At 47.8% G+C, this 144,179-nt stretch overlaps 1 protein-coding gene across 1 annotated transcript; it reads right to left on the minus strand.

The window, feature by feature from the left end:
- Window positions 1–2,102: 2,102 nt before the first annotated feature.
- Window positions 2,103–76,086, minus strand: LOC135050017 (protein ABHD15-like). The gene is made up of 3 exons (XM_063956104.1): window positions 75,637–76,086; window positions 41,773–42,125; window positions 2,103–2,791 (listed from the first exon to the last, which is right to left on the minus strand). The coding sequence occupies exons 1-3, from the start codon at window positions 76,081–76,083 to the stop codon at window positions 2,251–2,253; spliced, it is 1,341 nt and encodes a 446-aa protein (XP_063812174.1). The 5' UTR covers window positions 76,084–76,086; the 3' UTR covers window positions 2,103–2,250.
- Window positions 76,087–144,179: the final 68,093 nt, after the last annotated feature.

The following is a 144,179-nucleotide window of genomic DNA, read 5'->3' on the forward strand; positions in this document are numbered from 1 at the left end:
GCCGAGTTATGCAAAAACATTTTGTGCAGTTTCTAAGTAGGTCTGGACTTACTTACCCACTGACTTCAGCCGGTCAGGTCCCGGAATTGATGTCAGACACCCGCCCTGCAAACGCCTGCGTTTTCCTCGCCACTCCCAGAAAACGGTCAGTTGCCACCCCGGAACACCCTCCTCCTTTCAATCACGTTGCGATCGTGGCAGCGATTGTTTTCTTCTTTAAATCAGTCGTTGCCAGGCATTTCCCATCGGCAGGCAGTGACGCGCCTGCGCATTGCGCCCGCTGCATATTCTGGACCCGTTCGCATGGCTGCAAAAAAAAGAAGCAGCGCGGAAATGGGTCAGAATGACCCCCAGAGTGGAAGGAATTTAGGACAGAAGCAGGAAAATGTAATGCTGGGCATACACTATACAATTATCTGCCAGATAATTGTATAGTGTATACCCATCTGAAGCAACATATGCACAGCCATAGAATGAATGTGAAACTTATACCCCTTTCACACTGCCAATGCCGGATCCCACCCGAGAATTGGAAACGGGTCCTTCCCGGGTGGGATCCAGCATTGGACGCTACTGCTGGCTTCCCTGACCCGGCAATATGCTGGGCGGGTTGCCATAGCGGCGGGGCCAGCAGCGGGCGCGGAGGCGGCGATCGGAGATAAGATCATCTCTGCGCCGCCTCTCCCTGTTGTAGTGAACGGGTCCCGGGGCGCATCAACCCGGGAGCCCGTTTACGCTGCTATTGACCCAGTATTCAACCCAGGAATAACACTGCTTTATTCCCAGGTTGAATTGCCGGGTCAGGTGACCCGGGATTTCAACTATGGCGCTTTCACACCGCACGCCGACCCCGCAATATGCCGGGTCGATACCGGGTTATTTGTGCGGTGTGAAAGGGGTATAAAAAAGGCTGTTGGGGGTGGAGCCGAGGAAGCCCAGAGAGAGAGAGAGAGAGAGAGAGAGAGAGAGAGAGAGAGAGAGAGAGAGAGAGAGAGAGACAGCAGCGTGACATAACTTTATTTGAATTGTTTTGTAAGTATTTGTTTGCATATAAAAGGTGTTTTTTTTCAGAATACATAATGTACATATTTTTATTTACCATTTAAGCACCTCTACAAGTAAAACACGTACTGTTTGTACATGAATAAGTAAGTGAGACAAACACTTCTTGAACCTTGATAAGTGAGAAACCGGATAAGCGAGATACCTCTCTAGCAAGATGTCCCCAGGGGCGTAGGGAGGTTCCGGTGCCTGTCCCTTGAGATCCCACTTAACCAGGTATTACAAAATGATACAGCCAGTGGCATATTAACCCCCGAGGGGACCTGTGTGAAGCAGACCCCTCCTCTGAGCAGCGTGACCCTCTGCTCTAGATGTACATCTTATCCCTCCTTCTCTGGGGCGCCATCTGTCCAGTGATAATCTGGAAGGTGGCACATGCACACATGAGAACAAAGGTTCTCATGGTGTGGCACCATCCTCCCAAAGATGGAGTCGCAAAGGAGGAGGGACCCGCTTGCCAACACACTAGTCAAGTATGAGCTGGGTGCAGGGTGTGCAGTGCGGGGTTCCCCTGCACCCATTATAAATATACCTATGAATATACCGGACCTAACTGGTGTGCGTATACTCTAGGTCTATCGTGTTTACTTTCAGAAAGCTGCCATATTAGGCAGGAGGCTCTTCTAGCTGCGAGGCCGCAATGAAGGAGCCATATACTTTGTGGCAGTAATCGCATTATATAAAAGGAGACATAGCCATGCCTCCTCTAGCAGTTCTCAGCACTCGGATCCACCCAAAGCCATGGTGGAAATGCTGAGCAGGCAGAGTTTTAGTGACCGCTTTGTAGACTTGCTGGGCAGATATACTTTGTGGATTATTTGAATCATACACAGGGATAGGACCAGTGATATCACAATACTTCAGAGAACTGCATTCTCAGTTATTTCACATGTATCTGGACACCTCTTATGATGTGGAAGGAAGGGGAGCATCAGTCTAATAGTATGAGCTCGTAATCTTTAGCTTTTAAAAAAGCTGTAAAGGAATATCAACTTAACAAAATGTATTCTACCTCCATGATTCATATATGAAAATGTAAATTTTCAGGTTCAGTGGATTTATTAATAGATTAACAGTTTCATCTGTGGAATATGTAAATGTTAAACACTGCTAAAAATACTGGGCCTAATATTTCCCCAGGTTTCATCTACAGAGTTATGCCGCTAATTCTTAGCACTATAGCTCCTGTCACCTGGTGTAGGAGCGCTGCCAGTTATAAATTTCATGTATATTATGTGGACAGCTTTGTTCCTTTCTACAGGAGGCTCTTCCCTGAAGTGTCCTGTTCATGGAGGAAGAGATTGTTCCTTTTCTCCTGGAGAGACCTTTCAGCCGTTCTTCCATGGCAAAAAAGTCTACGGTGGACTTGAAGAAATCCAGTAAAACAGTGTGGCTCCACATCGTGCTGGACATGTCCTCTTTGATGAAGCCACAGTGGCCACCATACCGGCTCATCAGCAAGAAGAAGTGGGGGTTTGTCTCGAACAACTCAAACGGCACAGTATTCTGGGGGTCCCCACGTATGGGGTCATCCTGGCTGCAGATGCTTAAGACTGGGATGGCCACTTCATCAATGTCTCTCAATGGATCATTTCTTTCCCAGTAGGAATCCCAAGTCAAATTACCAGAAATCTTGGTCTGGCAAAATAAAGCTTCTTCAAGGTCCTTCAGTGTGTGGCTTCTCAAAAGCCTCTCTGTATCTATAAGCTGTCCAAGAGCTGTAGCGTATCTAGATTGAAAAGAGAAGAGGATCATCAAAACTCGTGGCAATTCTTTACAGAAATCAAGAGATGTTTTTATCATAGAAAGGACAATTACAATTGCGTACATTCACAAGACGGTCTACTCTCAGGACTCAGGAAGCCTTGGTGTATGGACAAGCAGAAAAGTGTTTAGTTCTCTGTGCCAAAGTGTCACAGCAAAGCTTGGTCTCCTACCCCTCTCAGAGCCACTATTTTCAATTAAATAAACATTTCTGGGCTTTAAGATACTTCTCGGGTAAAACTTATTTATAACTTAAATAGATCATAAGGGGTAAACTGACAAGCAAGTGGTGGTGTTGCCCATGGTAACCAATATGATTCTATCATTTTCTAGGATGCAATAGAGAAATTATAGCAAAATTTGGCACTAATAAACCCTCCCAGTGACCTGTATGGGATGTAGTTATGTGACCGACTGCCAGTCACTATACAGACGCCGGGATCCTGAGCGATTGAAAGCACGACAGTCGGCATGCTGACTAACAGGGTCTCTTCCCACTCGTGGATGTCCAACAGAACAAGTGGCAAGCGTGAGCCTGCAAGGGTCTTCGCTGCTCGCTCGCTCCCCGCGCGGCAATCTAAAGCTAGGGATCCCGGCATCGGTATGGTGACCAGTGGGATCTCAAATGCGCTGGTCACCCAAACCCAACCCACCTGTATCACTATGTAAGTATCTTGCCCCCCCCCCATCTCCAAAGGTAGAAGATTTAATGGTGCATTACCCCCTCTCAGTGCCATTACCTACCATCTCCCATGGCATTACCACTTTGCTTCATGTAGGGAACAGCTGAGAGTCATCAGTAGAGATCAGCGTAACAGCGCTGAGGGGGGGGGGGGGGGACTGAAGTGCCCTAACTCACACTTTTGTTAGTGGCGCATATGTCCCAGAGTGATGTTTTCAAGAATCCAGCAGCGGTGTCGCTGGACAGACCACACATGCAAAGAACAATTTTTCTCTTAAAGTCAGGCCAAACAGCAGGACAGCACAATTGCATGGGATGAGACCGTGTCAGCAAGAGCCCAGTTAAGTGGTTAAAGGGGCTTCAGGGGGTGGAGAGTTTGCATTTATAGCGGCATTTCCCAGTTAGCTGGGGGGCCATAAGGCCTTTTCACCTGCACAAGAGGATTTGCCCTGGGAAGGTGCTCTGAAGGTAAAGGTTATGCGAGCCGTCCTGTGCTTACAATGTAATGTAGCAGCAACCAGATTTGCTTTATATGGGTAAGTATATAATTGAGACCTAATATTTTTTAAATATTAAGGCAAAACCAGGTTAGTTTTGACTTTAAAAAAATTGCCACTTTAGATCCTGCAGATAAAAAGTCGAAAGCTTAGCACTTGTAGGCTATTACATTTGGCCCATATACTGCAGTAGCCTGTGCACAGAATAAATGCGAGTCCACATGGTCTGCAGTTAGTAAATGATCTACTATATGTCTCACACGAGTCTCACACATCTGTTAAATCCACTACATAAACTAAGGCATTCTATGGCTTTCTGTGTCTTATTTATAGTAGTACTGTGACTCCGCACATGCCTGACACCTTATAATAGATTGCTGCAGGAAAAACCATAACCAGAAAAGAGAAATACTTAGTGATTATTTACAAATCTTCAGCGACACAAAGCTCTAAATCTCTCAGTGTAAGTGGGTGCGTGGACATGTAATGTGCATTCCTGCAATGGGGTGACCTGGGCAACGATAATAAAATGCTTAAGTGGCAAACTAAACTGTGTGTAGCAAACAGAAGACGGCTCCAGCCTCTTGTGTGAATATGCTGTGGTCAGTAAGAGGTACAGAGTGCATAGTCCCAACACACTCCACCTCCAAACAAAGGAAACACAATGTAACTTGGAACAGCAATCCCTCATTTGTTCCCAAAAGTACTATATAACCACAGCTGTTGCATCATTTTATAATTAGGGGACGGCACGCCTGGAACATGTTAGCAGCTTTGTTGCTGGAGACATAACGTCTTGCTAAAATCATGTTCCACACGATGGAAATCCTGGGTATAAACGTAAGATGCTCTGTCACATTCTCTTTGATGTGCATATGCCCTTCCAGTTCCAATGTCCTAATAAGGCTGCATTCCCAATTAAACTGATTTAAGCACGAGCTAGACTCAGACACATTGATCAATGGGCAGAAAGCTAACGAGAAGCCTATTTTTGGCTCACCTTACACAAAAAGGGGTTTCCACCAGGGATAGCCTTTCCATGTAAGAACCTATTTAGCATAGTATTTACTTGTAATCATACAGGATTTGGGGAAGGGGGGTGGATTTGAGCTGAAAGAATAAAAGGTTATACAAATACGTTTTATATTATTCTAACAGTGTAACTGGGTTCTCCCTTCCAGTCCAATGCATGCACCAGGACCTATGTACTTTATGTTCAGTTAATGTACAGTTACATGAGCCTGCCAGAGATATAACACTTAATTTTTATGTGACAGCTGTGTACTGCACAGTGATAAAACAATGGTAACTCATGGCTCCCTATTTCTATTTTATATTCAAAGTAACCATAATGATAAATACACCTAGCAGTGAGCACCCTATGACGCAAAACGCACGGCATGACTGAGATGCTCTAAGAGGAGTAGTGTACTGTATATTTAACATTTTGCATATTATACACATCACAGACTCAGAGAAAAGTCACACACGGTGTACTAGAGACGCCAGGCTGCAACTTTAACCAGACAAGAATTGGTTTCACACATGTACAAAGTCGCAGATTAAGTACAATGGAACTTGGCGTGAGGAAAGCTCCAGCTAGTCACATCTGAGCGCTTATCTGCATAGATTGAGATGCAGTTACACACAGATATATAAATGTCGCACATCACACTGGTCTGGGAACACTAGCAAAACTATTTTATTGCTTCCATAAAACACATTTTTAGCGAAACCCACTTAGCATGTGTGACTTGCCCAGCACCTGACACACCGAATGGGGCTATTTGGCATGACTTGAGAAGCAGTGTATAAGGACACATCTGTAATGTCCAAAACAGGTTACATTTTCAGTTAAATAATGATGACTCAAATAAATTAGCTGGCGAAGCAAATATTTGATAAATAAAATTCTTGTGAAACCAAACCCCAAATATTGTAGTTTGCTTAATAAATATGCTGGCAAAAAAGTGTAGTTTTTGATGGCATATCTGTCGCCGATGCTTAGCCAAATAACTGATGTAACATCAGTGTCGTCATACTCTGGATACCCTTGAAATGATTAGAATATATAGAACTTACATATAACTTATAAATATCATATTTTTATTATTCTAATTATATTTACAGTTAAAACTCACCAAATTTGCAGCACTTTATAGGAAATCCAAGGACTGTCAGGGAGAGAGCGAGGTGATGCCGCTACGAGCTAAGGCTCCTTTCTGTGATAGTCAGACACTGCCTAGAGCTGGGGACAGGGCTGCATTGTGGTCAATAATACTGCTAAACAAAATATATATTTGTTTCACTGAGGGGTGACCTGGGGGCGGCTCTCCAGCGCCATTTGTTCCTCCCAGTGGCGCTGTATTTAGAGGGTCGGTCTGATGGCTATAAATGCGCTGACACCGCCATCCCGTGGGGAGACATCAGGACTGTCTGCACTGAGACTGCTTGTGAGTACAGCATTTTCTCTCCTTTCACTGGGACTGTGTTTTTTGGGGCTCGGGAGCCTGCATCTAAGGTCCTGCTTCACTCAGACCCACCCTGCTTATCCACCGACACATCCCTGCTGTGCTCCAGCACCCTCCACCACTACAGTCAGGGTGGGTACTCACTAAAATGATAACGCCAGATTTGTCATTTCCAGGCATATTGTTGAGTGTGTATGCCGGCTTTGTGTGCTCCCACGGTGACAGAAGACACCTTCTGTATGCCGAAATCAGCATGGCATGTTAGATCGCGCCACTGTCTCCTGCATCACGCAAGTGTGTATGCACTTACCGACACAAGGCTCCGTCGCCTGTCTGATCGGCCGGCTACATATCGTTTTGATGTGTTAGCCGCCCTTACCCCCGTTTGCTGTGCACCACGTCCCACCACCACTCCTAGCACACTACAGCTTCTGTAATCGGTCAGTTGCCGAAGCAGGCAGCAAGTGTGCGGCCAGGAGAGTGGAGATGGCAGACTATCACTACAGCCAGGTGAAGGGATAGATAGATATAATATTTTACATAAAAATAAAAAAAAATAAACCCTATCTAATATACATACATACATACACACATATACATATATATATATATATATATATATATATATATATATATATGTATATATACATACGTATTTATTAGAGCAATGTGGTCATGGGCTACATGCACCCCGCCCTGTGAGTGGTAAGTACAGCTGTGTACCCCGCTTCTGTGGTGGAGAGTGCAGTGTTACATGCACCCCACCCTGTGAGTGGTAAGTGCATAGCTGAGCCCCGCTTCTGGTGCGGTGAGTGCTGTGGTTTTTACTCTGTGTGTATATGAAGGGGTTAATCTATGGTTAGCTCTTATTAACCGTGGCCACTAGCTTTCTCATGCACCCCTGTGTGGACTTTATTATCCTGAACCTGTCTCAGCTGTTTTTTAGCAATCATCTTTGAGCCAGTGCAATAGGTGACTAGTGTGCCTTTAAAAGCCATAAAGTCTGTGGCAGGTACACATTACATCTAGCAGGCAGATGATGCAGCAGTGTGGTAGTCAGGTTTTAAGACTCTGTGATAGTGTAGGACCTGTATGAAGGTGGGGTACCTTGAATCGGTATACAGGCTTCCGTGCATTGGCCAATCCACCAACTAAACCCCCATCATTTATTTATTGAATTGTTGAGGATAAGTGAGTTTACTTTGGTGAGTGCTGGGTTCTCTGTTTGTATTTATTAGAGCGATGTGGTCATGGGCTACATGCACCCCGCCCTGTGAGTGGTAAGTACAGCTGTGTACCCCGCTTCTGTGGTGGAGAGTGCAGTGTTACATGCACCCCACCCTGTGAGTGGTAAGTGCATAGCTGAGCCCCGCTTCTGGTGCGGTGAGTGCTGTGGTTTTTAGTGTGTGTGTGTGTGTGTGTGTGTGTGTGTGTGTGTGTGTGTGTATATATATATATATATATACATACATATACACATACATACATACATACATATATATATATATATATATATATATATATATATATATATATATATATATATATATATATATATATATATATACACATACACATACACACATACACATACACACACATATCTATTAGTGATGAGCGGGTTCGGTTCCTCGGAAACCGAACCCCCCCCGAACTTCACACTTTTTACACGGGTCCGAGGCATACTCGGATTCTCCCGTATGGCTCGGTTAACCCGAGCGCGCCCGAATGTCATCATCCCGCTGTCGGATTCTCGCGAGATTCGGATTCTATATAAGCAGCAGCGCGTCGCCGCCATTTTCACTCGTGCATTGGAAATGTTAGGGAGAGGACGTGGCTGGCGTCCTCTCCGTGTATTGTTGATGCAAATATTTGTGCTTGCTACACTTATTGCTTAATTGTGGGGACTGGGGAGCAGCTGTATATTAATATAGGAGGAGTACAGTGCAGAGTTTTGCTGATCAGTGACCACCAGTTTTATCCGTTCTCTGCATGAAAAAAACGCTCCTTATCTGTGCTCAGTGTGCTGCATATATCTGTGCTCACACTGCTTTATTGTGGGGACTGGGGAGCAGCTGTATTATATAGCAGGAGTACAGTGCAGAGTTTTGCTGACAGTGACCACCAGTATACGTTGTCTGCCTGAAAAACACTCCATATCTGTGCTCAGTGTGCTGCTTTATTGTGGGGACTGGGGACCACCAGTATAATATTATATAGGAGGAGTACAGTGCAGAGTTTTGCTGACCAGTGACCACCAGTATACGTTGTCTGCCTGAAAAACACTCCATATCTGTGCTGCATTGTAGACAGTATATAGTAGGAGTACAGTGCATAATTTTGCTGACCACCAGTATATAATATATAGGAGTACGGTGCAGAAGGCCACTGCTGTACCTACCTCTGTGTCGTCAAGTATACTATCAACCATACCTGTGGTGCATTTCAGTTTTGCACAGTTTGCTGACCACCAGTATATAATATATAGCAGTACGGTACAGTAGGCCACTGCTGTACCTACCTCTGTGTCATCAAGTGTACTATCCATCCATACCTGTGGTGCATTTCAGTTGTGCGCAGTATATATTGTAGTAGGCCATTGCTATTGATACTGGCATATAATTCCACACATTAAAAAATGGAGAACAAAAATGTGGAGGTTAAAATAGGGAAAGATCAAGATCCACTTCCACCTCGTGCTGAAGCTGCTGCCACTAGTCATGGCCGAGACGATGAAATGCCATCAACGTCGTCTGCCAAGGCCGATGCCCAATGTCATAGTAGAGAGCATGTAAGATCCCAAAAAACAAAAGTTCAGTAAAATGACCAAAAAAAATCAAAATTTAAAGCGTCTGATGAGAAGCGTAAACTTGCCAATATGCCATTTACGACACGGAGTGGCAAGGAACAGCTGAGGCCCTGGCCTATGTTCATGGCTAGTGGTTCAGATTCACATGAGGATGGAAGCACTCATCCTCTCGCTAGAAAAATGGAAAGACTTAAGCTGGCAAAAGCACAGCAAAGAACTGTGCGTTCTTCTAAATCACAAATCCCCAAGGAGAGTCCAATTGTGTCGGTTGCGATGCCTGACCTTCCCAACACTGGACGGGAAGAGCTTGCGCCTTCCACCATTTGCACGCCCCCTGCAAGTGCTGGAAGGAGCACCCGCAGTCCAGTTCCTGATAGTCAAATTGAAGATGTCACTGTTGAAGTACACCAGGATGAGGATATGGGTGTTGTTGATGCTGGGGAGGAAATTGACAAGGAGGATTCTGATGGTGAGGTGGTTTGTTTAAGTCAGGCACCTGGGGAGACACCTGTTGTCCGTGGGACGAATATGGCCATTGACATGCCTGGTCAAAGTACAAAAAAAATCAGCTCTTCGGTGTGGAATTATTTAAACACAAATACGGACAACAGGTGTAAAGCTGTGTGTTGCCTTTGTCAAGCTGTAATAAGTAGGGGTAAGGACGTTAACCACCTAGGAACATCCTCCTTTATACGTCACCTGGACCGCATTCATCAGAAGTCCGTAACAAGTTCAAAAACTTTGGGGGACAGCGGAAGGAGTCCACTGACAACTAAATCCCTTCCTCTTGTAACCAAGCTCCTGCAAACCACACCACCAACTCCCTCAGTGTCAATTTCCTCCTTACCCAGGAAAGACAATAGTCCTGCAGGCCATGTCACTGGCAAGTCTGACGAGTCCTCTCCTGCCTGGGATTCCTCCGATGCATCCTTGAGTGTAACGCCTACTGCTGCTGGCGCTGCTGTTTTTGCTGCTGGGAGTCGATCGTCATCCCAGAGGGGAAGTCGGAAGACCACTTGTACTACTTCCAGTAAGCAATTGACTGTCCAACAGTCCTTTGGGAGGAAGATGAAATATCACTGCAGTCATCCTGCTGCAAAGCGGATAACTCAGGCCTTGGCAGCCTGGGCGGTGAGAAACGTGGTTCCGGTATCCACCGTTAATTCAGAGGCAACTAGAGACTTGATTGAGGTACTGTGTCCCCGGTACCAAATACCATCTAGGTTCCATTTCTCTAGGCAGGCGATACCGAAAATGTACACAGACCTCAGAAAAAGAATCACCAGTGTCCTAAAAAATGCAGTTGTATCCAATATTCACTTAACCACGGACATGTGGACAAGTGGAGCAGGGCAGACTCAGGACTATATGACTGTGACAGCCCACTGGGTAGATGTATTGCCTCCCGCAGCAAGAACAGCAGCGGCGGCACCAGTAGCAGCATCTCGCAAACGTTTACTCGTTCCTAGGCAGGCTACGCTTTGTATCACCGCTTTCCAGAAGAGGCACGCAGCTGACAACCTCTTACGGAAACTGAGGAACATCATCGCAGAATGGCTTACCCCAATTGGACTCTCCTGGGGATTTGTGACATCGGACAACGCCACCAATATTGTGCGTGCATTACAACTGGGCAAATTCCAGCACGTCCCATGTTTTGCACATACATTGAATTTGGTGGTGCAGAATTATTTAAAAAACGACAGGGGCGTGCAAGAGATGCTGTCGGTGGCCCGAAGAATTGCGGGACACTTTCGGCATTCAGCCACCGCGTGCCGAAGACTGGAGCACCACCAAACATTCCTGAACCTGCCCTGCCATCATCTGAAGCAAGAGGTGGTAACGAGGTGGAATTCAACCCTCTATATGCTTCAGAGGATGGAGGAGCAGCAAAAGGCCATTCAAGCCTATACATCTGCCCACGATATAGGCAAAGGAGGGGGAATGCACCTGACTCAAGCGCAGTGGAGAATGATTTCAACGTTGTGCAAGGTTCTGCAACCCTTTGAACTTGCCACACGTGAAGTCAGTTCAGACACTGCCAGCCTGAGTCAGGTCATTCCCCTCATCAGGCTTTTGCAGAAGAAGCTGGAGACATTGGAGGAGCTAAAACAGAGCGATTCCGCTAGGCATGTGGGACTTGTGGATGGAGCCCTTAATTCGCTTAACCAGGATTCACGGGTGGTCAATCTGTTGAAATCAGAGCACTACATTTTGGCCACCGTGCTCGATCCTAGATTTAAAACCTACGTTGTATCTCTTTCCGGCAGACACAAATCTGCAGAGGTTCAAAGACCTGCTGGTGAGAAAATTGTCAAGTCAAGCGGAACGTGACCCGTCAACATCTCCTCCTTCACATTCTCCCGCAACTAGGGGTGCGAGGAAAAGGCTAAGAATTCCGAGCCCACCCGCTGGCGGTGATGCAGGGCAGTCTGGAGCGAGTGCTGACATCTGGTCCGGACTGAAGGACCTGCCAACGATTACTGACATGTCGTCTACTGTCACTGCATATGATTCTCTCACCATTGAAAGAATGGTGGAGGATTATATGAGTGACCGCATCCAAGTAGGCACGTCAGATAGTCCGTACGTATACTGGCAAGAAAAAGAGGCAATTTGGAGGCCCTTGCACAAACTGGCTTTATTCTACCTAAGTTGCCCTCCCTCCAGTGTGTACTCCGAAAGAGTGTTTAGTGCAGCCGCTCACCTTGTCAGCAATCGGCGTACGAGGTTACTTCCAGAAAATGTGGAGAAGATGATGTTCATCAAAATGAATTATAATCAATTCCTCCGTGGAGACATTCACCAGCAGCAATTGCCTCCAGAAAGTACACAGGGACCTGAGATGGTGGATTCCAGTGGGGACGAATTAATAATCTGTGAGGAGGGGGATGTACACAGTGAAAGGGGTGAGGAATCGGAGGATGATGATGAGGTGGACATCTTGCCTCTGTAGAGCCAGTTTGTGCAAGGAGAGATTGATTGCTTCTTTTTTTAGTTGGGGCCCAAACCAACCAGTCATTTCAGTCACAGTCGTGTGGCAGACCCTGTCGCTGAAATGATTGGTTCGTTAAAGTGTGCATGTCCTGTTTATACAACATAAGGGTGGGTGGGAGGGCCCAAGGACAATTCCATCTTGCAACTCTTTTTTCTTTAATTTTTCTTTGCATCATGTGCTGTTTGGGGACAATTTTTTTGAAGTGCCATCCTGCCTGACACTGCAGTGCCACTCCTAGATGGGCCAGGTGTTTGTGTCGGCCACTTGTGTTGCTTAGCTTAGTCACACAGCGACTTTGGTGCGCCTATTTTTTTCTTTGCATCATGTGCTGTTTGGGGACAATTTATTTTAAGTGCCATCCTGTCTGACACTGCAGTGCCACTCCTAGATGGGCCAGGTGTTTGTGTCGGCCACTTGTGTCGCTTAGCTTAGCCATCCAGCGACCTCGGTGCAAATTTTAGGACTAAAAATAATATTGTGAGGTGTTCAGAATAGACTGAAAATGAGTGTAAATTATGGTTATTGAGGTTAATAATACTATGGGATCAAAATGACCCCCAAATTCTATGATTTAAGCTGTTTTTGAGGGTTTTTTGTAAAAAAAACACCCGAATCCAAAACACACCCGAATCCGACAAAAAATTTTCAGGGAGGTTTTGCCAAAACGCGTCCGAATCCAAAACACGGCCGCGGAACCGAATACAAAACCAAAACACAAAACCCGAAAAATGTCCGGTGCACATCACTAATATCTATACATATACACACATATATACATATACACACACACACACACGTTGAGTATCCCATATCCAAATATTCCGAAATACAGACTTTTTTGAGTGAGTGAGATAGTGAAACCTTTGTTTTTTGATGGCTCAATGTACACAAACTTTGTTTAATACACAAAGTTATAAAAAATATTGTATTAAATGACCTTTAGGCTGTGTGTATAAGGTGTATATGAAACATAAATGAATTGTGCGAATATAGACACACTTTGTTTAATGCACAAAGTTATAAAAAAATATTGGCTAAAATTACCTTCAGACTGTGTGTATAAGGTGTATATGTAACATAAATGCATTCTGTGCTTAGATTTAGGTCCCATCACCATGATATCTCATTATGCTATGCAATTATTCCAAAATACGGAAAAATCCCATATCCAAAATACCTCTGGTCCCAAGCATTTTGGATAAGGGATACTCAACCTGTATAGATATATATATATATATATATATATATATATATATTTATATTTGATACTGAACAGTGCCGCCCCAACCACTGACCTCACTGCATTACATATGATATGTAATCAAAGTATTGCAAGAAATACAGGGATTTACTAAAGCAGACATGCGGGTACATGTGGGGGTTTTACCACATTTCCAAATATACTGAAGCCCCGATGCTGGGGCTCCGATATGGAGGGTAATGCCAGCTATAGCTGGCGTTACTCTATAGAAGCCCATGGGCTTCTCTCTGCATTGCACTGTGTGAGGGATCCAATCGGATCCCTGCCAGCATGCCCTGCAGCGTCCTTCTGTACATGCACAGCTGGACTCCAGAGTCATAAACCCAAAAGTTGAGGAACCGGAGAACATCGCAAAGGACAGCTCATCGGAAGAGATGTCCTTCGCAATACAAATCAAATAGGTTAGTACATATGAGATTAGTATCAATGTGATGTGTGGCAGGTTGTACACCGCAAGCTTAGTACATCCCACCCTTAGGGCGGAATTTACTAAAGGAAAAATGCTGTAAAATCCCCATTTTTGTGGTTTTTACAGCATTTTCAAATGTACTAAGATCCGTCTGCCCGCTTATCAGCGCAGAGGGTATCGCCAGCTTTTTATGGCGATACCCTATAGAGGGAAAAATAGAACTATGTGTTTACTCCTGCGCCTCCCTGTTTAAACATGTAAAGAGTAATACACCACAGTGGTAACTACATTTCATATGGGTGCACACAACATGAACCACATACACAAATAAAAAAAGTACTGAGCTTTTTAATATTTTTTACAAAGGGTGGCCTTTGTGACTTACCGCTTCTTGGACATCCGCTGGCGCTGTATTATCACCCTGGAGAAGTGACTGCAGATTCCGGAGCTGCAGCTGCTGGTACCGTACTGTACATCCGTGGGACTCCGTGAGATATATGCAGTGTTCCTGTGTTTGCTAATGTGGATGTTTTACATGTGAATTTTAACAGTACGTCCTGTAAGTGCAACCTGTTTTAAACCCACTTGTGTTGTGAAAACTACAGCACGATCATTGATATTTTTTTGTGCTAATCCCTTGATTGCTAATACAGTAATTTTGGATAAGGGATACTCAACCTGTAAATGCATATGTGAGGGAAGCACACATAGTTTCAGATTCTCCATCTAAAAATAAGATTTTACTCACCGGTAAATCTATTTCTCGTAGTCCGTAGTGGATGCTGGGAACTCCGAAAGGACCATGGAGGGGAATAGCGGGCTCCGAAGGAGGCTGGGCACTCTAGAAAGATTTATGACCACCTGGTGTGCACTGGCTCCTCCCACTATGACCCTCCTCCAAGCCTCAGTTAGGACACTGTGCCCGGACGAGCTGACATAATAAGGAGGGATTTTGAATCCCGGGTAAGACTCATACCAGCCACACCAATCACACCGTACAACTCGTGATACTATATCCAGTTTGACAGTATGAAAACAACTGAGCCTCTCAACAGATGGCTCAACAATAACCCTTTAGTTAGCAATAACTATTTACAAGTATTGCAGACAATCCGCACTTGGGATGGGCGCCCAGCATCCACTACGGACTACGAGAAATAGATTTACCGGTGAGTAAAATCTTATTTTCTCTAACGTCCTAGTGGATGCTGGGAACTCCGAAAGGACCATGGGGATTATACCAAAGCTCCCAAACGGGCGGGAGAGTGCGGATGACTCTGCAGCACCGAATGAGAGAACTCAAGGTCCTCCTCAGCCAGGGTATCAAATTTGTAGAATTTTGCAAACGTGTTTGCCCCTGACCAAGTAACAGCTCGGCAAAGTTGTAAAGCCGAGACCTCTCGGGCAGCCGCCCAAGATGAGCCCACCTTCCCTGTGGAATGGGCTTTCACTGATTTAGGATGCGGCAGTCCAGCCGCAGAATGCGCCTGCTGAATCGTGTCACAGATCCAGCGAGGTGATAGTCTGCTTAGAAGCAGGAGCACCCAGCCTGTTGGGTGCATACAGGATAAATAGCGAGTCAATTTTCTTGACTCTAGCCGTCCTAGAAACATAATTTTTCAAGGCCCTGACTACGTCCAGTAACTTGGAATCCTCCAAGTCCCTAGTAGCCGCAGGCACCACAATAGGTTGGTTCAAGTGAAAAACTGATACCACCTTAGGGAGAAACTGGGGACGAGTCCTCAATTCTGCCCTCTCCATATGGAAAATCAGATAAGGACTTTTATACGACAAAGCCGCCAATTCTGATACATGCCTGGCCGAAGCCAAGGTCAATAACATGACCACTTTCCGCGTGAGATATTTTAGATCCACGGTTTTTAGTGGTTCAAACCAATGTGATTTTAAGAAACTCAACACCACGTTGAGATCCCAAGGTGCCACTGGAGGCACAACCGGGGGCTGAATATGCAGCACTCCTTTTACAATGTCTGAACTTCAGGTACTGAAGTTAATTCTTTCTGGAAGAAAATCGACAGAGCCGAGATCTGTATCTTAATGGAGCCTAATTTTAGGCCCATAGACACTCCTGCTTGTAGGAAATGCAGAAATCGACCTAGTTGAAATTCCTCTGTTGGGGCCTTTTGTGGCCTCACACCAAGCAACATATTTCCGCCATATGCGGTGATAATGTTTTGCAGTTACATCTTTCCTGGCTTGAATCAGCGTAGGAATGACTTCCTCCGGAATACCCTTTTCCTTTAGGATCCGGCGTTCAACCGCCATGCCATCAAAACGTAGCCGCGGTAAGTCTTGGAACAGACAGGGCCCCTGCTGCAGCAGGTCCTGTCTGAGCGGCACAGGCCATGGGTCCTCTGATATAATTTCTTGAAGTTCTGGGTACCAGGCTCTTCTTGGCCAATCCGGAACCACGAGTATCGTTCTTACTCCTCGCCTTCTTATTATTCTCAGTACCTTTGGTATGAGAGGCAGAGGGGGGGGAACACATAAACCGACTGGTACACCCACGGTGTTACCAGAGCGTCCACAGCTATCGCCTGAAGGTCCCTTGACCTGGCGCAATATCTTTTATAGCTTTTTGTTGAGGCGGGATGCCTTCATGTCCACCTGTGGCCTTTCCCAATGGTGTACAATCCTTTGGAAGACTTTTGGATGAAGTCCCCACTCTCTCGGGTGTAAGTCGTGTCTGCTGAGAAGATCTGCTTCCCAGTTGTCCACTCCGAGAATGAACACTGCTGACAGTGCTAACACATGATTTTCCGCCCATCGGAGAATCCTTGTGGCTTCTGCCATCGCCATCCTGCTTCTTGTGCCGCCCTGTTGGTTTACATGGGCAACTGCCGTGATGTTGTCTGATTGGATCAGGACCGGCCTTTTGAAGCAGAGGCCTTGCCTGACTCAAGGCATTGTAAATGGCCCTCAGTTCCAGAATATTTATGTAGGGAAGTCACCTGACTTGACCAAAGTCCCTGGAAGCTTCTTCCCTGTGTGACTGCCCCCCAGCCTCAAAGGCTGGCATCCATGGTAACTAGGACCTAGTCCTGTATGTCGAACCTGCGGCCCTCTTGAAGATGGGCACTCTGCAGCCACTACAGTAGAGATACCCTGGTCCTTGGAGACAGGGTTATCAGCTGATGCATCTGAAGATGTGATCCGGACCACTTGTCTAACAGGTCCCCCTGAAAAGTTCTTGCATGGAACCTGCCGAATGGGATTGCTTCGTAGGAAGCTATCATTTTTCCCAGGACTCGCGTGCAATGATGCACCGATAACTGTTTTGGCTTCAGGAGGTCTCTGACTAGAGATGACAGCTCCATGGCTTTCTCCTCCGGGAGAAACACTTATTTCTGGTCTGTGTCCAGAACCATCCCCAGGAACAGTAGACGTGTCGTAGGAAACAGCTGTGTCTTTGGACTGTTTAGAATCCAACCGTGCTGTTGTAGCACTTTCCAAAATAGTGCAACCCCGACTAGCAACTGCTCCTTGGACCTCGCCCTTATAAGGAGATTGTCCAAGTACGGGATCATTAAAACTCCCCTTTTTCGAAGGAGTATCATCATTCCGGCCATTACCTTGGTAACACCCTCGGTGCCATGTACAGTCCAAACGGCAGAGTCTGGACTTGGTAATGGTAATCCTGTACCACAAATCTGAGGTACTCCTGGCGAGGATAGTAAATGGGGACATGCAGGTAAGCATCCTTGATGTCCCGGGATACCATGTAATCCCCCTCGTCTAGGCTTGCAATAACCGCCCTGGGCGATTCCATCTTGAACTTGAATTTTTTTATGTATGTGTTCAAGGATTTTAAATATAAAAAAGGGTCACACCGAACCATGCGGTTTCGGTACCCCAAACCGTGTGGAATAGTAACCCCGTCCTTGTTGAAGTAGGGGCACCTTAAGTATTACCTGATGGGAATACAGCTTATTAATTGCCTCTAGCACAGCCTCCCTGCCTGAGGGAGTTGTCGGCAAGGCATATTTGAGGAAACGGCGGGGGGAAGACATCTCGAATTCCAGCTTGTACCCTTGAAATACTACTTGAATTAAACAGGGATCCACCTGTGAGCGAGCCCACTGATCGCTGAAATTTTTGAGACGGCCCCCCACCGTACCTGGCTACACCTGTGGAGCCCCCGCGTCATGCTGTGGACTCAGAGGAAGCGAGAGAAGAATTATGATTCTGGGAACAGGCTGACTGGTGCAGCTTTTTCCCTCTTCCCTTGTCTCTGTACAGAAAGGAAGCGCCTTTGACCCGCTTGCTTTTCTGAAGCCGAAAGGACTGTACCTGATAATACAGTGCTTTCTTAGTCTGTGAGGAAAACTGAGGTAAAAATATTTCTTCCCAGCTGTTGCTGCGGATACGAGGTCCCAGAGACCATCCCCAAATAATTCCTCACCCTTATAAGGCAGAATCTCTATGCGCCTTTTAAAGTCAGCATCACCTGTCCAGTGACAGGTCTCTAATACCCTCCTGACAGAATGGACATTACATTCATTTTGGATGCCAGCCGGCAAAATATCCCTCTGTGCATCCCTCATATATAAGACGACGTCTTTAATATGTTCTCATGTTAGCAAACTAGTATGTTTGACAGGGTCACCGACCACGCTACAGCAGCACGCTCTGCAGGTTTCAGTCTAGTACCTGAGTGTGTAAAAACAGACTTCAGGATAGCCTCCTGCTTTTTATCAACAGGTACCTTCAAAGTGGCCGTTCCTAAAACGGAAGTGCCACCTATTTTGACAACCGTGTGAGCGCCTTATCCACCCTAGGGGATATCTCCCAGCGTAACTTTTCCTTCTCACACACTTCCTTCATTCATCTGATGGGGGAACAAAACACTGCCTGCTTTTTCTCCCCAACATAAAAACCCATTTTTAGAGGTTAATGTCAGAAATGTGTAACACATTTTTTATTGCCGGGATCAAGTCACGGATGTTCCTAGTGGATTGTGTATATGTCTCAACCTTGACGACACTGGAGTCAGACTCCGTGTCGACATCTGTGTCTGCCATCTGAATGAGCGGGCGTTTTTGAGCCCCTGATGGCCTTTGAGACGCCTGGGCAGGCGCGGGCTGAGAAGCCGGCTGTCCCACAGCTGTTACGTCATCCACCCTTTTATGTAAGGAGTTGACACTGTCGGTTAATACCTTTCACCTAGCCATCCACTCTGGTGTCGGCCCCACAGGGGGCGACATCACATTTATCGGCATCTGCTCCGTCACTATATAAGCCTCCTCCTCAAACATGTCGACACAGCTGTACCGACACACCGCACACACACAGGGAATGCTCTGACTGAGGACAGGACCCCACAAAGCCCTTTGGGGAGACAGAGAGAGAGTATGCCAGCACACACCAGAGCGCTATATAATGTGGGGATTAACACTATAACTGAGTGAATTTTCCCCAATAGCTGCTTGTATATACAATATTGCGCCTAAATTTAGTGCCCCCCCTCTCTTTTTAACCCTTTGAGCCTGAAAACTACACGGGAGAGCCTGGGGAGCTTTCTTCCAGCTGCACTGTGAAGAGAAAATGGCGCCAGTGTGTCTGAGGGAGATAGCTCCGCCCCTTTTCCGCGGCCTATTCTCCCACTTTTTTCTGGATTCTGGCAGGGGTATTTACCATATATATAGCCTCTGGGGCTATATATTGTGGTATTTTTGCCAGCCAAGGTGTTTTTATTGCTGCTCAGGGCGCCCCCCCCCCCAAGCGCCCTGCACCCTCAGTGACCGGAGTGTGAAGTGTGCATGAGGAGCAATGGCGCACAGCTGCAGTGCTGTGCGCTACCTTGGTGAAGACTAATGTCTTCTGCCGCCGATTTTCCGGACCTCTTCTTGCTTCTGGCTCTGTAAGGGGGACGGCGGCGCGGCTCCGGGACCGAACACCAAGGACTGGGCCTGCGGTCGATCCCTCTGGAGCTAATGGTGTCCAGTAGCCTAAGAAGCCCAATCCGGCTGCAAGCAGGCGAGTTCGCTTCTTCTCCCCTTAGTCCCTCGCTGCAGTGAGCCTGTTGCCAGCAGGTCTCACTGAAAATAAAAAACCTAATTCTATACTTTCTTTCTAGAGGCTCAGGAGAGCCCCTAGTGTGCATCCAACCTCGGCCGGGCACAAGATCTAACTGAGGCTTGGAGGAGGGTCATAGTGGGAGGAGCCAGTGCACACCAGGTGGTCATAAATCTTTCTAGAGTGCCCAGCCTCCTTCGGAGCCCGCTATTCCCCTCCATGGTCCTTTCGGAGTTCCCAGCATCCACTAGGACGTTAGAGAAAGGACGTTATATGTTCTTACATCTATCATATACCCGAAAGAGAGATGTTGGATTATTCAACCAGAAATTAAAAAGCTCAGTATTTTTCCTTTTATTTGTGTATGTGGTTCATGTTTTGTGCACCCATATGAAATTTAGGGGCAGATGTATTAACCTGGAGAAGGCATAAGGAAGTGATAAACCAGTGAAAAGTGCAAGGTGATAAACACACCAGCCAATCAACTCCAATATGCAAATTGAAACAAAAAAAAGAGGCTGACCCAGCCCCCTCACCAGACTAATCATACCACTAGCCCACCCCTATACTCTATTCCTATAGGACCCTATAACCTCCACCCCTAAAGCTCAAAAAACAGGCCTGCCCCCAGCCTATGGGGTTTAACCCACTCCTTTCCTATACAGTCAATTCGCTTCCTTTAAAAACAAAACAAAAAAAACAACCTTCTCTTATTGTATTGATACCCTATAGAGGCCTATAGGCTTCTTACCGCATCCCACCGCCCATGCCATCCCCGCATACATGACTGCAGGCAGCCTCCCCATCGCAGTCCCGGGTCCCAGCTTCCTCCTGCCCCAGGAACACAGCCGGCTGTATTTCCGGCTGCAGAGAGGAGGAGGAGTCTGGGACTGGCAACAAACATCACCTCCTGGGGCTGGGAGGTGACCGAGACCCCAGCAAACCCTCTCACTCGGTGGCGCAGGTAATGCAGCTGGCAGCTCTTACCGCATTGCGATACTAATCACAAAATTATTATTATTATTATCAGTTTCTTATATAGCGCAGCAAATTCCGTTGTGCTTTACAATTGGACACGATGATAAAACAAAATAAGGTAATAAGAAACAGTCATAGAAGTAGGAAGGCCCTGCTCGCAAGCTTACAATCTATAGAATATGTTCGTACACATGCGATAAGTATCAATGCAGAATGCGGCAGAGTGTTACCGCCGTCTTAGAACATCCCATCCGTAATGTGAAAAACATAAGATTTCAGAACATTCTTCAGAGCTGGAAAATATCACTATTTGTGGCTAATTAAAAAATTGCTTTCTTCAACGTTCATATAAATAAATGATCCAGCAGCATTTTTTTATTTTTCATTTAAAGCACAAGCAGAGGATCCTTCCTTTAGTAATAAATGTTCCAATGAATTAAGTTCCACCTCATCTTGATAGATTACATTATGCATACCCTCCAACATTTTACACATAAAAATCGGTACAAATTACAAAAAGGGGCGTGGTCACGGGTTACGCCCCTTTTCCTATACTTTCAATGGAAGTTTGGAGAGCCAAAAATCAGTACAGACCATAAAAAAAAGGTACTGTACCTGCTAAAAAGGTACAGTCGGAGGGTATGCATCTATCTGTATAACTGGGTACAATCGCACGCACACAAACACAAAAAAAAAAAGTTAACAAAACGTTACATTAACACATTGGGGGCGCATGAAACAATTGAATTCCCCCCATGGCGTCTATCAGAGCTATTCAATTGTTGATCCGATGCCTATTGCCAGTTGAGGCGCAAAGCAGCTAAACCTGTCTAAAGAGCCTGAATAAGCACCCAAACTATGACTTTAACACATTTGTTCTCGTACCTCCAGGGGTTGCGAAAAAAATGTGACTGCCGCGGCTAATTGGTGTCTATCGGAGCAACAACTGAATAGCCCCAATACACGTCCATCGCTTAAGATGTCCAGCAGGGGGCACACGGAACAATTCCCCCAATCATGTACTATAAACAATGACAGCTACTTTAATGTTAGCATAAAATACAAAAATAAAAATAAAACATTTCCCATCTTAAAGAAAAAATGTACATTTTACAATCAAAATACAAATGTTTACTAGACTTCCAATGAATTGCAATTCGACAGGTGTGATCTTGGCTTCTAGTTATCCTACATTTACCTCCTCCCTCTATGTACCAAGTCATGTACATTGTGTACTACCCTAGAATCAATGTAATAAATTAAACAGGTTCAAAGAAACTTGGCTTTCACCGTCTGACTTCTGCCTGGGTTGTTCCTCCTAGTATCAAACAATAGTGTGAACATTTACATTAGAATAATACTTTGCAGAACATCCATTGTTTGTGCAGCATTTCCGAAACACAAATATCTTGTGACACAAGAGCTGCTCTAACAAAAATCCACAAGTGTTCCCCAGTGGTATTTGCTGCAGAGAAACAGGTTGGCATGCTAGGCCCTTACTACTCAAATAAAGCAAGCACAGTCATGCTCCTTTAAAGATCGTATCTTTAGATTTGTTTTTCCTATAAACTGTGTTCGTATTTTTAAGCTTTGTCTGTAGTTCTTTATTTATTATTATTTATTAACAGTTTCTTATATAGCGCAGCAAATTCCGTTGCGCTTTACGATTGGAAATAACAATGATATATCAAAACTGGGTAATAATAAATAGGTCTGTAATAATCATTAAACCCTTCTTTATCACACATCATTCGCAGAGTATGATAGACAGGTTTGCAGACTTGTTCTGCAGAAATGTCAGCGATGTCTCAGCAAGTTCACTGTTACAAATGTCAGCCTTCCGAGCTGCAGCAGATCCCCTTAGGACAGTGTCCTAAATACACAGGATATGGCTACAGCCGTCTATAATGGACATGGGAGTAAATTGTTTTTACATATTTACTATAGCTGTGGTTCTTAACTCCAGTTCTCAAGTACTGCCATCAGGCCATGTTTTCTAGATTTCTTTAATCATGCACAGGGGAGTTTGACTTATTGAATAAGCAAAATACTGTGGGCGGGATGTATTAACATACATCGCCGCCCATCGCAGCGATGTTGATCGCATATGTACTAACATATGCGATTAACATCGCAATGCGGTGACGGAGGCCCCCACGATACCTGCGAGGTGGTGTGCGGGTGGTCTCCGTCACCTCCCTGGGGTCTCCACCTGCTCACCTGCCTGGATGCAGGCAGCAGGCTGTCCTGGGCGCCTCCTCCTCCCTGCAGCCGGAAGGACCTCCGGCTGTGTTGCTAGGGGGAGGAGGAGTTTAGCTTCCGGGCCAAGGATTCCTGTAGAAAGGTATACCGGCGGGAGGGGGATGGAGGCGTCTGTGGCGGGGGGAGGTAGGGGGCGGCGGGTTGCGGCCGCCAGCGTTAAGAAGCCCATAGGCTGTGTGGCGAAAACGCAGTGGCCGGGTGTTAGTACATATGAAAATGCAATAAAAACCCCGAAAATGGGGGTTTTATCGCATTTTCCCTTTAGTACATCCCGCCCTGTATGTCTTTCTCCACAATGTTTTCTGCATATTTAGATACATGAGAAAAGGATTTCTACACTTTTTCATTTCTCATGTCACATTCCTGTAGGCCCAATTAGACATAATGGGGCTGTGCGGGTATGGTATTTATATATTACATAGTCTATATTTTTTGAGAGACATAACACCATCTCCAGATGGCATGGGGCCCATATATCATTAAATATTGGTGACCACAAATCTTTCGATATCTACTGCAGTACAACCATAGGATTCTATGGGGATGCAATGCTTTCTGTCTGGTCCCCACAGTGAATGCCATCTATTGTAGCATAAGGACTACAGTTCACAGAAAGCACCGGGAGAGGGCTCCTCCAGTATCATGCCTAGCAATGGCCACCATGCATATGTGGTCAGCAGACCGCGCATGTGAAGGAGTCCCGGCACTGAAGTGAACACATCGCAGGTGTCCTGGTGACTGTTCAGTCATATATCTTGCTATGCAATTTTATGCGCTAATATCGAATTGCAAATATGATTATTGATAAATGGGCCTCTAGGTGTCTTCTTACCTGCACAAATGGAGAAAAGCAGGGAAGAGGCAAGCGGACAGATGTATTAAATCTGGAGAAGTGATAAAGCAGTGATAAGTGCAAGGTGATAACGCACCAGCCAATCAGCTCCAATATGTAAACTGACAGGTTAGGAGGTGACTGGCTGGTGCGTTATCATCTTGCACTTATCACTGCTTAATCACTTCTCCAAGCTTAATACATCTGCCCCAATGATTATCTTCCTGCTTTTCACCACTGCCCCAACCGCAGTGTCAGAATGTGACATGAATGGCCCACCAGTGGAATGCAATGTTAGGGCCCACTGAAAAACTGGCAACCCACTGCAGAACACATTTTATCGTCTCCTCAAAGGAACCTCTAAGTACCAGCTGCATGAGCCAGGTACTCGAGGAATGCAGGGAATGTAGTTAGTACAGACACAGTATGGAACACAGATAGGACAGGCAGACACACACAGGACATGGAAAACAGACAGGACAGGCATCAAACATCCGAGCACTTACATTTGCTGTGCTGCTACAACTGTTACTCAGGGCTGGACTGGCCATCTGGCACATGCCAGAAGGGCCGATGCGGTCCCTCAGAGAGCCGGGAAGGCCGCGCGCAGCGCAGCCTCCGGCTCTCTGGTTCAGCCGCACCCACTGGTCTCCATGGAAATGGGGGTGAGCAACGAGTCTACGCCCCCGGACTCGCGGCGCACCCGCCCCCAGCAAGCGGCGCCATGGTAATGGGGGCGTGCCACGAATCCACGCCCCCATGACTCACGGCACGCCCCCGTAAATCGTGGCGGCGCCTTCGACGCGCATGCGCTCACAAATGCCCGAACCGTTTTTGAGCCCCAATCCGTTGCTGTTGTTACTGCAGTGCAGGTAGCTAAATTGGTCCCTGTGAGGCAGGAGAGCACACGCCTGAGGCTTCCTACTACTCCGTGTTGAAGCCCCGCTGGTTGGCTGTGCCGAAACAGTTCTTTTACTGCAAGGGGGTGCCCGAGCACTTACAAAAAAAAATAAAAAAAGATATAGATATATTTTTTGTGCACATTTTCATTTTGTTTTATAAATAAACCTTTTAATCTATTTTGCTGGGTCAGTAATAATCCCTATACTTCCACAAACAGACATCCTGAAAACATGACCTGTTGGGAAAACTTGAGCATTGAGGTTGAGAACTCCTACACTATAATGTTCTAGTTGAAGGAGGCAAAGAAGAGGCATTCCTGACTATGCAGCTGCTGTAAAGGTTCTTGTAGAATGCTGTAATCATTGGCCCATTTCATACAGGTTGGTTCATCATTCTACGGATCTGTTTCACCGTCAGACAAGGCTGTTATAGGGAGGGGTCAGCAGCACAGAGGAGAATACAGGTTTTGCATGTTCTTGTTAGATAAAGAATACTCTGCTCTACATGGAAGAGATTCAGATCCATTCCCATTATGCCAATCCCCAGTGTACTTGTGATTTGCATGTCTGCTTTGAAAATATTTGTTATTGCTGTTCAGTTCTTGCCAATGGAAATGTGTGTGCCCTCCCTTGCCGTTATGGATTAGTAGGAAGATAATAAAACTGGGTATGGAATGTGAGTGAAAACAAAGTATGACAAAATAAGTTTAACACTATACAGTTCTATCAGTCAGAGCGCCACCCCCCCCCCCCCAAATAAAAACAAAAGCAAAAAAAACCTATATGTTGGTTGATAAAGGTCACCAAACCATTGGACAGTGAAATAGAGTCGTTGGTGATTTATTGTTTGCAATACCCGTGAGTGCCACCTGTTGCATTGTATATTTTGGGCTATTATGATCTAGGGCAGGGATGGGGAACGTTCGGCCCTCCAGCTGTTGTTTAACTACACATCACAGGATTTCCTGCAACAGTTTTAGCATTGCTAAATAGCAAAACTGTAGCAAGGCATGCTGGTATGTGTAGTTCAACAACAGCTAGAGGGCCAAAGGTTCCCCATCCCTGATCTAGGGAAACGTTAGGACAAGACAAGTAACCTACTGTATGCAATATGGGTGGCGTTCCGGCTGATCTTTGTGTACTATATATATTCTATATACAGTACTTCCACTCCCAAAATTTATTGGATCACACCTTAAATACACTGGTAAAGGATATTGGAACAGAACCTCCATTCGATCTTAATGGTCATCTTCTGACTGAACCAACCAGCATGTTACCCTGGCTCTGTTCCAGTTTGGTCCCTTCTTTATATGCAAAACTGGTCGCTGATCCGATTTCTCATCCTGCAGTCACCTGGCTGAATTACCCAGTGTTTGGCTTTAAAAAGTATTGGGCTATATGGGGGCTACTGACCAATGAGTGAGGCCACATCCATGACCCCCTCCGAATAAGACCTCCAAATGTTCGAAGGTATGAAAAAGAAGATTTATGGTAAGAACTTACCGTTGTTAAATCTTTCTGCGAGGTACACTGGGTTCCACAGGGATAACATCGGGGTGGGGGGGGGGGTGTAGAGTAGGATCTTGATCCGAGGCACCAACAGGCAAAAAGTTTTGACTGTTCCCAAGATGCTCAGCGCTGCCTCCTCTATAACCCCACCTCCGTGCACAGGAGCTCAGTTTTGTTAACCAGTCCAATGCAGTAGCAGGTAAAAGAGACGACAACCGTTAGTAGCCACGTTCACATTCTCACGACAAGAGAAGGTATCAACGGCTAATGCCATACAAACCCAAAGAAGCTAAGTGCGTCAGGGTGGGCTCCCTATGGAACCCAGTGTACCTCGCAGAAAGAGATTTAACAATGGTAAGTTCTTACCATAAATCTCCTTTTCTGCAGTGGGGTACACTGGGTTCCACAGGGGATGTCCTAAAGCAGTTCCTCATGTGAGGGGACGCACTGTAGCGGGCACAAGAACCCGGCGTCCAAAGGAAGCATCCTGGGAGGCGGAAGTATCGAAGGTATAGAACCTTATGAACGTGTTCACTGAGGACCACGGAGCCGCCTTGCACAATTGTTCAAGGGTCGCACCACGGCAGGTCGCCCAAGAAGGTCCAACCGACCAAGTAGAATGGGCTTTGATGGTAGCAGGAGCTGGATGACCAGCCTCTACATAAGCTTGTGCAATCACCATTCTAATCCATCTGGCCAGGGTCTGCTTATTCGCAGGCCAGCCACGTTTGTGAAAACCAAAAAGTACAGAGAGAGAGAATCAGACTTCCTAACGGAGGCTGTCCTCTTCACATAGATACGGAGAGCCCGTACCACATCCAAAGATCGTTCTTTGGAGGACAAATCAGGAGAGATAAAGGCCGGAACCACAATCTCTTGATTAAAGGTGGAAAGAAGACACCACCTTTAGGTAGATAACCAGGGCGTGTCTGAAGACCGCCCGGTCACGGTGAAAAATCAGAAAAGGTGACCAACAGGATGAGGCGCCCAAATCTGAAACCCGTCTAGCAGAGGCAATAGCCAGCAGAAACAAAACCTTAAGAGTAAGCCACTTAAGGTCCGCAGGCTCAAGAGGTTCAAACAGAGACTCTTGCAAGGCCTCCAGAACCACCAGAAATCCCAAGGAGCCACAGGCGGGACCATAGGGAGGTTGAATCTGTAACACACCCTGAGTGAATGTACAGTAAGAATATCAGGCAGAGTCGCAATTTTTCTCTGCAACCATACGGACAAGGCAGAAATATGAACCTTTATGGAGGCCAGACGAAGGCCCAAGTCCAGGCCCCGTTGCAGGAATGCCAAAAGTTTGGCCGTACTAAACTTGTAAGCGTCATGATTATTAGATGCACACCAAGCAAAGTAAGAATTCCAGACCCTATGATAAAACCGAGCCGAAGCCGACTTACGGGCCTTCAACCTGGTTTGAACGACCGCCTCAGAAAATTCTTTGGTCCTCAGAACTGAAGTTTCAAGAGCCACGCCGTCAAAGCCAGCCGGGCCAAATCCTGGTACACACAAGGGCCCTGAACGAGAAGGTCTGGGCGTTGCGGAAGTAGAAGATGACGCTCTATCAAAAGACCCTGTAGGTCTGAGAACCAATGCAGTCTGGGCCATGCTGGAGCGATCAGAAGTAGGATTCCTCCTTCTTGCTTGAACTTCCTTATTACCCTGGGCAGAAGTGATACCGGAGGGAACACGTACGGCAGCCGAAAGTTCCATGGAATTGCCAGTGCATCCACGAACGCTGCTTGAGGATCCCTTGTCCTTGCTCTGAAGACCGGAACCTTGTGATTGTGTCGAGACGCCATCAGGTCTACATCTGGTAGGCCCCACTTGTCCACTAGGAGTTGAAACACTTCTGGATAGAGGCTCCACTCTCCGGCATGTACGTCCTGACAACTGGGGAAGTCCGCTTCCCAGTTGAGGACCCCCGGAACGAACACTGCCGATATGGCCAGCAGATGGCGTTCTGCCCACTGAAGAATCCTGGACACTTCCCTCATTGCCATGCGAGTTCGAGTGTAGCCTTGATGATTTATGTAAACCACCATGGTGGCGTTGTCCGACTGTACTTGAACAGGCCTGTTCTGTATGAGATGCTGGGCCAGGTTTAGAGCATTGAACACCGCCCGCAACTCCAGAAAGTTTATCGGGAGGAGAGACTCCTCCCTGGTCCACCGACCCTGAAGAGAGTGTTGCTCTAACACCACTCCCCAACCTCTCAGACTGGCATCCGTCGTCAGAAGGACCCAGTTGGAGATCCAGAAGGGACGACCCCTGCTCAAATCGATGGTCCTGTAGCCACAGCTCAGTGACAGACGAACCTCCGGAGACATGGAGATCATGTGAGACCTGATCCGGTGAGGTAGGCCGTCCCACTTGGCAAGAATCAGCTTCTGCAGAGGGCAAGAATGAAATTGAGCGTACTCTACCATGTCGAAAGCAGACACCATGAGGCCTAGTACTTGCATCGCCGAGTGTATCGACTCTCGCTAGCGAGAGAGGAAGCATCGAATTCTGTCCTGAAGGTTCAGGACCTTCTCCTGAGACAAGAACAACCGCTGGTTGTGAGTGTCCAACAATGCCCCCAGGTGCACCATGCTCTGAGCAGGGACCATGGAAGATTTCTTCGAGTTGATGAGCCACCCGTGGGGTTGCAAAAACTGGACCGTCAGATCCAGATAACAGGAGAATTTGTGGTGAATTCGCCAGGATCAGCAAGTCGTCCAGATACGGTAGGATCCTGACGCCGGAGCAGGGCCGTCATCACCGCCATGACCTTGATGAAGACTCGCGGAGCCGTGGTCAATCCAAAGGGTAAGGCCCGAAACTGATAATGGAGGTTGCCAACAGCAAACCGCAGGTATTGCTGATGCGACACGGCAATAGGAATATGGAAGTAAGCATCCTGTATGTCCAGGGAGACCATATAGTCCCCGGGCTCCAAAGCCAGAACAATAGAGCGAAGAGTTTCCATACGAAACTTGGAGACCCTCACAAATTTGTTCAAGGACTTGAAGTTGAGAATGGGCCGGGAGGAACAATTCAGTTTCGGGACTAGGAACAGCGGTGAATAGTACCCCTTGCCTCTCTAAACCAGAGGCACCGGCACTACCACTCCTGTGTCCAGGAGGGACTGTACCACCAAATTAAGAGTTTTTGCCTTCACCTGATCCGAAGGGATGTTTGTCAGGCAAAATTGATGAGGGGGATGATTCTTGAAGGATATGGTGTATCCGTGAGTGACAACTTCCCTCACCCAGGCATCGGAAGTGGTCTTCACCCATACCTGGGTAAACCTTAGAAGTCGGCCTCCCACCCTCGGATCCCCCAGGGGGAGGTCCGCCCCGTCTTGCAGTAGGCTTGTCTGATTTGGAAGCAGGATGACGGGCAGCCCAGGCACGTTTAGGTTTGGGCTTAGTGGTTTTGGAAGTGCGATCCTGTTTCAGGTATGCCTGACCCTTTGCTTTACCTGGAGGTCAATAGGAACGAAAGGAAGTACTCTTAACCTTCGGGACCGAAGGAGCACTACTAGGTAGACATGCCGTCTTAGCTGAAGCTAAGTCAGCAACAATCTTGTTGAGATCCTCACCAAAAAGGATGTTGCCCTTCAAAGGGAGCACCTCCAGGGTTTTCTTAGAGTCCAGACCCACAGACCAGGACCGTAACCAAAGAATCCGGCGAGCCAGAATGGACGTAGTAGAGGCCTTGGCCGCCAGAACACCGGCATCAGAAGCCGCCTCCTTAATGTAATGAGAAGCTGTGACAATATATGAAAGACATTGTCTAGCATTATCAGAAAAATTGGACGGCAGCTATGCTTCCACCTCCTGAGCCCACGCTTCAATAGCTTCTGCAGCCCAAGTAGCCGCAATAGTGGGCCGATGCACAGCTCCCGCAAGGGTATAAATAGCCTTTAAGCAACCCTCCAGACGCTTATCCGTCAGTTCCTTCAGAGAGGTGACGGTAGTTACAGGCAGAGCAGTGGACACCACCAGCCGAGCAACTTGCGAATCCACCGGCGGTGGCGTTTCCCTATTTTTACTTAACTCCGCAGCGAGGGGATAGCGAGCCAGCATCTTCTTGTGAGGAGTGAATTTCTTTTCTGGGTTTTCCCAGGATTCCTGACGTACGTCAACTAAGTGGTCAGAATGAGGTAAAACTAATTAAGAAACCTTCTGACGTTTGAATCTATCAGGTTTCTTAGAGGTAACAACAGGTTCTGGGTCATCATTAATTTGAAGAATCAGCCTGATAGCCTATAATAGGTCAGGAACATCCACCTGTGAAACAGATTCCCCATCAGAAGCATCTGGATCAGTGTCTGAAGGGTCAGTATACACTCCATCCTCATCAGACGAAGTGTCTGAAACATGGGTGGATTGTGAGGAAGTAATAGCCCGCTTAGAGGATCTCTTGGTCTTAGGCGGGCGAGGGTTAGGTTTCTGTTTGTTCAATGAGTGATTCAATTGCTGTAACTGAGTGGACAGGAGATCTGCCCATGGCAGATTAACCGCAGGGACAGTATGTGGCTGTAGCGGCACGTGAGGTCCCATAGGGGGCTTAAGTCTAGTTACCAGCGTATTTAGTAAAGTAGAGAAAGTAGCCCAAGGCGGGTCGTTATGTACCCCCATTCCTACTGGGGGGCAGGGAACCCTCAGAACCTGAACACTCAATCCGCTGCTATGTTTTCTTCTAAAGTGTCTGTGACATCACCACCGCGTATTGTGGGATCAGCCACAGAACCGTCGCCCCTTGAAGCGGACATAATATGAAAGCGTAAACCACGGGCAACACAGTACAATAACAGCAGTATAATACCTAACCAAGAACCCCCTGTACAGTGTGATAGCATAAACAGAGGATTCAAGGAGGTATAAAGTGACTAAAAAATCACAGAGAAAAATACACGAGTATATCCTGTGAATTACCTAAATCAAATAATAACCCTGACGCACTTAGCCCCCCTCAGGGTACAGAATATAGGGATAGCAATCTGAGTGAGATACACGAAGTAGAAATCACACAGCAGCTATATACACACACACAGTCACATGTACAATGCAGAAATTATGACAAACAATAAAACTGCACTGGACTAGCAATACTAAGTAAATGCTATAGAGACTTATAGATATATCAATGCACAGTAAAGAGTGGATGTATATCACAGGGTACTTGTACTACATAACCCTGAAGTAATGCACTGTTTCTTAACTAACACTGTCAAAAGACATGTAGAATACTTAAGTGTCCTGTAAATGCACAGCGCTGATGAGGCAGGCGGCTTTACAGAGGAGACTTTGCCCATGCAGTCCCAGAATCAGCTCAGCATGTGTAATGGCGCCCAAACGCTGACAGGGAGTGAGGTAGACAGAGAGATGCAGCTCCAGGGCGGGAACATTTACTCTAAATGGCGCCCTAGGGCTGGGGAAAGGGCTACAGGTCAGAGCCTTATCCCCTTGCTGGACTTCACCACCGGGTATTGTGGGCCATAATAAAATGGTTTATGCAGAAAACCGACCTGTGCCCTTGCCCTGGTGGTCTAGCGGGGTCCCTGTACCAACACAGTGTCCACGCCAGCACACGCGGCCCGCTTCCTAATGGCCGCACCGGATGCGATTTACAGCGGGTCCCGCCTGGGGGACCCTCTTACCTCCTCCCTAGATGTGGCCACGCAATCCCGGAGAGCTGCGGTGAGTGTGTGTGCCTGACCTGAAGAACTGGAGCCCTCCGCTGTAAGTACCCGGCAACCAGGGCATGGGAGTATACAGCGCCGCCGGTGGAGGTGATGGAGCTGCAGCAGGAGATGTCAGAATGACATCTAGCACTCAGAGTGCCTCTGCTGCAGCCCTTGAAGTCTTCTATATTCTTTAAAAAAGCTCTTTTCAGGGCTGCTGCCTGTAAAACCCCTTTCACATCGCACAAATAACCCGGTATCGACACGGCATATTGCCGTGTCGACACGGGTCAGTGTGCGATGTGAAAGCACTTTGCCCGAATTAGCGGGTCGCCTGACCCGGTAATTCAACCCGGTAAAAAAGAAGGGTTATTGCCGGGTTGAATACCGGGTCAGGCGCAGTGTGAATGGGAGTAGTTTCGATGCGACACAGCTCCCATTCACAGCATAGGGAGAGGCGGCGCTGGAAATGAGCTTATCTCCCAGCGCAGCCTCCACCCCCACCCCTGCTGCCAAACCCCCATCCCCTCTCTGCTATAGCAACCGACCCGGTATATTGCCGGGTCGGAAAGCCAGCAAAGCAGTGCAAATGCCGGATCCCACCCGGTAAGGACACGTTTCTCTTCAGGTACCAACTTACAAACTGAGCTCCTGTGCACGGAGGTGGGGTTATAGAGGAGGCGGCGTGAGCATCTGGGAACAGTCAAAGCTTTTAGCCTGTTGGTGCCTCGGATCAAGATCCTACTCTAACCCCCCCCCCGATGTTATCCCTGTGTACCTCACTGCAGAAAATTATTTTCATTCATTGTTGTAAAAGACAAATATATTTAAAAACAAAAGTTAGTTACCTATCTTAAAAAATAAAAATAAATTTAATCGTCATAAAATCACTCTCTGTGACGACCGACATCATTATCTATAATCCATTTAAATAATCACGTCAGTTTCTGGTCTAATCTCTCTTCACACTTGGGACCGGAAGTGCAACTCAGCACAGCGCTGGACTCGTGCAGTGAATGTGGTAATGTACACAACTCAGCACCAAAACAGGCCCCTCAAAATGTGCAAACTCTACAGCAAGTGTTGTATTATTGCTCAGCATTGTTGACAATGTCGATATTAGCCAAATGATCTTCCAGTAGCAAGTCACACGGATACTAATAACCATATTCCTTCTCCTTTAGTTGCTCTCCCTATCTTTATTCCAGGGATCCCCTCTTTCCCTCTCCACCAGATCTCCTCAGTGTCTCATCTCCCATTTCACTTACTCAGCAAATAGAAGAGATGATAGATAGTAAGTTATGGTTGTGATATACTATGTGATTAGTAGTGTGATAGCCCACTTCTTGTAACACTTCTTCCCTGCTCACTACCGCTGGCAGCATCTTCCCTTCCCAGTCCAGCACACAATGTCCTGCAGCACTCTCCTCTCTCTCCCTGGTAGATGTACCGTTACGCAGGTATATAGTGGCGTGATTGCAGTGATCACCACCAACTCCCACCCCCTGGATCCACCCCTGGGTGCGTATGCTACGGTTGCCTGTCAGCACGCCTCTTGATACAGTTGGAGAGAGAATTGACTGCATAGGAAAGGAAAGAGTTAAACATCTTGGGAGGGGTGGACCTAGCTGTTAGGAAAGTACAGCCTTTTAGGGGGAGGGTTTGATATATATAGGGAAGGTGAGGCTATCTTAGTTCTCTTGGTGGATTTGCTTTCCCTCTGTCTGAGAGAAGCTGCTGCTGCTGCTGTCTCGACTCATGAAACAGCGAGTGACTCGAATCATTCACACTTCCTGATGATTCGAGTCACTGTGTTGAGACAGAGTCAGTAGCCATCTCTATTGTCAGCTCCCTGCATTTAGGTCACACATCAGTGCTCTGGCTGCCACTCGCCCACGACGGTCCGCCGGGACCCCAGCCCGTTACCGCTCATCTGGCGGTGGGGGCTGGTTCCGGGGGCAAGCTGGCTGGCCCTGGGGACGGCGTCCCGTCCCCTAGGGCCTCCTCGAGGGATCTGGCGGAAGCCGGGCCGGCTGTGACTGGCGGGAGCGGCCGACGAGGAGGATCAGAGAGGGAGTCAGGCCGCCCGGAGGTGGGCGGGTAGCAGCCCTTGCCTCCGGGCATGGCCGGGGAAGCCCCAGTGCCGGGTGCCCGCGGGAGCGCGCCGCGCCGGGCGCTCATCCAGGGACCGGAGACTGAGTTCGATGCCCAGCTCTTCCCCCTTGCCGGGGCCGGCTAGTGGTTCCAGGCGGGGGGAGGGCACTGGGCGGGGGACGTGGCCAGCCGAGCGAGGCCTGTCGCAGGGCCTCGCACGGCGTCATCCCCAAACGCTTCGGCTGAGAGAGCACGGACCGGAAGCGGTGGGGCCCACGCGCGGCTCCGGCGGCACCGCTCACGCGCGTGTGCGCGCAGCGGCGCCGCTTTCCTCCTTGTCTCCTCAGCCCTCTCCCCCGCAGCCGGAACACGGTGTGGAGCGGGGAGGGAGGGGGAGAGGCAGTGATAAACCAGGTTAAGCTAATGGGGCTCTTAATGCAGGAGCCCAGACAAGAGGCCTTGTGGTGACAGAGAGCAGTGGGGCGCGCGCCCACGCTCGCCTCTGGCACTGCTAGCCGCGCACGTGTGTGCGCAGCAGCGCCGCCGGCCCTGCTGCCTCCCCTGCTATCTCCCAGGCAGCCGGAGTCCGGCGGGAGCCGGGGGGAGACAGGGCAATTATGATCACTGGCAGGGCAGTGCGATACCAAGGAGAAGGGGTGCGGCAGCAAGAGGTCACGGGGTGCGCGCACGGGAGGTGCGCGAGCCCGTGTCCACTGCAAGCGGAGCGGTGCGCGCGCGCTCTGCTGCGCCGCGGGGTTCCCGGTCTTTTCAGATCACTCCCCCGGGGCCGGAATCTAGCGGCCTGCGGGGGAGGAGGGGGGACAGGGAATGGGTTAGTGGCCGCGGGGCTGCTGCACGCGCCGCAGGAGCTCGCGGCGGTCCCCCCCCCCCCCCTCTGCGGCATCGGATAGTTCCGATACACGGGAAGAGGGGACAAATTCGGAGGCGAGGGCAGTGCGGGCGCCGACAGCGGTGCCTCCGCTTTCCCGCAAGGGCAGCGTGCGTCGGATGCCCGGCACACGCATGTCGGGCGGCGAGCACGTGGTCGCACGCGGGCCCCGGCGAAGGACCCAGGACCGCGTTTTGGGGCAGTCACGACCCCTCCGGAGCGCTGGCTCGGCCCTGGCCACAGCGGTGAAGGTGTTAGGGCCGCTAGCCGCGGCTGCCTCCCCTAGAACGGCTGTTCGTTCCGGCGGGCTGCGGGCTATGGCGGCGCAGCGGGTGGCACGCGCCTGCCGTGAGCTCGGGACGGTCGCCGCAGAATTACAACAGGGTCCAGGGCAGGACGCGGGGGAGCTCACGGCCGCAACGCCCCCAGCACGGAGGCCGCGGCATGTGCCGCGAGTGCTGGAGGGGTCCTCCGCTTCTTCCTCTTTTTCAAGGGAGCTCGGGGATGAGGCGATGGCAGATTTCGAGGAGGAAGGCAACGATTTGGACGCGCCGGAAGATTCCATGTCGGGGCAGTCGGCGGCATCAGGTAAGGTGGTGCAGTCGGTATTCGGGTTCCTCCACGAGCTCTAGTTCGCGTAGTTCTTCCTCTTCCTCCTCTTCATCTTCAATGTCGTCACAGGCGTCCGAAGTCAGTAGCACAACTAGGGCAAAGAAGCGGGCAACTAAATTCGCCAAGAGGGCAGCGGGCCAGCGGAACAGGCGCAAGCGGCTTAGCGAGGAAGCGCGTAGGGCCAAGAAGCTCGCAATTTGCCCGGTGTCGTGCGATTCGTCTATACTGCGGGGGCTGCGAGATAGCTGCCGCAAGAAGATTTGGAGGGGGGACTTCGTGGACGTGTTCGTATTGACGAAGGTCGCGAAGAAAGAGTATAAGGTGGCGGCGCAAAGAAGGGCATCGGGGCTGAGGCATTCCGTACCTTCGATAATTGCCTGGCCGGGTTCTGGGTCTTCGCGGCATCTTACCTGGAGGACAGGCCGGCAGAGCACACGAATATAATTAGGTACCTGCATCTCGTACATGACATGCAGCGCACGTCTTCGGGATCGGAGTGGCGCAGGTACGATCAGGAATTCAGGGAACAACAGGAAGGTTTGCAGGTCATGGACTTCGGGTTCAAGGACGTTGAGGTTGGGCTCAAGGTCACCCGGGCTTCGCTACAGGCGGAGGAGCCCCGGAAGCCGGGGGCGGACGGGCACCACGCAGGGTCGTCCTCCCAGGGGTCCGGCGCGGACGGCGGATTGGCCAAGTCAGGTAGGTCGGCAGTCCGCGCAGGGGGGCGTGCCACCACAAAAGGAAAATGTTTCGCGTTTAACAACGCGGCGTGTTCCTTCGGGGGATGACTTGGTCATCTCTCCAGTGGGGGTGGTTCCTAAGAAGGCTCCAGGCGCCTTCCGGCTCATTTGAGTTCGCTTTTAGGTGTGTACTGCCGGAAGCTGTGAAGGGCGACTGCGGGGTGTGCCAGAACGCACCATTTCGTGCGTTTGTCCTCAGAGATTAAGAGGGAGTTGGCAATATGGGCCTCGTTCCTCGAGGACTTCAACGGGGTGTGTATATGGCAGGCCCCAATGGCGGACAGCGCTAGGTTGCAGCTGTTCACCGACGCAGCGGGCGCCTCTGGATTCGGTTGCCATCTGGAGGGATCTTGGTGCGCGGCCTCGTGGCAGGCAGAATGGCATCGCGGGGGTTTCACGAAGGACCTTTTGCTTCTGGAGTTTTTCCCATTATGGTGGCGTTGGAGGTCTGGGGCGATCGGCTGGCTAATCGCAGCATTTTGTTTAGATGCGATTATCTGGGCGTGGTGCATGCGATTAATAACCAGAGGGCAAAGTCGTTGGTGGTTATGCGGGTGCTAGGGCAATTGCTTTTGACATGCTTGCGTAGGAACCTGTGGTTCCGCGCGCAACATGTGCCCGGTTTGGAGAATGGGATTGTCGACGCTTTGTCGCGAGGACAGTGGGAGAGGTGTTGGTTGTTGGCACCTGAGGCCAACGAGCAAGGTTTTCATTGTCCCGGTTAGGTTTGGCAGGTGATCGGGCCGGACTGGAGGGTATAGCGTTGCGGTAAGTCGCGCCAGCCACGCTCAAGGCTTACGGACATGCTTGGAATGAGTGGGAGGAGTTTGTACAAGGTCGTCAGCAACAAGGTAAGAGCAGGCATCGGCTGATGCTTTCTTTTATTTGGCAGCTGTATGTTTCGGGTAGGTCCCGAGCGGTGGTATCCCGGTACTTGGCTGGGGTCTGGTTTTCTGCAAGCTGCGGGGCGTCCCCGATGTGACAAAAAGCGATGTTCTGCGGAAGGCAATGAAAGGGTGGACGCGAGTGGCGCCGACGCCACCGGATAGGAGGCGGCCCATCGATGCGGCTTTGTTGCCGGCCGTCATCGCGGCGGTGGGGCGAGTCGCGTCGTCCAGGTTTGAGACACTTTTGTGCAGTTTGGCGTTCTCATTGGCTTACCACGGGGCCTTTAGGGTTTCGGAGTTGGTAGCGCCTTCCAAGAGAGCAGAGTCGCGCATGCTGGTCGGAGACGTAGTAGTGTGTGAGAGGTCCTTGCTGTGCAGATTAAGGCGCTCTAAGACGGACCAAGTGGGGAGAGGTCGCTGGGTCACTATGGTTCCAGCGCAAGAGGAGAGCGTTTGCCCAGTAGGTCTGGCGATGCAATATGTGGCGGTGCGACCCGTTAGGGAGGGGTCATGGCTATTGCATTATGACGGGCTGCCAGTGACGAAATACCAGTTCCGTTGGATGCTGAGTCGTTGTTTAGCGAGCTTGGGCCTCCCACCCGCTGCGTTCGGTACCCATTCCTTTCTAATAGGCGCGGCGACGTCGGCTGCTGCGGCGGGTTTCTCCAGATCTGAAATCCAGGCGGTGGGGCGAGGGAAGTCGTCAAGTTACAGACGATATATTCGCCCCGTTGCATGAGAGGTCGGATTGCGCTTAGTGCTTTGTTTTATTTGCAATATATTATGTTGTTCCAGTTCTGTGAGTTATGGTGTTGTGCGTCTGTTGGTGTTTTCCCCTTTTGTTATCCTACTCAGGGATTAGCTACTCGCCGTTGCTGGCATGAGTCGGCAGCGGGGGTCTGGAGTTATTTTGCGATTTTTTGCCTGACTTGACGGACTGAATTCTAATCTACAATTCGGCTAATCTGGTCTAATCAGAGTCCCTCAGCAGGTCTTTACGCTTTCACCTCCAGCTGAGTTATTACATGTGTTTCCCATTTTATACCCCCCCCCCCCCCCCCCCTGTTTTATTTCGTTTGTTTTATTTGATCTTTCCCCTTTGTGTCTTTAATTGCGCTTTAAATTGGCAACGAAGCATGGTGCAGTTCGGCTAGGCCGTGACTGCTGCAATAGCGAGATCTAAAGTTTTTTCTTTTTGGCAGATCCTTCAGTGTAAACAATAAGCCTCTTAGTAATCAATTTTACCCCTCTTTTCCCCTTCAGGATGGTTTGACGACAATTTGGCCATTTGGGTGGTTGGCCACTCTTACATTTACTGGGCGGCCAGGTTTGTGGCCTCGGAGGGGGCTCAGGCATTGCTTGGAGCACAGGGTGTCAGATGGCTTGGCTGGCGAGGAATGATGTGGGGTGAGCTGAGGAGTAGGTTAGTGAGTCAGGCCAGCAAGCATGGAGTCCCTAGGGTCTTGGTTGTCCATCTAGGTGGCAACGACCTGGGGAAGAGGACATCCTTGGATCTGCGGTGGGCCATGATACATGATCTGGCAAGTGTGGCCGCAACATGGACCAATTGTGTGTTGGTTTTTTCAATGATGGTGCCAAGATTGTGTTGGAGGGGTGTGGCGGATGGGCGCCAGATTGACGAGGCCCGGAAAAAGGTGAACGGGGCGGTGGCAAAGTGGGTGCTGTCCCACGGAGGGAGGGTGGTTCGCCACCCGAGGATTCGGTTCAGAGACAGCCACCTTTTCCGGCATGATGGAGTACATCTATCCAATGAGGGGATGTTTTTTTTTTCTGGAGGATCTAGGTTTCGCTTTGCAGGAGTTAGGGTAGGTTTATGGTGGCGGTGCGAAAGACTTTGGGGATGAGTCTTTCGCTGTTGGCGGAAAAGAACGGCAGTTTTGTATTGTAGGGAAAACTGTAGTGTTTTACAGTTTGTTGTGGTTTAGGTGCACTCACCTCCATCGACTTATGGCCGCTTGACCACCCGTCCGGGAAGGCAGCGGCAGGGCACCCAGGAGCGGTGGGTAGTCACTGTGGGGGTTGAGTTGTCACCTATTACCGGTTTATGATAAGTTTTAGTAAATTTATAGGATTAGTTATTTAAGGTTAATTTAGGTTAATTGAGCCGTTCTTTTGGGCCGCCACCATATGCCGGCTGGAGCGGCATATTAAATTAATTTCTTTATTACAGGTTTGCTAATGGATAGGGACAAATAAATAGCTAGCAATTTTCTGCCAAAATTCAAGTCTCCGTGTCGTTATTTCTGGTTCTAGGTTATGAATGCTTTACTTTCAAAGAAAGGGGTCCACCAAATATCACTAGGATGTTTAGCTGCTATGCATACTGCCAAAGTCGCACATATTTAGTGAACACAAGCTGAGGTCGGAATTGTGGACATCTCCCATTTCTAAAGTGCAACTTTTATACTTTCATATATAAATAAATGTTAAGAAATAAATAAACTCTGCCTCAGGCCCATAAGCTGGGTACACACTTGGCGATATGTCGTCTGTATTGGACTGAGATATCATGCACAATGGTGTGTACAAGTTATTGCGCGCTCCTACAGGACGCTCATTGCGCCTTCTGATCAGCCTGCACTGCTTGCAGATCTGAGGATATCATTATCAACACCATGTTCCTGGATGTGGCGACTGAACGATATAGTGCACTATATTGTTACATGTGTAGGGCCAGGATCGTCTGGTGTGTACACCCAGCTACCGTCTTTAATAAAACGAACATTAAACACTTTATTACCCTGTTTGCAGGATCACAAATTCTGAAAGAGGACTGAACACAAGTTAAAGTTATCTGGGAGCTGAAAGCACAATCTCTCAGACTGAACAGAGTATGTTCTGACTTTCACAGCAGCTGTGTTATTTCTGTGTTGTCATCGCATAATTTATGTTCTTGTGGCCGCTTCTGTGGTAAAACACTGCAAGCACAATGACAAGCTGTGGTCTGTGCAACAACTTAAAACTGGGTCAGTGCTTCTAAACTGTAACTGTGCCTTCAGGGCAAAGGACGAGAGGGGCTCCTCTTCAGGATTTCAAACCAATAAAGGAATAATACAAATCTTACTTAAAATTCTCCCATTTTCAAATGAGGTTCCCCTTGTGATCACGTTATCATGAGAGAAAAGAGAACACTTATTAACAATAACATCCTAAAGCACAGAGATGTAATAAGCCTGGAGAAGGGATAAAGCAGTGATAAAGAAGTGATAAGTGGAAGGTGATAACGCACCAGCCAATCATCTCATAACTGTCATTTTTCAAACCCGTAATGATTGGCTGGTGCGTTATCACCTTCCATTTATCACTTCTTTATCACTTCTCCAGGCTTAATACATCTGCCCAGAACGCGTTAAGAAGCCCAGAGATGTGGGAGTTACAATACCCTGATCTATCCCATCCTGGCTTCAATAAACTTAGTGTACTGTCAACTGATGTGGTGGATTGTTTGCTTTTCACAATTATACGCCTTGGCTGGGCTACCCATATTATACATACACATTTTACGTATTTCATTCAAGACTGTACAAGCTAGGCAAAAAAAAAAAACAACAACACTTGTTTTTGGTAGATTTTCTTTGCTGGGATAGGAGGTATAAGCAAACTAATACTATTTTCTGAAAGAATCAAAGCATATACGAGAACTTTCACACATACAATAGAATGTGTGTGTGTGTGTGTGTGTGTGTGTGTGTGTGTGTGTGTGTGTATGTACTGCACATTCAAAAATTAAAGAAAGTAATGTAGTAATGGACCAGCGAAAAATGTGCAAAATAGGTTCAGTACAGGAGTAAGTAAAGACAGTGACAAAGGGGTTGAAACTGCTAGAAGATTTGTGTCAAAGGTAGAGTTAAATCAAATCTTCTAAAAGATAAGTGGAGAAATCGCAACCAATCAGCTTACTGACCAGTTTATAGAATGAAGTTGCTAAAATGAAAACTAGAAGCTGTCTGCTATGGGCGGTTTCTCCACTTGTTCTCTTTGGAAGGTCAGATACCTCTCACCCAGACTTCCTAGAATATCCTCTCCATACAAAAAAAACACATTGTGGGCTAGTAGCATTATCACTTGGAAAAAGATAAAATGGAGACTGAAAAAGTACCAGCCAATCAGGACCTAACTGTCATGTCACAGGCTGTGTTTGAAAAATAGCAGTAAGGAGCTGATTGGCTGGTACTTTATCACTCTCCATGCAATGATGCATCTGGCCCTATGAATCAAAGCAGAACTGCTTCCAGTTAAGAACTAAAATGTAATAATATAAATCTCCAAGGATTGCTCACATTGGCAGCATCAGAGGAAAATGCAGTATTTCACTGGGGGAAGGGATTAAATATGTAAAGTAACAATGGGAATCCTACAAACCCTTGCACGTACCTGCTTAGATATGTCTTTTGGTACAGCAGTAAAGCAGCTTGCCACAACCATGGACACCCATTTTCAAACCAGTCCTGTAGGCGGAAAAGAGGAGAGATGCAGCCTGCTGCTGTGATGTAGCTGGATGACCCACACTCTCCAAGGTAGGACAGCAGAAGTCCTGCCCCGGTGCCTTCACCGGCTGCAAACAGCCGAGAGGAGGGCTGGCAATGGCGGATATATCGAATGGCTTCACGAAGATCATTAGGGTCACCGTAAGGCTGCAACTTGGCAGTGCTGAGAGGGCAACCATTTTGGCAGCGACGATTGAAGATCACAGCCTGGTATCCATGAGTCAGGGCCAAGTGACATATCTGCAAATATGTTAAGAATTATTTTTTTTTTTTATATACACTAGTATTGTAAAATGACCTCTAATTGAAATATAAAAAATGGGAAACACTGAGAGAAATATTGGAGGGAGGGAGAGCAGTTGATAGGGAAAGAATACACAGAGAGACTGTCCGTGTGTGTAAAATAAAGCTATGTTTCAGTATTCATCTAGAATAGGCATTCCCAACCTCTGTCCTTAAGGCACACTAACAGTCCAGGTTTTAGTGATATCCACGCTTGAGCACAGGTGACTTAAAAAGTACCTCAGATATTTTGATTTTACCATCTGTGCTGAAGCCTGGATATCCCTAAAGCCTGCACTGTTAAGCCGAGTATACGCTAGACAATATTTTGTATGATTTACCAGATTCCGACGGATTAGGGTAACGACAAATTGTTCAAATTGTCCAGTGTGTACGCAGTCATACCTACATGCAACAAACTCTGAGGATGTAGTCAGCATAATTCTAGATGTGGCCACTGACAATATGTTTTACAAGCTTGCACAGTGTGTACACACTATGGGCCTAATTCAGACCTGATCGCAAAAGCAAAATCTTTCTCTAATGGGCAAAACCATGTGCACTGCAGGTGGGGCAGATTAACATGGGCAGAGAGAGTTAGATTTGGGTGAGTTATATTGTTTCTGTGCAGGCAGGGACGGTTCTAGACTTTGTGGCGCCCAGGGCGAAAGTTTCCTTTGCCTTCCCTCCCGATGGTGAAACAGGGTTAGTGCGCGCCACTGGCTCGCGTAAAAAAATAAGATTTTACTCACCGGTAAATCTATTTCTCGTAGTGGATGCTGGGGACTCCGTAAGGACCATGGGGAATAGACTGGCTCCGCAGGAGACAGGGCACTCTAAGAAAGAATTAGGACTACTGGTGTGCACTGGCTCCTCCCTCTATGCCCCTCCTCCAGACCTCACTTAAGGAAACTGTGCCGGAAGAGCTGACATTACAAGGAAAGGATTTTGGAATCCAGGGTAAGACTCATACCAGCCACACCAATCACACCGTATAACTTGTGATAACATACCCAGTCAACAGTATGAACAACAACAGAGCATCAGACAAACCTGATGCAACCATAACATAACCCTTATTTAAGCAATAACTATATCCAAGTATTGCAGAAGAAGTCCGCACTTGGGACGGGCGCCCAGCATCCACTACGGACTACGAGAAATAGATTTACCGGTGAGTACAATCTTATTTTCTCTAACGTCCTAAGTGGATGCTGGGGAAACCGTAAGGACCATGGGGGATTATACCAAAGCTCCCAAATGGGCGGGAGAGTGCGGATGACTCTGCAGCACCGAATGAGCAAACACAAGGTCCTCCTCAGCCAGGGTATCAAACTTGTAGAACTTTGCAAAGGTGTTTGAACCCGACCAAGTAGCTGCTCGGCAAAGCTGTAATGCCGAGACCCCTCGGGCAGCCGCCCAAGAAGAGCCCACCTTCCTTGTGGAATGGGCTTTTACTGATTTTGGAGGTGACAATCCAGACGCAGAATGAGCCTGCTGAATCGTGTTACAGATCCAGCGAGCAATAGTCTGCTTTGAAGCAGGAGCACCCAGCTTGTTGGATGCATACAGGCTAAACAGCGAGTCAGTTTTCCTGACTCCAGCCGTTCTGGCTACATAAACCTTCAAAGCCCTGACTACATCTAGTAACTTGGAATCCTCCAAGTCATGAGTAGCCGCAGGCACCACAATAGGTTGGTTCAAATGAAAAGATGACACCACCTTTGGCAGAAATTGCAGACGAGTCCGTAATTCTGCCCTGTCCATATGGAAAACCAGATAGGGGCTTTTACATGACAAAGCCGCCAATTCTGACACACGCCTAGCCGAAGCTATGGCCAATAGCATGACCACTTTCCACGTGAGATATTTTAACTCCACGGTCTTAAGTGGCTCAAACCAGTGAGATTTCAGGAAACTCAACACCACGTTAAGATCCCAAGGTGCCACTGGTGGCACAAAAGGGGGCTGAATATGCAGCACTCCCTTTACAAACGTCTGAACTTCAGGTAGAGAAGCTAGTTTTTTATGAAAGAAAATGGATAGGGCCGAAATCTGGACCTTAATGGACCCCAATTTTAGGCCCAAAGTCACTCCCGACTGTAGGAAGTGAAGGCAACGGCCCAGCTGGAATTCCTCTGTAGAGGCATTCCTGGCCTCACACCAAGCAACATATTTTCGCCGTATACGGTGATTATGTTTAGCCGTCACGTCCTTCCTAGCCTTTATCAGCGTAGGAATAACCTCATCTGGAATCCCTTTTTTCTACTAGGATCCGGTGTTCAACCGCCATGCCGTCAAACGCAGCTGCGGTAAGTCTTGGAACAGACAAGGTCCCTGCTGCAACAGATCCTGCCCTAAAGACAGAGGTCATGGGTCCTCTGTGAGCATTTCTTGCAGCTCTGGATACCAAATCCTTCCTGGCCAATCCGGAACAATGAGTATTGTTCTCACTCCTCTTTTCCTTATGATTCTCAGCACCTTGGGTAAGAGAGGAAGAGGAGGAAACACATAAACCGACTGGAACATCCACGGTGTCACCAGTGCGTCTACAGCTATCGCCTGAGAGTCTCTTGACCTGGCACAATACCTCTGTAGCTTTTTGTTGAGGCGGGATGCCATCATGTCCACCTGTGGCAGTTCCCACCGACCTACAATCTGCGCGAAGACTTCTTGATGAAGTCCCCCCTCACCCGGGTGGAGGTCGTGCCTGCTGAGGAAGTCTGCTTCCCAGCTGTCCACTCCCGGAATGAACACTGCTGACAGTGCTCGTACGTGATTCTCCGCCCATCGAAGAATTTTGTTGGCTTCCGCCATCGCCACCCTGCTCCTTGTGCCGCCTTGGCGGTTTACATGAGCCACTGCGGTGATGTTGTCTGATTGAATCAGCACCGATTGGTTGCGAAGCAGGGTCTCCGCTTGACTTAGGGCGTTGTATATGGCCCTTAGTTCCAGGATATTGATGTGAAGGCAAGTCTCCTGACTTGACCACAGCCCTTGGAAACTTTTTCCCTGAGTGACTGCCCCCCACCCTCGGAGGCTTGCATCCGTGGTCACCAGGACCCAGTCCTGAATGCCGAACCTGTGGCCCTCGAGAAGGTGAGTACTCTGCAGCCACCACAGGAGAGACACCCTGGCCCCGGGGGATAGGGTGATTAACCGATGCATCTAAAGATGTGATCCGGACCACTTTGTCCAGTAAGTCCCATTAGAAGGTCCTCTCATGGAACCTGCCGAAAGGAATGGCCTCGTATGATGCCACCATCCTTCCCAGGACTCGAGTGCAGTGATGCACTGACACCTGTTTTGGTTTTAATAGATTCCTGACCAGTGTCACAAGCTCCTGAGCTCTCTCTATCGGGAGATAAACCCTTTTCTGGTCTGTGTCTAGGATCATGCCTAGGAGAGGCAGATGAGCTGTAGGAACCAACTGCGACTTTGGAATATATAGAATCCAGCCGTGTTGCCGTTACACTTCCAGAGAAAGTGATACGCTGTTCAGCCACTGCTCTCTTGATCTCGCTTTTATGAGGAGATCGTCCAAGTACGTGATAATAGTGACACCTTGCTTCCGCAGGAGCACCAACATTTCCGCCATTACCTTGGTGAATATTCTCGGGGCCGTGGAGAGACCAAACGGCAACGTCTGAAATTGGTAATGACAATCCCGTACCGCAATTCTGAGGTACGCCTGATGAGGTGGATAAATGGGGACATGAAGGTATGCCTCCTTTATGTCCCGAGTCATGATAAAATCTCCCCCTTTCAGGCTTGTAACGACCGCTCTTAGCGATTCCATCTTGAACCTTTTCAGGTATATGTTCAGGGATTTTAAATTCAATATGGGTCTGACCGAACCGTCTGGTTTCGGGACTACCACATGGTCGAATAATAACCCCCTCCTTGTCGAAGGAGGGGAACCTTGACCACCACCTGTTGAAGATACAATTTGTGAATTGCAGTTAAGCCTGTTTCCCTCTCGTGGGGGGAAGCCGGAAGGGCCGTCAGTGAGGAGGCCTCTTCTCAAAGTCCAGCTTGTATCCCTGAGAAACAATATCTATTGCCCAGGGATCTCACAGGGAGTGAACCCACTTGTTGCAGAACTTACGAAAGCGTGCCCCCTCCGGGCCTCGCTCCGTCTGTGGAGCCCCAGCGACATGCGGTGGATTTTCATAGAGGCCGGGGAGGACTTCTGTTCCTGGGAACTAGCTGTGTTGTGCAGTTACTTTCCTCTGGCCCCGCCTCTGGCAAGAAAGGACGCACCTCGGACTTTCTTGTTTCTTTGTTCGAAAAGCTGCATTTGATAATGACGTGCTTTCCTAGGCTGTGCAGGAATATAAGGCAAAATATCATAATTACCAGCTATAGCCATGGAGACCAGGTCCGAGAACCCTTCTCCACACAATCCTCAGCCTTCCATATGCCACTTAAGTTGGCATTATCTGTCCATTGCATATTCTACAGGACACGTCAAGCAGAAATCGACATAGCTTTGACTCTAGGACCCAGTATACTCATGTCTCTTTGGGCATGTTTGATTATATATATATATATATATATATATATATATATATATATATATATATATATATATATATATATATATATATCTCTTAAGACAGCATCTTTAATATATATACATATCTCTCTATATACACACACATACATATACATATATATATATATATATATATATATATATATATATATACACATATATATATATATATATATATATATATATACATATATATACACACACACATACATACATACATACATACATACATACATACATATACACAGTACACACACATATACATACTAGTGATGAGCGGGTTCGGTTTCTCGGAAACCGAACCCCCCCGAACTTCAGCCTTTTTACACGGGTCCGAGGCAGACTCGGATCTTCCCGCCTTGCTCGGCTAACCCGAGCGCGCCCGAACGTCATCATCCCGCTGTCGGATTCTCGCGAGACTCGGATTCTATATAAGTCGCCGCCATTTTCACACGTGCATTGAGATTGATAGGGAGAGGACGTGGCTGGCGTCCTCTCCGTTTAGATAGAGAGTGAGACACTTGATTTACTGGAGCATTAGGAGTACTCAGAGACTGCAGAGTTTTGCTGATAGTTATACTAGTGACCACCAGTTTTATTTATTATTTAATATAATCCGTTCTCTGCCTGAAAAAAAACGATACACAGTCACATACCATATCTGTGCTCAGCCTCAGTGTGCTGCATGATAATATCATCTATGTAGATCTGACTGTGCTGAGTAGTGCTCACTGCTCACACAGCTTAATTGTGGGGGAGACTGGGGAGCAGTTATAGCAGGAGTACATATTTAACAGTGCACACTTTTGCTGCCAGAGTGCCAGTGTGACTGACCAGCAGTGACCACCAGTATATTGTCTGCCTGAAAAAGTTAAACACTCGTGTGGTGTTTTTTTTATTTATTCTATAAACGCATTCTGCTGACAGTGTCCAGCAGGTCCGTCATTCATTATATTTCTATCTTCTTCATACTAGTAGTTTAGGAGTCTGCAGTGCTGACAGTGTCCAGCAGGTCCGTCATTATATAATATATACCTGTCCTGCAGTAGTGATATATATATATTTTTTATATCATTATCATCCAGTCTATACTAGCAGACGCAGTACGGTAGTCCACGGCTGTAGCTACCTCTGTGTCGGCACTGGCAGTCGCTCGTCCATAATTGTATACCTACCTGTGGTGTTTTTTTTTTTTTCTATCTTCTTCATACTAGTAGTTTAGGAGTCTGCAGTGCTGACAGTGTCCAGCAGGTCCGTCATTATATAATATATACCTGTCCTGCAGTAGTGATCTATATATATTTTTTATATCATTATCATCCAGTCTATACTAGCAGACGCAGTACGGTAGTCCACGGCTGTAGCTACCTCTGTGTCGGCAGTCGCTCGTCATCCATAAGTATACTAGTATCCATCCATCTCCATTGTTTACCTGAGGTGCCTTTTAGTTGTGCCTATTAAAATATGGAGAACAAAAATGTTGAGGTTCCAAAAATAGGGAAAGATCAAGATCCACTTCCACCTCGTGCTGAAGCTGCTGCCACTAGTCATGGCCGAGACGATGAAATGCCATCAACGTCGTCTGCCAAGGCCGATGCCCAATGTCATAGTACAGAGCATGTAAAATCCAAAACACCAAATATCAGTAAAAAAAGGACTAAAAAATCTAAAATAAAATCGTCGGAGGAGAAGCGTAAACTTGCCAATATGCCATTTACCACACGGAGTGGCAAGGAACGGCTGAGGCCCTGGCCTATGTTCACGGCTAGTGGTTCAGCTTCACATGAGGATGGAAGCACTCAGCCTCTCGCTAGAAAAATGAAAAGACTTAAGCTGGCAAAAGCACAGCAAAGAACTGTGCGTTCTTCGAAATCACAAATCCACAAGGAGAGTCCAATTGTGTCGGTTGCGATGCCTGACCTTCCCAACACTGGACGTGAAGAGCATGCGCCTTCCACCATTTGCACGCCCCCTGCAAGTGCTGCAAGGAGCACCTGCAGTCCAGTTCCTGATAGTCAGATTGAAGATGTCAGTGTTGAAGTACACAAGGATAAGGAGGATATGGGTGTTGCTGGCGCTGGGGAGGAAATTGACAAGGAGGATTCTGATGGTGAGGTGGTTTGTTTAAGTCAGGCACCCGGGGAGACACCTGTTGTCCGTGGGAGGAATATGGCCATTGACATGCCTGGTGAAAATACCAAAAAAATCAGCTCATCGGTGTGGAAGTATTTCAACAGAAATGCGGACAACATTTGTCAAGCCGTGTGTTGCCTTTGTCAAGCTGTAATAAGTAGGGGTAAGGACGTTAACCACCTCGGAACATCCTCCCTTATACGTCACCTGCAGCGCATTCATCATAAGTCAGTGACAAGTTCAAAAACTTTGGGCGACAGCGGAAGCAGTCCACTGACCAGTAAATCCCTTCCTCTTGTAACCAAGCTCACGCAAACCACCCCACCAACTCCCTCAGTGTCAATTTCCTCCTTCCCCAGGAATGCCAATAGTCCTGCAGGCCATGTCACTGGCAATTCTGACAAGTCCTCTCCTGCCTGGGATTCCTCCGATGCATCCTTGCGTGTAACGCCTACTGCTGCTGGCGCTGCTGTTGTTGCTGCTGGGAGTCGATGGTCATCCCAGAGGGGAAGTCGTAAGACCACTTTTACTACTTCCACCAAGCAATTGACTGTCCAACAGTCCTTTGCGAGGAAGATGAAATATCACAGCAGTCATCCTGCTGCAAAGCGGATAACTGAGGCCTTGGCATCCTGGGCGGTGAGAACCGTGGTTCCGGTATCCATCATTACTGCAGAGCCAACTATAGACTTGTTTGAGGTACTGTGTCCCCGGTACCAAATACCATCTAGGTTCCATTTCTCTAGGCAGGCGATACCGAAAATGTACACAGACCTCAGAAAAAGACTCACCAGTGTCCTAAAAAATGCAGTTGTACCCAATGTCCACTTAACCACGGACATGTGGACAAGTGGAGCAGGGCAGACTCAGAACTATATGACTGTGACAGCCCACTGGGTAGATGTATTGACTCCCGCCGCAAGAACAGCAGCGGCGGCACCAGTAGCAGCATCTCGCAAACGCCAACTCTTTCCTAGGCAGGCTACGCTTTGTATCACCGCTTTCCAGAATACGCACACAGCTGAAAACCTCTTACGGCAACTGAGGAAGATCATCGCAGAATGGCTTACCCCAATTGGACTCTCCTGTGGATTTGTGGCATCGGACGCCGCCAGCAATATTGTGTGTACATTAAATCTGGGCAAATTCCAGCACGTCCCATGTTTTGCACATACCTTGAATTTGGTGGTGCAGAATTATTTAAAAAACGAGAGGGGCGTGCAAGAGATGCTGTCGGTGGCCAGAAGAATTGCGGGACACTTTCGGCGTACAGGCACCACGTACAGAAGACTGGAGCACCACCAAAAACGCCTGAACCTGCCCTGCCATCATCTGAAGCAAGAAGTGGTAACGAGGTGGAATTCAACCCTCTATATGCTTCAGAGGATGGAGGAGCAGCAAAAGGCCATTCAAGCGTATACAACTAAGCACGATATAGGAGGTGGAATGCACCTGTCTCAAGCGCAGTGGAGAATGATTTCAACGTTGTGCAAGGTTCTGCAACCTTTTGAACTTGCCACACGTGAAGTCAGTTCAGACACTGCCAGCCTGAGTCAGGTCATTCCCCTCATCAGGCTTTTGCAGAAGAAGCTGGAGACATTGAAGGAGGAGCTAACACAGAGCGATTCCGCTAGGCATGTGGGACTTGTGGATGGAGCCCTTAATTCGCTTAACAAGGATTCACGGGTGGTCAATCTGTTGAAATCAGAGCACTACATTTTGGCCACCGTGCTCGATCCTAGATTTAAAACCTACCTTGGATCTCTCTTTCCGGCAGACACAAGTCTGCAGGGGTTCAAAGAACTGCTGGTGACAAAATTGTCAAGTCAAGCGGAACGCGACCTGTCAACATCTCCTCCTTCACATTCTCCCGCAACTGGGGGTGCGAGGAAAAGGCTCAGAATTCCGAGCCCACCCGCTGGCGGTGATGCAGGGCAGTCTGGAGCGACTGCTGATGCTGACATCTGGTCCGGACTGAAGGACCTGACAACGATTACGGACATGTCGTCTACTGTCACTGCATATGATTCTCTCCCCATTGAAAGAATGGTGGAGGATTATATGAGTGACCGCATCCAAGTAGGCACGTCAGACAGTCCGTACTTATACTGGCAGGAAAAAGAGGCAATTTGGAGGCCCTTGCACAAACTGGCTTTATTCTACCTAAGTTGCCCTCCCACAAGTGTGTACTCCGAAAGAGTGTTTAGTGCCGCCGCTCACCTTGTCAGCAATCGGCGTACGAGGTTACATCCAGAAAATGTGGAGAAGATGATGTTCATTAAAATGAATTATAATCAATTCCTCCGTGGAGACATTCACCAGCAGCAATTGCCTCCACAAAGTACACAGGGAGCCGAGATGGTGGATTCCAGTGGGGACGAATTGATAATCTGTGAGGAGGGGGATGTACACGGTGATATATCGGAGGATGATGATGAGGTGGACATCTTGCCTCTGTAGAGCCAGTTTGTGCAAGGAGAGATTAATTGCTTCTTTTTTGGTTCGGGTCCAAACCAACCCGTCATTTCAGTCACAGTCGTGTGGCAGACCCTGTCACTGAAATGATGGGTTGGTTAAAGTGTGCATGTCCTGTTTATACAACATAAGGGTGGGTGGGAGGGCCCAAGGACAATTCCATCTTGCACCTCTTTTTTCTTTCATTTTTCTTTGCGTCATGTGCTGTTTGGGGAGTAGTTTTTGGAAGGGCCATCCTGCGTGACACTGCAGTGCCACTCCTAGATGGGCCAGGTGTTTGTGTCGGCCACTTGGGTCGCTTATCTTAGTCACACAGCTACCTCATTGTGCCTCTTTTTTTCTTTGCGTCATGTGCTGTTTGGGGGGTGTTTTTTGGAAGGGCCATCCTGCGTGACACTGCAGTGCCACTCCTAGATGGGCCAGGTGTTTGTGTCGGCCACTTGGGTCGCTGAGCTTAGTCATCCAGCGACCTCGGTGCAAATTTTAGGACTAAAAATAATATTGTGAGGTGTGAGGTGTTCAGAATAGACTGAAAATGAGTGGAAATTATGGTTATTGAGGTTAATAATACTTTGGGATCAAAATGACCCCCAAATTCTATGATTTAAGCTGTTTTTTAGGGTTTTTTGAAAAAAACACCCGAATCCAAAACACACCCGAATCCGACAAAAAAAAATTCGGTGAGGTTTTGCCAAAACGCGTTCGAACCCAAAACACGGCCGCGGAACCGAACCCAAAACCAAAACACAAAAAATTTCCGGTGCTCATCACTAATACATACTAGGGTCTCAATTTCTGCTGATAAGGTACCTGTCCACGCCGCCCCAGCGCTATAAACCCATGCCGACACAATCGCCGGTCTGAGTAGTGTACCAGAATGTGCACGCTATCTGCAGGATCCCTGAGAATAGCTAGGGCTACCTTCTGGGCAAACGTGACACCCTAGGGGAAGATTCCCATCACATCCTGGCCCTAGTGGGGAAAGGATACTGCCTGAGAATTCTTTGTGGGAAGCTGCAGTCTCTTGTCTGGAGATTCCCGGTCTTTTTCCTCATGAGAGGAGGGAAATTTACCTCAGCTTTCTTCCCCTTAAACATGTGTACCCTTGTGTCAGGGACAAAAGAGTCATCAGTGATATGCAAATCATCTTTTATTACAATAATCATATATTGAATACTTTTCTGCCATTTTGGCTGTAACTTTGCATTATCGTAGTCGACACTGGAGTCAAACTCCGTGTCGATATCAGTGTTTATTATCTTGGATAGTGAGCATTGTGAGACTCTGAAGGTCTCTGCGACATAGGGACAGACATGGGTAGATTTCCTGTCTGTTCTCTAATCTTTTGTGCAATAAATTCACCTTAGCACTTACACATATCCAAACAGGTGTCGGCGTTGTCGACGGAGACACCCTCTCACACACATATTAGCTCCATTTCCTCCTTAGGGGAGCCTTTTCTCAGACATGTCGACACGCACGTACCGACACACCACACACACAGGGGATGCTCTATTTGAAGACAGTTCCCCCACAAGGCCCTTTGGAGAGACAGAGAGAGAGTATGCCAGCACACACCCCAGTGCTATATGACCCAGGAATCACACAGTAACTTAGTGTTAACCCAGTAGCTGCTGTATATATTGTTTTTACGCCAAATTTATGTGCCCCCCCCTCTCTTTTTCACCCTCTTCTATCGTGCTTCTGCAGGGGAGAGCCTGGGGAGCTTCCTCTCAGCGGAGCTGTGGAGAGAAAATGGCGCTGGTGAGTGCTGAGGAAGAAGCCCCGCCCCCTCAGCGGCGGGCCTCTGTCCCGCGATTTTGTGTAAAAATAATGGCGGGGGCTCATGCATATTACAGTGCCCAGCTGTATATATGCCCTATTTTGACAGGAGGTACTCAATTGCTGCCCAGGGCGCCCCCCCCCTGCGCCCTGCACCCTACAGTGACCGGAGTGTGTGGGTTAGTGTGGGAGCAATGGCTCATATGAAGACAGGAGTCTTCTGCCGCCGATTTTGACGTCTTCTTGCTTCACCCGCCGGCTTCTGTCTTCTGGCTCTGCGAGGGGGACGGCGGCGCGGCTCCGGGAACGGACGACCAAGGTTAAGTTCCTGTGTTCGATCCCTCTGGAGCTAATGGTGTCCAGTAGCCTAAGAAGCGCAACCAAGCCGCAGTTAGTAGGTTTGCTTCTCTCCCCTCAGTCCCACGTAGCAGAGTCTGTTGCCAGCAGAAGCTCTCTGAAAATAAAAAACCTAACTAAAATACTTTCTTATTAGCAAGCTCAGGAGAGCTCACTAAAATGCACCCAGCTCCATCCGGGCACAGATTCTAACTGAGTTCTGGAGGAGGGGCATAGAGGGAGGAGCCAGTGCACACCAGTAGTCCTAGTTCTTTCTTAGAGTGCCCTGTCTCCTGCGGAGCCCATCTATTCCCCATGGTCCTTACGGAGTCCCCAGCATCCACTAGGACGTTAGAGAAATGGGGGAGTGGCTTCATAGGAAAGGGGCGTGGTCAGTTTTGCTCCCTGCAGAGTTGTGCACCCTGTAGAGCTATGCCCACAGTAGCTGTTGTGCCCCCTGCAGCTGTTGTGCCCCCCTGCAGCTGTTATGCACCCTGCAGCTGTGCCCCCTGCAGCTGTGCCCCCAGTAGTTGTGCCCCCTGCAGCTGTGCCTCCAGTAGCTGTTATGCCCCCTGCAGCTGTGCCCCCAGTAGTTGTGCCCCCTGCAGCTGTGCCTCCAGTAGCTGTTATGCCCCCTGCAGCTGTGCCCCCTGCAGCTGTGCTCCCAGTAGCTGTTATCCCCCGTGAGTTCAAGGGGAATCATTGACGACATCGCAACGATTGCTGGTCATCTCATGTGTAACCAGCTTTGGTGTGCCTTGAGGGCCGAGGTTGGGAATGCCTGATCTAGGACATCTCATGATCTTCATTGTGTTTTTCTTTTTCTGCTGTTGCCTATTACATTTATTCCCATTCATGTATATATGAGGAGAAGGCTTTGCCCATCAATTACCATAAAGAGAACTGCAAATCAGGTGTAAAAAATATTGTGTTATTTGGAAGCCACTACAGCTTATCGCTTTCTTTGCAGTGTTTATGGGGTGATAGCTTCATGTGAACAGATTCAACTTACTCCAGTGCTCTAAGCTCGTTTCGTCTTCCCTACAAATGTATGACTATAGGGGGTAATTCCAAGTTGATCGCAGCAGGATTTTTGATAGCAATTGGGGAAAACCATGTGCACTGCAGGGGAGGCAGATATAACATGTGCAGAGAGAGATAGATTTGGGTGGGTTAATTTATTTCTGTGCAGGGTAAATACTGGCTGCTTTATTTTTACACTGCAAATTAGATTGCAGATTGAACACACCCCACCCAAATCTAACTCTCTCTGCACATGTTATATTTGCCTCCTCTGCAGTGCACATGGTTTTGCCCAATTGCTAACAAAAATCCTGCTGCGATTAACTTGGAATTACCCCCATAGTGCATATCTCAGCAGACACTTACCCCATAAAGAGACTTTTGTAATGAAGTAAAACTGTGTGTACATACTGTAATATAACAATTCCATACATCTCAGTAAGACTAATTTATTGTAAAGTTTAAATAAAAACTGTAAATGGTACATGCCATAAATGTATTCACTACAAAAACCATTGCATACTGTACATATGTAAGAAATCGGAGGTGCTCCAATTGTGTTGGATCGAAATGCCGGCAGTCCGAATAACGACCGCGGCATCTCGACAGTGAGAATCCCCTTCTGCTCCACGGGAGGTTTCTGTCCTCCCTGAGTTCACCTTAGGAAACCTGCGTTACGGTTTGACAGGTATACCGCCCCAGACAAACTCCCCACCTGCCACTGTCCAATGCCTTCCCCCAATGCCCCCAGAACCCTAACCCTCCCTTTCTCGCAGCTTAAACCTAACCCTAACCCCCCCTTTACGGGAGCTTAAACCTAACACTCCCAAGGGGTGCCTATATCTAACCCCCCCCCCCCTCCCCGCAGCATAATTCTAAAACCTTCCCCCACCCCCCGCAGCCTAACCCTAACCCTCCCAGGGGGTGCCTATACCTAACCCCACCCCCCGCAGCCTAAACCTAACCCTCCCTCCCTCCCTGCAGCTTAGCTCTCCGGCTGTCCGGCAGTGTCTTGTTCCGTCGGGATCCTGCCGTTGGATCCCCTCCAACGCAGCAGTGCTTCCCTTTTATATGAACGGGGTAAAGTGAGACCTACATATGTGTCCTCGTACAGTTAATGTACCCTTTTTGCGCCATACTGCGCGAATTAGACACTCCAATATATGTAGCGAATCCAGGACTTTTGTACTTACTTCAGAATTAGTGTGTTATTTCCATTGTAGCTACATCCAACGTCACTTATAGTGGTTTAGGATTAGTGTTTGGTTGCAAAGAAATTCCTATAGCCTACAGTGGCAGATTAGCATAACGATACATGGAGCTATGCATGGCGGAATCCATCTGTATTAGTCTACAATCTGTTGCCTTTTGCGCAGGTTAGTGGCACACAGCAGTGGCATGCAATGCCAGTATCCCGGGTACCTGTGGCACTATACTTTTATTACGTTAGTGATGTGAATAAGATGCATATTCAGTACGAAAGAGTCTGGCAGGATGCACGGCACGTCTTCATGAAGACATGTTTGCGGAGCAAGCAGGGCTATTTGAGGATAGGTGTATGTGGTCACATCTACTGTCGGGTTGCAGTTACATGCCGGCTGTAGGGATCCCGGGGTTCGGGATACAGACACCGAAAACCCGACACCAACAATACAGACAGCCGGAATCCCCGGCTCCACAGGGCTATTCCCACTCGTGGATGTTCACGACACCAAACAGGAGTGGGAATAGGTCCTGTGGCGAGTGCGGCAAGCCCGCAAGGGGACTCTTAGCGCTCGACCCGCTGCCGGCATTCTGCCGGGCAGGATGCCGCTGTCGGGATATTGACAACCGCCATCCGTCAATCGTATGTATGGCCTACTGTCTAGACAGATTATAAGGCAAAGCCTAGTGTCCTTATAATAGGATCTCACTTGTGTCATACATCACTTATTACATCACTTATAAAATAATTCCATAGACTGTCTCTAACAGCAAACAGCACAGGATCACCATAATAAACACAACAATTTTGTATTTTACTATACAATAATTTGTATCCTATTCTATAATAAAAGTTATTAATGGTATCACTGTCAAAATGATCACCAAGACAAAAGATGTACTGTGTTCCCAAAGTGCAGTGGTACTTGCCAATGGGAGTATTCACACATCCTCCAGAGTGATCCTTTCCACTCAGCACATAATGCTTCTCTCATATTAACCATTTCATCACTTACAGTAGGTTTATCAATACCCTCCTCCTCAGGTAACAGCAGGAATTCAGGCATAAATAATGTCATATAGAGTGGAAGGGGGTCACATTGGAGGTTTGACATTTGTTATTACTGCAACTGACTTATTGTGTATTTTTAGTCAGATTTATTAATTTTTTAAATTGTTCACACTAGATAGTCAGTTACATTCTATGCACAGGACAGACAAGAGAAAAAAAAACTGTGCAGGAAATTACTGTACGTGCAAAAATGAAGGGGGAGATTTATCAAATCTTGGAGAGAGAAAGTGGAGTAGATGCTCATAACCAATCCACCTCTAACAGTCTTACAGTCAGTAAAATGAAAGCTAGAAGCCGATTTGTTGGTACTTTATCGCTCAAAGATTTGATAAATCTCCCCCTAAGTATCTCTAGGAGGTAAGAAGGGGGGAGCACAGCAGATATCAGATCTATTTTCGATCACATAGGCAGTCCCTATAGTTTATATGGGGACTGCTAAATTGTGAAATATACCAAGCTTGGGCAATGTGCAGCTTTCCTGAACTTGAGCACGATGGCATAGGCCATTGTAGCCCATGGACTGTATTACAGCAAAATGTTTTGGTAGAGGGTTCCGAAAAATTCTTCTCTGGTAATATCAGCTTCAGGGCCATAACTAGGGACGTACAAACGTTGCTGTCGTCGCTGGCCCACGGCACCTGCATTTGGCTTGCAGGGTGCCTGGAATTTTAGAACACAGTCAGAGCTTTATCTGTTTAAAAGACAATTTAGTTCATTTGGTGATGACAGGTTCACGTTAAAACTAGTGTGTCTGTTCTTCACTGAGAGATGCATTTCATACAAAATATGTAGCAAGACACTTCATGTAATAATATGCTCCTAACCCTTTACAAATGGTCATTCAATAGTATTAGAAGGAAGTAATATGTATTCATGAAATCTTGGGGCCCGGTACACTGATATCTGTGGGCCCCCTCAACCGCACGCAATCTCCATCCCTGCACAAATTATTATATAATAATTATGTCTATACATACACACAGACAAAATATATATATATATAGTTCCAAACAAAGGGACGGCACTCATAGGATTTTGCAATAGAAAATTTGTATTCCAATAGAGAAAATTTGATGTAAATTTTCTCTATTGGAATACAAATTTTCTATTGCAAAATCCTATGAGTGCCGTCCCTCTGTTTGGAACTATTGATTCATGGTCATCCCATGATAGGACTGGATCACCAAGGTATTTCATTTTGTTTTTTGAGTGCCGATACACATGGTTTATGTATATATATATATATATATATATATATATATATATATATATATATATATATATATATATATATATATATATATATATATATATATATATATATATATATATACACATATATATATATATATATATATATATATATATATATATATATATATATATATATATACACATACATACATATACATATACACACACACACACACACTCTCACACACACAGTGCATCCGGGAAGTATTCACAGTGCTCCCCTTTTCCCACATTATGTTATGTTACAGCCTTATTCCAAAATGGAATAAATAAATTTTTCCCTCAAAATTCAACACGCAATACTCCATAATGACAACGTGAAAAAAAGTTTGAGATTTTAGCAAATGTATTCAAAATAAATCACGTGTACATAAGCATTCACAGTCTTTGCTCAATGCTTTGTTGATGCACCTTTGTCAGCAATTACAGCCTCAAGTCGTTTTGAATATGATGCAACGAGCTTGGCACACCTATCTTTGGGCAGTTTTGCCCATTCCTCTTTGCAGCACCTCTCAAGCTCCATCAGGTTGAATGGGAAGCATCGGTGCACAGCCATTTTCAGATCTCTCCAGAGATGTTCAATTGGATTCAAGTCTGTGCTCTGGCTGGGCCACTCAAGGACATTCACAGAATTGTCATGAAGCCACTCTTGATATCTTGGCTGTGTGCTTAGGGTCATTGTCCTGCTGAAAGATGAACAGTCGCCCCAGTCTGAGGTCAAGAGCGCTCTGGAGCAGGTTTTCATCCAGGATGTCTCTGTACATTGCTGCATTAATCTTTCCCTCTATCCTGACTAGTCTCCAGTTCCTGCCACTAAAAAACATCCTCACAGCATGATACTACCACCACCATCCTTCACTGTAGGGATGGTATTGGCCTGGTGATGAGCGGTACCTGGTTTCCTCCAAACATGACGCCTGGCATTCACACCAAAGAGTTCACTCTTTGTCTCATCAGACCAGAGAATTTTGTTTCTCATGGTCAGAGTCCTTCAGGAGCATTTTGGCAAACTCCAGCCAGGCGTTTTTACTAAGGAGTGTCTTCCGTCTGGCCACTCTACCACACAGGCCTGATTGATGTATTGCTGCAGAGATGGTTGTCCTTCTGGAAGGTTCTCCTCTCTCCACAGAGAAATGCTGTAGCTCTGACAGAGTGACCATCGGGTTCTTGGTCACCTCCCTGACTAGGGCCCTTCTCCTCCTTCTCAGTTTAGACAGCCGGCCAGCTCTAAGAGAAGTCCTGGTGGTTCCGAACTTCTTCGATTTACAGATGATGGATGCCACTGTGCTCATTGGGACCTTCAAAGCAGCAGATATTTTTCTGTACACTTCCCCAGATTTGTGCCTCTAGACAATCCTGTCTCGGAGGTCTACAGACAATTCCTTTGGACTTCATGCTTAGTTTGTGCTGGTTGTATAAATATGGGGGGACCCTACGCAATTTTCCCCCTGTATTTTAACAACCAGGGCCTGAGCCCGAGGCTGGTTATGCTTAGGAGTGGGGACCCCACGCAAATTTTTTTTTTTTAACATTTTTAAGGAAACCAGAGCCTTTCCCACAGATAAGCATGCACGGACCTCACTGATACGTGCATGACTATCCAAACACTCCAGGAAAAAGCAGGTCTATTTTTTTGCTGCTTTTTTTTACGATTTGCAAAAAATATACGACCGCAATTGAACATTCACAGACAAACACCCAAATACGAATGAATAGTAAATTACTGTGTTGTATGAACAAACAGGCGCGTTTGGCCGATGGTCTATTCATTCGTATTTCTGCCCTCTGCTGTGAAAATCATTACGAATAGCCCCCACACTGCCGAGATTTTTGTTTAGTAAATTCCCGTGTTGACACTTTAAAAAAACAAAAAAAAAACAAACTCTGACAAAATCAGGACTTTAGTAAATATACCCCATTGTCTGTATATTCCGGCATCAAGCAAAAACTACTGGAAGAATTTGGATTGCGTTTTCACTACTGTATAGCTCAGGGGTGGCCAACCAGTCAGAAGCAAAGAGCCAGAAAAAAATCTGTAGTCAAGGGCAAGCGCCAGTATCATGCGCACGCCAAAGGCACGTGTGCAAAAATGGGGGCGTGGACTAGTTTTCACATAGCCACACCCCATTTTGTGCGCACACTTTTTGTTATGACGTTTGTAGGAGCATGACCTTGTGTCATAACTCAGTTTTTAGTCATGTTTACAGTGCCAAATACATATAATGCCCCAGTACAGTGCCACATACATATAAAAATGGGTGCCTCCACACTGCCAGAAACATATGTCCCCACAGTGCCAGATACATATATGCCTCACAGTGCCAGATACATATGACCCCACATTGCCAGATATACATGTCCCCCAAGTGCCAGATATACATGTCCCCCAAGTGCCAGATATACATGTCCCCCAAGCAGTGGCGTAAGTTCGTCACAGTCGCCCGGAGGCAAGATAAATATTGGTGCCCCCCTATTTCCTATATTGAGAGAGAGAGAGAGAGAGAGAGAGAGAGAGAGAGAGAGAGAGAGAGAGAGAGAGAGAGAGAGAGAGAGAGAGAGAGAGAGAGAGAGAGAGAGAGAGAGAGAGAGAGAGAGAGAGAGAGTGAGAGAGAGTGTGTGTGTGTGTGTGTGTGTGTGTGTGTGTGTGTGTGTGTGTGTGTGTGTTGAAAAAAAAATGATATACTGTATTTATACATTTGTCTTTTATTTTAAATGACATTTCTTAGCAGTCATACCCAGGATTAGAACCCATGACCTGTTGCACTGACAGCAGACACTTTACTGATGTAGCTATTTACTCCTGTGGAGGAAGCATGAGAATTCTAACTATATGAAGTTACGTGTAATTGTCAGAAGTATCTTCATATAGTTAAAATTCTCATATTTCCTATACAGGAGCAAACAGCTTCATCAGTGAGGTGTCTGCTTCCAGTGTAATAGGTCGTGGTTTCTAATCCTGGGTGTGACACTTGTAAAATGAGTATATTCAGTATAATAAAGAGGGTGTGATTTGTAAAGTACAGGGACCAGTGAGGAAGTCGGCCACTGAAAAGACAGCGGCAGCTATCAATTAACTTAATTCAATGGTGTCACAGAATGGGAGGAGAGGTGCCCCCCTTCAGAGCAGGAGCCCGGCGGCAGATGACTCCGTTGCCTCCCAGAGTTCTGCCTCTGCCCCCAAGTGCAGAACTCCTGCAGAACATTGCACTCAAATAACTGCTGGTAATTCCATCTTCTACACTCCTGCAGAACATTGCACTCAAATAACTGCTGGTAATTCCATCTTCTACACTCCTGCAGAACATTGCACTCAAATAACTGCTGGTGAATATATACTTGTCTAGGTTTATTGTAAATGAGAGCTGCAGATTATCACTACTGATTGCACTGAAATAGTAATTAGCAAATTGGGTGTTAAGAATTATAGCATTGCTTTAGGCATAAGGCATCTGCTTTTATATTAGATTGCTTATGTACATGACGGGTTGCTATTGATAAATTGGAATGTTATCTCCTGAGTATAGGCATGAGGGCATGACTGTGATAAATCTCGGTTGGTTTGTTAGCTTGTTTTCTTAAAACTTTTATTACTAGTCATTGGAGTTTGGGTGTAATCAGTGTATTCACATGCTTGGTCCATTACTTAAAGAGCATGAGGAAGGCTTAGGCCGTAGGCTTGTGGGCCATTACTTCAAAGGACATTATTCAAAGGATAACTACAAATTGAAAAATTATTTCGACGTTATTCCGAAGGAAAACAGAAGGACAACAATCAATCCACAATCTGGACCACTGAAGGACAGCTTTCAAACAAATGCGAGTCCAGTTCCTCTACACATCAAACTACTTCAGCCTGAGTAACCCATACTTATAACTTAAATCTGTGTTAGGAACGCTGCTAGACCTTTCCACTTCATCCGCAACTACACAATTTTAGGGCTATAGCTTACCAAAACCATCTGAATTCTCACCTGTACCAATGTTATCTGTCTTTTCTCTATCGTCCTAAGTGGATGCTGGGGTTCCTGAAAGGACCATGGGGAATAGCGGCTCCGCAGGAGACAGGGCACAAAAGTAAAGCTTTTACAGGTCAGGTGGTGTGTACTGGCTCCTCCCCCTATGACCCTCCTCCAGACTCCAGTTAGTTAGATTTTTGTGCCCGGCCGAGAAGGGTGCAATTCTAGGTGGCTCTCATAAAGAGCTGCTTAGAGAGTTTAGCTTAGGTTTTTTATTTTACAGTGATTCCTGCTGGCAACAGGATCACTGCAACGAGGGACAGAGGGGAGAAGAAGTGAACTCACCTGCGTGCAGGATGGATTGGCTTCTTGGCTACTGGACATGAAGCTCCAGAGGGACGATCACAGGTACAGCCTGGATGGTCACCGGAGCCACGCCGCCGGCCCCCTCACAGATGCTGAAGCAAGAAGAGGTCCAGAATCGGCGGCTGAAGACTCCTGCAGTCTTCTTAAGGTAGCGCACAGCACTGCAGCTGTGCGCCATTTTCCTCTCAGCACACTTCACACGGCAGTCACTGAGGGTGCAGGGCGCTGGGGGGGGGCGCCCTGGGAGGCAAATGAAAACCTTTAAAAAGGCTAAAAATACCTCACATATAGCCCCAGAGGCTATATGGAGATATTTACCCCTGCCTAAATGTACTAAATAGCGGGAGACGAGCCCGCCGAAAAAGGGGCGGGGCCTATCTCCTCAGCACACGGCGCCATTTTCTGTCACAGCTCCGCTGGTCAGGAAGGCTCCCAGGTCTCTCCCCTGCACTGCACTACAGAAACAGGGTATAACAGAGAGGGGGGGCAAAATAAATGGCAATATATTAATATAAAAGCAGCTATAAGGGAGCACTTAATCATAAGGCTATCCCTGTCATATATAGCGCTTTTTGGTGTGTGCTGGCAGACTCTCCCTCTGTCTCCCCAAAGGGCTAGTGGGTCCTGTCTTCGTATAGAGCATTCCCTGTGTGTCTGCTGTGTGTCGGTACGTGTGTGTCGACATGTATGAGGACGTTATTGGTGTGGAGGCGGAGCAATTGCCAAATATGAGGATGTCACCTCCTAGGGGGTCGACACCAGAATGGATGCCTTTGTGGAATTACGGGATAGCGTCAACTCGCTTAAGCAGTCGTTTGCCGACATGAGGCGGCCGGACACTCAATTAGTGCCTGTCCAGGCGCCTCAAATACCGTCAGGGGCTGTAAAACGCCCCTTGCCTCAGTCGGTCGACACAGACCCAGACACAGGCACTGATTCCGGTGGTGAAGGTGACGAATTAACCGTATTTTCCAGTAGGGCCACACGTTATATGATTTTGGCAATAAAGGAGATGTTACATTTAGCTGATACTACAGGTACCACTAAACAGGGTATTATGTGGGGTGTGAAAAAACTACCAGTAGTTTTTACCGAATCAGAAGAATTAAATGACGTGTGTGATGAAGCGTGGGGTGCCCCGATAAAAAAACTGCTAATTTCAAAGAAGTTATTGGCTTTATACCCTTTCCCGCCAGAGGTTAGGGAGCGCTGGGAAACACCTCCTAGGGTGGACAAAGCGCTAACACGCTTATCAAAACAAGTGGCGTTACCCTCTCCTGAGACGGCCGCACTTAAAGATCCATCAGATATGAGGATGGAAAATATCCAAAAAGGTATATACACACATGCAGGTGTTATACTACGACCAGATATTGCGACTGCCTGGATGTGCAGTGCTGGGGTAGTTTGGTCAGAGTCCCTGATCGAAAATATTGATACCCTGGACAGGGACAATATTTTACTGTCGTTAGAACAAATAAAGGATGCATTTCTTTATATGCGTGATGCACAGAGAGATATCTGCACACTGGCATCACGGGTAAGTGCTATGTCCATTTCGGCCAGAAGAGCTTTATGGACACGACAGTGGACAGGCGATGCGTAGAGGAGTTATTTGGGGTCGGTCTATCGGATTTGGTGGCCACGGCTACGGCCGGGAAATCCACCTTTCTACCTCAAGTCACTCCCCAACAGAAAAAGGCACCGACCTTTCAACCGCAGCCCTTTCGTTCCTTTAAAAATAAGAGAGCAAAGGGCTATTCATATCTGCCACGAGGCAGAGGACGAGGGAAGAGACAGCAACAGGCAGCTCCTTCCCAGGAACAGAAGCCCTCCCCGGCTTCTACAAAAGCCTCAGCATGACGCTGGGGCTTCGCAAGCGGACTCGGGGGCGGTAGGCGGTCGTCTCAAGAATTACAGCGCGCAGTGGGCTCACTCGCAGGTAAATCCCTGGATCCTGCAGATAATATCTCAGGGGTACAGGTTGAAATTAGAGACAGAGCCACCTCGCCGTTTCCTGAAGTCTGCTTTACCAACGTCCCCCTCAGAAAGGGAGACGGTTTTGGAAGCCATTCACAAGCTGTATTCTCAGCAGGTGATAGTCAAGGTACCTCTTCTACAACAAGGGAAGGGGTATTATTCCACTCTTTTTGTGGTACCGAAGCCGGATGGCTCGGTAAGGCCTATTCTAAATCTGAAGTCCTTGAACCTGTACATAAAGAAGTTCAAGTTCAAGATGGAGTCACTCAGAGCAGTGATAGCGAACCTGGAAGAAGGGGACTTTATGGTATCCTTGGACATCAAGGATGCGTATCTCCACGTTCCAATTACCCCTCACACCAGGGGTACCTCAGGTTCGTTGTACAAAACTGTCACTATCAGTTTCAGACGCTGCCGTTTGGTTTGTCCACGGCATCTCGGGTCTTTACAAAGGTAATGGCCGAGATAATATTTCTTCTTCGAAGAAAAGGCGTATTAATTATCCCATACTTGGACGATCTCCTAATAAGGGCAAGGTCCAGAGAACAGCTAGAGATGGGTTTAGCACTATCTCAAGAGGTGCTAAAGCAGCACGGATGGATTCTGAATATTCCAAAATCCCAATTAATGCCGACAACTCGTCTGCTGTTCCTGGGGATGATTCTGGACACAGTTCAGAAAAAGGTTTTTCTTCCCGAAGAAAAAGCCAAGGAGTTATCTGACCTGGTCAGGAACCTCCTAAAACCAGGAAAGGTGTCTGTACATCAATGCACAAGAGTCCTGGGAAAAAATGGTAGCTTCTTACGAAGCAATCCCTTTCGGCAGATTCCATGCAAAGGGATCTGTTGGACAAATGGTCAGGGTCGCATCTTCAGATGCACCTGCGGATAACCCTGTCGCCGAGGACAAGGGTATCCCTTCTGTGGTGGTTGCAGGAGGCTCATCTATTGGAGGGCCGCAGATTCGGCATGCAGGATTGGATCCTGGTGACCACGGATGCCAGCCTGAGAGGCTGGGGAGCAGTCACACAGGGAAGAAATTTCCAGGGAGTGTGGTCGAGCCTGAAAAAGTCTCTTCACATAAGCATTCTGGAACTAAGAGCAATCTACAATGCTCTAAGCCAGGCGAAACCTCTGCTTCAAGGAAGACCGGTGTTGATCCAGTCGGACAACATCACGGCAGTCGCCCATGTAAACAGACAGGGCGGCACAAGAAGCAGGAGGGCAATGGCAGAAGCTGCCAGGATCCTTCGCTGGGCGGAGAATCACGTGATAGCACTGTCAGCAGTATTCATCCCGGGCGTGGACAACTGGGAAGCAGACTTCCTCAGCAGACACGACCTTCACCCGGGAGAGTGGGGACTTCATCCAGAAGTTTTCCACATGCTATTAAACCGTTGGGTAAAACCAATGGTGGACATGATGGCGTCTCGCCTCAACAAGACACTGGACAGGTATTGCGCCAGGTCAAGAGATCCGCAGGCAATAGCTGTGGACGCGCTGGTAACACATTGGGTGTACCAGTCGGTATAGGTGTTTCCTCCTCTGCCTCTCATACCAAAGGTTTTGAGGATTATACGGCAAAGAGGAGTAAGACTAGTGGCTCCGGATTGGCCAAGAAGGACTTGGTACCCGGAACTTCAAGAGATGGTCACGGACGATCCGTGGCCTCTACTTCTGAGAAGGGACCTGCTTCAGCAGGGTCCTTGTCTTTTTCAAGACTTACCGCGGCTGCGTTTGACGGCATGGCGTTTGAATGCCAGATCCTAAAAGGAAAAGGCATTCCAGAAGAAGTCATTCCTACCTTGATAAAGGCAAGGAAGGAAGTCACCGCGAAGCATTATCGCCGTATTTGGCGAAAATATGTTGCGTGGTGCGAGCAGCGGAGTGCTCCGATGGAGGAATTTCAACTGGGTCGTTTTCCTACATTTCCTGCAATCAGGATTGTCTATGGGTCTCAAATTGGGATCTATTAAGGTTCAAATTTCGGCCCTATCAATATTCTTCCAAAAAGAATTGGCCTCAGTCCCTGAGGTCCAGATTTTTATCAAAGGAGTACTGCATATACAGCCTCCTGTGGTGCCTAAGGTGGCACCGTGGGATCTAAATGTAGTTTTAGATTTCCTCAAATCCAATTGGTTTGAACCACTAAAGAATGTGGATTTGAAATATCTCACATGGAAAGTGACTATGTTACTGGCCCTGGCTTCGGCCGGGAGAGTATCTGAACTGGCGGCTTTGTCTTATAAAAGCCCTTATTTAATTTTCCATTCGACATAGGGCAGAGCTGCGGACGCGTCCGCATTTTCTCCCTAAGGTGGTATCAGCGTTTCACCTGAACCAGCCTCTTGTAGTGCCTGCGGCTACAGACGACTTGAAGGACTCCAAGTTGTTGGACGTTGTCAGAGCCTTAAAAATATACATTTAAAGGACGGCTGGAGTCAGAAAATCTGACTCGCTGTTTATACTGTATGCACCCAACAAGTTGGGTGCACCTGCTTCTAAGCAGTCGATTGCTCGTTGGATTTGTAACAAAATTCAACTTGTACATTCTGTGGCAGGCCTGCCACAGCCTAAATCTGTTAAGGCCCATTCCGCAAGGAAGGTGGGCTCATCTTGGGCGGCTGCCCGAGGGGTCTCGGCATTACAACTCTGCCGAGCAGCTACGTGGTCAGGGGAGAACACGTTTGTAAATTTTTACAAATTTGATACCCTGGCAAAGGAGGACCTGGAGTTCTCTCATTCGGTGCTGCAGAGTCATCCGCACTCTCCCGCCCGTTTGGGAGCTTTGGTATAATCCCCATGGTCCTTTCAGGAACCCCAGCATCCACTTAGGACGATAGAGAAAATAAGAATTTACTTACCGATAATTCTATTTCTCGGAGTCCGTAGTGGATGCTGGGCGCCCATCCCAAGTGCGGATTATCTGCAATACTTGTACATAGTTATTGTTAACTAATTCGGGTTATTGTTTAGGAAGCCATCTTTCAGAGGCTCCTCTGTTATCATACTGTTAACTGGGTTTAGATCACAAGTTGTACGGTGTGATTGGTGTGGCTGGTATGAGTCTTACCCGGGATTCAAAATCCTCCCTTATTGTGTACGCTCGTCCGGGCACAGTACCTAACTGGAGTCTGGAGGAGGGTCATAGGGGGAGGAGCCAGTACACACCACCTGACCTGTAAAAGCTTTACTTTTGTGCCCTGTCTCCTGCGGAGCCGCTATTCCCCATGGTCCTTTCAGGAACCCCAGCATCCACTACGGACTCCGAGAAATAGAATTATCGGTAAGTAAATTCTTATTTTTACACTATGAAAAGACATCCCCAAGCTGCTCACTACAGCTCTCTCTTATGCAAACTCATGTATGTTTTTTGATGTAATGATTGGCTTGTAATTGGCATTGCATGTGTGGGGAAGTTGCACAGTGAAACATAGTTTATTATTGCATGCTCTCTGGTGTTTACCTCCTTTGATCATTTGCTCATTGTGGGCAGGTGTACTATATCTTTACATATAGGTGTATTCATGGTGTAAAGGACACAGTGTGATTCCTGATTAGTAAAAAAAAAATATATATATATATATATATCAAAAACACTGAGCAACATCCCCAAACAGGTAATTTCAACTTTAAACTTGTCATTTATTTTGTACTGTCTGGACATGGCTACTAATAACAAATGCACAGACAAAAATCTTAAAGCTATGTGTGCAAATGCTAGGAGCTGAGGAGACAAAATTCCAGAGCTAATTTCGATAATGACAAGGGATAACCTGGATTTTGCGGCAATTACAGAGTCATGGTGCAATGAAAATCATGACTGGGACATAGCTATACCAGGATACAATTTATTTAGGAAGGATAGAATAGGAAGAATAGGAGGGGTAGCAATGTATCTGAAAAAAAGCATAAATGCTACTTTAATACAAAATATTGAAGACAAAACTGAGGCCCTTTGGGTCACCATAGAAACCGGGGAGAAGGATGTTATTCGCATTGGGGTGATCTTTAGACCACCAGGCCAGGGGCAGGATTTGGACAGGAACCTATTGTTGGACATCACTAAAATGGCTTTAAAGGGAGAAGTCATAATCATGGGAGACTTTAATTTACCTGATGTAAATTGGGAGGGGTCTTTTGCAAGTTCAGCTACAAGTGGCAAATTTCTACATTCCTTACAGGGAGCATCTCTCAAGCAATTGGTGATGGAGCCCACTCGCAAAGATTCAGTATTAGATTTAATTCTTACAAATGGTGATAGGATATCCGACATATATGTGGGTGAGCACCTGGGATCCAGTGATCATCAAGCAGTATGGTTTAGTATAAAGACAGGATCCAACTCCTGTCACACAAAAACAAAGGTGTTGGATTTTAAAAATGCTGATTTTGCAAAAATGGGGAGATGTTTAAGTGATTCATTGGCGGACTGGTGGAACTTGGAAGGAGTGCAGGAGAGGTGGGAAAACTGAAAAGTGCAACTGATCTTTGTATCAAAAGGGTTAGGAAAAGCACCAGGAAAAGGAAGCCAGTGTGGTTCACAAAAGAAGTATCAACTAGTGTGAAAGCAAAAAAGATGGCTTTTAGGAAATACAAACAGACTCAAAATAATAATGACAAAGAGGTGTATCTTGACAGATGGAAGGATGCTAAGAAAGTGATCAGACGTGCAAAGGCAGAAGCTGAGGAAAAAATGGCCCAGTCAGTAGATAAAGGGGGCAAAACTTTTTTTTAAGTATATAAGTGAAAGGAGAAAATCAAATGGAGGAATAATAAGACTTAAGACAGAGAGTGAGCATTTGGTGGAGGGTGACAAGGCAATAGCTTATCACCTAAATAATTATTTTTGCTCAGTATTTACTGCAGAAGAAGGGATGGGGCCACAGTTAAGTTGCAAGGACATTCATAAAAATAAGGTAGTTGAAAGTACATTTACAGAGGAGAAGGTCCTAACAGAACTTTCACAACTAAAAGTGGATAAATCAATGGGACCAGATGGGATACACCCAAGGATACTCAAAGAGCTAAAAGATGTGCTGGTTACACCGTTAACAGAATTATTTAACCAGTCACTAAATACAGGTGCTATTCCAGAGGACTGGAAAAGAGCAAATGTAGTTCCACTGCACAAAAGTGGAAGCAAGGAAGAAGCAAGTAACTACAGACCAGTAAGCCTTACATCAGTAGTGGGGAAAGTAATGGAAAAACTATTAAAAGAAAGAGTTGTGGAATATCTTAAATCAAACCACTTACAGGATCCAAAACAGCATGGATTTACTGGTGGTAGATCATGCCAAACAAATCTTATTGACTTTTTTGACTCTGTGACAAAAATAATAGATCAAGGGGGAGCTATAGATGTAGCATATCTAGACTTTAGTAAGTCATTTGACACTGTCCCACATCGCAGACTGCTAAATAAACTTGAAAGCGTGGGGGTGGATTATAAAACAGTTAAATGGATAAGAACCTGGTTGCAGGATAGGAAACAGACAGTTGTAGTTAATGGAGTGCAATCTATGCAGGGAAATGTTACCTGTGGAGTACCCCAGGGATCTGTACTTGGTCCAGTTCTCTTTAATATCTTTGTTGGTGACATTGCAGATGGTATTGAAGGGAAGGTATGCCTTTTTGCAGATGATACAAAGATATGCAACAGGGTAGACACACCGGGAGGGGTAAAACAAATGATTGATGACCTAGGTAGGCTTGAGAAATGGTCAAGAACGTGGCAACTACAGTTTAATGCTAAAAAATGCAAAATCATGCACTTGGGTCTCAAAAACCCAAAGGCTAAATATAGTATCAAGGGTACTATAATGGAAACTACTGAGGAGGAAAGGGATTTAGGAGTCACTATTTCAAGTGACTTGAAGGCAGGAAAGCAATGCAACAAAGCAATGAGAAAGGCAAGTCAGATGCTTGGTTGCATAGGGAGAGGAATCAGGAGTAGGAAAAAAGAAGTGATAATGCCACTGTATAGGTCATTGGTGCGGCCCCATCTGGAATACTGTGTCCAGTTCTGGAGACCATATCTCCAGAAGGATATAAATACATTAGAGAGTGTACAAAGAAGGGCAACTAAAATGGTGCATGGCCTACATCACAAAACGTACCCGGAAAGGCTAAAAGATCTTAACATGTATAGTTTGTAGGAGAGAAGGGAAAGGGGGGACATGATAGAAACTTTCAAATATATCTAGGGTCTTAAAGTTCAGGAGGGAAACATTCTTCAAAGGAAGAGAAATATTAGAACTCGAGGAGATACACTGAAACTGGAGGGGGGGGGGGGGGGGGGGGGGGAGGTTCAGGGGAAATTTAAGGAAAAATTACTTCACAGAAAGGGTAGTGGATAAGTGGAATAGTCTCCCATCAGAGGTGGTAGAGGCTAAGACTGTAGAGCAATTTAAACATGCTTGGGATATGCATATGAATATCCTTACAAAGAATTAAGGTTCAAAAAGGGTTGAGATTACCTAAAGGATAAAAAAAAAGGGGCAGACTAGATGGGCCAAGTGGTTCTTATCTGCTGTCAAATTCTATGTTTATGTTTCTAAGTGCCAGATATACATGTCCCCCAAGTGCCAGATATACATATCCCCCAAGTGCCAGATATACATGTCCCCACAGTGCCAGACATATATGCCCCCCCCCCCCCCACAGTGCGAACTATGCCCCCAATGCCAGTGTCCCCACAGTGCCAGGTATACATGTCCCCACAGTGCCAGCAATGCCCCCAGTGCCAGATATACATGACCCCCCCCCCACGCTGCTCACCGCGCTGCTGCTGTCTGTGAGGGGAGGAGAGCGCAGCGTGCGCCTCTCCTGCCCCTCACTCTCCGGCGGCTGTGTCTCTCCAATTCAGCACCGGTCCGTGAGCCAATCAGAGCTCGCTGTCCGCTCTGATTGGCTCACGGACCGGCGCTGAATTGGAGAGACAGCCGCCGAAGAGTGAGGGTCAGGAGATGCGCACGCTGCGCTCTCCTCCCCTCACAGACAGCAGCAACGCGGTGAGCGGCAGTGGGGGGGGGGGGGGGGGGGGGAGGGACAGCGGTGTCTGCGGATGAAAGAGCCGCATGCGGCTCGAGAGCCACGGGTTGGCCACCCGTGGTATAGCTTAATGATAGAAAGAAACTGAGGTATATATGATTTCGATCCGACATCAGGAGCAATAAAGGAAAAACCAGACGCTTGACACTCAGCACGTGCAATGTGCAGGCTCAAGTCCAAAATGACTATATGTATATAAAAATATACATATATTGCAGATCCCGAAAAATGCTCCAGGCTGCAGGCATAGATCTCTGGACCAACAGCTTTATGTGGCTTGCTCATGAGTTAGTAGCCCCAAGCATCTTTTTGAGTCAATCCCTGAATGAAAAATTAACTGCAAGTATTGGGCACAAAGAAATTTTGTGATCAAGGTGTACAGTATAAAATATACATCACAAAATTACGTCACAATATTAGATGGCACTACTGTCTTTGTAAAATTAGTTCCACTGAGCAACAAGACATCCACGCGAGCAAATGCTAATATATTAGTATTGTGGCCCAATTGCAGACTCAGTGCAAGATGCATCTATCTCTGCAGCAGTACTATAAAGTCAGGAGCACCTACAACCAACCATGGGGGTAATTCAGAGTTGATTGCAGCAGCAAATTTGTTAGCAGTTGAGCAAAACCATGTGCACTGCAGAGGGGGGCAGATATAACACTTTCAGAGAGAGGGTTAAATTGTTTCTGTGCAGGGTAAATACTGGCTGCTTTATTTTTACACTGCCATTTAGATTTCAGTTTGAACACCACACCCAAATCTAACTTTCTCTGCACATGTTATATCTGCCCCCCCCCCCCTCCCTGCAGTGCACATGGTTTTGCCCAACTGCTAACAAATTTGCTGCTGCGATCAACTCTGAATTAGGCCCCATGTCATAAACACAAGAAGCTGGTTTTTTAACTGTGTTGATAATATAAAATATATTTGCTATTAGGATTGATTGAAATAAAAAGCCCTCTATAATACGGGACATAGGGGGTCATTTCGACCTGATCGCACGATGCAGTTGTTCTCAGTAGTGCGATCGGGTCTGAACTGTGCATGCGCCGCAACCGCAATGCGCAGGCGCATCGCTGCCCGGGGACGGGAAACGCAGGGCAGCGTGGGACCTTACGAAGAACGCAATCGCAAGGTGATTGACAGCAAGTAGGAGTTTCTGGGTAGCAACTGACCGTTTTCTGGGAGTGCCGTGGAAAATGCAGGCATGTCCAGGCGTTTGCAGGGCGGGTGTCTAACGTCAATTCCGGGACCTGACAGGCTGAAGTGATCGCAGTGGCTGAGTAAGTTCAGAGCTACTCAGAAACTGCACAAAAACTTTTAGCACAGCTCCCCTGCACAAGCGATCGCACACTTGCTAAGCTAAAATTCACTCACCCATAGGCGGCGAGTATCTGATCGCACGGCTGCAAAAAACTGCTACCGTGCGAACAACTCGGAATGAGGGCCATAGTCAGGATTCCGACGGTCACAATCAGGGCTGTCTTTATAGCAGTGTGGCCCCTGGGCAAAGCAATGCACTGGGGTCCCTACCCATCCTCTAGCGGTAGGGGTGGGGGTGGGGGGGGGCTACCAGTGGCAGCTTTGATGACCCATGGGCAGTAGGGGGTGTTCTATCTTCCACTCAGCATGTAGGACCTGGAACAGTAATTTCTGCTAATTACTCCTTCACTGCACAGATGGTGGGTGATGGGGCTGGAGCGAGAAGACTAAACTGTAGAAGAGGGCATTTGGCTGAATGAAGGGGCCTCTTTACATGACTTCCAGGGTGGTAGGGGGTGTTTAATAAGCAGAGGAGGGGTGTGGATAGTGGAGTGGGCTTAATATTCGTCATTTTCTGGTGGGAGGGCAGCTTGCTTAACTGCAGATATCTCCAGTTTGTGTAAATAGATTTCTTACCTGTCAAATTGGAAAAAAACTAGATAGTCTCACCTTTCAGGAGGTACTGGGGACTTGGGGATCAGAGATCAGGAGCCAGAGCAATCTACTGAGGAAAATATAAAACTGCATATTAGACGTGTGGAGCTGGAGCAGAGACCGGCTGCTAGAAGGCGGATATCTCTAGTTCTGGGCATAGTAGAGCCAAGCTGCCAGTGTCCACTGAAAAAGAAGAGTCCCAGCTTTTGAAGTATACCCTCAGAAAAAGTCTACGAGATATTTGGCTGGGAAGAGCAACTAACAGTCTCTGATGGGGACCACTGCTTTGAAGTCGGATATCTACGGTTCCCCTGGGTCGATTTTCAAAAATCTGGTACCCCTGGAAAAGCAGACCCTCAGCTCTCAGCCTGTGGCCTTTATACTCCTGGGGCCCCTTGCCCATTGAACCTGAACGGAAAAACGGCCCTGGTCACAATATCAATGAATCCCAATAATGAGTATTAGGGTTATTCACCGATGGGAGGTTTAGGATGTAGGAGGGGTGGGTTAGGGTTTGGGTTAAAATCCTCTCCAGGATCAGTCGCCAGTGTGGCTGTCGGGATCCTGACCACTGGCATTTAGTACCAAACCCATATCCACACCTGTACGAGCCTGCCTCAGTTCTCAAATAGACAAACATGCCCTTTCTGTACATGGTCTGTGTTTGTATGCCCCTTCCCTGCACCAGTCCGCCACCCTAAGCACAAGGAGTGGTAAGTACCAAATCTGTATATTAGACCTGATTTAGAGATGGATGCAGATTGCTGCAACCAGATCTGCGTCCATCTCCTCACATGCTAGTGGCCGCCTAGTACAGGGCAAGGCTGCCCAGCATGTGTGATGGGCCGCCTCACGATACGTCCGTACTTAGATTGCGGACGCATCAAACTAAGATTGACCATGGCAGCACAGCCTGGCTGCGCTGTCAGGTGATCCGCCATTTTTCTAATCGGAACGGCTGCGTGTGATGTCATGCAGCTGCCCCAAAAACGGTCACGCCCACACCGCGTTGCCGTCCTGTGAATGCCCACCCTTGTCAATAACACTGCAGACAATCCTTCCTGAATGCGGCCGCAATGTGTAAGGTTGCGCTCTGCTACCAGTGCGCAGACCACCCAAATACAGACGCGCGGATGCGTTTGGGTCTGAATGGCCTCTATAGACATGTCTACGCTTTTTTATAGGGGCGTGCACCAGTGCAAGCTCGCAGATTTCACATTATGCAAACTGGCATATGCCTGGCCTGGCCGTGACTCTTCGCCAGATTTTTGCAAACCTGCCATGTTCTAATTTTAAGTCACATTATTACTAAATTTACTACTAATATAGGAGTACAAAGTAATATTTATCATGCTAATTACTATGTACATGGCTAATAATAAGCACATTTTATGCCACAGTAATGTGTAATTAACAGCAATACTGTATGTCATCATCATCGGGGCAGTACGGATGGTGTAATGGTTAGCATTACTGCCTCACAGCACTGAGGTCATGGGGTTCAATTCCCACCATGTCGCTAACTGTGTAGAGCAGAGGTTCTCAAACTCGGTCCTCGGGGGCACACACAGTGCATGTTTTGTAGGTCTCCTCACAGAATCGCAAGTGAAATAATTAGCTCCACCTGTTGACCTTTTAAAATGTGTCAGTGAGTAATTAATACACCTGTGCACCTGCTGGGTTACCTGCAAAACATGCTCCCGAGGACCGAGTTTGAGAACTTCTGGTGTAGAGTCTGTATATTCTCCCCGTACTTGCGTGGGTTTCCTCCGGGTGCTCCGGTTTCCTCCCACAATCCAAAAATATACTGGTAGGTTAATTGGCTCCAAACAAAAAAATTAACCCTAGCGTGAATGTGTCTGTGTGTACATGTGGTAGGGAATATAGATTGTAAGCTCCACTGGGGCAGGGACAGATGTGAATGGCCAAATATTCTCTGTAAAGCGCTGCGGAATGTGCGTGCGCTATATAAATAACTGATAATAAATAATAAATTCTAAAATAGTACGTACTGTACTTAACATCACAATCACCCCAACCCTGTAGCCTTATACATAAAGTTATGGATCAAATATAATAATCATTATTTGCATTTAATGACAATTCTGTACAGACATAATAATACTAAAGTGCAGATGGTGTAGACCTAAGATCATAGGTATACAAATCAATAAAAGCTGCTCCATCTGTACTGTAGCTTGGTTAATGACCAAGTGGATATAGTACAGCTGTGTGTCTATATAGTTAAGTATGCATTTACCTTCAGAATAAGAGCATTTTGTTGTAAAGCCCCTGATCAGCCCTGGTCTGCAGGCATGCATTAAATTACACACTAGACCATGTCTGTGCTGTTACCTTGCTGGTGTTCCTAGTGATCTTGCCAAAAGAATTTGGGATGACCAGCAGGATGGGCACAGAGGAGTTACTGGATGCTCTCCTCCTCCTCTGATGTTGTCCAGGTCTCACAGCCCAATCCAGAGCCACCAGCCCCTCATCACTTAGCTGCAGGTACTCCCTGATGAAATTAACTCCTTGGTCCACAGGTCCCAGCACCCCCACCAGAGTCTGCAGGGTGGGGAAAGTCCTCCACAGCCACTTGACATTAGAGAAGCCACCAAAGGACCTGCACCTCTTCTCCAGATAGTTGGCCAAGGCAGAGGGTTTGCAGATTAATGTATAATCATCCGGCTCGTCCCGGGTCTTTGCAGGAACAGCTTCTGACAAACTACTACTCAAGCCTTTCTTATAGGACCATAGAGCCAGGAGCAGGAGAGAGCTTAGAAAGACAGCCCATTCTAGCATTGCAAGAGAGGGGCCAGCAATGCCCTAGTTGCTGGGGAGGATCCGGGCCGGGGAGTCAGCTGCTGCAGGTGCCTCAGTCGCTGTGCAGCTGCTACTGAGTTACATCCTCCGAGTGAGGCAGGCTACACAGCAGTGTGACACGCAAGATCTCTCCACAGTCTACACCACCACGAGTGGGCGGGGAGCTTCACACAACCTATTATTGCGGTCACACCCCACCCAGCAGCGCAGGCAGAGGAAGAGAGAGCAGAGACCTGAAACATAGTAGCAAGCAGCACTCCATCCCGAGTGACACGAGCACAGGTGGGTTATAGACAGGTGAGCAGGCGCCAGGTATTGTGGAACTGTCTCAGCATAACAACATGTCAGACATATAATCCTATTAAGGGACTGAAAAGTAAAGTGTTAAGTATTGAACACATAAATGCTCACAGTGGAAAACTTCCCAGCAATGAGCCACAGGTATTATGGAGAATTCAGTGTTCCTGGGCTGTGACAGGTAAGTGCACATTGAGGGGATTGTAAATCCCTTCATGAATTCTATGCTGCATTAAATATGACAGGTAGGTTTATTTCCCATAGACCTGGGGAGTCATTGAATAATATTAGTGGCTGTGAATTTTATTGCACAAGTAAGGAATGTTTAATAATCCCAATTACTGTCACTGTGATATATTGCCAGCTATTTCAGCTTTGGCATGGAAAGGCTCTTCTAGTGAATTTTGTAATAAGAAATTAAATACGCTTGCAGTTTATCACATTTGTTTCGCAGACATAAAACACATTACATATATGATTATATGAAATGCAGATTGCTAAGTGTGGATGCAAAGTTAAACCAAAAGCACTAGTTTGCCTTTCCACAGAGTGACTGCAAGTTCATGCTTGAACGCTATACCTAAATAAACATGTATTGATTAAAACACTACCCAGACCTCATTCACCACTTTATTAGAACTAAAGGGAACTCAGCCGGGTACAGTTTTCCACTTTAGCCTCCTGGCGCTGGTTTTGAATTGACAGGGAATTGTGGGAGGATTGGAAGGGGTTGGGGAGATAGTTTACTAGCAGAGGATCTGATTAGATGTGGTTGGAGGTGCAATTGTTGCTACTTAAATGGAAACAGCAGTGATACACTAATATGTTAATGCAGCAGGAGGCATCTCATATAAGTAATGCCTCCTTCTTGCATTAGAGATCCGTGCTGCGTCCTAGCATCAGATCACCTGCGGCACCATCGGCCAGCTGCATCGCAGATGGAATCGCACAAGCCCACTGCTGAAGACAGTGGCGTCGATGGGGTAGGGGGGCGGGAACTCTTTACCCGGGTCAGAGTCTGCTGGAGGGACTTGGGTCCCGCTGCCCGTCGCTACCCCTTTGCACAGAGTCGAGCAGGAAGAGAGAGAACTGACTGCCGCTGCTTCAGCCTCTCTCCGCAGCCCACCACACACTGCTCAGGTCTGTGTGCTGAGCTGGGGAGAGAGAGGAAGCTGCAGCAGCAGTCAGTCCTCTCCCTCCCTGCGTGAGGAAGTGATCGCACCCACACCCCACCGCATTGAACACCAACGCCCCCCAGTGCGACGTGTGCTTCCGCACAGAGTACCTAATTTATTTTTTTTATTTTTTTAAAGGAGGGGGTCTGGCCATGCCTCTCCTATTGGTGCCCCTGGCCGCAGATCCAACAAAGAGGCCAGGAAATCTGAGTCTTCCAATGAAGATCCTGGCCTTCTCACTTCTGCAGAATGGAAGCGTCGCCACCGCCCCCACCCCGCCCCCAAATAGCAGCAGACTGTCAATCACTGATAGTCTGTAGCGGATCTATTACTGATGTCACGGACCTGTACTGCACATGCGCAGTACGGATCCAGCACATGTGCAAAGTACCGAGCATCAGTACTTTGCTGTATGAGCCGCAGCTCGGTCCACATCTTAATAAGGTCTAGAGTTTTTAACTTTATAAATAAAGGATAATAATAATAATTCCTTCCATTCATTCAGTTCATTTCAGGAGGAAATTCTATATGTTGGGGATCCCATGGCCGTTTCTAGCCCTTTTTGCGACCCTGGTGGGAAATAGGGCGTGGCTTCATAGAGGGGGCGTGGTCAGTTATGCCCCCTGTACGGATAGAGTAGCGCCGCTGAAATGCTGAGCGGTGCGCGATGACGTCATCGCACACCGCACAGCAAAGGTCCCCTCCACGAAGGGAAACTAGACGCGTAGCGTCTAGTTCCCTTCACAGAGGGACACAGCGGGGGGCACAGCAGTAGCAGATCTTGCCATGGTGCGGCACCCTCCGGATGGCGCTGGCGCCCAACGGAAGGCGGCGCCCCGGGCAAAAGTCCTGCTTACCCGTGGCAAGAGCCGCTACTGGGGGATCCCAATAAAATAAGTGGCCAATTGAAAGTGTGAAAAACCGTATGCCACAAATGCCTGATGGTATTCAGAAACCCTTGGCAATACTTTATAGCGAGATGTAGTTAAATTGGCGCCAGACGGATCCTGGTGGTCGAAATACAGACGCCAGATTCCCGAATGGTGGCATAATACCGGCAACACAATCCCGACGGAGCTCGGGATCCCGTTGTCGAAATACTGACGCCTGGAATCCCAAACTCTCTGTTAGTGGGATGCGCTCGCGTCTTGCTGCTGGGTTGGAGGTTAGGTTTAGGCATTACAAGGGGGGTTAGGGTGCAGGGACGGGAAGGGGATGGTTAGGTACCGGGGAGGGGGGTTAGGCACTTACATGGGAAGATTAGGGTTAGGCACCAAGAGGGGAGGGTTAGGGTTAGGCACCACTGGGGAGGATTAGGGTTAGGCACACACAAGGGAGGGTTAGGGTAGGGGGCAGGGGATGGTTAGGGTACTTTCTGGGGGGCTGTCAGGATTTTGATGGTCGGGATCCCGTCCATCGGTATATCATACTGAATCCTGTATAGCAAATATAGGTATAATGCATGTGAACTGCACGTGAAACCTATAGGTGTTTATATATGTATTAACTTGCCATTTACACTTCTGAGTTTGCAAAAACATAATGCCATTGAATAATTGCCAAAGACACTTGGGCTGTAAAAAATTAATTTTTCAGTCCACATGTTTGTTTTCTAGTTGTCTAAATTTAGGTTGTTGTGGATCTAAAAATGCCTCACGTTTAAAAGCATAAAGCTTCACAATATAGTGGAGAAATGAATGGATCTATTCAATGTAATAGTGGTATAAGACTGACGGGTCATGTGAACACAGAAGAAAATAAGCACAATCCATGGCACGCTGGCTGCTAGGGCTCTCCAAGCCTTGCAGCAATAGAAATATTGAAACCTACCTGTGAACATGCGTAGTGCACCCTGGACAGCACCCGGCAGGACGGTAAGAAGGTTCTCAGTGCTTCTTTGGAACTACAATTTATATAAAATATAATTGTCCCATATAGGTGCTTGGTTACATGTAATCTTTACAATGGCAACTTAAAGCGCCAAGATTATCTGTAACATTAGATAAAGTGTAACATCCAACACGAAAAGACAGACAAACAAGGTGGCTTGCTGGACAGATGCAAGTGGCGACAAATTACTGGATTGGTATATCTGTCCTGGGCAGCCCTGTATAGTTTGTTTCTATATAACGCATGCCCATTTTTTGTCAACAGCGAGTTAACCTATCAGAATGCCTTTAGACTGTGGGGGGAAATCCACTGATATATGGGGAGAATATATAAGTTCCGTCCATGAACCTAACATGTAAAGCAGCAATGCTGACCCACTGTGCCATTGTGATGTTGCCACACCTTTACATGCTTCTATACCACAGGCAGTGCGCACAGATGGGGAGAAGCAGGGACACAGTACCTAGGCCTGTCCATTGGCCTAGGCTGCTGAGGAGGCATAGCCATACCCACAAGACACCGGGACCAGGTCCCCTTCAGCAGGATGTAAAGAGGACCCAGGTACTCATAATGGTCTGTGATCACGCTCCCACATGCTGGGCCAAGCTTCCTAATATAGAAGCCCAATAGATCTCCTGCCTACCCTGCCCACAGAGGCCTTCACAATGTTGGGCAGTATAGTATAACTGGAAAATGGTTCCTATTTAAAATACTGAGAGAGAGCAACAAGGATTTCATGAAGTGATTGACAGGAAGTGACCGTTTAGAGGTGTTAATGGGGAGTGGTTGAAAAAACGCAGGCTTGAGCCTGTACATGCAAAAACATGGCTGTGTGGCTACTGCTGTGTCCAGTCTGCGTAGCCATAGGCCAACCCTCAGCCCTATGGGGGTAATTCAGAGTTGATCGCAGCAGCAAATTTGTTAGCAGTTGGGCAAAACCATGGGGGCCATTCCGACCCGTTCGCACGCTGCAGTTTGTTGCAGCGGTACGAACAGGTCGGAACTGTGCATGTGCGGCGGGCGCATTGCGCAGTGACGCCGCCAGCAGAAAAAGTGTTCGCAGCGGCAGTCGCAAGAAGACTGACAGGCGGGAGGCATTCCGGAGCGTCAACTGACCGTTTTCCAGGCGTGGTAAGGCGTTTGAAAGGGCGGATGTCTGACGTCAATTCCGGGACCTTCGCCGCTGGATCTGTCGCACAGGGTAAGTAAATCTGACCCTGGTCTTGTTTTGCTGGAAACTTTTTTAGCATATCAGGGCTGCACAAGCGATCGCAGCCCTGCTATGCTAAAATACACTCCCCCATAGGCGGCGTCAAGTTGATCACACGAGCAGCAAAAAGTTGCTACGTACGATCAACTCTGAATGAAGGCCCATGTGCACTGCAGGGGAGGTGGCGGGGGGAGATATAACGTGCAGAGAGAGTTAGATTTGGGCGGGGTGTGTTCAATCTGAAATCTAAATTGCAGTGTAAAAATAAAGCAGCCAGTATTTACCCTGCACAGAAACGGTATAACCCACCCAAATCTAACTCTCTCTGCACATGTTATATCTGCCCCCCCCTGCAGTGCACATGGTTTTGCCCAACTGCTAACAAATTTGCTGTTACGATCAACTCTCAATTACCCCCAATGTTCCTCGTTTTTGTGTATAGGCTGCAAATGTGTACACAATTCTGAATGAGATTGCGATGGCTTTGGTGGGCGTCTCTTTTCATATCTCGGTGGCAGTTTCACTTGTAACATTAGCAGTTCCATTGCCTAGAAAGCAATTGTATTTGCGTACAAACATGAATTAGGTCCATAGTGTCACGGTTCTGGGATTCTTTAGATCCGACTCGTGGCCCTGGGTATGAGATGAGATGTACAGGAAACTGGGAGGCTTGATGTTACTTGTACTCATAGGTTTTACAGGAGATTAAGCACACGAAGGACACCTAGGAATCACGGACTGGTGATATGTTAGGATACTGAAATAGAACCAAGGTACTCCAGGTCACTGGGCGGCCTCTAACCTGGTGATCAATTAAAACCAACCAGGTCAGAGACGCACATTCCAAAAGGAAGGACCCCTGGAACTCAGAGCGGCATAGTACTGGCAAAATGGAACCAGGATCCAAGTCAGGAAAGTGGAGTCCTATGTAACTAGAGAAGAGCTTGAGGAAGCGGGATGTAGTTATGTGACCTGCAGTCAGGGGACAGACGGTCACAACACCTCCACCTACATCCCGCCCTCTCACTATCCCGAGTGTCGGCATGCCGACCAACAGGGACTATGTCCACTCATGGGAGTCCATGACACCCATAGTGTGGGAATAGAACCTTTGGTGAGTGCAGCTCGCCACAATGCCCGCAAGGGGCTTGTTGCACTCCACCCCCCCCCCCCCCCTCCCCTCCCCCCTAACCAACATTCTGCAGCCGGCATCCCGGCTGCCTGTAACGTGATACACACCGAGGAAGCTATATCCCTGGTACTGCTGTGACACGAGACCTGGCCCCAGGATCCACACGATCCAGGAGCAGAGGAGCATACAAAGTAAAACAGTACTGGGCACCTGAGTGCACAGACTGCAACCCAACTCTGAACTCTAGCGCCAGAACCAGCCCCCTATTCTACCAGCCCAAGACAACACACACAGTACTGGGAAACCAATAAGCATCAGCAGGAGATATGGCGTTTAACCTGAGTGAACCCCAGAGCAATGCTTGAGAGTGAGGTCAAAGGAAGAAGTCAGTTTGGACGTGGAACTGGATCCACGAAGATAGTATGTGGTGAGTACAGCAGCAGGTGGTATGAACCGCAGGTACACAGGCCGTGCTGACGGTGAGGTGATTGGAAGCAAGTCTGTATGCAGCGTGGAAGCAGCAACGCTGGTGGATGGTAACTCAGCGGTAACCTGAGGGTCACTGAATGCCGGCAACATGGGAACCACACTGCTGATAGATGGAATAAAAGCAGCAGGTGGAAATGCAGGTAACAGCAGCAGGACACGGAGAAGCAGAGTAGTCACTGGAGGGGTGGTCTTCAGTATGCCGGCGGTCGGGCTCCCGGCGACCAGCATACCGGCGCTGGGAGCCCGACAGCCGGCATACCGACACTTATTCTCCCTCGTGGGGGTCCACGACCCCCCTGGAGAGAGAATAAAATAGTGTGGCGCGCGTAGCGCGCCACCGTGCCCGTAGTGTGGCGAGCGCAGCGAGCCCGTAAGGGGCTCATTTGCGCTCGCCACACTGTCGGTAAGCCGGCCTCCCGGCGCCGGTATGCTGGTCGCCGGGAGGCCGGCCGCCGGCAGATCGTAGTGAACCCCACTGGAGAATGATCAGGATTAATGTTTAACACTGTATGGACGGCTAAGACCGCGATTTGTGACACATAGGGCCTTATTCAGGTTTGTTAGAAAACAAAAAAGCACACTAATGGGCAAAACCATGTTGCACTGCAGGTGGGGCAGATGTAACATGTGCAGAGAGATTTATATTTGGGTGGGGTGTGTTCAAAATGAAATCTAAATTGCAGTGTAAAAATAAAGCATCCAATATTTCTGCAGTGGGGTACACTGGGATTGCACAGGGAATACATCGGGATATAGAGTTGGATCTTGAACCAAGGCACCAAAAGGCTAAAGCTTTGACTGTTCCCAGGACGCATTGCACCGCCTCCTCTATAACCCCACCTCCAGGCACTGTAACTCAGTTCGTAAGTTGGTGCCTGCAGTGCAGGTCACGAACAGGTGGGGCTGCCCTAGGCAGCCCTGATAAGAGCTTTTTAAGAAGACTTCAAGGGCTGCAGCACTATTTATGTCAGTCTGACATTCTGTGCTGCGGCTCTATCACCTCCCCAGCAGCGCTGGATACTCCCGCGGCCGGGTTCCCGGGTACTTGCAGCGGAGGCGCACCGGTCATCAGGCACACCACCGCTGACGCTCTCCAGGATCGCGTGGCTGCACATCAGGGAGGAGATAAGAGGGTCCCCCAGGTGGGACCCGCCAGTTAATCGCGGTACGGTCGTGGTCCCAGGAGACGGACCGCACCGCTGGCGTGGACACTGTACTGCACAGGGACCCTACTATATCCACCAGGGCAAGGGAGCACAGGTCAGATTTACTAAAATCCGTTTGATATAGGCTCCACAGTACCCGGTGGTGAGGACCAGCATAGGGGATAAGGCGCTGATCTGTAGCCCCTCCCCCAGCTCCGGGCACCATCTACTGCTGCTGTTCCCGCCCTGGAGCTGCATTTCACTTTCCCTCACTGATATTTTGGCGCTATCTTCACTACTAGCTGGGCTGATCTCCGGGACTGCAGGGCTCTGTCTCCTCTGTAAAGCCGTCTGTCTCATCAGCGCTGTGCATTTACAGCCACTTAAGTATTCTACATGTCATTTTAGACAGTGTTAATTAAGAACAAGTGTACTGCTATCTGAATATTTGGTACAAGTATTCTTTGATACACATCCAGTATCTACTGTGCATTGTTATATCTATACTCGTATTAATATGTAGATTACTAGTCCAGATTACTAGGCAGTTTTATTGTTTATATGTAATAACTTCTGCATTGTACATGTGACTGAGTGTGCCTGTAGCTGTTGTGTGGGATTCCCATCTCCTGTATCACATATTGCGGCGCTAGGCGCGTCAGGGTCCCATATATATTTTACAGATGAGCGGGTTCGGTTCGTCGAGATCCCACCTATTTTACACGGTTCCGAGCAGCCTCGGATCTTCCCGCCTTGGTCGGTTAACCCGAACGCAGCCGAACATCATCATCCCGCTCGTATTCTATATAAAGAGCCGCGTGTCGCCGACATTTTCACTCGTGCATTGGAGATTGAATGGAGAGGACGTGGCTACGTTCTCTGCCTGAAAAGCTCCATATCTGTGCTCAGTGTGCTGCAAATATCTGTGCTCAGTGTGCTGCAAATATCTACGTTCTCTGCCTGAAAAGCTCTATATCTGTGCTCAGTGTGCTGAAAATATCTGTGCTCAGTGTGCTGCATTTTGGTGACCAACAGTATATAGTTGTACAGTACAGTACAGTAGGCCATTGCTGTATCTTGCAGCTCTGTGTCACTGCAAGTATCCATTCCATATCTGTGCTGCATTTTTGTGAGCAGTATATATAGTAGTACAGTGCAGCATTTTGGTGACCAACAGTATATAGTTGTACAGTACAGTAGGCCATTGCTGTATCTTGCAGCTCCGTGTCACTTCAAGTATCCATATCTGTGCTGCATTGTTGTGAGCAGTATATAGTAGTACAGTGCAGCATTGTGGTGACCAGTATACTACAGTACAGTAGTCCAGTGCTGTTCGTGCTGCTCAGTGTCAGTTCTCCGTAGTATCATCAGTGCTCAGTATAATCAGTGATTGATCAGTATAATCAGTTCTCAGTATAATCAGTGCGCTGTTAGACGTGCGCCCGTTTTCCGCCATTAGTGCATTGGGATTTAGACAGTTGATTAAGTTATTGTGTCCCTGGTACAAAATCCCATCTAGATTCCACTTCACTAGGCAGGCGATAGCGAGATTTTACCAATTAATATCAGTGATTTATAATTAATTATTAATTACAGTGATCTTGCCAAATGATTCCAGTGATTTTGTCATTTTCTTCCAGTGATTTGGACCAATAATACCATTGATTAGAACGAATAATTCCTGTGATATTGAGGTGTTTGTGTCACTTAGCTTAGCCGTCCAGCGACCACAGTGCACCTCTTTTTCTCTTTTCTTTGCATCATGTGCTGTTTGTTGCCAATTTTTTTAAGTGCCATCCTGTCTGACACTGCAGTGCCACTCCTAGATGGTCCAGATGTTTGTGCCGCCCTCTTGGGTCGCTTAGCTTAGTCATCCAGCGACCTCGGTGCAAATTTTAGGACTAAAAATAATATTGTGAGGTGTTCAGAATAGACTGGAAATGAGTGGAAATTATGTTTGTTGAGGTTAATAATACTATAGGATCAAAATTACCCCCAAATTCTATGATTTAAGCTGTTTTTTGAGGGGGTTTTGAAAAAAAAACACACGAATCCAAAACACACCCGAATCCGACAAAAATTTCAGGGAGGTTTTGCCAAAACGCGTCCGAATCCAAAACACGACCGCGGAACCAAAACACAAAACCCGAAAAATGTCCGGTGCACATCTCACCGGGGGTTGGAAGACTGGGAGGAGATGAGGTTCTTGAAGTATGACTGTTTAGCAAGAGAAAGGGCAGCACTGAAGGATGAGAGCATAAGTTTGAAATGGAGGAAGTCTGCCTTAGAGCGTGATTTCCTCCAGTGACGCTCAGCGGTACGTGAGCATTTTTGCAGATATCTGGTGCATTTGGTGTGCCAGGGTTGAGGTGTTAATTTGCGAGGGTGAGTAGTGGTTGGTGGAGCAACAGAGTCAAGAGCAGAAGTGAGGGATGCATTGTATATGGAAGTGGCTTGTTCAGGGCATGAGAGAGAGAGAATAGCAGAGAGAAGCGAGTCAAACAGGGAGGAAAGGAATGTGGTGTCAGTAGCCTCAATGTTAGGCTTAGTGTTGGTAGCCTTGGGAGGTAGAGATGGGGATGTCGAGAGAGATAGGTTAAAGGAAAGCAGGTGGTGGTCAGAGAGGGGAAATGGGGAATTGGAAAAATCAGAAATATCACAGCGGTGAGTGAAGACCAGATCCAGTGAGCTCCCATTCACATGGGAGGGTGAGGAGGTCCACTGGGAGAGACCAAGTGAAGAGGTAAGGTTAAGGAGTTTAGAGGCAGGGGATTGTGTGGGGATGTCAAATATATATATATATATATATATATATATATAAAGTGTTACACAGAATATACAATTTGGTATTTCTACTGTGTGTTTTAGTCACCTCATACCGCTTAAATCCTCTTTGTATCCTGTGTTTACTGTCACATAACATAGGGGTTTTTTGCAGGTATTGTGTTTATCTGGCTATATTGTACTGTTACGCCCTAAGGCTACATTCCTTATGTCGGCCACACAGGGCGGGAAATCCGCAGACGCTTTTGCATCCTGCAGTACTGGCACCACGGATTTTTCTGAGGGGGATGTTTTAGCTGCTGGTTCAGGCGCTGAGTGCCATACACCCATTCACCCTGCAGCACCTGTGGCCAATCAGGACCCACCTTGGGCAGCGTTCTCAAGTACACTGAGTACACTTGTGACACGTCTTACGCCCCCTGTGGGACCTCCAGTGCCATTGCAGGACAAATATTGTCCCTGTAGTTAATCCTTAGTTAGACAAAAGTATACCCCACGCCCCTCTGAGGCCAAGGGGTCGTCTAAACGGGCCATTTCTTCCTCACAATCCACTAATATTTCGGATAATTCTTCTGATGAGGATGTTCCTGACCTATTGGAGGCTATTAAGCTAATTCTTCAAATAGATGATGACATTGAGCTTACTACTGCGTCTAAGAAACCTGATAAGTTCAAACGTCAGAAGGTTGCTAAACTAGTCTTACCACATTCTGACCACTTAATTGACATACGTTAGGAATCCTGGTCGTCGCCAGGAAGGAAATTTTCCCTGTGTAAAAACATGCTAGCTCCGTTATCCTATCACTGCGGAGTTGGGTAACAAGTGGGAAACTCCACCGCCGGTGGATTCTCATGTCGCCCGTCTTGTGGTGTCATCTACTCTGCCTGTCGCCACTGTCCCCTCACTGAAGGAACTGACGGATAAGCGTGTGGAGGGATGCCTGAAGTCTATTTACTCTCTTACCAGTGCGGTACATAGACCCACTATACCAGCCTCCTGGGCTGCGAAAGATATTGAAGCAGGGGTTCAGGCAACTGAGGATGAGCTGCTTCAGGATTTTTATGACCCTGCCAGACAATATCTGTCTTATATTACCACAGCCTCCCACTATATTCAGGAGTCCTGGAAGGTTGACCTGGACTCTAAAAAGACCTTGGAGGTGCTCCCTTTTAAGGGAGACATCCTATTTGGGGAGGATCTGAACAAGAATGTAACTGACTTGGCTCCCAAACACTAATCCTTCTGCTCCGAAGGCTAAGAGTACCACCTTTCATTCCTTTCGACCTCCAGGGAAAGCAAAGGGTCAGGCGTATCCGCGACAGGCTCGTGCTTCCAAATCCACTAAGCCTAAATCTAAACAATCCTGGGCTGCCCGTCAGCCTGCTTCCAAACAAGACAAGCCTGCCGCATGACGGGGTGGGCCTCCCCCTGGGGGACCCCAGGGTGGGAGGCCGACTTCTGTAGTTCGCCCAAGCCTGGTAAAAGATCATGTCCGACGCCTGGGTGCGGGAAGTTGTCTCTCATGGGTACGCAATCTCTTTCAAGAGATGTCCCCCTCGCCAGTTTTGCACAATGGTTATCCCTGCGGATCCGTTAAAAGCGCAGGCTCTACACTAGGGTGTACAATCCCTCCTGGATACATGAGTGGTAGTGCCGGTGCCTCTGTCTCAGAGAGGCAGGGGATACTATTCGAGTTCCGAAGCCAAATGGGTCCCTCCGGCCTATTCTCAACCTCAAATCATTGAACAAGTTTGTGAGAGTATCCAAAATCCGTATGGAAACTCTACGCTCTATAGTGCTGGCCATGGAACCCGAAGACTATATGGTAGCCCTGGACATACAGGTTGCTTACCTGCACATACCTATTGCCATGTCGCATCAGCAATATCTGCGGTTTGCTATTGGCAACCTACATTATCAATTCCAGGCACTGCCTTTTGGATTGGCCATGGCCCCTCGGATCTTCACCAAGGTCATGGCCATGATGACGACTCTTCTCCGCCATCAGGGAATTGGGATCCTGCCGTATCTGGACGACTTGATGATCCTGGCGAACTCCCAAGAGGTTCTCCTCAGTCATCTGGAACTGACGGTCCAATTCCTACAAGCCCATGGGTGGCTCATCAACTAGAAAAAGTCCTCGCTGGTCCCTGCTCGTAGCATGGTGCACCTGGGGGCACTACTGGACAAACACAACCAACGATTGTTTCTGTCTCCAGAGAAAGTCCTGAAACTTCAGGACAGGATCAGATATTTCCTCTCTTGCCCCAGAGTGTCGATAACACTCGGCGATGCAAGTACTAGGCCTCATGGTGTCGGCTTTCGACATGGTAGAGTACGCTCAATTTCATTCCCGCCCTCTGTAGAGGTTAATCCCTTCCAAGTAGGATGGCCTGCCTCATTGGATCAGGTCTCAAATGATCTCCTTGATTCAAGAGGTTCGTTTGTCACTGAGCTGGTGGCTACAGGACCAACAGTTGAGCAGGGGATGTCCCTTCTGAATCTCCAACTGGGTCCTCCTGACAACGGATGCCAGTCTGCGGGGTTGAGGCGTGGTGTTGGAGCAACACTCTCTCCAGGGTCGGTGGACCAGGGAGGAGTCTCACCTACCGATCAACATTCTGGAATTGCGGGCGGTGTTCAATGCATTGACACTTGCCTTGCCCCTAGTACAGAACAGGCCTGTTCAAGTACAATCAGACAATGCTACCACGGTGGCGTACATAAATCATCAAGGCGGCACTTGAAGCCGCATGGCAATGCTGGAAGTATCAAACATCCTCCGTTGGGCAGAACACATTTGCCAGCAATATCAGCATTGTTCATCCCCGGAGTCCTCAACTGGGAAGCGGATTTCCTCAGTCATCAGGACATTCACGCTGGAGAGTGGAGTCTTCATCCGGAAGTCTTTCAACTCCTAGTGGACAAGTGGGGCCTACCAGATGTAGACATGGTGGCGTCTCGACACAATCACAAGGTTTCGGACTTCGGATCAAGGACAAGGGATCCACAAGCAGCGTGGCAAGCAGTGCGGCAATTCCATGGAACTTTTGGCTGCCATGCGAGTTCCCTACAGTGTTACTCCTGCCCAGGGTACTACAGAAGTTCAAGCAAGAAAGAGGAATACTACTTCTTCTAGTCGCTCCAGCGTGGCCCAGACGGCATTGGTTTTCAGACCTGCAGGGACAATCAATAGAACGTCCTCTTCTACTTCCTCAACGCCCAGATCTCCTCGTTCAGGGCCCTTGTGTCTATCCGGACCTGGCCAGACTAGCTTTGACGGCGTGGCTCTTGAAGTTTCACTCCTGAGGGCCAAGGGATTCTCTGAGGCGGTTATTCAAACTATTGAAGGCCCGCAAACCGGCTTCTGAACTGATTTATTACAGAGTCTGGAACTCTTACTTCACATGGTGTGCTGCTAAGAATTATGATGCCTATTCGTTCAGAACTTCTAGGCTTTTGGCTTTTCTGCAGCAAGGTCTAGATTTAGGCCTTCGTCTGGCCTCCCTCAAGGTTCATTTATCTGCCTTGTCGTTGAAGTTTCAGAGGAAAATTACGTCTATTCCTGACGTTCATACTTTCACTCAGGGTGTTTTACGGATTCAGCCTCCCTATGTCCCTCCTGTGGCTCCATGGGATCTGTCTGTTGTCTTAAATGCCCTATAAAAGTCTCCATTTGAACCTCTTGAGTCTGTGGACCTTAAATGCCTTACGCTTAAGGTTGTGTTTTTACAGACTATTGCCTCTGCTAGGAGGGTGTCGGACTTATGTGCTTTGTCCTGTCATCCACCCTTTCTGATTTTTCACCGGGACTAGGCAGTTCTTCAAACTCGCCCTGGTTATCTACCTAAGGTGGTATCATCTTTTCATCCTAACCAAGAGATTGTGGTTCCTGCCTTTTATCTCTTCTGGTTTGTCCTCCAAAGAGCGGTCTTTGGATGTGGTACGGGCACTCCGTATTTGCGTAGAGAGGACTGCCTCCTTTAGATACCTTTTTTGTACTTTTTGGTTTTCACAAACGTGGTTGGCCTGCGAATAAGCAAACCTTGGCCAAATGGATTAGAATGGTGATTGCACAAGCTTATGCACAGGCTGGCCTTCCAGTTCCTGCTGCTATTAAAGCCCATTCTACTCTGTCTGTTGGACCCTCTTGGGCGGGCCGCTGAGGCGCGTCTGCTGAACAATTGTACAAGGCGGCTACGTGGTCCTCAGTGAACACGTTCATCAGGTTCTATGCCTTTGATACTTCCGCCTCCCAGGATGCTTCCTTTGGACGCCGGGTTCTTGTGCCCGCTACGGTGCGTCCCCTACCATGAGGAATTGCTTTAGGACATCCCCGATGTATTCCCTATGGAATCCGAGCGTACCCTGCTGCAGAAAAGGAGATTTATGGTAGACTTACCATGGTTAAATCTCTTTCTGCGAGGTACACTGGTTTCCACAGGGCGCCCACCCTGACGCACATAGCTTCTTTGGGTTTGTGTGGCATTAGCCGCTAGTCCCTTCGCCTGTCATGAGAATGTGGTTCTACATGACTAACATCTACCGTCTCTTTTACCTGCTACTGTATTGGACTGGTTAACGAAATGGAGCTCCAGTGTCTGGAGGCGGGGTTATAGAGGAGGCGATGCAATATGTAATAGTACCCCTGTGTGAGATGGTGCAATCGTACCTGCTTTCTTCAATCGACGCCTGCGGTTCTAAGACTTCTCCCGACTTCTTCTTCTGGAACCTGTGACAGAAGAATGATCACCCCACGGAGGACCCCACTGATAAAGGAACGGAAAATGGGCGGTGACAACACGTTTATTTAGCCAAAAGGACAACCACCTTTTAATGACCTCGCATGTCGGCTAGCGAGTCAATTGCACTTCGGAGGGTACACTGCGACACATCGCATAACATTTGCATAATCAACATAAGTGTCATCACATATCATTCACATGGTAAGCGCAAATGCTGTCACATATTATTTGCATAACAGGATTCAGGGACATTAAAATAGTATACTAACGTGCCACTAGGTGACGATATGAACTCAGATAAAAGAAATCTACAATGTAATACACAATCCGGAGAAGTCCATAAGTGAGTATATGCAAAACTCACAATGAGTGTAGGTCAACCCTTGGATTACTCCCCCCCCCCCCCCCCCCCCCCCAAAGTCCGGCTTAGCAAGTCCCGCTCACGGCTGGCAGTAGGTATATCGCTAAGTGAGACATCTAGTGGACAATCACCAGTGATAACTCAAAAGGGCAGTCAGTGAGGTCAATAAACCCGCTCAGGGTGCAAATAATTCAGGCAGCTTAGTGGGTATCCCAGTTCCCTTGTATAGCTGCGTAACGTGACTGGAATAGGTGCAGCCGGTTAAGATTGGGGACTCAGGTATGGCTTTACAACACAGCCACAGGGAAGCTCTGGTGGCAAACAACGGGTGCAAGGGTGCAACAATGCTCTATGGAGCCCAGTATGTGCAGTTATTTTGGTAGGTGGTACACACAATGTCAGCGGTGGGCTGGTATTGGCTGAGGTAGTGAAATGTGGGGCAGAGTGTCCTGCAATCTGCAGCATGCAGTGTTTTTGGGGCTTACCCTTGGTCAGATGGACTGGCAGCGGTAGGTGGCTCGAGACTGGTGGCGCTGCAGTGGTTAGCAGTGCAGGACTTCCCTTCAGCGCTGTACGCTTGGCCCCCGTCTCCTGCCACTGCGACAGGCGGTGTGTGGTAGCACAGGGCGCTGGAGTGGGCTTCCCGTTCCGTGCTGCTGCTGGCGGCTCCTCTCCCTTCAAAGCTGACAGGCGGGGTGGATGGTTAGCGGGTCCCGGCTGGTGTCAGCGGCTGGCGGTCTCTCCTCCCAGCCGCTAGTAGGCAGGGGAGTGATCAGCGGGTCTCGGCTGGCGTCAGCGGCTGGCTTGTACCTCCCACTCAGCATGCCTCTCGGGTCCCGGCTGGGGCTGGCGGGTCTCCTCCGTGTCGCTCCTTGCACGCTGCTGCGGCCGGCGTCTCCCTCTCTGCGGCCACTTCCGGTCAGGGTCCACCCGTCTCCTCTTCGCGCCAGCTCGCTTTCTCTTTTATTCCGGGTCCTCCTCTCTCTTCCCGCGCGCTGCTCAGCCAATCCAAGTGGGGACCGGCTTCCCGTGCGGCACGGACCTTTTCCACAGGTCCTGGGTCCTAATGCCTCACTGGTTCTTCTACCTGGTGCTGTGGTTGCCTAGCAACCGGGATAAGGAGATTAATCCCTGCAGTCTCCCCACGAAGGGAGCCTCCTTAGGCTGCTCTGGCATCTGTGGTGGCCCATATAATTAAATCAGGGGTACCCCAGTGGCAGGGTACCACAAATACATCCTGGGAACAGTCAAAGCTTTAGCCTGTTGGTGCCTCGGATCAAGATCCAACTCTACACCCCCAATGTATTCCCTCTGCAATCCAGTGTACCTCACAGAAAGAGAATTAACCAAGGTAAGTCTACCATAAATCTCCTTTTACTGTGCACAGAAACAATATAACTCACCCAAATCTAAATCTCTGCACGTTACATCTGCCCCACCTGCAGTGCAACATGGTTTTGCCCATTTTTGTGCTATTTTGGTTTGCTAACAAACATGAATAACCCCCATAGTCAGTGGCATCATGAGGTGGGTGCGGTGGGTGCGGCCCGCACCCAGGTGTCACCCTTCAATAGGGTGACACCAAAATGAGCCGCACACTCACATGCAGGCACCCCTATCCCCTGACGTGACAAAGCCTGGTCCACTTCACGGCTGCGACCACAGCCCCTCCTCGAACACCCCCCCTCCTCCTAGGCCCCGCCTCCTAAAGCCCGACACTCTCACCTGTCAGTGAGATAGATCAGCAGGCAGCAGCCACAGAGCCGTGCAGGCAGTGCACTGGCCGCCCCTCTCTCCTGCAGATTCCACTCTCTCCTCACTCGGGGCCTGACACTCACAAGCTCCGCCCCCCCAGACTATACTACAGGAGGAAGGAGCTGCTGCATGATGCCAGGTACTTTCTATAAATGTTCCACGATGAGCAGAATCGATTTATGTTGTGTGTGTGTGTCTGTATGGGGGTGAATGTGTTAATGGGCATTGGGATATACAAGTTGTTGGGTTACCGAGTGCTGGGGGGGGAGCAAATTGCAAATTGGGGCTGTGTGAGTGTAGTATGGGTGCCACTGTGTGACTGTAGTATGGGTGCTGTTTAGTATGGGTGCTGTGTGACGTAGTATGGGTGCTGCTGTGTAGTATGGGTACTGCTGTGTGACGTAGTATGGTTGCTGTGTAGTATGGGTGCTACTGTGTGAGCGTAGTATAGGTGCTACTGTGTGACTGTAGTATGGGTGCTGCTGTGTGAGCATAGTATGGGTGCTGCTGTGTGAGCATAGTATGGGTGCTGCTGTGTGAGCATAGTATGGGTGCTGCTGTGTGAGCATAGTATGGGTGCTGCTGTGTGAGCGTAGTATGGGTGCTGTGTGAGCGTAGTATGGGTGCTGTGTGACGTAGTATGGGTGCTGCTGTGTGAGCGTAGTATGGGTGCTGTGTGAGCATAGTATGGGTGCTACTGTGTGAGCGTAGTATGGGTGCTGTGTGACGTAGTATGGGTGCTGTGTGACGTAGTATGGGTGCTGCTGTGTTAGCGTAGTATGGGTGCTACTGTGTGAGTGTAGTATGGGTGCTGTGTGATGTAGTATGGGTGCTGCTGTGTGAGCGTAGTATGGGTGCTGTGTAGTATGGGTGCTGTGTGAGCGTAGTATGGGTGCTGTGTAGTATGGGTGCTGCTGTGTGAGCGTAGTATGGGTGCTGTGTAGTATGGGTTCTGCTGTGTGAGCGTAGTATGGGTGCTGCTGTGTGAGCGTAGTATGGGTGGTACTGTGTGAGCGTAGTATGGGTGGTACTGTGTGAGCGTAGTATGGGTGCTGTGTGAGCGTAGTATGGGTGCTGTGTGACGTATGGGTGATGCTGTGTGAGCGTAGTATGGGTGCTGTGTGACGTAGTAGGGGTGTTGCTGTGTGACATAGTATGGGTGCTGTGTGAGCGTAGTATGGGTGCTGCTGTGTGAGCGTAGTATGGGTGCTGCTGTGTGAGCGTAGTATGGGTGCTGCTGTGTGACATAGTATGGGTGCTGTGTGAGCGTAGTATGGGTGCTGTGTGAGCGTAGTATGGGTGCTGCTGTGTGAGCGTAGTATGGGTGCTACATTGTGAGGGTAGTATGGGTGCTGTGTGACGTAGTATGGGTGCTGCTGTGTGACGTAGTATGGGTGCTGTGTGACGTATGGGTGCTGCTGTGTGAGCGTAGTATGGGTGCTGTGTGAGCGTAGTATGGGTGCTGTGTGACGTAGTAGGTGTGCTGCTGTGTGACATAGTATGGGTGCTGTGTGAGCGTAGTATGGGTGCTGTGTCAGCGTAGTATGGGTGTTGCTTTCTCTAGCAGGAGGGGGGCCTCCCATCACAGGGCAAGGCCGTCCGCATGCCGGGTCCGCCTTCCCCGCTGATATGCGAGCGCATTGCTATACAGAGATGCGCTCGCATTTTAAGGTTAGCCCTCTGCCTCCACAGCCTAAATGTGAATGCAGTCGCCGGGCCGCCATCTTTTGGATCGCAGTGGCTGTGTGTGCCGTCATGCAGCCGCCGCGGTCCGCCCCACAAATGGTCCGGAAACGTCTTCGTTGTCCGGACCACACCCCTCAAAAGGTGCGTCGACGCCCCATCACCACCCCCTGCCAGGATTCCGTGTGGTGTGATAAGGGAGGAGGTCCATGGGGGGTGACACCATGAGTTACCACACCGGGTGACACCAACCCTAGTGACGCCTCTGCCCATAGTGCAGTGTACCAAGAATCAAGGGCTGCTTATTCAAATGCCATTACATACCTACATATACTTGCTATAATGAGGCTTAAAATATATGTTCTTTAGTGTACAGTGACAAATTGTATCTTCAATAGAATCCCCTGATTCATCACCTCACATCATATGACTTGTATTGTGTGGGTGTGTACGTGTGTGTGTATATGTGTATGTATGTATGTATGTATATATATATATATATATATATATATATATATTTCTCTAACGTCCTAAGTGGATGCTGGGGACTCCGTCAGGACCATGGGGAATAGCGGCTCCGCAGGAGACAGGGCACAAAAATAAAGCTTTAGGATTAGGTGGTGTGTACTGGCTCCTCCCCCTATGACCCTCCTCCAAGCCCCAGTTAGGTTTTTGTGCCCGTCCGAGCAGGGTGCAATCTAGGTGGCTCTCCTAAAGAGCTGCTTAGAAAAAGTTTTTAGGTTTTTTATTTTCAGTGAGTCCTGCTGGCAACAGGCTCACTGCATCGAGGGACTTAGGGGAGAGAATTTCAACTCACTTGCGTGCAGGATGGATTGGATTCTTAGGCTACTGGACACCATTAGCTCCAGAGGGAGTCGGAACACAGGTCTCACCCTGGGGTTCGTCCCGGAGCCGCGCCGCCGACCCCCCTTACAGATGCTGAAGATTGAAGGTCCGGAAACAGGCGGCAGAAGGCTCTTCAGTCTTCATGAAGGTAGCGCACAGCACTGCAGCTGTGCGCCATTGTTGTCACACACTTCACACCAAGCGGTCACGGAGGGTGCAGGGCGCTGCTGGGGGCGCCCTGGGCAGCAATATTTAATACCTTTATGGCAAAAGAATACATCACATATAGCCATTGAGGCTATATGTATGTATTTAACCCATGCCAGATATCTAAAACTCCGGGAGAAAAGCCAGCCGAAATAGGGGGCGGGGCTTATTCTCCTCAGCACACAGCGCCATTTTCCTGCTCAGCTCCGCTGTGAGGAAGGCTCCCAGGACTCTCCCCTGCACTGCACTACAGAAACAGGGTAAAACAGAGAGGGGGGGCATTTTTTGGCGATATTTTGATATATTTAAGCTGCTATAAGGAACAACACTTATATAAGGTTGTTCCCATATATATTATAGCGCTTGGGTGTGTGCTGGCAAACTCTCCCTCTGTCTCCCCAAAGGGCTAGTGGGGTCCTGTCTTCGATAAGAGCATTCCCTGTGTGTCTGCTGTGTGTCGGTACGTGTGTGTCGACATGTATGAGGACGATGTTGGTGTGGAGGCAGAGCAATTGCCGATAATGGTGATGTCACCCCCCAGGGAGTCGACACCGGAATGGATGGCTTTGTTTATGGAATTACGTGATAATGTCAGCACATTACAAAAATCAGTTGACGACATGAGACGGCCGGCAAACCAGTTAGTACCTGCCCAGGCGTCTCAGACACCGTCAGGGGCTGTAAAGCGCCCTTTACCTCAGTCGGTCGACACAGACCCAGACACAGACACTGAATCTAGTGTCGACGGTGATGAAACAAACGTATTTTCAAGTAGGGCCACACGTTATATGATCACGGCAATGAAGGAGGCTTTGCATATCTCTGATACTGCAAGTACCACAAAAAGGGGTATTATGTGGGGGGTGAAAAAAACTACCTGTAGTTTTTCCTGAATCAGAGGAATTAAATGATGTATGTGATGAAGCGTGGGTTAACCCAGATAGAAAAGTGCTAATTTCAAAAAAGTTATTAGCATTATACCCTTTCCCGCCAGAGGTTAGGGCGCGCTGGGAAACACCCCCTAGGGTGGATAAGGCGCTCACACGCTTATCAAAACAAGTGGCGTTACCGTCTCCTGATACGGCCGCCCTCAGGGATCCAGCTGATAGGAGACTGGAAACTACCCTAAAAAGTATATACACACATACTGGTGTTATACTGCGACCAGCCATCGCCTCAGCCTGGATGTGCAGTGCTGGGGTCGTCTGGTTGGATTCCCTGACTGAAAATATTGATACCCTGAATAGGGACAGTATTTTATTGACTATAGAGCAATTAAAGGATGCTTTCCTTTATATGCGAGATGCTCAGAGAGATATTTGCACTCTGGCATCGAGAGTAAATGCGATGTCCATATCTGCCAGAAGGAGTTTATGGACGCGACAGTGGTCAGGTGATGCGGATTCCAAACGACATATGGAAGTATTGCCGTATAAAGGGGAGGAATTATTTGGCGTCGGTCTATCGGATCTGGTGGCCACGGCAACTGCCGGAAAATCCACCTTTTTACCTCAGACCCCCTCCCAACAGAAAAAGACACCGTCTTTTCAGCCGCAGTCCTTTCGGTCCTATAAGAACAAGCGGACAAAAGGACAGTCATATCTGCCTCGGGGCAGAGGAAGGGGTAAGAGAGGGCAGCAAGCAGCCCCTGCCCAGGAACAGAAGCCCTCTCAGGGTTCTGCAAAGCCCTCAGCATGACGCTGGGGCCTTACAAGCGGACTCAGGAGCGGTGGGGGGTCGACTCAAGAATTTCAGCGCACAGTGGGCTTGCTCACAGGTGGACCCCTGGATCCTGCAGGTAGTATCTCAGGGTTACAGGTTGGAATTCGAGAAGTCTCCCCCTCGCAGGTTCCTAAAGTCTGCTTTGCCAACGTCTCCCTCAGACAGGGCGACGGTATTGGAAGCCATTCACAAGCTGATTTCTCAGCAGGTGATAGTCAAGGTACCCCTCCTACAACAGGGAAAGGGGTATTACTCCACGCTATTTGTGGTACCGAAGCCGGACGGCTCGGTAAGACCTATTCTAAATCTGAAATCTTTGAACCTGTACATACAAAAATTCAAGTTCAAGATGGAGTCACTCAGAGCAGTGATAGCGAATCTGGAAGAAGGGGACTTTATGGTGTCCCTGGACATAAAGGATGCTTACCTGCATGTCCCAATTTGCCCTTCACATCAAGGGTACCTCAGGTTCGTGGTGCAAAACTGTCATTATCAGTTTCAGACGCTGCCGTTTGGATTGTCCTCGGCACCTCGGGTCTTTACCAAGGTAATGGCCGAAATGATGATTCTTCTGCGAAGAAGAGGCGTATTAATTATCCCTTACTTGGACGATCTCCTGATAAGGGCAAGGTCCAGAGAACAGCTGGAGGACGGAGTAGCACTAACCCGACTAGTGCTGCAACAACACGGGTGGATTCTGAATTTTCCAAAATCTCAGTTGACCCCGACAACACGTCTGCTGTTCCTGGGAATGATTCTGGACACGGTTCAGAAAAAGGTGTTTCTTCCGGAGGAGAAAGCCAGGGAGTTATCCGAACTTGTCAGGAACCTCCTAAAACCAGGGAAAGTGTCTGTGCATCAATGCACAAGAGTCCTGGGAAAGATGGTGGCTTCTTACGAAGCGATTCCATTCGGCAGATTCCACGCACGAACTTTTCAGTGGGATCTGCTGGACAAATGGTCCGGATCACATCTGCAGATGCATCAGCGGATAACCTTATCGCCACGGACAAGGGTGTCTCTTCTGTGGTGGTTGCAGAGTGCTCATCTGTTAGAGGGCCGCAGATTCGGCATACAGGACTGGGTCCTGGTGACCACGGATGCCAGTCTGAGAGGCTGGGGAGCGGTCACACAGGGAAGAAACTTCCAGGGAGTATGGTCAAGCCTGGAGATGTCTCTTCACATAAATATACTGGAGCTAAGAGCGATTTACAATGCTCTAAGTCTGGCAAAACCCCTGCTTCAGGGTCAGCCGGTGTTGATCCAGTCGGACAACATCACGGCAGTCGCCCACGTAAACAGACAGGGCGGCACAAGAAGCAGGACAGCAATGGCAGAAGCTGCAAGGATTCTTCGCTGGGCGGAAGATCATGTGATAGCACTGTCAGCAGTATTCATTCCGGGAGTGGACAACTGGGAAGCAGACTTCCTCAGCAGACACGATCTACACCCGGGAGAGTGGGGACTTCATCCTGAAGTCTTCCACATGATTGTGAACCGTTGGGAAAAACCAATGGTGGATATGATGGCGTCCCGCCTCAACAAAAAACTGGACAGGTATTGCGCCAGGTCAAGAGACCCTCAGGCAATAGCTGTGGACGCTCTGGTAACACCGTGGGTGTTCCAGTCAGTGTATGTGTTCCCTCCTCTGCCTCTCATACCAAAAGTACTGAGAATTATACGGCAAAAGGGAGTAAGAACGATACTAGTGGCTCCGGATTGGCCAAGAAGAACTTGGTACCCGGAACTTCAAGAGATGCTCACGGAGGATCCGTGGCCTCTACCTCTAAGACGGGACCTGCTTCAGCAGGGACCGTGTCTATTCCAAGACTTACCGCGGCTGCGTTTGACGGCATGGCGGTTGAACGCCGAATTCTAAGGGAAAAAGGCATTCCGGAAGAGGTCATTCCTACACTGGTAAAAGCCAGGAAGGAGGTGACTGCACAACATTATCACCGCATTTGGAGAAAATATGTTGCGTGGTGTGAGGCCAGGAAGGCCCCCACGGAGGAATTTCAACTGGGTCGATTCCTACATTTCCTGCAAACAGGATTGTCTATGGGCCTCAAATTGGGGTCCATTAAGGTTCAAATTTCGGCCCTGTCGATTTTCTTCCAGAAAGAATTGGCTTCAGTTCCTGAAGTCCAGACTTTTGTAAAAGGAGTACTACATATACAGCCCCCGGTTGTGCCCCCAGTGGCACCGTGGGATCTTAATGTAGTCTTGGATTTTCTCAAATCCCATTGGTTTGAGCCGCTCAAATCGGTGGAGTTGAAGTATCTTACATGGAAAGTAACCATGCTACTGGCCCTGGCTTCAGCCAGGAGAGTATCAGAATTGGCGGCTTTATCATATAAGAGCCCATATCTGATTTTCCATACGACAGGGCAGAACTGCGGACGCGTCCTCATTTTCTGCTTAAGGTGGTGTCAGCGTTTCACCTGAACCAGCCTATTGTGGTGCCTGCGGCTACTAACGATTTGGAGGATTCCAAGTTGTTGGACGTGGTCCGGGCATTGAAAATATATATATTTCAAGAACGGCGGGAGTCAGAAAGTCTGACTCACTGTTTATATTGTATGCACCCAACAAGATGGGTGCTCCTGCTTCTAAGCAGACGATTGCTCGTTGGATTTGTAGCACAATTCAACTTGCACATTCTGTGGCAGGCTTGCCACAACCTAAATCTGTCAAGGCCCATTCCACAAGGAAAGTGGGCTCATCCTGGGCGGCTGCCCGGGGGGTCTCGGCATTACAACTCTGCCAAGCTGCTACTTGGTCAGGGGCAAACACGTTTGCAAAATTCTACAAATTTGATACCCTGGCTGAGGAGGACCTTGAGTTCTCTCATTCGGTGCTGCAGAGTCATCCGCACTCTCCCGCCCGTTTGGGAGCTTTGGTATAATCCCCATGGTCCTGACGGAGTCCCCAGCATCCACTTAGGACGTTAGAGAAAATAAGAATTTACTTACCGATAATTCTATTTCTCGTAGTCCGTAGTGGATGCTGGGCGCCCATCCCAAGTGCGGATTGTCTGCAATACTTGTACATAGTTACAAACAAATTCGGGTTGTTATTGTTGTAAGCCGTCTGTTCAGAGGCTCCTACGTTTGTCATACTGTTAACTGGGTTCAGATCACAAGTTATACGGTGTGATTGGTGTGGCTGGTATGAGTCTTACCCGGGATTCAATATCCTTCCTTATTGTGTACGCTCGTCCGGGCACAGTATCCTAACTGAGGCTTGGAGGAGGGTCATAGGGGGAGGAGCCAGTACACACCACCTAATCCTAAAGCTTTATTTTTGTGCCCTGTCTCCTGCGGAGCCGCTATTCCCCATGGTCCTGACGGAGTCCCCAGCATCCACTACGGACTACGAGAAATAGAATTATCGGTAAGTAAATTCTTATATTATATATATATATATATATATATATATGTGTGTGTGTGTGTGTGTGTGTGTGTGTGTGTGTGTGTGTGTGTGTGTGTGTGTGTGTATGTATATATATATATATATATATATATATATATATATATATATACATACACTAATGCAGTTCCATTAAAAGGAAAATCATTTATGCAGGATATAATAAAATATGACCACAATTAAGCAAATGTGATGAAGCGTATCTGTCATAAGTCCAATATGGAGTAATCACTGAACCTTCACTCCTGCTAGTCACCGATATCACAGAGCACCCATGTCGGGATATGGTCGTTAGGTCAACAAGACTTAGGTCGACAGTCATTAGGTCGACCACTAGTGGTCGACACACAGGTCAACAATCTCGTCTGGGACTCTCTGAACTTCGGCCACATACTTCATCTGGGGTGTGGGCTCCCACTAATTAACCCGGCCCGGGCATGTTAGAGGACCCTGGGAGAGGCCCTGGCCTAGAACAGGCACTTTGCAGAGCTGCTACTGGGGACAAATGTTCTCCTGTGCAGCCGCCGGTACCCCCCTGTGCAGTGCACTTACTAATTTTTCTAATTTATTTACGGAGCATGACCACTTCCCACGTCACCCCAGATTTGACCACCCATGGATAGTATCCAGGCCCGTGGCCACTCTCAGCGGCCCTGCTCCTGTCTTTGAGAACACCAGATACAGCCATCATTTCTTTCCACAGACTTCTTTGATGCATCATCAAGCGCTGAATTTAACATTCATACAGTTTCCCGGTTAGGCCATCCATTAACGATCTAAAAAAGGCTACAGCACAGATGTCAGTGTGACCCATTAAACCAAGTGTAAATTTGTTTCTCCTCTTAATGGTGGTACACACGTAGCGATGTATGCTTAAATTCTAAGCAATCTAACTAGATTGCTTAGAAAAGAAGCCCACATCTCTCCGTGTATATGCCCATAGCAATATCGATGCGCAGCCCCGCTCGTTGCTATCGCCGGTACAAGTTTGTCAGATCGTTCACTTCACCGCTGTGTGAAGTGAGCGTCGTCGTCCCCCCGTCCACCCCCCTCCACTCAGCCCACATTGCGCAGTGTGCTGAGCGAGGCAGAAATGTGTGCTGAGCGTTCCGTGCTAGATCGCTCAGCACACATTTTCCCATGTGTGCCCCATTTTACTTTTTGACTCAATTAAATTGGGTTAAATTAAGTAAGGCTTTTTAAATAAATTGAGTCAGCTAGATTCAGACAGTAGAAACAATTCAAGCAGACAAATATCTCCAGACAGACATGCCTTATGATGAAATGTATGGAGCTGGAGGGACAGAACTGGAATTCCAACATTATTTTTTCCATTGAGATGACTGGACATACAGTAGGTGGAGCTGTATCAAACCTTTGAGAGATAAAGTGGAAAAGTTGCCCAAAACACCGATCAGCTTCTGTCATTTAATAGACCAGGGGGAGGTCAGTGTGTGGCACCCCAGCTCCTGTGGAACGTTACAACTGGAAATCTGTGGCAGTGAATGCTGGGATGTGTAGTTCCACTGCAGCTTGAGTGCTGCATGTTATAGACAGCAAGATATGCGATAGCTACAAGCTGATTTTCTGCTATAAGCAACTTCTCCTCAGTATCTCAAAGGATTGATACATCTCCCCTATAGTACCAAGCCTAGCATGTATTACTAAATAATCTTTAGTTTGACATGTTAGTTACTCTCTGTACATAGGGGGTCATTCCGAGTTGTTCGCTCGGTAAATTTCTTCGCATCGCAGCGATTTTCCGCTTAGCGCGCATGCGCAATGTCCGCACTGCGCCAAGTAAATTTGCTATGCAGTTTGGAATTTTACTCACGTTTTTTTCTTCGTTCTGGTGATCGTAATGTGATTGACAGGAAGTGGGTGTTTCTGGGCGGAAACTGGCCGTTTTATGGGTGTGTGTGAAAAAACGCTTCCGTTTCTGGGAAAAACGCGGGAGTGGCTGGAGAAACGGAGGAGTGTCTGGGCGAACGCTGGGTGTGTTTATGACGTCAAACCAGGAACGACAAGCACTGAACTGATCGCAGATGCCGAGTAAGTCTCGAGTTACTCAGAAACTGCACAGAGATGTCTTATCGCAAAATTGCGAATCTTTCGTTCGCAATTTTAAGAAGCTAAGATTCACTCCCAGTAGGCGGCGGCTTAGCGTGTGCAAAGCTGCTAAAAGCAGCTTGCGAGCGAACAACTCGGAATGACCCCCCATAGGGTGTTTATAACTATGCAGAGGAATTGGCAGAGGTAAAGTATATGTTACAATATGTTACAAGTACCTTCAGTAGCGGATCTTGCCACATGGAAGCAGGACTTTTGCCCGGGGCGCCGTTGCCCCGAGGGTGCCGCTGCCGTCCCGAGGGCGCCGCCGCCTTGGCAAGATCCGCTACTGGTGCCGGTGCTGTGCGCGATTACGTCATCGCGCACAGCATTGTGGGAGCGGCCATAGACCCTACAGGTCATAATTGTCCTCTGGTATCTATGAGGTGCTGTAGGAGAGACATCATGACGTCTCTCCCATAGATCCGAGGAGCGGCGCCGGCGGCCGGAGACGGAGGGCAGCAGCAGTCGGGAAGCAGGAGCCGGTATGGTGAGTATTTCTTTCTTTTTGTAAGCGGCACAGCTACAGGGGGCATAGTACTGAGGGCATAGCTACACAGGGGGTACAGTACTGGGGTTACAACTACTGAGGGCACAGCTGCAGAGGGCACAACTACTGAGGGCACAGCTACAGGGCGCACAGTACTGGGGGCACAACCACTGAGGGCACAGTACTGAGGGCACAGCTACAGGGAGCATAACTGACCATGCCCCTTCCCCATGAAGCCACGCCCCCTTTTTTACGTGTGACTACGGCACGCAGTAACCCTGTTTTGCCTGTCTGGGGGGGCGCTCAGCGCCAAAGGAAACTTTCGCCTTGGGTGCCACAAGGTCTAGAACCGGCCCTGGGTACATTAATCTATAGAACGTTAGGTGGATGCCTTTCAAATAATTATTACCAGGCAGTTGTTAATATGATTTGCAAATTCTTGGTTTTAAATGTTTCGATGGCATTTGGTGGAAGAATAAGCACATATTTCTGCTGGGATGTTGCCTGTACCCTGTTGTGTCCCTGTTGGGACCATTTCCTTTCTAACTGCTGTTTGTTTTTGTGCGTTGGAGCAATGTTACAGCTCTCTGCAAACCATTTAACCTTTAGGAACCCTCCCTCAATTTACATGGGTTTGCTAGATTTTCTTTCTTTTTTTCATGCTAGCAAAAGAATATTTGGAAATGGAAATCACTGGTTACATTAGTGTTTCCCAAACTCAGGGACTAATTCATGTGTGTACACAACGACGATGTTCATGCAACCGAGCGATTATCGGCAGACTGCGCATGCATTGTGATCGCAGTGCGCACATGCCAGGGTACCGCCTACAGCGAGGATTTAATCGCAGAGTTATTGGCAGGAAGGGACCGTTTGGGGGTGGTAATGGGGACTAACAGCAAAAACACAGGCGCGTCGTGGCAGTTTTTGGGACATGTATCTGCCGTCAGCTGCAATCAAGTATGCAGAGAAACATGGCGGCAGCGTCACTACTGCCGCAGCCAGTCTGTTCCTCATTAATTGCGACCGTGCTGCATATGTGAGGACTTTGCGATGGCTTTTTTTCTGGGCAGCTGCTTCACTTGCCATGATTCCCAATTTTGTCCTTAAAAACACATAAATGTCTAAAGATTTGTCATCAAACAATAAAAAAAAGTCCATTAAGGGGTTTATTTACTGAATGGTCGATTTTTATTTTTAATTTTTTTTTAATTATTTTTTTTTTTTAATTGATTTTAAAACTATGAAAATCAGTCTCAATCATTGTTGGGTTTCAGGGACTGAAACAAACATTTACTAAAGGTGGGTACACACTAGGCGACATGTTTCCCCCTCCCGGGCCGTGCAGGGAGCTCTTGGACGACAGTCCAGATTGAGCTGCCTGCACGGCCGACAGCGAGGGTCTTTAATGACCCGCAGGTCCGCGCATCGATGGTCACCGGCGGCATACACACTTGCAGAGAAAATTAGCAACGTCGTTCAGGAAAGGTGAAAGTGAGCAACGTGGCTCATTTTTTCGCCAAGTGTGTATGCACCTTAACAGATGATTTTTTTTTTTTTTTATATATCAATTTAAAATTTTAGTGAATGTATGTTTTAGCCCAGGAAATACATCGATTTTGATCTTTTTGAAATTGATAAAAATCTTATCAAATAGACCTTTAGTAAATATACCCCTAATAGTACATTATAGCGCATGGCGACAAGGAAGTATTGTAAAATAGATCTGACAAAACAAGTGATACAGTCATCATTCAACAAGTCAAGACAGAAATCATAACCGTTCAGGTTTTAAGGATATCCGTGCTTGAGCACAAGTGACTGGGATGCAATAACCTTAAACTCACCAGCGTTTGCGCTACCAGAGCAGATGTGTTACAGCAATGTTTTTATTATACACTGCTTGCAACATTTACTTGATTTCAAATACTTGTAAACCACTGCATGTTGAATATGATCTCGTTTGCCTTGGGGTCAGTCACATAAGCACTTCTTAAAAAAATAAATAAAAAGAAAACCACTAGAACTATTCTAGTAAGAAAAAGGCAGCATTTATAAAGGGGTAAAACTAATAAAACCCGCGGCACGGGATATTTCCTGCAGCCGTAGGGTTTTCCTATTCAATTAGAGAAAAATTAAATGTTGCGATTTCTGTAAAAATCACTGTGTCTTTTGTTCACGCACCTGTAGAACAAGTCTGATATTTTTCCCTAAAATCGTTATTTTTAGGAAAATCACCGGGACTTGCTCTGGCACTCTTGCGGCAGTGGCGTGGGGTGAGGTCAGTGGCTGGTGAGGCACTACAGCCATAATGTCCACCGGATCCTGCCAATGACCCCTACCGCCGCCGAGCCAATGCCTGCTACTGCCTCTGAGCTGATGCCCGCTGCCACCGCCAATGGCTTACAAACTTGCCCACCATCAACTGACCCAGCCCTCCGCTACTAATTTGCATCTCAGTCCGATGCCGCCAATGCCCGCTGCCTGCCTGCTCATCATACTTGTGATTTATTGTACATTTTTATAGAAAATAAAAATAATAATTAGTGTTTGGTACTGGGAAAGGAGTGGGAGGAGGACACAAATGCAATTTTGTTGTCCAGGGCTTCCATTAACTTAATGGAGAACGGTCTGAATGGGTTAAAAAATGTAAAAAAAAAATGTGTGAGGTCCCCCCTCCTAAGTATAACCAGCCTCGGGCTCTTTGAGCCGGTCCTTGTTGTATAAATACTGGGGAAAAATTGGACAGGGGTTCCCCGTATTTAGACAACCAGCACCGGGCTCTTAGTCCGGTCCTGGTTCCAAAAATATGGGGGACAAAAGATGTAGGGGTCCCCCGTATTTTTAAAACCAGCACCGGGCTCCACTAGCCAGGGACATAATGCCACAGCTGGGGGACACATTTATGTAGGTCCCTGCGGCCGTGGCATTACCCCCCCAACTAGTCACCCCTGGCCGGGGTTCCCTGGAGGAGTGGGGATCCCTTAAATCAAGGCCACCCCCCCTCCAGGCACCCAAGGGCCAGGGGTGAAGCCCAAGGCTGTCCCCAGCACCCCTGGGCGGTGGGTGCCGGGCTGATAGCCATAAGTGTGTATAAAAAGAATATTGTTTTTTGTTGTGGAACTGCAAGGCCCAGCAAGCCTCCCCCGCTTGCTGGTACTTGGAGAACCTCAAGTACCAGCATGTGGGGAAATAACGGGCGCGCTGGTACCTGTAGTTCTACAACAACAAAAATACCCAAATAAAAACACAACACACACACCGTGTAAGTAAAAATTTATTATAACACACTTACACACTCACACATACTTACCTACATCCCACGCTGAGATCCACGTCCACTTGTCCAGTAGAATCCAATAGGGGTACCTGTAAAAATGAGAGAGATCACTTACCTACATCCCACGCCGATCACGTCCACTTGTCCAGTAGAATCCAATAGGGCCGGTGCCTGTAAAAATGAACATTAAACTTACAAACAAAGTAATCCACAGGAGTGGGGGGGAGGAGAGAGAGAGAGAGAGAAATGAATGAATATTATGCACTCGCTGACGCAGGAAGACATTAGCACAGACAGGGGAGAGTGCTGCTGCTGGCTGGGAGGATGAAGCAGGCGCCCACAGTAGTTGTGACCCCTCTAGCTGTGCCCCCAGTAGAAGTGCCTGAGTAGTTGTGCCTGCTGTCGCTGTGCCCCGAGTAATTGTGACCCCTGTAGCTTTGCCGCCAGTAGCAGTGCCTGAGTAGTTGTGCCCGCTGTCGCTGTGCCCCGAGTAGTTGTGACCCCTGTAGCTTTGCCCCCAGTAGCTGTGCCCCTTGTGGCTGTGCCCCCAGTAGTTGTGACCCCTGTAATTGTGCCCCCAGTTGCTGTGCCCCCAGTCACTGTGCCCCGTCGCTGTGCCTCCTGTAGCTGTGCCCCTTGTAGCAGTGCCCCTGTAGTTGTGCCCCCAGTCGCTGTGCCCCAAGTAGCAGTGCCCCCAGTCGCTGTGCCCCAAGCAGTTGTGACCCCTGTAGCTTTGCCCCCAGTAGCTGTGCCCCTTGTGGCTGTGCCCCCAGTAGTTGTGACCCCTGTAATTGTGCCCCCAGTCGCTGTGCCCCCTGTAGCTGTGCCCCTTGTGGCTGTGCCCCCAGTAGTTGTGACCCCTGTGATTGTGCCCCCAGTCGCTGTGCCCCAAGCAGTTGTGACCCCTGTAGCTTTGCCCCCAGTAGCTATGCCCCTTGTGGCTGTGCCCCCAGTAGTTGTGACCCCTGTAATTGTGCCCCCAGTCGTTGTGCCCCCTGTAGCTGTGCCCCTTGTAGCAGTGCCCCTGTAGTTGTGCCCCCAGTCGCTGTGCCCAGAGTAGCAGTGCCTCGAGTAGCAGTGCCCACAGTCGCTGTGCCCCCTGTAGTTGTGCCCCCAGTCACTGTGCCCCCTGTAGCTGTGCCCCCTGTAGTTGTGCCCCCAGTCACTGTGCCCCCTGTAGCTGTGCCCCCTGTAGTTGTGCCCCCAGTCACTGTGCCCCTTGTAGTTGTGCTCCCAGTCGCTGTGCCCCATGTAGTTGTGACCCGTCACTGTGCCCCTTGTAGCTGTGCCCCTTGAAGCTCTGCCCCCAATAGCTATGCCCCCAGTCACTGTGCCCCTTATAGTTGTGCCCCCAGTCACTGTGCCCCTTGTAGTTGTGCCCCCAGTCGCTGTGCCCCTTGTAATTGTGCCCCCTGTAGTTGTGCCCCCAGTCACTGTGCCCCTTGTAGCTCTGCCCCCAATAGCTATGCCCCCAGTCACTGTGCCCCTTGTAGTTGTGCCCCCAGTCACTGTGCCCCCCGTAGTTGTGCCCCCAGTCACTGTGCCCCTTGTAGCATTACCCCTTGTGGCGGTGCCCCCCAAAGCCCAAACACATAAAAAAAAAAAACCACACACACATACTTACCGATCCTGCAGCGCTGTCCTCCGTCTCCGTCCGCCGGGCGGCTCGTCTCTACTATGGGAGAGAGAGACGTCATGACGTCTCTCCCATAGTAGCGCCGCTCAGACACTAGGGGTCAATTATGACCTCTAGTGTCAGTCAGCGGCGCTGGCTGCAGCGGGCGCCCACAACGCCTGCTGCAGCCGGGAAGGGGAGATCGCTTGTGATTGGAGAGCGGATCCAGCACTTGATCCGCTGGGCCAATCACATCCGGGGGACTGACAGGGGCGTGCATTCATCGGGGCTGAATGCACGCCCCTGTCATTGCGGCACCAGTAAAGGTGCCGCTTCCCCATGCATTTTCAATGGGATTTCACAGCCCATTGCTGCGCCCGCCCCCCACTGCCCGGACTGTAATGGTAGCAGCGGGAGGCACCTCTCCTGCTGCCTCAACCCAAGGATGCAGCACAGTGACAGGGGACAATGGTTAAAATAATAGAAGAAGATATTTATAACAGACGCTGTCATAAATATCTTCTTTTTATTATTTAAATCATTATGACAGGGGAGGCCCTGCCTCCCCTGACTGCACGTCCCTGCCTTGCGGCACCCCCCTAAGGACTAATTAAGCAATTGTAAGTTTCAAGTTAGCTTAATTAGTCAGTAATTACTAACCTTCTGAAGCGGTGTCTTCGTCCTTCATTCGGGAGACGGTCTTCTGCAGCAGCGGTGAGCACGTGTGACCCCCGGGAGGCAGTAGCAGGGATAACTACATCTCCCAGCAGCCCCCCCCCCCTACCCCCAGTGCAAAGATGGAGGGGAGACCATTGGTAGCTGTGGAGACCAACATATATATATATATATATATATATATATATATATATATATATATATAGAATGGGGGAATATGGGTAACGGCGACTGGTGTTGTTTATAATAGAATCACTACAGAATAAGATTTATGAGCCAAAAAATATATAATTAAAAAACAAGCTATTTAATATAAAAATGGAATAAAATACAGAATATTTCACAAGTACTGGTTTAAAAGCATAAAAAATCTCAATAAAAGGTAAGGAATTTGGACTTAGCTTTTTTAAAAAGGCTAGGGGGGTCACTGCAGGGCACCCAACGCGTTTCGTCTCAAACAGACTTCTTCAAAGTATATATATATACGCACACAAACACAGATGGAACCGCACTCATGTAGTGCAGCTCCATCGCATACGAGTGCTCCCAGCGTGACTAGGCGATCCGTCCGCATAGTCACACCGGGAGCGTACAGAGAAGCTCCCATTCTATTGAATGGGGTGCAGATGCGGCGATAGATGTGCCCGGACGGGCACGCCCAGGGACAGATGGAGCCACGATTAGCATGTGTGTGTCTCTCTCTCTCTCTCTCTCTCTCTCTCTCTCTCTCTCTATATATATATATATATATATGTGTGTGTGTGTGTGTGTGTGTGTGTGTGTATGTATGTGTACATAAATATATATATATATATATATTTATTAGTGATGTGCACCGGACATTTTTCGGGTTTTGGTTTTGGATTCGGTTCCGCGGCCGTGTTTTGGATTCGGACGCGTTTTGGCAAAACCTCACCGAAATTTTTTTGTCTGATTCGGGTGTGTTTTGGATTCGGGTGTTTTTTTCAAAAAACCCTAAAAAACAGCTTAAATCATAGAATTTGGGGGTCATTTTGATCCTATAGTATATTCTGAACACCTCACACCTCACAATATTATTTTTAGTCCTAAAAAATAGTCCCCAAACAGCACATGATGCAAAGAAAAAAAGAGGCGCAATGAGGTAGCTGTGTGACTAAGCTAAGCGACCCAAGTGGCCGACACAAACACCTGGCCCATCTAGGAGTGGCACTGCAGTGTCAGGCAGGATGGCACTTCAAAAAAATTGTCCCCAAACAGCACATGATGCAAAGAAAAAAAGAGGCGTACCAAGGTCGCTGTGTGACTAAGCTAAGCGACACAAGTGGCCGACACAAACACCTGGCCCATCTAGGAGTGGCACTGCAGTGTCAGGCAGGATGGCATTTCAAAAAAATTGTCCCCAAACAGCACATGATGCAAAGAAAAAAGAGGTGCAAGATGGAATTGTCCTTGGGCCCTCCCACCCACCCTTATGTTGTATAAACAGGACATGCACACTTTAACGAACCCATCATTTCAGCGACAGGGTCTGCCACACGACTGTGACTGAAATGACTGGTTGGTTTGGGCCCCCACCAAAAAAAGAAGCAATCAATCTCTCCTTGCACAAACTGGCTCTACAGAGGCAAGATGTCCACCTCATCATCATCCTCCGATTCCTCACCCCTTTCACTGTGTACATCCCCCTCCTCACAGATTATTAATTCGTCCTCACTGGAATCCACCATCTCAGGTCCCTGTGTACTTTCTGGAGGCAATTGCTGCTGGTGAATGTCTCCACGGAGGAATTGATTATAATTCATTTTGATGAACATCATCTTCTCCCATTTTCTGGAAGTAACCTCGTACGCCGATTGCTGACAAGGTGAGCGGCTGCACTAAACACTCTTTCGGAGTACACACTGGAGGGAGGGCAACTTAGGTAGAATAAAGCCAGTTTGTGCAAGGGCCTCCAAATTGCCTCTTTTTCCTGCCAGTATACGTACGGACTGTCTGACGTGCCTACTTGGATGCGGTCACTCATATAATCCTCCACCATTCTTTCAATGGTGACAGAATCATATGCAGTGACAGTAGACGACATGTCAGTAATCGTTGGCAGGTCCTTCAGTCCGGACCAGATGTCAGCACTCGCTCCAGACTGCCCTGCATCACCGCCAGCGGGTGGGCTCGGAATTCTTAGCCTTTTCCTCGCACTCCCAGTTGCGGGAGAATGTGAAGGAGGAGATGTTGACGGGTCACGTTCCGCTTGACTTGACAATTTTCTCACCAGCAGGTCTTTGAACCTCTGCAGACTTGTGTCTGCCGGAAAGAGAGATACAACGTAGGTTTTAAATCTAGGATTGAGCACGGTGGCCAAAATGTAGTGCTCTGATTTCAACAGATTGACCACCCGTGAATCCTGGTTAAGCGAATTAAGGGCTCCATCCACAAGTCCCACATGCCTAGCGGAATCTCTCTGTTTTAGCTCCTCCTTCAATGTCTCCAGCTTCTTCTGCAAAAGCCTGATGAGGGGAATGACCTGACTCAGGCTGGCAGTGTCTGAACTGACTTCACGTGTGGCAAGTTCAAAGGGTTGCAGAACCTTGCACAACGTTGAAATCATTCTCCACTGCGCTTGAGTCAGGTGCATTCCCCCTCCTTTGCCTATATCGTGGGCAGATGTATAGGCTTGAATGGCCTTTTGCTGCTCCTCCATCCTCTGAAGTATATAGAGGGTTGAATTCCACCTCGTTACCACCTCTTGCTTCAGATGATGGCAGGGCAGGTTCAGGAATGTTTGGTGGTGCTCCAGTCTTCGGTACGCGGTGGCTGAATGCCGAAAGTGGCCTGCAATTCTTCGGGCCACCGACAGCATCTCTTGCACGCCCCTGTCATTTTTTTAAATAATTCTGCACCACCAAATTCAATGTATGTGCAAAACATGGGACGTGCTGGAATTTGCCCAGATGTAATGCACGCACAATATTGCTGGCGTTGTCCGATATCACAAATCCCCAGGAGAGTCCAGTTGGGGTAAGCCATTCTGCGATGATCTTCCTCAGTTTCCGTAAGAGGTTGTCAGCTGTGTGCCTCTTCTGGAAAGCGGTGATACAAAGCGTAGCCTGCCTAGGAACGAGTTGGCGTTTACGAGATGCTGCTACTGGTGCCGCCGCTGCTGTTCTTGCTGCGGGAGGCAATACATCTACCCAATGGGCTGTCAGTCATATAGTCCTGAGTCTGCCCTGCTCCACTTGTCCACATGTCCGTGGTTAAGTGGACATTGGGTACAACTGCATTTTTTAGGACACTGGTGAGTCTTTTTCTGAGGTCTGTGTACATTTTCGGTATCGCCTGCCTAGAGAAATGGAACCTAGATGGTATTTGGTACCGGGGACACAGTACTTCAATCAAGTCTCTAGTTGCCTCTGAATTAACGGTGGATACCGGAACCACGTTTCTCACCGCCCAGGCTGCCAAGGCCTGAGTTATCCGCTTTGCAGCAGGATGACCGCTGTGATATTTCATCTTCCTCGCAAAGGACTGTTGGACAGTCAATTGCTTACTGGAAGTAGTACAAGTGGTCTTCCGACTTCCCCTCTGGGATGACGATTGACTCCCAGCAGCAACAACAGCAGCGCCAGCAGCAGTAGGCGTTACACTCAAGGATGCATCGGAGGAATCCCAGGCAGGAGAGGACTAGTCATACTTGCCAGTGACATGGCCTGCAGGACTATTGGCTTTCCTGTGTAAGGTGGAAATTGACACTGAGGGAGTTGGTGGTGTGGTTTGCAGGAGCTTGGTTACAAGAGGAAGGGATTTAGTGGTAAGTGGACTGCTTCCGCTGTCATCCAAAGTTTTTGAACTCGTCACTGACTTCTGATGAATGCGGTCCAGGTGACGTTTAAGGGAAGATGTTCCTAGGTGGTTAACGTCCTTACCCCTACTTATTACAGCTTGACAAAGGCAACACAAGGCTTGACACCTGTTGTCCGCATTTGTGTTGAAATAATTCCACACCGAAGAGGTGATTTTTTTTGTATTTTGACCAGGCATGTCAATGGCCATATTCGTCCCACGGACAACAGGTGTCTCCCCGGGTGCCTGACTTAAACAAACCACCTCAACATCAGAATCCTCCTTGTCAATTTCCTCCCCAGCGCCAGCAACACCCATATCCTCATCCTGGTGTACTTCAACACTGACATCTTCAATTTGACTATCAGGAACTGGACTGCGGGTGCTCCTTCCAGCACTTGCAGGGGGTGTGCAAATGGTGGAAGGCGCAAGCTCTTCCCGTCCAGTGTTGGGAAGGTCAGGCATCGCAACCGACACAATTGGACTCTCCTTGGGGATTTGTGATTTGGAAGAACGCACAGTTCTTTGCTGTGTTTTTTACCAGCTTAAGTCTTTTCATTTTTCTAGCGAGAGGATGAGTGCTTCCATCCTCATGTGAATCTGAACCACTAGCCATGAACATAGGCCAGGGCCTCAGCCGTTCCTTGCCACTCCGTGTCGTAAATGGCATATTGGCAAGTTTACGCTTCTCATCAGACGCTTTGAATTTTGATGTTTGGGTCATTTTACTGAACTTTTGTTTTTTGGATTTTACATGCTCTCTACTATGACATTGGGCATCGGCCTTGGCAGATGACGTTGATGGCATTTCATCGTCTCGGCCATGACTAGTGGCAGCAGCTTCAGCACGAGGTGGAAGTGGATCTTGATCTTTCCCTATTTTAACCTCCACATTTTTGTTCTCCATTTTTTTATGTGTGGAATTATATGCCAGTATCAATAGCAATGGCCTACTACTATATATACTGCGCACAACTGAAATGCACCACAGGTATGGATGGATAGTATACTTGACGACACAGAGGTAGGTACAGCAGTGGCCTTCCGTACCGTACTGCTATATATACTGGTGGTCACTGTGTCAGCAAACTGCACAACTGAAATGCACCACAGGTATAGAATCTAGATGGATAGTATACTTGACGACACAGAGGTAGGTACAGCAGTGGCCTTCCGTACCGTACTGCTATATATACTGGTGGTCACTGTCAGCAAACTGCAAAACTAAAATGCACCACAGGTATAGAATGTAGATGGATAGTATACTTGACGACACAGAGGTAGGTACAGCAGTGGCCTTCCGTACCGTACTGCTATATATACTGGTGGTCACTGTGTCGGCAAACTGCACAACTGAAATGCACCACAGGTATAGAATCTAGATGGATAGTATACTTGACGACACAGAGGTAGGTACAGCAGTGGCCTTCCGTACCGTACTGCTATATATACTGGTGGTCACTGTGTCAGCAAACTGCACAACTGAAATGCACCACAGGTATAGAATCTAGATGGATAGCAGTGATTGCGCTGAGCCGGAAAAAAAGTGGGTCCCAGGGACCCCTCACTTTTAAAAATTGGGGTCCTACCGGTCCTTTTCTGGGTCCCATTGAAGTGAAGGTTCATATTAATCTCATTACCGATTCAAACATGAAAACACAGACTTGATTTGGACACTACAAAAGTGTAGCAGGAGGGGGGAAGTGACAAAGCCGCTGGGCTGTGTAGCATACAGACACTGCACCAGAGCTGTAACTAGACATTTTGGCGCCCTTGTGGCAGAAAGTGAATTGGTGCTCCCGGTCCTACATAGCAAAGAACAGATAATGCGCGCCTTCGGCGCGCCGCAAAAATTTAGGGGCGTGGCCACATAATAGTGCCAATTCACATTACACCACACAGTAGTGCCGCTTATGCACATTGCACCGGGTAGAGCACATTATACACTTTGCATCGGGTACAGCACGTTACACACTTTGTACCGGGTACAGCACGTTACACACTTTGCGCCGGGTACAGCACGTTATACACTTTGCGCCGGGTACAGCACGTTATACACTTTGCGCCGGGTACAGCACGTTATACACTTTGCGCCGGGTACAGCACGTTATACACTTTGCGCCGGGTACAGCACTTTATACACTTTGCGCCGGGTAGAGCACATTATACACTTTGCATCGGGTACAGCACGTTACACACTTTGCACTGTGTACAGCACGTTATACACTTTGCGCCGGGTACAGCACGTTATACACTTTGCGCCGGGTACAGCACGTTATACACTTTGCGCCGGGTACAGCACATTATACACTTTGCGCCGGGTACAGCACATTATACTAGAGATGAGCGGGTTCGGTTCCTCGGAATCCGAACCCGCCCGAACTTCAGCTTTTTTTACACGGATCCGAGCGACTCGGATCTTCCCGCCTTGCTCGGTTAACGCGAGCGCGCCCGAACGTCATCATGACGCTGTCGGATTCTCGCGAGGCTCGGATTCTATCGCGAGACTCGGATTCTATATAAGGAGCCGCGCGTCGCCGCCATTTTACACGTGCATTGAGATTGATAGTGAGAGGACGTGGCTGGCGTCCTCTCCGTTTAGAGAAGAAATAGATAGGAGAGTGAGAGTGAGACAGTGACACTTCATTTACTGGAGCTTAGGAGGAGTACTCAGACAGAGAGTGCAGAATTTTGCTGATAGTATTAGTTAGTTATACTAGTGACAGAGTGAGACAGTGACACTTCATTTACTGGAGCTTAGGAGGAGTACTCAGACAGAGAGTGCAGAATTTTGCTGATAGTATTAGTTAGTTATACTAGTGACTGACCAGTGACCACCAGTGCAGTTTTATATTATTTAATATAATCCGTTCTCTGCCTGAAAAAACGATACACAGTGACTCAGTCACATACCATATCTGTGCTCAGCCCAGTGTGCTGCTGCATCATCTATGTATAATATCTGACTGTGCTCACACAGCTTAATTGTGGGGGAGACTGGGGAGCAGTTAGGTTATAGCAGGAGCCAGGAGTACATATTAAAAAATTAAACAGTGCACACTTTTTTTCTGCAGGAGTGCCACTGCCAGTGTGACTGACCAGTGACCTGGCCACCAGTATGACCACCAGTGCAGTTTTATATTATTTAATATAATCCGTTCTCTGCCTGAAAAAACGATACACAGTGACTCAGTCACATACCATATCTGTGCTCAGCCCAGTGTGCTGCTGCATCATCTATGTATAATATCTGACTGTGCTCACACAGCTTAATTGTGGGGGAGACTGGGGAGCAGTTAGGTTATAGCAGGAGCCAGGAGTACATATTAAAAAATTAAACAGTGCACACTTTTTTTCTGCAGGAGTGCCACTGCCAGTGTGACTGACCAGTGACCTGACCACCAGTATATAGTATACTATATTGTATTGTGAATGTCTGCCTGTAAAAGTTAAACACACGTCGTGTGACTTGTGTGGTGTTTTTTTATTCTATAAAATAAAAAACTCATTCTGCTGACAGACAGTGTCCAGCAGGTCCGTCATTATATAATATATACCTGTCCGGCTGCAGTAGTGATATATATATATTTTTTATATAATTATTTATCATCCAGTCGCAGCAGACACAGTACGGTAGTTCACGGCTGTAGCTACCTCTGTGTCGGCACTCGGCAGTCCATCCATAATTGTATACCACCTACCCGTGGTTTTTTTTTTCTTTCTTCTTTATACATACTACATCTCATTATCATCCAGTCTATATTAGCAGCAGACACAGTACAGTACGGTAGTCCACGGCTGTAGCTACCTCTGTGTCGGCACTCGGCAGTCCGTCCATAATTGTATACCACCTACCCGTGGTTTTTCCTTTTCTTTCTTCTTTATACATACTACATCTCATTATCAACCAGTCTATATTAGCAGCAGACAGTACGGTAGTCCACGGCTGTAGCTACCTCTGTGTCGGCACTCGGCAGTCCGTCCATAATTGTATACCACCTACCAGTGGTTTTTTTTTTCTTTCTTCTTTATACATACTACATCTCATTATCATCCAGTCTATATTAGCAGCAGACACAGTACAGTACGGTAGTCCACGGCTGTAGCTACCTCTGTGTCGGCACTCGGCAGTCCGTCCATAATTGTATACCACCTACCCGTGGTTTTTTTTTTTCTTTCTTCTTTATACATACTACATCTCATTATCAACCAGTCTATATTAGCAGCAGACACAGTACGGTAGTCCACGGCTGTAGCTACCTCTGTGTCGGCACTCGGCAGTCCATCCATAATTGTATACCACCTACCCGTGGTTTTTTTTTTCTTTCTTCTTTATACATACTACATCTCATTATCATCCAGTCTATATTAGCAGCAGACACAGTACAGTACGGTAGTCCACGGCTGTAGCTACCTCTGTGTCGGCACTCGGCAGTCCGTCCATAATTGTATACCACCTACCCGTGGTTTTTTTTTCTTTCTTCTTTATACATACTACATCTCATTATCATCCAGTCTATATTAGCAGCAGACACAGTACAGTACGGTAGTCCACGGCTGTAGCTACCTCTGTGTCGGCACTCGGCAGTCCATCCATAATTGTATACCACCTACCCGTGGTTTTTTTTTCTTTCTTCTTTATACATACTACATCTCATTATCATCCAGTCTATATTAGCAGCAGACACAGTACAGTACGGTAGTCCACGGCTGTAGCTACCTCTGTGTCGGCACTCGGCAGTCCGTCCATAATTGTATACCACCTACCCGTGGTTTTTTTTTCTTTCTTCTTTATACATACTACATCTCATTATCATCCAGTCTATATTAGCAGCAGACACAGTACAGTACGGTAGTCCACGGCTGTAGCTACCTCTGTGTCGGCACTCGGCAGTCCATCCATAATTGTATACCACCTACCCGTGGTTTTTTTTTCTTCTTTATACATACTACATCTCATTATCATCCAGTCTATATTAGCAGCAGACACAGTACAGTACAATAGTCCACGGCTGTAGCTACCTCTGTGTCGGCACTCGGCAGTCCATCCATAATTGTATACTAGTATCCATCCATCTCCATTGTTTACCTGAGGTGCCTTTTAGTTGTGCCTATTAAAATATGGAGAACAAAAATGTTGAGGTTCCAAAATTAGGGAAAGATCAAGATCCACTTCCACCTCGTGCTGAAGCTGCTGCCACTAGTCATGGCCGAGACGATGAAATGCCAGCAACGTCGTCTGCCAAGGCCGATGCCTAATGTCATAGTACAGAGCATGTCAAATCCAAAACACCAAATATCAGTAAAAAAAGGACTCCAAAACCTAAAATAAAATTGTCGGAGGAGAAGCGTAAACTTGCCAATATGCCATTTACCACACGGAGTGGCAAGGAACGGCTGAGGCCCTGGCCTATGTTCATGGCTAGTGGTTCAGCTTCACATGAGGATGGAAGCACTCAGCCTCTCGCTAGAAAACTGAAAAGACTCAAGCTGGCAAAAGCACCGCAAAGAACTGTGCGTTCTTCGAAATCCCAAATCCACAAGGAGAGTCCAATTGTGTCGGTTGCGATGCCTGACCTTCCCAATACTGGACGTGAAGAGCATGCGCCTTCCACCATTTGCACGCCCCCTGCAAGTGCTGGAAGGAGCACCCGCAGTCCAGTTCCTGATAGTCAGATTGAAGATGAAGATGTTGAGTACACCAGGATGAGGAGGATATGGGTGTTGCTGGCGCTGGGGAGGAAATTGACCAGGAGGATTCTGATGGTGAGGTGGTTTGTTTAAGTCAGGCACCCGGGGAGACACCTGTTGTCCGTGGGAGGAATATGGCCGTTGACATGCCTGGTGAAAATACCAAAAAAATCAGCTCTTCAGTGTGGAGGTATTTCAACAGAAAAGCGGACAACAGGTGTCAAGCCGTGTGTTGCCTTTGTCAAGCTGTAATAAGTAGGGGTAAGGACGTTAACCACCTCGGAACATCCTCCCTTATACGTCACCTGCAGCGCATTCATAATAAGTCAGTGACAAGTTCAAAAACTTTGGGCGACAGCGGAAGCAGTCCACTGACCAGTAAATCCCTTCCTCTTGTAACCAAGCTCACGCAAACCACCCCACCAACTCCCTCAGTGTCAATTTCCTCCTTCCCCAGGAATGCCAATAGTCCTGCAGGCCATGTCACTGGCAATTCTGACGAGTCCTCTCCTGCCTGGGATTCCTCCGATGCATCCTTGCGTGTAACGCCTACTGCTGCTGGCGCTGCTGTTGTTGCTGCTGGGAGTCGGTGGTCATCCCAGAGGGGAAGTCGTAAGCCCACTTGTACTACTTCCAGTAAGCAATTGACTGTCCAACAGTCCTTTGCGAGGAAGATGAAATATCACAGCAGTCATCCTGCTGCAAAGCGGATAACTGAGGCCTTGACAACTATGTTGGTGTTAGACGTGCGTCCGGTATCCGCCGTTAGTTCACAGGGAACTAGACAATTTATTGAGGCAGTGTGCCCCCGTTACCAAATACCATCTAGGTTCCACTTCTCTAGGCAGGCGATACCGAGAATGTACACGGACGTCAGAAAAAGACTCACCAGTGTCCTAAAAAATGCAGTTGTACCCAATGTCCACTTAACCACGGACATGTGGACAAGTGGAGCAGAGCAGGGTCAGGACTATATGACTGTGACAGCCCACTGGGTAGATGTATGGACTCCCGCCGCAAGAACAGCAGCGGCGGCACCAGTAGCAGCATCTCGCAAACGCCAACTCTTTCCTAGGCAGGCTACGCTTTGTATCACCGCTTTCCAGAATACGCACACAGCTGAAAACCTCTTACGGCAACTGAGGAAGATCATCGCGGAATGGCTTACCCCAATTGGACTCTCCTGTGGATTTGTGGCATCGGACAACGCCAGCAATATTGTGTGTGCATTAAATATGGGCAAATTCCAGCACGTCCCATGTTTTGCACATACCTTGAATTTGGTGGTGCAGAATTTTTTAAAAAACGACAGGGGCGTGCAAGAGATGCTGTCGGTGGCCAGAAGAATTGCGGGACACTTTCGGCGTACAGGCACCACGTACAGAAGACTGGAGCACCACCAAAAACTACTGAACCTGCCCTGCCATCATCTGAAGCAAGAAGTGGTAACGAGGTGGAATTCAACCCTCTATATGCTTCAGAGGTTGGAGGAGCAGCAAAAGGCCATTCAAGCCTATACAATTGAGCACGATATAGGAGGTGGAATGCACCTGTCTCAAGCGCAGTGGAGAATGATTTCAACGTTGTGCAAGGTTCTGATGCCCTTTGAACTTGCCACACGTGAAGTCAGTTCAGACACTGCCAGCCTGAGTCAGGTCATTCCCCTCATCAGGCTTTTGCAGAAGAAGCTGGAGACATTGAAGGAGGAGCTAACACGGAGCGATTCCGCTAGGCATGTGGGACTTGTGGATGGAGCCCTTAATTCGCTTAACAAGGATTCACGGGTGGTCAATCTGTTGAAATCAGAGCACTACATTTTGGCCACCGTGCTCGATCCTAGATTTAAAGCCTACCTTGGATCTCTCTTTCCGGCAGACACAAGTCTGCTGGGGTTGAAAGACCTGCTGGTGAGAAAATTGTCAAGTCAAGCGGAACGCAACCTGTCAACATCTCCTCCTTCACATTCTCCCGCAACTGGGGGTGCGAGGAAAAGGCTCAGAATTCCGAGCCCACCCGCTGGCGGTGATGCAGGGCAGTCTGGAGCGACTGCTGATGCTGACATCTGGTCCGGACTGAAGGACCTGACAACGATTACGGACATGTCGTCTACTGTCACTGCATATGATTCTCTCACCATTGAAAGAATGGTGGAGGATTATATGAGTGACCGCATCCAAGTAGGCACGTCACACAGTCCGTACTTATACTGGCAGGAAAAAGAGGCAATTTGGAGGCCCTTGCACAAACTGGCTTTATACTACCTAAGTTGCCCTCCCACAAGTGTGTACTCCGAAAGAGTGTTTAGTGCCGCCGCTCACCTTGTCAGCAATCGGCGTACGAGGTTACATCCAGAAAATGTGGAGAAGATGATGTTCATTAAAATGAATTATAATCAATTCCTCCGTGGAGACATTGACCAGCAGCAATTGCCTCCACAAAGTACACAGGGAGCTGAGATGGTGGATTCCAGTGGGGACGAATTGATAATCTGTGAGGAGGGGGATGTACACGGTGATATATCGGAGGATGATGATGAGGTGGACATCTTGCCTCTGTAGAGCCAGTTTGTGCAAGGAGAGATTAATTGCTTCTTTTTTGGTGGGGGTCCAAACCAACCCGTCATTTCAGTCACAGTCGTGTGGCAGACCCTGTCACTGAAATGATGGGTTGGTTAAAGTGTGCATGTCCTGTTTATACAACATAAGGGTGGGTGGGAGGGCCCAAGGACAATTCCATCTTGCACCTCTTTTTTCTTTAATTTTTCTTTGCGTCATGTGCTGTTTGGGGAGGGTTTTTTGGAAGGGCCATCCTGCGTGACACTGCAGTGCCACTCCTAGATGGGCCCGGTGTTTGTGTCGGCCACTTGGGTCGCTTATCTTACTCACACAGTCAGCTACCTCATTGCGCCTCTTTTTTTCTTTGCGTCATGTGCTGTTTGGGGAGGGTTTTTTGGAAGGGCCATCCTGCGTGACACTGCAGTGCCACTCCTAGATGGGCCCGGTGTTTGTGTCGGCCACTAGGGTCGCTTATCTTACTCACACAGTCAGCTACCTCATTGCGCCTCTTTTTTTCTTTGCGTCATGTGCTGTTTGGGGAGGGTTTTTTGGAAGGGCCATCCTGCGTGACACTGCAGTGCCACTCCTAGATGGGCCCGGTGTTTGTGTCGGCCACTAGGGTCGCTTATCTTACTCACACAGTCAGCTACCTCATTGCGCCTCTTTTTTTCTTTGCGTCATGTGCTGTTTGGGGAGGGTTTTTTGGAAGGGCCATCCTGCGTGACACTGCAGTGCCACTCCTAGATGGGCCCGGTGTTTGTGTCGGCCACTAGGGTCGCTTATCTTACTCACACAGTCAGCTACCTCATTGCGCCTCTTTTTTTCTTTGCGTCATGTGCTGTTTGGGGAGGGTTTTTTGGAAGGGCCATCCTGCGTGACACTGCAGTGCCACTCCTAGATGGGCCCGGTGTTTGTGTCGGCCACTAGGGTCGCTTATCTTACTCACACAGTCAGCTACCTCATTGCGCCTCTTTTTTTCTTTGCGTCATGTGCTGTTTGGGGAGGGTTTTTTGGAAGGGCCATCCTGCGTGACACTGCAGTGCCACTCCTAGATGGGCCCGGTGTTTGTGTCGGCCACTAGGGTCGCTTATCTTACTCACACAGCGACCTCGGTGCAAATTTTAGGACTAAAAATAATATTGTGAGGTGTGAGGTATTCAGAATAGACTGAAAATGAGTGTAAATTATGGTTTTTGAGGTTAATAATACTTTGGGATCAAAATGACCCCCAAATTCTATGATTTAAGCTGTTTTTTGAAAAAAACACCCAAATCCAAAACACACCCGAATCCGACAAAAAAAATTCGGTGAGGTTTTGCCAAAACGCGGTCGAACCCAAAACACGGCCGCGGAACCGAACCCAAAACCAAAACACAAAACCCGAAAAATTTCCGGCGCTCATCTCTACATTATACACTTTGTGCCGGGTACAGCACTTTATACACTTTGCGCCGGTACAGCACGTTATACACTTTGCAGCCACCACCTCAGACCCCCCCAGACACAGCGATCATGGGTGTCAGCGAGGGAAGGTGGTATCCACAGTGATTGTGCGGAAAAGGGTGTGGGGGGGGGGGGGGAATTGTGCAGGAAGGGGGTGCTCAGTCATTGCAGGTGTCACTGGAGGGGGTGTCCTGCCTGTGACTCACAACACCATATCGATATTAGCTTATCCAGCCTGTAGCAATGGCCCCCAGCAGCCGCATCTTACCAGCGCCGCATCACCCTCCCTCCCTCCCTATGTAATGAGCCAGGCGAGGAGCGGACAGAGCAGCAGAGTAGCCGCTGCCCCGCTCACTGTCCCGTCTGCCAGGCTGTGTGGACATTGCCTCCCACTCGCAGCGTCGGCCCCGTATCCCGCGGCAGCGCACAGACGGGTGAGGACAGGGAGGAGGACGGATCACACACTGACAGCGCATTGCCGTGCAGCGCAGCGCGTCCTCACCTTTAAATTCAAACCTGGAGTCCGCCCTGCAGCCGGCACAGAGAGCGCTGCTAAATCTCGTCTCAGCCCCAGCATTCGACTGCTGTCACCCGGAGCCCAAGGAGGAGGATTCAAGCTGCAGAGCGGGAAGAGAAGTCAGGACGGAGGCTGCCGCAGTGATTGGATGAGAGGAAACGCTGCCAGCAGTGATTGGTTGGGGACTCTGCTGGCTATGACTGGTTGAAGAGACGCGACGTGCAGCTGCCTGCAGTGATTGGTAGGGGAGTCACAGCGCGTCCCGCAGGACCCCCTCATTTTTCAAAACTGAGTCCCCCACTGCCTATAACGCGTAAAATACGCGTTATAGCGCGTTTTTGCGATCACTGGATAGTATACTTGACGACACAGAGGTAGGTACAGCAGTGGCCTTCCGTACCGTACTGCTATATATACTGGTGGTCACTGTCGGCAAACTGCAAAACTAAAATGCACCACAGGTATAGAATGTAGATGGATAGTATATTTGACGACACAGAGGTAGGTACAGCAGTGGCCTTCCGTACCGTACTGCTGTATATACTGGTGTGGCCACTGTCGGCAAACTGCAAAACTAAAATGCACCACAGGTATAGAATGTAGATGGAGAGTATACTTGACGACACAGAGGTAGGTACAGCAGTGGCCTTCCGTACCGTACTGCTATATATATACTGGTGGTCACTGTCGGCAAACTGCAAAACTAAAATGCACCACAGGTATAGAATGTAGATGGATAGTATACTTGACGACACAGAGGTAGGTACAGCAGTGGCCTTCCGTACCGTACTGCTATATATACTGGTGGTCACTGTGTCGGCAAACTGCACAACTGAAATGCACCACAGGTATAGAATCTAGATGGATAGTTTACTTGACGACACAGAGGTAGGTACAGCAGTGGCCTACTGTACCGTAATGCTATATATTATATACTGGTGGTCAGCAAACTGTGCAAAACTGAAATGCACCACAGGTATGGATGGATAGTATACTTGACGACACAGAGGTAGGTACAGCAGTGGCCTACTGTACCGTAATGCTCTATATTATAAACTGGTGGTCAGCAAACTGTGCAAAACTGAAATGCACCACAGGTATGGATGGATAGTATACTTGACGACACACTCACAGAGGTAGGTACAGCAGTGGCCTTCTGTACCGTACTCCTATATATTATATACTGGTGGTCAGCAAAATTATGCACTGTACTACTATATACTACACAATGCAGCACAGATATGGAGTGTTTTTCAGGCGGACAACGTATACTGGTGGTCACTGGTCAGCAAAACTCTGCACTGTACTCCTCCTATATAATATTATACTGGTGGTCCCCAGTCCCCACAATAAAGCAGTGTGAGCACAGATATATGCAGCACACTGAGCACAGATATGGAGTGTTTTTCAGGCAGACAACGTATACTGGTGGTCACTGTCAGCAAAACTCTGCACTGTACTCCTGCTATATAATACAGCTGCTCCCCAGTCCCCACAATTAAGCAGTGTGAGCACAGATATATGCAGCACACTGAGCACAGATAAGGAGCATTTTTTTCAGGCAGAGAACGGATGAAACTGGTGGTCACTGATCAGCAAAACTCTGCACTGTACTCCTATATTAATATAAAGGTGCTCCCCAGTCCCCACAATGATATAAGCAAGCACAAATATTTGCATCAACTCAACAATGAATAAACGGAGAGGACGCCAGCCACGTCCTCTCCCTAACATTTCCAATGCACGAGTGAAAATGGCGGCGACGCGCGGCTGCTTATATAGAATCCGAATCTCGCGAGAATCCGACAGCGGGATGATGACGTTCGGGCGCGCTCGGGTTAACCGAGCCATACGGGAGAATCCGAGTATGCCTCGGACCCGTGTAAAATGAGTGAAGTTCGGGGGGGTTCGGTTTCCGAGGAATCGAACCCGCTCATCACTAATATATATATAAGAAGCAGTCCACGGCACCCCAATTTACCAGAATAAAAATAAGTAGCTGTGAAAAAAACAGTGCCCTCCAAGGATGACAGCGGGGCTGTGTCCTGTAATATTTGTAGCTTGGTCTTGCGGTCCGTCTTCATTTTAAGCCGTAAGTGCCGCCGTACCAAGCTACAAATATATAAAATAAAATGTATTATCTGAAGTACCTGGCGTTGCCTGGGTTTACATTTTCCAGTTATTAAGGGGTCTATTTACTAAGCCTTGGACAAAGATAAAGCGGATGGAGATAAAATACCAGCCAATCGGCTCCTAACTACCATGTCACATGCCGTGATTGAAAAATGGCAGTTAGTAGCTGGTTGGTTGGTACTTTATCTCCGTCCACTTTATCTCAATGCAAGGATTAGTAAATAGACTCCCAAGTTATCAACTTTTTTATTGCGAGATGGGTTTAACGTTTTCCTCCTGTTATCACTGTTGCTATTCTAAGGCTTTTGGGCACACAACATTTTTTTTGTCTTCCCACCTCCATTTCTGTCAGTTATTTTAGTTAATCGATTAATATTTTTTCAGTCAGTAATTTCACGTCTTTGACTTATTATTTTTTTTTTAAATTGAGTAATTTTTATTTTCTTTTTTTTTTGCAAGGGAAACAATAAGAACATCGAAACAAAAGGGAAGAAAAAAAAACGAAAAAAAAAACATATAAACATAAAGAACATACAAAGAATAAACAGATACAATCCGTGTCACAATGTAGTAAACATATCAATAAAAAAATTTCGTGTTTATATCAATACATAAGGGTTTTGTGATCATTAATCTCTCATCTAGTATTAACAGTCAGAGAGTTGAGCTGGAGCCGTCACAGCCGTAGCTAGACGGGAGGCGTTCCACCTGTTCCACTTATTGAGATAATGTGGCAGGGTCCCTCTAGACCTATGTGTAAACCTTTCGTGTCCAGACACCACGTTTACCAGAGCCCGCCAGTTGTATAGGTTAGGAGGGGAGACAGCAAACCAGTTACGCGCTATAATCACCTTCGCTAAGGTAGTCAAGCAAAGAACATATTTATAAAGTATCGGACAATAGGTTTCCTCTAAATCTAAGGCAAACATACACAATGTAGGAGAGAAAGGGGGTAACGTCGGTTCTGTAATTAATATGTCTGACCAAATTGCTTCCCAGAAAGCATACACAGTTGGGCATAACCATAATAAGTGCCAGAAATTAGCTCCAGAGGCACCACACCTCGGACATGCATCATTAGGCCGCAGCCCCGCTTTAAAAAGAGAAACTGGAGTTCTATACGACCTATGGAGAATAAAGAAGAAGACTTGTTGATATCTGATACATGGAGTAGTATACTTAAGAGAGCACAACACCTGGAGCCACTGGTCATCTTCAAGCGGACCTATGTCCTGCTCCCATTTAAGTTTAAGCGGGTCAAAGACATTGGGGCAAATGTGATCATTAAGGCTAGCATATAAAGTGGAAACCTGATGTCTCGTTCCCAGGTTCACAACCAATTCTTTAATTGGCGAATTAGAAATGGTCGGAGACGAAACCCCAAATTGTGCCTGCACTGCATGACGGAGCTGTAGGTAACGATAAAAGGATTTATTGGATATACCAAGCTCCTCTTGCAGTTGCGCAAAAGATTTGAAAACACCATTATCATAGAGCTGTGAAATTGTTATAAGGCCCGCGCCAATCCATATATTATCTTGTGTGAGATGCAATAGCTCCCTATATGTAGTGTAAAACCAAAGGGGCATATCGGGATCTGTATCGCTCCAGTCATAAAAAGAGTGAGCCAGTCGCCATATAAGTAGCGACTGACGGAGTAGAAGGGGAAGACCAGCAGTAGAAGAGGCTGAAAGAAGGAACTGAACAGGGGAGAAGTGAGACCCCACACACTCGGCATAGAATCTCCCAAACGTGGGACTATCCCTATTTAAAATCCAATTCGATAAATGTACAAGTTGGGCAGCCAGATAATAAGCGCGCATATTAGGAAAACCCAATCCTCCAGCAGATTTAGCCTTAACCAGAGCTCTCAGGGCAACCCTAGGCGTCTTGTTACCCCAAACAAATGAAGAGAGTACACTATCAATGCCAGAGAATACCTTCTTAGGAATATAAACAGGGGAATGTTGTAATAGGTAAAGAAATTTCGGTTGGATCACCATTTTAATTAGATTAATGCGACCCGTGACAGTAAGGGGAAGCTTCTTCCATATATGGACCCGACGCTTCAAATCCTCCATGATCTGGTCTATGTTATGATGTACAAAAGTTGTGACATCAGGAGTGATCCAGACACCAAGATATTGAAAGCGGAGGGTCCACTGTAGTGAGCAAACAATAGGTAACGGGTCAGGGATAATACCAGATAAGGGGAGGACATGAGATTTATTCCAATTGATAGACAAGCCAGAATAGAAGCCAAATGTGTCAACAATATTCAGCAGGGAGGTCAGGGAAACATCGGCATCATTGAGATACAAGAGCATATCATCAGCGTACAATGCGATAACATCCTCATGTCCATCAATAGTAATGCCCCTAACAGCAGGGGTCAATCTGACAAAGCTCGCCAGTGGTTCTATAGCTAGGGCAAAGAGGGCAGGGGACAACGGGCAGCCCTGTCTAGTTCCACGATATAAAGCGAAGGGGGATGTAACAAAACCATTGACAGATAGACGAGCCATAGGAGAGGAGTAGAGCAACTGCAACCATCGTATAAATTTGGGGCCAAAAGCAAATTTTCTAAGGACTTCCCACAGGTAATCCTATTCCACGGAGTCGAATCCCTTAGCGGCGTCCAAGGAAACCACCACGGCATCTGAACCCGATTGATCCCTCCTCTGCAGATGACAAAACAGCCGCCTCAAGTTTTGTAGGGTAGTCTTGCCTGGCATAAACCCTGTCTGGTTATCATGAATAATCGATGCTATAACAGTATTAAGTCGAATCGCCAAAATCTTGGCCAAAATTTTTACATCAGTGGATAGCAATGATATTGGGCGGTAGGAGTCTGGGACCGTAGGGTCTTTACCCGGCTTAAGGATCACTACAATAAGAGCTTCCGACATAGAAGGAGGCAAGCAGCCACCCTCCAGGAGAGCGTTAAAAAGATTTAGAAGGTAAGGGCCAAAATATTCACTATACTGTTTATAGACCTCAACAGGTATGCCGTCACTACCCGGGGCTTTCTTATTGGGGAAGGAGGCAATAGCCGCCTCAACCTCCTCAACAGAGATACCACTATCGAGAAATTCAATAGCTTGTTGTGATAATTGGGGCAAATCAACACCAGAGAGGTACTGTTGTAATTGACCTGAGGTATAAGTGCTTCTAGAAGTGTATAACGAGGAGTAAAAGGACTGGAAAACTTGGGCTATCTCAGGGGTAGTATAGACTATTGCTCCCTGGGGGTCACAAATCTTTTGAATGGATCCTCCAGCTCTCTCCTCCCGTGCCAGAAAAGCTAAATAACTATCACCTGTGTCCGACTGTGAATAGAGGGCATGCTGCGAGAAAAGCAATTTACGTTTGGATTTATCCAATAAGTGGTCAGACCAGGCCTTCCTCGCCATATCCCACCTGCAACGGTCACTAAGGGTTTTGGTACGAAGATAATCAGATTCACTTTGGGAACAGGCAAGCTCCAGGCGTGATTCCTCTTCTCTACCAGATTTCTTAACAGAAGCAATGCGCTGTATAAAGGAGCCCCTCATTGAAGCCTTAAATGCATCGTGTTTAATAAGTGGGTCTAAACAAGTCATATTATGTGTTTCGAAGTCCCTCCACTCATGAACCAGGGCGTCATGATCAGTCAGCAAGGTCAACCAAAAGGGGTTTAGCTTCCACACTTTGGCTCCACAGGCAGGTATCGTATCTAGGACCACCAGCAAGGGCGAGTGGTCCGAGATCCCTCTCTGTAAATATCCGACATCGACTATTCTAGGGGTGAGATCAGGGGAAACCAAGGCCAAATCTATCCTTGAAAAGGTATGGAAACTGGCTGAGTGGCAAGAGTATTGCAACTGCTGAGGGTGTCTTAGCCTCCAAACATCAACAAGCTCAAGTTCAGCAACCAGCCGTGCAAAAGGCGTAGGGGAAGGGGAAATAGAGGGTAAAGAAGGTGGACGCTCAGACCACCTATCCAAACCTCCATCCAAAACATTATTAAAGTCGCCTATGCAGAGGATCGGCGCTGAGGGAGAGGTAGCAATAAATGCCATAGCATGACGAAGTACCTCATTACTGTAAGGGGGGGGGGACATAGACAGCAAGTATATGAAGAAATGTGCGGTTAACATAAGCCCTGAGGAAGACATATCTACCATATTGGTCAATTTGACTATGGACCAAGTGACAGCTGACCGATTTCCTTATCAAAACCGAAACCCCTCGAGAATTCGTGGAAAAGGTAGAATGATATGACAGACCAACCCAAGGCCTCCTGAGAGCTAAGGTCCTAGTACCAGACAAATGGGTTTCAGAAAGACATATAATATCTGCTCTATACTTCTGCAGTTGAGACAAAACGAGAGCACGCTTAATGCGGTCATTCAGGCCCCTCACATTCCAGCCGAGTATGCGGAGCCCATCAATCCCTGTAGCCATGAAGAGAAGAAAGAAGGGACTGAAGGAGATTAAAATCAAGGTGAGAATACAGAGGAACAGAGGAGACGAAGCATCGAAGAGAATAGAGGCACACAGTAAAGAGGAACCTGCATTGGAGAAAAGGAAAAATCAAAAGGGCCTTGACGGCACCCCTCCAGCAAACAAATATGACATAGAGAAACCACAGAATATACACAGTGGAATACGGAATCACATGGCAGTTCAAGAAAAAAAACAAAAAATGACACAGTGACACAGGCATTAATATACTAACAAGAACAAAAACAGACACAAAACAGCCCAACCATCCCCCACCCTGTATATCCATTAGAACCTAGATACACTTGGATCCCCAAAACAATCCTAACTAAAGCTAATAAAAAACCTAAAACAGCCCTGGGGTATAGAGACAAACTATACCTCTATAAAAAGCTATATCCTAGCATTCAGCTCCAAAAACTAAAAGAGCATCCCCGCTGCATAGACAATGAAAAAAGGTACATTGCTGTGAGAAGGAACCCAGCATATATTGTAACGCCTAAAAAAAAAAATAGCAAGAAAAAACTCTGAGGTATCAGAGCACAATGGATAAACGACTAAGCAAACAATTGTCCTCAAGGAGGGGCATGAGGTATACGGTCCAGCCAGGCCTCCACTTCCTGAGGGGTGTTAAAGAAGTGTGTAGAGCCATCATGCACAACCCGTAAGCGCGCCGGAAACAACATGGAGTACTGCAGCTGTCGGTCACGAAGCCTCCTCTTCACGTGAAGAAACTGTGCACGGGTCTTTTGGACATCCACAGCGAAATCCGGATAAACGGATATAGTTTGGCTGTCAAATTTTAAAGGCCCCTGAGTGCGGGCCAGCCGGAGGACCGCATCCCGGTCTTTGTAGTGTAGAAAGCGGGCTATGAAAGTACGTGGAGGTGCACCCGGGGGAGGAGCCCTTGCGGGCAGACGATGTGCCCTTTCAACGGAGAACTGAGGACTAAAGTCAGCACGGTTAAACAATTGAAGGAGCCATTTCTCAAGGAATGATTCCGGAGAAGAGCCTTCCGCCCTCTCCGGGAGGCCAACAAAACGCACATTATTACGACGAAGCCTTCCTTCAATGTCAGACAGTTTCGCTTTTACTGCCGACATCTGGGTGGTGAGACTGGAAACCGTATCTTTAAGAGGGTTGGTGAGGTCTTCCAAATCAGAGATACGGTGCTCGGCTTCTCCCACCCTTTCACGTATTTTTTGCATATCATGCCTGATCAGGGTAATATCCACCTGCACCTGGCCGATTTTATCCATAACTCGCTGTTCAGACGTAGATATGGCCAGAAGAATCTGTTGCGTTGACTGGGACGTGTCGTCAGGCTGAGGAGGGTTCCTGGAAGGTGAAGGAGGGGATGGGGGTGCAGCACCTCGGGAGGGTCGAGAGGAGGATGGAGAATCCCTCGCAAATCTTTCAAGCTTGGAAGCCGCAGCGGTATTGCCCCCACGAACCATAATGCAGTCCAAGAGGAGTACAGTGGGCAGGTAAAAGCAGTATTAAAAAAAATATATATTTTTTTTTATTTATTTTTTTATTTTATTTGCTTAGAGGTCAGGTGATGGAACACCCTCCACTATACTTTGGAGGTGTTTTAAATCAGGGATACAGTAAAGGAGAGTATACGGTAGCACAGTCCCCAAAGTAAAAAGTCACCAAATGGAAGACAGAGAATGTGCATTCACCAGATACTGCAAGGATCTTAAGTTTCCCCTGACAGGACAGTGCAGGGAGTGCAGAGTCAGTACAGGCAGGCAGAGACTTCCAGCAGGCTCAGCTAATGGATTGCAGAGCCCCTCCAGAAAGTATGCAGCAGGTCTCCGCATACAGCGGTCTGCGGCCCGCCGAACACACTGTGCAGGAGTACAGGGCAGTGGAGAGCAGGCGGGAGCAGAGGCAGCGGGTATCGCGCTGGAGAGGAGCTCCGGAGTAGCGCGCTGTCAGCCTCCGTTCACAAGCCCCAAGATGGCGCCGCACTTCCGGTCAGACGGAGCCAGGGAGACCGAGCGGCGCAGACCTCAATGAGTCCAGCGGCAGCACCAGGCAAGGTAACACGCCGGGAGACCACTCAAAACGGGCAGGAGAGGATGTCAGGCAGGGTGAGCAGGGTCAGGGACTTTCAGCAGCGGGGAAGCCAGGATAAACGGAGGATGTTAGACGGAGCTCTCTCACCTAGCTCCTTACAGCATGCTCGGCCAAGCCACGCCCCCCCACGTCTTTGACTTATGGTCATTTATGTCAGTTATTGCAGTTCATCAATATTTTTATCCAGTGGAAGGGCCAGAACATGCTCCCTGTGTCAAAGTTCTGCCCAGTGTACACCAACAAGAGGTCTGACTGGAACCCCAACCCCCTAGTATGTCTTCTGGGATCCGTGTTACCACTCTGGAAGTTTTCTTCCAAATCCATCTAGTGGAAGGCCCAGTACAGGCCTCCTGGGTCACAGTTCTGCTCTGCGCATTACGCCATGAGGTCCGACTCACCGAACAGCATCTATTCAACGCTGCTCTGTGAGTGAGTGACAGAAGCCTCCAAACTGCCCCTCCCCCCCTCACCGCGGGACACTGCTGCCCGTGGGTGGGACAGCAGGACAGACCCTAAAAAACAGGACTGTCCCGTGAAAATCGGGACAGTTGGGAGGTATGCTTTAGCATCTTATTTGCATGGCAGCCACATACAAACAGGATTGTAGTTAACTGGGGGCTTATAATTTGTACTTTTCTTTCATTTGCGGCAATGTAAATTTGCATCACATCATGTGGCACATGGCACAGCTAAATCATATTGACTATTTCTCAGATTAGCATCCTTGTCGCACTGCTTTAGCACGCAAAACCACCAGTGTTGTACAGGTATGCATTCTTTCACTTTTGTTGCATCAGCATTGCGAAAAAGATACAAATTCAGTAACAGTACTGAGCAAAGGGTCCCTCTCTGATAATAGCCACTGGTGCACGCGCAGCCCCATAATCAGACGTGCACTTAAGTCAAAACTTTGCCAGGGCAGCTGTATATCATGGAGTTGTCCTGGAAAGATATAAATCCAGGATTCTGGCAAACTTTAAAGCTGGTAAGTCCTCTCTCCTTCTGCTTGTTCCCATCTTTCCCACCTTCTCAATCTCTCCCTCTCATCAGGCACTGTCCCCTCTGCCTTCAAGCATGCATTCATCTCTACTATTCTTAAAAAACCTACCCTTGATCCAAACACTCTCTCCAACTACCGACTCATCTCTCTCCTCCCTTTTGCCTCCAAACTCCTTGAGCGTATTGTCTATAACCGCCTTACTTTCTTTTTTTCCTCACACTCACTGCTTGACCCATTCTACTCTGGCTTCCGTCCTCTCCACTCCACTGATACTGCCCTTACAAAAGTATGCAATGACCTCCATGCTGCTAAATTTAAGGGACACTACTCTCTACTTATTCTACTTGATCTCTCTGCTGCTTTTGACACTGTGGACCATCCTCTCCAACTGCAAATTCTTCACTCCATTGGTCTGTGTGACACTGCCCTCTCTTGGCTGTCCTCCTTTCTGACCATTCTTTATCTGTCTCCTCTCATGACTCCACCTCCCCCTCACTTCCACTAACTGTAGGGGTACCCCAAGGTTCTGTCCTTGGTCCTCTTCTCTTCTCTCTCTATACGTCCTCACTAGGTAAGCTCATTAGTTCTTTTGGTTTCCAATATCATCTCTATGCTGATGACACCCAAATCTGTCTTTCCTCTCCAGACCTCTCCCCTGCTCTCCTCACTCGTATCTCCAACTGTCTCTCTGCTACCTCTTCTTGGATGTCCCGGCGTTTTCTTAAACTTAACATGTCTAAGACTGAGCTGATCATCTTCCCTCCCTCCCGCATAACCTCACCTCCTACAATCTCATTATCTATTGATGGCACTACTATCTCCTCTAGCCCCCAAGTGCGCTGTCTTGGAGTAATCCTTGACTCCTCCCTCTCCTTCAAACCACACATTCAGCACCTCTCACAAACCTGCCATTTTCATCTAAAAAATATTTCTAGGATCAGACCCTTTCTGACCCAGGATGCTACTAAGACTCTTATCCACTCACTGGTCATCTCCAGACTGGACTACTGTAATCTCCTCCTGACTGGCATTCCTGACAAACACCTCTCTCCACTCCAATCTATCCTCAATGCTGCTGCCCGGCTCATCTTCCTCACCAAACGCACTACGTCCACCTCTCCTCTCTTACTAGACCTTCACTGGCTCCACTTCCCTTTTAGAATCCATTTCAAGCTTCTCACACTCGCTTACAAAGCCCTCACCCACTCCTTTCCCATCTACATCTCTGACCTCATCTCCCTTTACACTCCCACCCGTCCTCTTCGCTCTGCTAATGCACGCCGACTCTCCTGCCTACGGATTACTTCCTCCCACTCCTATCTCCAAGATTTTTCACATGCTGCACCACTTCTCTGGAATTCCCTACCTCTCCCCCTCAGACTCTCCACCTCAGTACAAAACTTCAAACGGGCTCTCAAGAGCCATTTCTTTACCAAACCCAGCCAAATCTCATCCTAACCCTCTGTTCTACACTCTCTATGTACCCCATCTGTGTCACCCCTGTCTGTCTACCCCTCCCCTTTTGAATGTAAGCTCTCACGAGCAGGGCCCTCTTCCCTCATGTGCTTATCCTTTTCTTACTTTAATAATCTTCAACTGCACCAAATCAAGCAGTTTTTTGGCCACCTGGAACTTCTGTCATTTACTGGTGTAGTTATGCTTAGTTACCCTGTACTTGTCCTAAATTGTCATCAACTGTAAGTCACTGTTTTCCTGTTTTGATTATGTGCATATGTACTCTGTAATTGGGCGCTGCGGAACCCTTGTGGCGCCATATAAATAAAGGATAATAATAATAATAATTGTATATTAAATGCGATTGGTAATACAGCTCACTGCCTGACACTTCTTCACCTCTCCTCTTGTAAATGATTCATGGACACCCCTCCCCCGTTGCCGAGTAACAGTACTTTAAAATGCGATGACTGTGGCCCATAGGTCCTAGCATGTCCTCTGAGGATGTCTGTAACACCTTGTCCAGGATCCAGCCATGATCAGGAGTAATGGTCGCTGATCAAGCAAGTCCTCTATAAATATGGCCATGGAAACACTTTTCAACTTTGTACATGATGGTATTTGGCTCTTTCAAAACTACAAAACAGCGGATGAAATGCCGACACCCATAAAGGGAAAATATAACCTGTGGCGTGTGCAGCGAGCCACTGTGTCCGCAGAGTGGCGAGCACAGCGAGCCCGCAAGGAGCTTTCTTGTGCTTGCCCTGCTGCCATCCACCGGCAAATCATACATATCCCGATAAAGCTTATGGGATAGAATATTGCATCTTCTTGAACGAATAATGAATACTCGCTTAACCACTGAATACGGGATACTCTCTTCTGCTCCTTGCATATTTTCTGGTTGTGCTATTGTTTAACAGTCCATACGCGCACGCAGGGGTGGTTTCCAAGTACCTAGAAACCCCCATGGCCACCGATCCATCAGTACTGCTGACCGATTTTATTTAGGCTGTATCTGCACCGCGGCTGCGGCGGCACCCTCCTCCTCACAGAGGAGACAGTCAGTGAGGGTAAGAAGCTGGCCGCTGGCTACCGGCAGGGGGGCTGCAGCGGGAGCTCGCAGTTCCTCTCAAATACTACATACGTGGGGCTTTAAGACAGTGGCTGTCTCTGGCTGCACTCACGGTGCCTTTTACATATGTCGGGTTGTGTAATAGGGGCTGGTGGGCTATAATTATATCTGTAAGTACATCAGGACAGCATGCACGTGTATGTATTATCCATAAAACAGGCAGCTGCACTCAGGAGTCACATTAAAACCATTGTTTGGGGCCCTTTGCCCCCCCTTTGTCAAGGTACAAAACAATGGTTTAATGTGACCACTTTTTTAATACACTTTGACGCTGAAACAAACTTCTGAGTGCAGCTGCCTGTTTTATGGATTTTTTTTTATCTTTGATGCGAGTCCCATATAAGCTTCTGCTTTGGCAAATCTTTTCCAAGTGACCTTTATATCTTTTTTTTCCCTGGATCCAGCATCCATATTGTATATGTAGTACATCAACATTTTTGGTACTGTGTGGTTCTATGTTATAGTTTTTCATCTAAAGGCGTGTACACACTAGGCGATTTCAGCCTAAAAAATAAACGATAACAACATAAATGTCGTTTTTTTTTGTTTGTTTTTTGGCTGAAATCGTCTTGGCACGTCATTCAGCGATCACCAATATTAAGATGACATGCAGCTCAACCCGTCAATTTTGGCCTCAGCTACATATCCAGGAATGCCAGCGGTGACGTCACTGATCGTTATCGTTGAAAGATAATGTTCAGTGTGTACGCACTATACCGTTCAACGATATGGTCGTTCATCGCCAGCATTACTCCATCGCCTAGTATGTACCCACCTTAACTCTTCTGAACACTGTGTTTTATTAATTTATTTACCTATTTGTTTTTCCTCTTTCCCTAGTCTTAACGTCAGGGCTCAATATCGGGTGTCTGTAAAATACCACTTCTGTGGTGATCGTATTGCTTCTTTCTTCACAGGGCGCGGGCCGATGAGCGCCCGGCTGGAGTCCAAGGTTACCTAAACACACACGCACACACACACTCATACTGTACATGTATGGAAATCCCCCATGAAAATCCTGCATTTGCCACTGCAGTCTTATGGTTCTTTTCTTCTCACATTTGATTGTAGCCACAAGGGATTCATCCTTTCTAGTCACCTCCTCCCCAGCGTTCAGTCTGTAATTTTCAGCATTGTTCTTTTTAATTAAAAAAATAAGATTATACTCACCGGTAAATCTATTTCTCGTAGTCCGTAGTGGATGCTGGGAACTCCGTAAGGACCATGGGGAATAGCGGCTCCGCAGGAGACTGGGCACAACTAAAGAAAGCTTTAGGACTACCTGGTGTGCACTGGCTCCTCCCACTATGACCCTCCTCCAGACCTCAGTTAGGATACTGTGCCCGGAAGAGCTGACACAATAAGGAAGGATTTTGAATCCCGGGTAAGACTCATACCAGCCACACCAATCACACCGTATAACTCGTGATGCTATACCCAGTTAACAGTATGAATAACAACTGAGCCTCACCAACAGATGGCTCATAACAATAACCCTTTAGTTAAGCAATAACTATATACAAGTTTTGCAGACAATCCGCACTTGGGATGGGCGCCCAGCATCCACTACGGACTACGAGAAATAGATTTACCAGTGAGTAAAATCTTGTTGTCTCGGACGTCCTAGTGGATGCTGGGAACTCCGTAAGGACCATGGGGATTATACCAAAGCTCCCAAACGGGCGGGAGAGTGCGGATGACTCTGCAGCACCGAATGAGCAAACTCAAGGTCCTCCTTAGCCAGGGTATCAAACTTGTAGAATCTTGCAAAAGTGTTTGAACCCGACCAAGTAGCAGCTCGGCAAAGTTGTAAAGCCGAGACCCCTCGGGCAGCCGCCCAAGAAGAGCCCACTTTCCTCGTGGAATGGGCCTTTACAGATTTAGGATGCGGCAGTCCAGCCGCAGAAGGTGCAAGTTGAATCGTGCTACAGATCCAGCGAGCAATAGTCTGCTTAGAAGCAGGAGCACCCAGCTTGTTGGGTGCATACAGGATAAATAGCGAGTCAGTTTTTCTGACTCCAGCCGTCCAGGAAACATATATTTTCAGGGCCCTGACTACGTCCAGCAACTTGGAGTCCTCCAAGTCCCGAGTAACCGCAGGCACCACAATAGGTTGGTTCACATGAAAAGCTGATACCACCTTAGGAAGGAATTGGGAACGCGTCCTCAATTCCGCCCTATCCACATGAAAAATCAGATAAGGGCTTTTGCTTGACAAAGCCGCCAATTCTGATACACGCCTGGCCGACGCCAAGGCCAACAGCATGACCACTTTCCACGTGAGGTATTTTAGCTCCACGGTTTTAAGTGGCTCAAACCAATGCGACTTCAGGAAATCCAACACCACGTTGAGATCCCACGGTGCCACTGTAGGCACAAACGGGGGCTGAATATGCAGCACTCCCTTAACAAAAGTCTGAACTTCAGGCAGTGAAGCCAGTTCTTTTTGGAAGAAAATGGACAGAGCCGAAATCTGGACCTTAATGGAACCCAATTTTAGGCCCATAGACACTCCTGACTGTAGGAAGTGCAGAAAACGACCCAGTTGAAATTCCTCCGTTGGGGCCTTTCTGGCCTCACACCAAGCAACATATTTTCGCCAAATACGGTGATAATGTGTTACGGTCACATCTTTCCTCGCCTTAATCAGCGTAGGAATTACTTCCTCCGGAATGCCTTTTTCCTTTAGGATCCGGTGTTCAACCGCCATGCTGTCAAACGTAGCCGCGGTAAGTCTTGGAACAGACAGGGTCCCTGCTGCAGCAGGTCCTGTCTGAGCGGCAGAGGCCATGGGTCCTCTGAGATCATTTCTTGAAGTTCTGGGTACCAAGATCTTCTTGGCCAATCCGGAACCACGAGTATAGTTCGTACTCCTCTCTTTCTTATTATTCTCAGTACCTTGGGTATGAGAGGCAGAGGAGGGAACACATACACCGACTGGTACACCCACGGTGTTACCAGAGCGTCCACAGCTATCGCCTGAGGGTCCCTTGACCTGGCGCAATATATTTTTAGCTTTTTGTTGAGGCGGGACGCCATCATGTCCACCTGTGGCCTTTCCCACTGGTGTACAATCATTTGGAAGACTTCTGGATGAAGTCCCCACTCTCCCGGGTGGAGGTCGTGCCTGCTGAGGAAGTCTGCTTCCCAGTTGTCCACTCCCGGAATGAACACTGCTGACCGTGCTAACACGTGATTCTCCGCCCAACGGAGAATCCTTGTGGCTTCTGCCATCGCCATCCTGCTTCTTGTGCCGCCCTGTCTGTTTACATGGGCGACCGCCGTGATGTTGTCTGACTGAATCAGTACCGGCTGGTGTTGAAGCACGGGCCTTGCCTGACTTAGGGCATTGTAAATTGCCCTTAGTTCCAGAATATTTATGTGTAGGGCAGTCTCCTGACTTGACCATAGTCCTTGGAAATTTCTTCCCTGAGTGACTGCCCCCCAGCCTCGAAGGCTGGCATCCGTGGTCACTAGGACCCAGTCCTGTATGCCGAATCTGCGGCCCTCTAGAAGATGAGCACTCTGCAGCCACCACAGTAGAGACACCCTGGCCCTTGGGGACAAGGTTATCAGCCGATGCATCTGAAGATGCGATCCGGACCACTTGTCCAGCAGATCCCACTGAAAGATCCTTGCATGGAACCTGCCGAATGGAATTGCTTCGTAAGAAGCTACCATCTTTCCCAGGACTCGCGTGCAGTGATGCACCGACACCTGTTTTGGTTTTAGGAGGTCTCTTATAAGAGATGACAACTCCCTGGCCTTCTCCTCCGGGAGAAACACTTTTTTCTGTTCTGTGTCCAGAACCATCCCCAGGAACAGTAGACGCGTTGTAGGAACCTGCTGCGACTTCGGGATATTCAGGATCCAGCCGTGCTGTTGTAGCACTGTCTGAGCTAGTGCTACCCCGATCAACAACTGTTCCCTGGACCTCGCCTTTAAAAGGAGATCGTCCAAGTACGGGATAATTATGACTCCCTTTTTTCGAAGGAGTATCATCATTTCTGCCATTACCTTGGTAAATACCCTCGGAGCCGTGGATAGACCAAACGGCAATGTCTGGAATTGGTAATGACAGTCCTGTACCACAAATCTGAGGTACTCCTGGTGAGGAGGGTAAATGGGGACATGCAGGTAAGCATCCTTGATGTCCAGTGATACCATGTAATCCCCCTCGTCCAGGCTCGCAATAACCGCTCTGAGCGATTCCATTTTGAACATGAACCTTCTTATGTAAGTGTTCAGTGATTTTAGATTTAAAATGGGTCTCACCGAACCGTCCGGTTTCGGTACCACAAACAACGTGGAATAATAACCCCTTCCCTGTTGCAGGAGGGGTACCTTGATTATCACCTGCTGAGAGTACAGCTTGTGAATTGCCTCCAGCACTGCCTCCCTGTCTAGGGGAGTTGTTGGCAAAGCTGATTTGAGGAAACGGCGAGGGGGAGACGTCTCTAATTCCAGCTTGTAACCCTGAGATACCAGTTGTAGAATCCAGAGATCTACCTGTAAGCGAGCCCACTGGTCGCTGAAGTTCCGGAGACGGGCCCCCACCGCACCTGGCTCCGCCTGTGGAGCCCCAGCGTCATGCGGTGGACTTAGAGGAAGCGGGAGAGGGCTTTTGCTCCTGGGAACTGGCTGTATGGTGCAGCTTTTTCCCTCTGCCTCTGGGCAGAAAGGACGCGCCTTTAACCCGCTTGCCTTTCTGTGGCCGAAAGGATTGTACCTGATAATACGGTGCTTTCTTTGGCTGTGAGGGAACATGGGGTAAAAATGTCGACTTTCCAGCAGTTGCTGTGGAGACAAGGTCCGAGGACCCTCCCCAAACAATTCCTCACCTTTGTAAGGCAAAACCTCCATGTGCCTTTTAGAATCTACATCACCTGTCCATTGCCGGGTCCACAATACCCTCCTGGCAGATATGGACATTGCATTTACTCTAGATGCCAGCCGGCAAATATCCCTCTGGGCATCTCTCATATATGAGAGTGCATCCTTAATATGCTCTATGTTTAGCAACATAGTGTCCCTGTCCAGGGTATCAATGTTATCAGACAGGGAGTCTGACCACGCGGCTGCAGCACTGCACATCCATGCTGAAGCAATAGCCGGTCGCAGTAAAAAACCTGAGTGTGTATACACAGACTTCAGGATAGCCTCCTGCTTTCTATCTGCAGGCTCCTTTAGGGCGGCCGTATCCGGAGACGGTAGTGCCACCTTTTTTGACAAGCGTGTGAGCGCTTTATCCACCCTAGGGGATGTCTCCCAACGTGACCTATCCTCTGGCGGGAAAGGGTACGCCATTAGTAATCTTTTAGAAATCACCAGTTTCTTATCGGGGGAAGCCCACGCTTCATCACACACTTCATTCAACTCATCAGGTGGGGGAAAAACCACTGGTTGCTTTTTCTCCCCAAACATAATACCCTTTTTTGTGGTACCTGGGTAAAGATCAGAAATGTGCAACACATCTTTCATTGCCGTAATCATGTAACGGATGGCCCTATTGGAATGTACCGTGGTCTCACCGTCGTCGACACTGGAGTCAGTATCCGTGTCGACGTCTGTATCTGCCATCTGCGGTAGCGGGCGTTTTAGGGCCCCCGATGGCTTTTGAGACGCCTGGGCAGGCACGGGCTGAGAAGCGGCTGTCCCACATCTGTCATGTCGTCAAACCTTTTGTGTAAGGAGTTGACACTGTCACGTACTTCCTTCCACATATCCATCCACTCAGGTGTCGACCCCGCAGGGGGTGACATCACATTTATAGGCACCTGCTCCGCCTCCACATAAGCCTCCTCATCAAACATGTCGACACAGCCGTACCGACACACCGCACACACACAGGGAATGCTCTGACTGAGGACAGGACCCCACAAAGCCCTTTGGGGAGACAGAGAGAGAGTATGCCAGCACACACCAGAGCGCTATATAATGCCGGGATTTACACTACTCACAGTGATTTCCCTTATAGCTGCTTATTACACAGAATTGCGCCTAAATTTAGTGCCCCCCCTCTCTTTTTTACCCTTATGTAGTCTGAAACTGCAGGGGAGAGCCTGGGAGCGAGCCTTCCAGCGGAGCTGTGAGAGGAAATGGCGCCAGTGTGCTGAGGGAGATAGCCCCGCCCCTTTTTCGGCTGACTTCTCCCGCTTTTATTAAATTAATGTGGCAGGGGTATTTTACACATATATAGCCTAGTAAGCTATATTATGTGTGTTTGCCACCTGTAAGGTACTCAAATTGCTGCCCAGGGCGCCCCCCCCCCAGCGCCCTGCACCCATAGTGACTGGAGTGTGTGGTGTGCACAGGGAGCAATGGCGCACAGCTGCAGTGCTGTGCGCTACCTTAATGAAGACAGGAGTCTTCAGCCGCCGATTTTGAGGAAGATCTTCTTGCTTCTGGCTCTGCAAGGGGGACGGCGGCGCGGCTCCGGGACCGGACGATCATGGACGGGCCCAGTGTTCGATCCCTCTGGAGCTAATGGTGTCCAGTAGCCTAAGAAGCCCAAGCTAGCTGCAAGCAGGTAGGTTCGCTTCTCTCCCCTAAGTCCCTCGTAGCAGTGAGTCTGTTGCCAGCAGATCTCACTGAAAATAAAAAAACTAAAATATACTTTCTTTTTCTAGGAGCTCAGGAGAGCCCCTAGTGTGCATCCAGCTCAGCCGGGCACAAAATTCTAACTGAGGTCTGGAGGAGGGTCATAGTGGGAGGAGCCAGTGCACACCAGGTAGTCCTAAAGCTTTCTTTAGTTGTGCCCAGTCTCCTGCGGAGCCGCTATTCCCCATGGTCCTTACGGAGTTCCCAGCATCCACTAGGACGTCAGAGAAACAATATCGTCCTATTGTATTTTTTTTTCACAATCTGTTTTATTTTCTTTAGATGAGAACAACAAACCGTTTACATATCCAAGAAGATTTTTAACAGAAGTGAGAAAACTAGCAATATTCCAATATAATACAACCACATAGACATATATAAATATATCTTAACATTAGAATATGTTACTGAATTATCAATAGAAAGAAGAGAGGAAAAGAAAGAGACAAATTTAAATAAGATAAAAAGAGGCAGAGATGAGAAAGAGAAAAGAGTAGAATAAGTAGCCAGTGTCAAAGTCATCTGTGTTAATCATGTTGTCAGGAGCGAAGAAGAAAGAGTAAAATTTTCTCTATATTCAGGTGTTTAAAGGTTAACCAATTAAACTAGGTAGTCGTATAATCAGAAGAAGATAGTTTCATAAAGGATGATAAATCTTCCATAAGCATGTAATGATTTATCCTCTGGAGCCACCAAGAGATAGGAGGGCAATAAGTTGTTCTCTAGTAACGGGATCGTCGCTTTTGCGGCATTTATCAGATGTCTAAGTAGGGATTTTGTATTTATTGAAATAGGTATATCCATTAAATTAAATAGCCAAAAATCAGGTGTGTTTGGCAGCACAAGACCAGTGACCTTATTGGATAGTTTCCTTACTGTTTGCCAAAAATTAGTCAAAACTGAGCAGGACCATCAAATGTGAAGGGGAGTTCCCACTTCCCGGTTGAACCTCCAACATGTAGCTGGTATGTTTGGGCATATTTGATGAATTTGTACTGGGCATCTATACCATCGAGCTAAGAGTTTGAGGCAGATGTATTAAGCCTGGAGAAGTGATAAAGCAGTAATAAATGCAAGGTGATAATGCACCAGCCAATCAGCTCCTAACTGTAAATTTACATATTGGAGCTGATTGGCTGTTGCGTTATCACCTTGCATTTATCACTGCTTTATCACTTCTCCAGGCTTAATATGTCTGCCCCTGTATACTGAGTTGCCAATACATGAAGGGAGGAGGAACTAGCAAAGGTATAGTTAAATATTCGGATCCACTGATCTTCCATCAACTCTCTACCTAGTTCTCCTATCCTGTTGTATTTTTGCTTGCTCTGGCTCTTGGGTCCTTGGGGGTCATTCAGATCTGATAGCTGGGCTGCTAATTTTGCTGTCCTTCGTTCAGATAGTCGCCACCTACAGGGGGAGTGTAAATTCGCTGTGCAAGTGTGCATTTGCATGTGTACACCGAGCTGCTAAAATCCACTGCGTGCAGTCTCTGCGCAGCCCAGGACTTACTCCTCCAGTGTGAGCACATCAGGCTGTTTGGGGCCGGAGCTGACGTCAGACACCCTCCCTGAAAACGCTTAGGCACGCCTGTGTTTTTCCAGACACTCCTAGTAAACTGTAAGTTATCACCCACAAACGGCTTCTTCCTGTCAGTTACCTTGTGAACGCCCGTGCGAATGGAATTTTCGCACCATCCCGTAGCAGACCGGCGATGCCTGTTGTTGTTGTCCAACGCACGTGTGCATTGCGGTGCATATGTATGTGCAGTTAGTATCTGATCGCCCACTGTGCAAAAATGCACAGCAGCGATCAGATCTGAATGACCCCCCTTGTACAGCGTATCTCCCACAGTGTAACCAACATGGCGGCCTCCCTTGGTATGCTCGTGGATGGGATGGAAAATACCTTGACCTTACTGTTAGGACCCTACTCCTAGCTTCAGGACAGTGCAACCCCACATTTTGTATACACTCTTCTGGGTGTGGCCTATTCCATCCAGGGTAATTCTAGGTAGTGCGCTCACTATGGCTGCCTCATCTGGTACCTTTCTTAGAGAGAATATATATACCCCCGTAGAAGTTATTACCCAAAATGTCTGCATTAAGCCGGAAGCA

The sequence above is a fragment of the Pseudophryne corroboree genome, chromosome 2 (assembly GCF_028390025.1).
Source record: "Pseudophryne corroboree isolate aPseCor3 chromosome 2, aPseCor3.hap2, whole genome shotgun sequence".
Classification (NCBI taxonomy): Eukaryota; Metazoa; Chordata; class Amphibia; order Anura; family Myobatrachidae; genus Pseudophryne; species Pseudophryne corroboree.

Bases quoted from the DNA above. Each gene is read 5' to 3' on its own strand.
- LOC135050017 (XM_063956104.1), bottom strand. From the start codon at position 76,083: ATGCTAGAATGGGCTGTCTTTCTAAGCTCTCTCCTGCTCCTGGCTCTA. The intron at 42,126-75,636 runs GTAACAGCACAG...ACATATTTGCAG, and splicing joins TCACTAGGAACACCAGCAAG to ATATGTCACTTGGCCCTGAC. The intron at 2,792-41,772 runs GTACGTGCAAGG...TTTTCAATCTAG, and splicing joins CAAAAGACATATCTAAGCAG to ATACGCTACAGCTCTTGGAC.